This window comes from Salvia splendens, chromosome 9 (genome assembly GCF_004379255.2).
Source record: "Salvia splendens isolate huo1 chromosome 9, SspV2, whole genome shotgun sequence".
Taxonomy (NCBI): Eukaryota; Viridiplantae; Streptophyta; class Magnoliopsida; order Lamiales; family Lamiaceae; genus Salvia; species Salvia splendens.
The window spans coordinates 4,508,446-4,647,378 of record NC_056040.1 but is presented as its reverse complement, the minus strand read 5'-3'; the positions used below and the strand labels follow the sequence as shown (position 1 = coordinate 4,647,378).

The 138,933-nt window shown below is 38.2% G+C and overlaps 23 protein-coding genes, 1 long non-coding RNA gene and 2 pseudogenes across 27 annotated transcripts; 13 read left to right on the top strand and 13 right to left on the bottom strand.

Annotated features, from left to right (window-relative positions):
* Positions 1-9,580: 9,580 nt before the first annotated feature.
* Positions 9,581-11,354, top strand: LOC121746765 (omega-hydroxypalmitate O-feruloyl transferase-like). The gene is made up of 3 exons (XM_042140693.1): positions 9,581-9,713; positions 9,798-10,262; positions 10,343-11,354. Exons 2-3 carry the CDS (start codon positions 9,819-9,821, stop codon positions 11,198-11,200), a joined length of 1,302 nt encoding a protein of 433 aa, XP_041996627.1. The 5' UTR covers positions 9,581-9,713; positions 9,798-9,818; the 3' UTR covers positions 11,201-11,354.
* A 10,045-nt stretch (positions 11,355-21,399) lies between these two features.
* On the bottom strand, positions 21,400-22,196 carry LOC121747776 (auxin-responsive protein SAUR71-like). Its single transcript, XM_042141888.1, has one exon. It carries the CDS (start codon positions 21,839-21,841, stop codon positions 21,449-21,451), a length of 393 nt encoding a protein of 130 aa, XP_041997822.1. The 5' UTR covers positions 21,842-22,196; the 3' UTR covers positions 21,400-21,448.
* A 4,836-nt stretch (positions 22,197-27,032) lies between these two features.
* Positions 27,033-40,408, top strand: LOC121747098 (protein MICRORCHIDIA 7-like). The gene is made up of 20 exons (XM_042141080.1): positions 27,033-27,607; positions 28,488-28,562; positions 28,679-28,713; positions 28,804-28,882; positions 29,354-29,446; positions 29,650-29,734; positions 30,234-30,309; positions 30,743-30,871; positions 31,117-31,215; positions 31,306-31,407; positions 32,180-32,341; positions 32,428-32,523; positions 38,428-38,479; positions 38,559-38,670; positions 38,776-38,837; positions 38,992-39,353; positions 39,576-39,670; positions 39,754-39,841; positions 40,076-40,198; positions 40,271-40,408. Exons 1-20 carry the CDS (start codon positions 27,241-27,243, stop codon positions 40,340-40,342), a joined length of 2,364 nt encoding a protein of 787 aa, XP_041997014.1. The 5' UTR covers positions 27,033-27,240; the 3' UTR covers positions 40,343-40,408.
* A 6,102-nt stretch (positions 40,409-46,510) lies between these two features.
* LOC121748161 (cyclin-dependent kinase G1-like) lies at positions 46,511-46,966 on the top strand. Its single transcript, XM_042142386.1, has one exon. The coding sequence runs from the start codon at positions 46,511-46,513 to the stop codon at positions 46,964-46,966; it is 456 nt and encodes a 151-aa protein (XP_041998320.1).
* Positions 46,967-47,320: 354 nt separating this feature from the next.
* LOC121748160 (protein TAPETUM DETERMINANT 1-like) lies at positions 47,321-47,698 on the bottom strand. The gene has a single exon (XM_042142385.1). It carries the CDS (start codon positions 47,696-47,698, stop codon positions 47,321-47,323), a length of 378 nt encoding a protein of 125 aa, XP_041998319.1.
* A 9,690-nt stretch (positions 47,699-57,388) lies between these two features.
* LOC121747516 lies at positions 57,389-58,164 on the bottom strand. Its single transcript, XR_006039211.1, has 3 exons — positions 57,767-58,164; positions 57,608-57,696; positions 57,389-57,530 (listed from the first exon to the last, which is right to left on the bottom strand). It is a non-coding gene; the product is annotated as an uncharacterized LOC121747516 (long non-coding RNA).
* Positions 58,165-59,533: 1,369 nt separating this feature from the next.
* LOC121748159 (probable methyltransferase At1g27930) lies at positions 59,534-60,463 on the top strand. Its single transcript, XM_042142384.1, has one exon. The coding sequence runs from the start codon at positions 59,534-59,536 to the stop codon at positions 60,461-60,463; it is 930 nt and encodes a 309-aa protein (XP_041998318.1).
* A 2,071-nt stretch (positions 60,464-62,534) lies between these two features.
* On the top strand, positions 62,535-65,205 carry LOC121748547 (annotated as a pseudogene).
* A 3,521-nt stretch (positions 65,206-68,726) lies between these two features.
* On the top strand, positions 68,727-72,524 carry LOC121747013 (SUMO-activating enzyme subunit 1A-like). Of its 2 annotated transcripts, none has more exons than XM_042140989.1 (10): positions 68,727-68,971; positions 69,060-69,111; positions 69,203-69,398; positions 69,770-69,849; positions 69,963-70,079; positions 70,312-70,362; positions 71,569-71,635; positions 71,827-71,930; positions 72,019-72,126; positions 72,211-72,524. In XM_042140989.1, exons 1-10 carry the CDS (start codon positions 68,889-68,891, stop codon positions 72,322-72,324), a joined length of 972 nt encoding a protein of 323 aa, XP_041996923.1. In that variant the 5' UTR covers positions 68,727-68,888; the 3' UTR covers positions 72,325-72,524. The 2 variants fall into 2 exon arrangements, with proteins under 2 accessions (XP_041996923.1, XP_041996924.1); XM_042140990.1 differs by having other exon boundaries at positions 68,730-68,971; positions 72,022-72,126.
* An 88-nt stretch (positions 72,525-72,612) lies between these two features.
* Positions 72,613-74,959, bottom strand: LOC121748158 (UDP-arabinopyranose mutase 2-like). The gene is made up of 4 exons (XM_042142383.1): positions 74,636-74,959; positions 73,585-73,835; positions 73,192-73,360; positions 72,613-73,098 (listed from the first exon to the last, which is right to left on the bottom strand). The coding sequence occupies exons 1-4, from the start codon at positions 74,951-74,953 to the stop codon at positions 72,613-72,615; spliced, it is 1,224 nt and encodes a 407-aa protein (XP_041998317.1). The 5' UTR covers positions 74,954-74,959.
* A 1,737-nt stretch (positions 74,960-76,696) lies between these two features.
* On the top strand, positions 76,697-77,107 carry LOC121748157 (probable CTD kinase subunit alpha homolog). Its single transcript, XM_042142382.1, has one exon. The coding sequence runs from the start codon at positions 76,697-76,699 to the stop codon at positions 77,105-77,107; it is 411 nt and encodes a 136-aa protein (XP_041998316.1).
* Positions 77,108-77,586: 479 nt separating this feature from the next.
* Positions 77,587-79,967, bottom strand: LOC121746519 (pentatricopeptide repeat-containing protein At1g05600-like). 2 transcript variants are annotated; one of them, XM_042140397.1, is made up of 2 exons: positions 79,844-79,967; positions 77,587-79,163 (listed from the first exon to the last, which is right to left on the bottom strand). In XM_042140397.1, exon 2 carries the CDS (start codon positions 79,134-79,136, stop codon positions 77,643-77,645), a length of 1,494 nt encoding a protein of 497 aa, XP_041996331.1. In that variant the 5' UTR covers positions 79,137-79,163; positions 79,844-79,967; the 3' UTR covers positions 77,587-77,642. The 2 variants fall into 2 exon arrangements, with proteins under 2 accessions (XP_041996331.1, XP_041996330.1); XM_042140396.1 differs by having other exon boundaries at positions 77,587-79,154.
* A 1,897-nt stretch (positions 79,968-81,864) lies between these two features.
* LOC121748556 (UDP-arabinopyranose mutase 1-like) lies at positions 81,865-84,186 on the bottom strand. Its single transcript, XM_042142987.1, has 4 exons — positions 83,570-84,186; positions 82,710-82,960; positions 82,462-82,630; positions 81,865-82,372 (listed from the first exon to the last, which is right to left on the bottom strand). The coding sequence occupies exons 1-4, from the start codon at positions 83,894-83,896 to the stop codon at positions 82,016-82,018; spliced, it is 1,104 nt and encodes a 367-aa protein (XP_041998921.1). The 5' UTR covers positions 83,897-84,186; the 3' UTR covers positions 81,865-82,015.
* A 1,236-nt stretch (positions 84,187-85,422) lies between these two features.
* Positions 85,423-85,957, bottom strand: LOC121747976 (auxin-induced protein AUX28-like). The gene is made up of 2 exons (XM_042142170.1): positions 85,760-85,957; positions 85,423-85,686 (listed from the first exon to the last, which is right to left on the bottom strand). Exons 1-2 carry the CDS (start codon positions 85,923-85,925, stop codon positions 85,571-85,573), a joined length of 282 nt encoding a protein of 93 aa, XP_041998104.1. The 5' UTR covers positions 85,926-85,957; the 3' UTR covers positions 85,423-85,570.
* A 2,717-nt stretch (positions 85,958-88,674) lies between these two features.
* LOC121748154 (11-beta-hydroxysteroid dehydrogenase A-like) lies at positions 88,675-90,368 on the top strand. The gene is made up of 6 exons (XM_042142379.1): positions 88,675-88,860; positions 88,931-89,123; positions 89,198-89,283; positions 89,649-89,780; positions 89,863-90,027; positions 90,102-90,368. The coding sequence occupies exons 1-6, from the start codon at positions 88,675-88,677 to the stop codon at positions 90,366-90,368; spliced, it is 1,029 nt and encodes a 342-aa protein (XP_041998313.1).
* A 1,098-nt stretch (positions 90,369-91,466) lies between these two features.
* On the bottom strand, positions 91,467-92,446 carry LOC121747106 (putative germin-like protein 2-1). The gene is made up of 2 exons (XM_042141092.1): positions 92,282-92,446; positions 91,467-92,207 (listed from the first exon to the last, which is right to left on the bottom strand). Exons 1-2 carry the CDS (start codon positions 92,397-92,399, stop codon positions 91,642-91,644), a joined length of 684 nt encoding a protein of 227 aa, XP_041997026.1. The 5' UTR covers positions 92,400-92,446; the 3' UTR covers positions 91,467-91,641.
* Positions 92,447-93,609: 1,163 nt separating this feature from the next.
* On the bottom strand, positions 93,610-95,334 carry LOC121748153 (cyclin-dependent kinase 7-like). The gene is made up of 3 exons (XM_042142378.1): positions 95,196-95,334; positions 94,934-95,027; positions 93,610-93,862 (listed from the first exon to the last, which is right to left on the bottom strand). The coding sequence occupies exons 1-3, from the start codon at positions 95,332-95,334 to the stop codon at positions 93,610-93,612; spliced, it is 486 nt and encodes a 161-aa protein (XP_041998312.1).
* A 1,538-nt stretch (positions 95,335-96,872) lies between these two features.
* On the bottom strand, positions 96,873-97,721 carry LOC121748152 (cell division control protein 2 homolog 3-like). The gene has a single exon (XM_042142377.1). The coding sequence runs from the start codon at positions 97,719-97,721 to the stop codon at positions 96,873-96,875; it is 849 nt and encodes a 282-aa protein (XP_041998311.1).
* A 6,779-nt stretch (positions 97,722-104,500) lies between these two features.
* LOC121746424 (NAC domain-containing protein 83-like) lies at positions 104,501-105,619 on the top strand. Its single transcript, XM_042140252.1, has 3 exons — positions 104,501-104,722; positions 104,803-105,062; positions 105,323-105,619. Exons 1-3 carry the CDS (start codon positions 104,542-104,544, stop codon positions 105,533-105,535), a joined length of 654 nt encoding a protein of 217 aa, XP_041996186.1. The 5' UTR covers positions 104,501-104,541; the 3' UTR covers positions 105,536-105,619.
* Positions 105,620-106,004: 385 nt separating this feature from the next.
* LOC121746423 (aldehyde oxidase GLOX-like) lies at positions 106,005-109,207 on the top strand. The gene is made up of 2 exons (XM_042140251.1): positions 106,005-107,054; positions 108,039-109,207. The coding sequence occupies exons 1-2, from the start codon at positions 106,117-106,119 to the stop codon at positions 108,742-108,744; spliced, it is 1,644 nt and encodes a 547-aa protein (XP_041996185.1). The 5' UTR covers positions 106,005-106,116; the 3' UTR covers positions 108,745-109,207.
* Positions 109,208-112,057: 2,850 nt separating this feature from the next.
* LOC121747256 lies at positions 112,058-114,238 on the top strand (annotated as a pseudogene).
* Positions 114,239-114,307: 69 nt separating this feature from the next.
* LOC121747255 (tetratricopeptide repeat protein 4 homolog) lies at positions 114,308-117,942 on the bottom strand. Of its 2 annotated transcripts, XM_042141261.1 has the most exons (8): positions 117,776-117,942; positions 116,371-116,583; positions 116,103-116,294; positions 115,823-116,023; positions 115,619-115,699; positions 115,027-115,156; positions 114,695-114,784; positions 114,308-114,598 (listed from the first exon to the last, which is right to left on the bottom strand). In XM_042141261.1, exons 1-8 carry the CDS (start codon positions 117,878-117,880, stop codon positions 114,519-114,521), a joined length of 1,092 nt encoding a protein of 363 aa, XP_041997195.1. In that variant the 5' UTR covers positions 117,881-117,942; the 3' UTR covers positions 114,308-114,518. The 2 variants fall into 2 exon arrangements, with proteins under 2 accessions (XP_041997195.1, XP_041997194.1); XM_042141260.1 differs by having other exon boundaries at positions 114,308-114,784.
* Positions 117,943-118,373: 431 nt separating this feature from the next.
* On the bottom strand, positions 118,374-121,840 carry LOC121747202 (probable serine/threonine-protein kinase At1g54610). The gene is made up of 7 exons (XM_042141201.1): positions 121,318-121,840; positions 120,705-120,989; positions 119,794-120,111; positions 119,456-119,683; positions 119,277-119,377; positions 119,066-119,189; positions 118,374-118,974 (listed from the first exon to the last, which is right to left on the bottom strand). Exons 1-7 carry the CDS (start codon positions 121,543-121,545, stop codon positions 118,699-118,701), a joined length of 1,560 nt encoding a protein of 519 aa, XP_041997135.1. The 5' UTR covers positions 121,546-121,840; the 3' UTR covers positions 118,374-118,698.
* Positions 121,841-123,891: 2,051 nt separating this feature from the next.
* LOC121747354 (probable pectinesterase 8) lies at positions 123,892-125,625 on the top strand. The gene is made up of 4 exons (XM_042141391.1): positions 123,892-124,308; positions 124,397-124,568; positions 124,779-125,245; positions 125,322-125,625. Exons 1-4 carry the CDS (start codon positions 123,914-123,916, stop codon positions 125,476-125,478), a joined length of 1,191 nt encoding a protein of 396 aa, XP_041997325.1. The 5' UTR covers positions 123,892-123,913; the 3' UTR covers positions 125,479-125,625.
* A 6,936-nt stretch (positions 125,626-132,561) lies between these two features.
* On the top strand, positions 132,562-133,652 carry LOC121747528 (CASP-like protein 1F2). The gene is made up of 3 exons (XM_042141578.1): positions 132,562-132,879; positions 133,022-133,142; positions 133,223-133,652. The coding sequence occupies exons 1-3, from the start codon at positions 132,674-132,676 to the stop codon at positions 133,442-133,444; spliced, it is 549 nt and encodes a 182-aa protein (XP_041997512.1). The 5' UTR covers positions 132,562-132,673; the 3' UTR covers positions 133,445-133,652.
* Positions 133,653-135,313: 1,661 nt separating this feature from the next.
* LOC121748616 lies at positions 135,314-137,399 on the bottom strand. The gene has a single exon (XM_042143083.1). It carries the CDS (start codon positions 137,218-137,220, stop codon positions 135,553-135,555), a length of 1,668 nt encoding a protein of 555 aa, XP_041999017.1. The 5' UTR covers positions 137,221-137,399; the 3' UTR covers positions 135,314-135,552.
* Positions 137,400-138,933: the final 1,534 nt, after the last annotated feature.

The window sequence follows — 138,933 nt, the reverse complement described above, 5'->3', positions numbered from 1 at the left end:
CCAGCTTACAAATACAGACTTGCTATATGATATTTGATGTCTAGAGAGCTTTTTTTCCCCCTTAGTCTATCTGATCTAAGTTCTATTTATACATTGAACTAAGATCGTGGCTTGCATCACCACTAACTAGGTCGTGGCTTACATCATCACTAATTAGGTCGTGGCTTACATCATCACTAATTAGGTCGTGGCTTACATCATCACTAAATAGATCGTGTAGTGGAGGTCGTGGAGGTTCTGCATGAGTCCACTATCTCCCAGTTCGGTCGAATACTGAGACCGAACTGCTGAACTATTGCCGAGCAGCTTTTGCCGATCTGAGAGTAGAGCTTGATTGGTCGGCTTTTACCGAGCTGTAGGCTGGGGCCGAACTCTTTGGTAATGCCGAACTGATACTCTTCCTTGGGCTTTGGGCTGATGGGCCGTCACTGCTATTGGGCTTGTTTAGTACGTACCCTATCACTACCCCCCCCGAAAAGCGAAGTGAATCACTTCGGCGAAGCGAGTCACTTCGGCATTCTGGATAAAGGTACGGGGGAGGCTGACGTTAGGGGACGTGCCTTGCGCGTGACTGCATTAAATGCGACAGTAAAATCCGGCCGTTGAATCCTGAAAAGGTGGGATTCGAAACGGTGCGATGATTTTGAAATCTTCTCCGAATCTGATAAATACGTCATTTCTTCATCATTTGAACACTTTTGCTATTGCTTCTTCTGCATTCTCTCTCTTTTGCGTAAAAATTTCCTTCCGCTTTCAAGAATTTCTTCAGAATTTCTTCAGACTTTCAAAGAGTAAGAACCATGTCTTCTTCTTCTTCTTCTGAGTCAGGTAGCGGTAGGAAAGGGGGTAAGGGGTCTTCTAGCCGGAAAGAATCCGGGGAGAAGACCGTAGAGTATTTTCACAGCATCTTGAGTAAGGATACTGTGATATCCTTACACGAAAAATATTTTTTTCCTGGGGGGAAGGTTGCGATTCCCGACGACCTTCATAGGGCTGACTCGCCGCCGGAGGGTTACGCCACCGTTTATGAAGCCGGCTTGGAATGCGGGCTTCGTTTCCCTCTTCCCCCTGCCTTTGTAGAGCTGCTTGATTTTTTCCAACTCCCTTTAGGTCAGGTGACTCCGAATTCTTGGAGGCACTTATCGGCCTTTGCTGCCGAACTGCGTAGGCTAGATAAGGATCTGTCTCTGAGGGCAATCCTTAATTTTTTCCAGTTTAAGAGAAAAGGATCTTGGTTTTACTTGATCCCTTTACAGCCTTTTAGGGCCTTCTGCAAAACCAAGTGGCCAAAGTGGCAACATCGCTTCTTTTTTTATAATAGGACAGCGGCTCCGGGCTTTCCCTGGAGAGGGCCGAAGTCCGTGATTCCCCATCCTCGGTTAGAACCGTTGAACGAGCTCGAGGGCGAGCTCAATAAGATTCCTATGATTAGGAAGCAGTACCTGGAGTCTGAGCTCGTCAAGGGCGACTTCGTGTTCGACTCCTCGTCTTCGGACGAAGAGACTGAGGGTGAGGACTTCTTTTTTGTGCCTTACTGCTTTTGTGGCGAAAACTAACCTTGCTTTCTTGCTTTTTGGCAGTGAACTTGCTAAATAAGATTAGCCGCAAATCCTCCGAGCTTAAGGAGCCGGAGAAACAGAAGGCTACCAGCTCGGCGCCTGATGCCGAGAAGAATCCGAAGAGGCAGAAGACCTCTTCTTCGGATCCAAAAAAGCCGGAGTCCACTTCGGCAAAGGGGAAGGGGAAGACCCAGAAGCCCCCAAGAGCGCCGGAGAGAGACATCGTCTTGGCGCCCCCTTCGGAGCATGTCTGTGAGCCTTTTGCATGGCCAACGGACTTTGCCGAGGTAACTTCTCTTCTTGATTCTTTGGCTTTGCTTCTTTCCTATGTTTTTTTGGTTGCCCCTCTGTTGACTCTTTCCTTTTTCCATTTTCAGAGGAATAGCATGCTCAGCAAGCTCGTATGGTTGGGCGAATTTTTGATGGTAGTAAATGCAGATAATAAATATAGATCACGACACAAGGAATTACGTGGTTCGATTTACTGAGGTAAATCTACGTCCACGGGAAGAAAGGAGGGCAAGAATGTATTGCTTGATCTGGTTTACCAGCTTACAAATACAGACTTGCTATATGATATTTGATGTCTAGAGAGCTTTTTTTCCCCCTTAGTCTATCTGATCTAAGTTCTATTTATACATTGAACTAAGATCGTGGCTTGCATCACCACTAACTAGGTCGTGGCTTACATCATCACTAATTAGGTCGTGGCTTACATCATCACTAATTAGGTCGTGGCTTACATCATCACTAAATAGATCGTGTAGTGGAGGTCGTGGAGGTTCTGCATGAGTCCACTATCTCCCAGTTCGGTCGAATACTGAGACCGAACTGCTGAACTATTGCCGAGCAGCTTTTGCCGATCTGAGAGTAGAGCTTGATTGGTCGGCTTTTACCGAGCTGTAGGCTGGGGCCGAACTCTTTGGTAATGCCGAACTGATACTCTTCCTTGGGCTTTGGGCTGATGGGCCGTCACTGCTATTGGGCTTGTTTAGTACGTACCCCATCACTACCCCCCCCGAAAAGCGAAGTGAATCACTTCGGCGAAGCGAGTCACTTCGGCATTCTGGATAAAGGTACGGGGGAGGCTGACGTTAGGGGACGTGCCTTGCGCGTGACTGCATTAAATGCGACAGTAAAATCCGGCCGTTGAATCCTGAAAAGGTGGGATTCGAAACGGTGCGATGATTTTGAAATCTTCTCCGAATCTGATAAATACGTCCTTTCTTCATCATTTGAACACTTTTGCTATTGCTTCTTCTGCATTCTCTCTCTTTTGCGTAAAAATTTCCTTCCGCTTTCAAGAATTTCTTCAGAATTTCTTCAGACTTTCAAAGAGTAAGAACCATGTCTTCTTCTTCTTCTTCTGAGTCAGGTAGCGGTAGGAAAGGGGGTAAGGGGTCTTCTAGCCGGAAAGAATCCGGGGAGAAGACCGTAGAGTATTTTCACAGCATCTTGAGTAAGGATACTGTGATATCCTTACACGAAAAATATTTTTTTCCTGGGGGGAAGGTTGCGATTCCCGACGACCTTCATAGGGCTGACTCGCCGCCGGAGGGTTACGCCACCGTTTATGAAGCCGGCTTGGAATGCGGGCTTCGTTTCCCTCTTCCCCCTGCCTTTGTAGAGCTGCTTGATTTTTTCCAACTCCCTTTAGGTCAGGTGACTCCGAATTCTTGGAGGCACTTATCGGCCTTTGCTGCCGAACTGCGTAGGCTAGATAAGGATCTGTCTCTGAGGGCAATCCTTAATTTTTTCCAGTTTAAGAGAAAAGGATCTTGGTTTTACTTGATCCCTTTACAGCCTTTTAGGGCCTTCTGCAAAACCAAGTGGCCAAAGTGGCAACATCGCTTCTTTTTTTATAATAGGACAGCGGCTCCGGGCTTTCCCTGGAGAGGGCCGAAGTCCGTGATTCCCCATCCTCGGTTAGAACCGTTGAACGAGCTCGAGGGCGAGCTCAATAAGATTCCTATGATTAGGAAGCAGTACCTGGAGTCTGAGCTCGTCAAGGGCGACTTCGTGTTCGACTCCTCGTCTTCGGACGAAGAGACTGAGGGTGAGGACTTCTTTTTTGTGCCTTACTGCTTTTGTGGCGAAAACTAACCTTGCTTTCTTGCTTTTTGGCAGTGAACTTGCTAAATAAGATTAGCCGCAAATCCTCCGAGCTTAAGGAGCCGGAGAAACAGAAGGCTACCAGCTCGGCGCCTGATGCCGAGAAGAATCCGAAGAGGCAGAAGACCTCTTCTTCGGATCCAAAAAAGCCGGAGTCCACTTCGGCAAAGGGGAAGGGGAAGACCCAGAAGCCCCCAAGAGCGCCGGAGAGAGACATCGTCTTGGCGCCCCCTTCGGAGCATGTCTGTGAGCCTTTTGCATGGCCAACGGACTTTGCCGAGGTAACTTCTCTTCTTGATTCTTTGGCTTTGCTTCTTTCCTATGTTTTTTTGGTGGCCCCTCTGTTGACTCTTTCCTTTTTCCATTTTCAGAGGAATAGCATGCTCAGCAAGCTCGTCGCAGTCGAACTCTCTAAAGCGTCCAGCGACTATGCTGAGATGCAGAGGAAGTTGGCGGCTGCTCGTCACCAGGCCGAACAGGCTAAGGCAGACTTTGAGAAGGCCAGAGCTGCTAGGATCTCGGCCCAGGATGAAGCCCAGTTTGCCAAAAACCAGCTCGTCATCCAGCGAGAGCAGACGAAACGGAGGGATGCTGCCGCCGTGGTTGCCCAAGGGGAGGTTCTCCGTGCTTTCGCGGACAAACTCTTTCTGAGCAATCAATTTTCGGCCTTTGTCGGTGATCTGCTGAAACTGATGACCGATAATGCCGAGCAGGGGCCCGAAGTCGTCCTGCCGCTGTACGGCCGAGAGATAGCAGCTCGTCTCCAGAGTCTGCCGCTCCTTGAGGAGCTTGCTTCGTCCTCGGTCCTGCTTTCTGCTGACCGAGTTCGTAGTTGCCGAGCTGACCGGGACGAGAATATTGAGGCTATCTTTGCCTCCTTAGGGCCAGTTTCACCCGCTCCAATTTTCCACGGAGAGGGTGAGACCGAGCAGCTAGATCAGCAGACCGGAGACGGGCAGGCCGAGCAAGAGGTGCTGCTGATCGGTGATGGGGGCACCGAGCAGGCTGGGGGGAGCAGGGAGGCCGAGGCTGAAGCTGAGGCAGACAAGGAGAAGGAAGCTGAACCTCACCGAGGAGCCGGAGACGAAGCTGGCGGAGTATGATTTCGTCTCCCTTCTCTTAGTTTAGTTTCTTCTTTCTTGTAAAATGGCCTTGAAGCCCTCCTTGTGTAAAAAATTTTTTTCTTATGAATGAAAAAATTCTTCTTTCTACACTTGTGTCTTCGTATAGCTTTTCGTACTCTCTTTTACTCATGTTGTGGTTTACTACCTGCTCAGTAAAATGAAATACCGAACTGACATAGCTGCTTTGTATTCTTAACTCTTAAGGAGCTGGAGGTACTTCACTGGAAGCGGCTGTACTCTTCTGTTTTAGACGAAGCTGAGAAAAAAGCCATAGCTGACCAGATGAAGAATGACGAACTCTTGGCTTGTTTAGTGAAGCTGGAGGCCGACAATAAGGACTTAGAGTCCGAAAAGAAAGATCTGGAGGCCGAGCTGAATACTGCCGTCGCTGAGAGGACTGCGTATGAGGATTTCATCTGCAGGCGCGGGGGAATGACCATCTCTGAAGTTCAGGAACGAGTTGACGAACTGTGGGAGGAATATCATGTACTCCGGAGGAACAATGCGCTGGAGAGCTCGGCTTGCCAACAAGTCGTGAAATCATTGCGGCGCTGGGCTTCTCGGTACGACATCATTCTTTCCCGGCGTCCCTCAATCGAGAGATTCCTTAGGCATTTCCCGCCAACAGATGGTCGCACTCCAGCTCAAACCTCTGATTCACTTGCTCAAAACCCTACTCCAAGTCAGCAACGAACTCAGGAACAACCGGAGACGTCAAGACGAGGACGGACTGAAGTTCGCAGAGGAGCGGTGACTATGAGTGAGCAAGATCGGCAAATGATTCGTGAAGAGACTCTTCGCCGCCGAGGTGCTAGAGCTTCCCGGGCTCAGGGAAGAGGCGGTAGGTCGATTAGAGCATCTCGTCGACCTGCTTATTCTTCAGCTGCCCGGAATGGCCGAACTCGGCTTCACGAGGATTTTGTGAATAGATGGCTCAACTTTAGCAACCATGGACAGTAGAATAGTCCTTTGTAATGGCGTAACGCCTTCTCGTAGGGCAGCAGAATTATATGCCGAACAAGATTTAATAAATGAAATTTTCATTTCGCTTCTACCACTGCGTATTTACAGCTCAGCGAAAAAATTTCATCGTGCTCGTCCTCGGTCTTATGAAGTAAACTTCTTTGACCGGACTCGTCCTTGGTCTTATGAAGTAAGCTTCTTTGACCGGACTCGTCTTTGGTCTTATGAAGTAAACTTCTTTGACCGGACTTGGTCCTCGGTCTTGTGAAATAAACTTCTTTGACCGGACTCGTCTTTGGTCTTACGAAGTAAACTTCTTTGACCGGACTTGGTCCTCGGTCTTATGAAATAAACTTCTTTGACCGGACTCGTCTTTGGTCTTATGAAGTAAACTTCTTTGACCGGACTCGTCTTTGGTCTTATGAAGTAAATTTCTTTGACCGGACTAAGCTTGTGTCCTAATTTGGCGAGTTTTATCGCTCGGATCGGACTTTCCCTTGTCCTAATTTGGGGATCGGACTTTCCCTTGTCCTAATTCGGCGAGTTTTATCGCGTGGATCGGACTTTCCCTTGTCCTAATTCGGCGAGTTTTATCGCGTGGATCGGACTTTCCCTTGTCCTAATTCGGCGAGTTTTATCGCGTGGATCGGACTTTCCCTTGTCTTAATTCGGCGAGTTTTATCGCGTGGATCGGACTTTCCCTTTGTTGCAGTTCGTTTCAGACGAACTGCTTGTTTCTTAAGCTGAATTGTGGTCTTGTATCCTCCTTAGAAGCTTGGACCCACAATCGTTGGCTTATACATGTTCTAAAAAGGGGATCAGCCTTCGAAGAACAAGATACCTCAGTAACATTTGTAAGAGACGACACGCACATAGACAGACAAAACGCACATAGACAAATAAAAAGACGAAAAACAAGTAAAAAACAAAGAAAGCACATACCCCTAGGACCGAACCAGACACAAGACTGACTGACCGGACTGTCTCTTACAAATGGAACTTCTTGAGGTTGGAAATGTGCCATGTTCGGGGTACTTGTTCTCCTGACACGTGAGTCAATTTGTAAGACCCTTTGCCGAGGACTTCTGACACCCGATATGGACCTTCCCATGTGGGTTCGAGTTTGCCCAGCTTTTCTGCTCGGCTTACTTCGTTGTTTCTCAAGACGAGATCTCCCACTTGAAATTGCAGCTTTTTCACCCTTTGGTTATAATACCGGGCTACTTGCTCCTTGTACTTGGCTGCTTTTATGCAGGCCAATTCTCTTCTTTCTTCGGCCAGATCTAGTTCGGCTCTCAGTCCGTCATCATTCATTTCTGAGGAGAAATTTAGAGTTCGGGGACTGGGTACGCCGATCTCAACCGGAATCACGGCTTCAGTGCCGTACACCAGACTGTACGGAGTTTCACCGTTGGAGGTTTTGGGTGTAGTTCGGTAGGACCATAGGACTTGAGGGAGATTTTCTACCCATTGTCCTTTGGCTTGTTCAATGGTACGAACTGAGCGGGCGGCTTCTCAGGATTGAGACGTGGCCCCAATCGGTCTTGCACCGGAGTCCTTTGAATCCTTTCAAAAGGAGTTCGGCGAGGATGTCCCTGATCGCTATGATCGGGCTTCCTCCTGTCTCCTCGGGATGAGCTGTCTAAAGACCGTTTGCGACGGTCTGCCTCATCGGCACGGGAGAACTGGTCCGCAATGTCCCACATCTCTTGAGCTGTTTGCGGACTGCATTCCACGAGCTTTCTGTAGAGAGCTCCGGGCAGGATTCCATTTTGGAATGCCGAAATGACAAGTAGATCATTGAGATCATATACTTGTAGGCATTCCTTGTGGAATCTCGTCATAAAGTCGCTGATCTTTTCGTCGCGACCTTGAAGTATAGAAAGCAGCTGAGCCGAAGTGATTCGGGCTTCCGCTTTCTGAAAGAACCTCCTGTGGAAAGCATCCATTAGATCTCGGTAAGATCTAATGCTGCCTTGGGGGAGGCTGTCGAACCACCTTCTTGCGTTCCCGATAAGCAGCTCGGGAAACAGCTTGCACATATGGACCTCATTGAGACCCTGGTTCGCCATGTTATACTGATAGCGTCCCAGGAAGTCATGAGGATTCACTAACCCGTCATAAGTCATCGACGGAGTTCGGTAGTTCTGTGGCAAGGGAGTTCGGGTGATATCGTCCGAGAACGGAGTCTTCAATGCTCCGTACATGGCGAACCCGACATCTCTTCGGTATGGAGGAGATGGAGTTCTCCTGTGATTCCGGTACCGAGGAGGAACAGGAACATGTCGGGGTTGAGGATTATTCTTCCTGGAAGACACGGCACTACTGCGGTAGTGACTTTCATGTCTGGATGAGGAGGGAGAATCCACCGTTTTCGTCTCCGGCTTTTGGCCCTTTTGCAGGAAAATTAAGAACTCTTCCTGCTTCTCGGCCAAAAACAACTTGACAGCCTCGTTCAAATCGGGCTGCTGGGAAGACTCGGTGCGATGAGTCTTTGAGCGGCTTGTTCCTTCTCCGTGAGAACTGGAAGTAGATTTCTCCCGAGGCTGTTTTCCAGACCTGCGGGCTGGACTAGCTTCCTCATGGTTATCACGAACGGTAGCACGGGTATTATGTGATCTGGTATGCATTTTTTTGGTGGAAGAGGATCAAAAACTCGCTTTTATCACAGATTTGGTTCTCTGGTTCCCACAGACGGCGCCAGTGATGGTTGGGCGAATTTTTGATGGTAGTAAATGCAGGTAATAAATATAGATCACGACACAAGGAATTACGTGGTTCGATTTACTGAGGTAAATCTACGTCCACGGGAAGAAAGGAGGGCAAGATTGTATTGCTTGATCTGGTTTACCAGCTTACAAATACAGACTTGCTATATGATATTTGATGTCTAGAGAGCTTTTTTTCCCCCTTAGTCTATCTGATCTAAGTTCTATTTATACATTGAACTAAGATCGTGGCTTGCATCACCACTAACTAGGTCGTGGCTTACATCATCACTAATTAGGTCGTGGCTTACATCATCACTAATTAGGTCGTGGCTTACATCATCACTAAATAGATCGTGTAGTGGAGGTCGTGGAGGTTCTGCATGAGTCCACTATCTCCCAGTTCGGTCGAATACTGAGACCGAACTGCTGAACTATTGCCGAGCAGCTTTTGCCGATCTGAGAGTAGAGCTTGATTGGTCGGCTTTTACCGAGCTGTAGGCTGGGGCTGAACTCTTTGGTAATGCCGAACTGATACTCTTCCTTGGGCTTTGGGCTGATGGGCCATCACTGCTATTGGGCTTGTTTAGTACGTACCCCATCAAAATGTATAACCAATTTTTGTATTTTCTTTTTTTTTATGACGGTGTGTGTGCTCATTTTTCCAACGAGTAAGGGCTATTCCAAAGCTTCAATAAAGTCCATGGCGTGAGAAGCAAAAAAGTAACTAAAAGGTTTAGTCCCACAAGTTAATTAAAGTTTCAATAACACCAAATGACATGCTCAATACCATTGGTGCATAAATAGAGTACGAATACTATCATAATCTTCTCCTCTGTCCTTTTACTAGAATTTCTAAGATATAGTACAATCCAAATGAAATAATTACGTAATTTGAGACGGTGATTGTTCAAAGCAAGTAAAATTTGGATGCCAACCCCACCAAACCACCCCCTAACACCCAAATCCAGCAAGCCAATTAGCCATAATTCGCAATATTTTGGTGCCGGAGCTAGTAGCCTACCACAACCATATTATATTATAGTATTTATTAACAATCTCAACACACTCCTTTGAATATTAGCCTCCATTAATTTTTTATTTGCGTAGGAACACTACATACTAGTCCCTTTCACTAGTACATACATCATTTGTTAACCAAATTCAATCTTATTTCCCCCTATATATTTCGCCCAGTCCCAATTCAAAAAGCATCCAAAACCTCATTAGATCCCACACCACCACAGGTACATTTTCCATTATGTTTTTTGCATGATAACATACACCAAATATGTTGTAACAAATTAATTTCTCATCTTTTGACATTGCAGAGTTGTTTGATTTTGATCAAGATGGAGAAAGGAAGCAGCAACAACGTGTCGGAGGTGGTTGTGAAGCAAGGGCAAGTAACACTAGTCCCTCCGGCAGAGGAAACAGAGAAGGGGCTCTACTTCCTGTCGAACCTGGACCAAAACATCGCGGTCATAGTCCGTACAATCTACTGCTTCAAGTCAGAGGAGAGGGGCAACGAGGACGCTGTCCAGGTGATCAAGGATGCGCTCTCTAAGGTGCTTGTGCACTACTACCCGTTGGCAGGCCGCCTCATCATCAGCCCAGAGATGAAGCTGATAGTCGACTGCACCGGAGAAGGAGCTGTTTTCGTTGAAGCTGAAGCAGAATGTGAGCTCTGTCACTTAGGAGACATCACGAAGCCTGATCCCATCACTCTCGGGAAACTAGTCTACGACATCCCTAATGCCGAAAACATCCTCCAAATCCCCCCTCTCGTCGCTCAAGTACACTCAACTCAATTCACCCTTTTTTTACAATACATAAATTTGTTGAATTTCAGCTAAATCAAATTGTTCTGAATCAGGTGACTAAGTTCAAATGTGGAGGATTTGTGTTAGGGCTATGCGTGAATCACTGTATGTTCGACGGGATCGGAGCGATGGAATTCGTGAATGCTTGGGGAGAAATTGCCAGAGGGAATCAACTCAAGGTGCCTCCATTCATGGACAGATCCATTCTCAAAGCTAGAAATCCGCCGAAGCCGGAATTTCCTCACAACGAATTTGCAGAAATTGAAGACGTGTCTAACTCGGCAGAGCTCTACAAGGAGGAGATGCTCTACCGCTCCTTCTGCTTCGACCAGGAGAAGCTCGAGCAGCTGCGGCGGATCGCCATGGAAGGCGACGATCTGGAAAAGTGCACCTCGTTCGAGGCGCTCTCGGCGTTCGTGTGGCGAGCGCGGAGCCAGGCACTGGATCTGAGCCCCAATCAGCAGACGAAGCTCCTCTTCGCCGTGGACGGACGGTCGAGATTCGATCCGCCGATTCCAGAGAGGTACTTCGGCAACGCGATCGTCCTGACGAACTCGATCTGCAGGGCGGGGGATCTGGCGGCGAATCCGGCGTCTTACGGCGTGAAGCTGGTGCAGGAGGCGGTGAGGATGGTGGGCGACGGATACATGCGATCGGCGGTGGATTACTTCGAGGCGACGCGGGCGAGGCCGTCGCTGGCGGCGACGCTGCTGATCACGACGTGGTCGAGGCTGTCGTTCCACACCACCGACTTCGGGTGGGGGGAGCCGGTGCTGTCGGGGCCGGTGGCGCTGCCGGAGAAGGAGGTCATTCTGTTTCTCTCTCATGGCAAAGAGAGGAAGACGATCAATGTGCTGCTCGGATTGCCGGCTCCGGCGATGGAGAAGTTCGAGAAGCTTCTCCAGATATGATTCCAAATCGTGATCACAGTTTTTGAATTCGTTGTTATTCACCCATCTTCATTTGTGTGGCATTTGTTTTTTTTTTTATCAGGAATATTATGTAACCAAGTGGGCTAATGTTTGAAATTGCTGTTTTTCAATTAAATTCTTATTTACACTTCAAGTTCTGGCGCAAATTTATTGTATGATTATGATGGATTTGAATAGATTTGAAAATGTGCAGACATCCACCAATCCTTCCGAGCATTTGAAAATTTATTTAACAGAATGAACAGCAGAAATTGATGGAGACGAAGACCAAGCTCACAGTTATTATGTGTTGCAATGCAATGTATGTGGATTGTGGATATCCCAACACAAACATAGTATGTGATCTTCTCTTTGTTTGTACATGTTTGAATGTTTTTTGTTCATAACCATACATGCATTTTGTATTTAAGCAACATAATACTATCTCGGTCGTATTTCTTTTTATATCATTATAAGCTAGTTGACTCAGTTTATTTTTTATTACAAAGATTTTTTACAATTTCTTATACTTCACTTTTTTGTAGTGTACAGATCATTTTCGGCTATTTGATATCGAAATAATGGATGATGCATATATTTAGAACATGATTGAAATGAGATAATGAGCTCATATAGTCATATGTCTCACATTATATATGAGGGTGGCTGACTATTTATTGTTTTCCGATATGCACACAAAAGAAATGTACAACAAATATTACAAGTATTAAGAGATCAATATTAAGCAATATAGAAGTAATATTTTATGTAGAGAATCAGTTAATTTTTTTCCTTCTAGATCTACGCAGAATGGTAACTGGAATAATCACGTGTACAAATCAAATGTTTGTTTTAATAAATCAATGGTCGGGTCATTGAATTAAAAATCACAGCCAAACCGGTAGTTAACTGAAATAAGTAAATACTTTATTTATTTATTTCTTTTTATTCGTTTGGTCAACAAATTAACCAACTTATTACAACAGTTTAATTCCTGGCTAGTGGATTTTGACTCCTATTTGATTAGTTTGTGATAAATGACACTCTTAATATCATTACCACATTTTTTCTAAAATATTAGACCATCACCAATTATAGATTAAAATTTATTTTTGATGTAGCGAAAATATCTGATCATACATTAAACCCAACTTCATTTTTAGAATTTTTTTTCTAAGGAACAACATCAAATAGGAGGTACAACACCAAATATGATACTGCTGCAATTTATAAAATATTGCAAATTAGCCCATTATTATTTAATTAATACAAACAAAAACATGAACAATAAATTGCAATATTAAAATGAAAAAACATAATATAATAAATCCGATAAATCATAATCAAATCCTTCAATACTGTCGAACTACGAAGAATATGTTTTAGATAAGCGCCACAATCGGAAGTTGAGATGAAGACTAATGAAGATGCTCGATTTCAAGAGTACTTGACTCGGTATGATGCAATAAGAAATAAAAATGTTCATCCGGAACTTCGAAATGTGCTAGTTGATAGGAGTATTTGTGGGAGCAATACACAAAATTTGAGTCTTGAATTTTAGTTATTTAATATGTGATGATATGCTGGAGTGATCAAAGTAGATTTATGATTCTAGGGACACTGCTGCAAACTCTTATGCGTGAGGTTCTTGGATCAATAATACATCTAACATATCATTCGTCATATTCGAATCCATATCAGATCTATTACATGATCCGAGTCACCTAGGCTCACATCAATGAGACTCATTCCCCATTGGAATTTCAAGAGATTACTCAAATTCTCTATATTATTTTACCATTAAATTGCTAGTCAATGAAAATATATACTTAATTAAAGTAATTATATATGAGTGAGTGATATAATAAAGATGGATAAAATGATTGACATATTTGAATATATACATGACAAATATTAGGTTCAAACAAGTTTGGATGACGGGATTTTACACAAACTTCAGGTAAAGGCTTGTTTATTAATTTACGAATGTGCCCTTCATATGACAGGTCTGCCTCGCCAAGGAGTTTTGTATATTCATTGATTTGATTATTGTCAATAACGGTGATAAGAATTCCTAACAATACTTTTGTAGTACTCCATTTTGTGAGATATGAATATTCCTATAGTCCAGATACCAAGATGAAACTACACAAATATCACACCATAAATTTAAAATGAAACTACAAAAAAAAAATAGATTACCGACAAAATTACTAATGGTGGCCATTTCCTCAGTAATTACTGATGGGATTAATTATCAACAAAATTTCCGTCGTCCACAATATTTTTTTCAGGCATGTAAATTACATACAGGAAAAATAAGTCTGTAGTATTGTTTACGGACAGAAAAATATGAATTACCGACGGTTTAGTGGCTGAGTAAATAGATAGATTTCAAATATAATATATCACACATGGAGCATGTACTAATAAAAACTTTGAAATGCATACAAATACACGCGATAATAGATCAATGATCCTATTTTACAAGAAACACTTATTTTTAGATATACTTACTCCATGTTATTCATAGCGATGACACATCCATCAATATAGCTCCTATTGCATCTTTCCGAACACTTCAAACCCTGCAAACGCCTTTGTTAGTGGCGCCGCTGCACGTGACTTTATACTTTCTGTCACACGCAGCTCTGTTGCGCGATCATCACTCCGTCGTTGGAGTAGCCGTGGCAGGATGAGGCTAAAGATTGCATCAAACAGCTTTAAACATTAGCCTAGGTCTAACAATTTTAGTTACACTCATGCATAATCAAATTAATTTCAATTATTGGAAAATGTATAGAAAGTAGCGGTTCCTTGGTCTGCCTGTACAACTGATGCTGCTACTAGCGCCATAACTAGACAACCCTTAAACATTTCTGCTTCTTGTTCAAGATTTCTATATCTCTATGTGACAACATGAATAACGATACCCTTTTTATAGATGGAAGTTGATGAATAAAATTATACTATTAAGTACTACTTAACTACCAATCGCAGTAATGCGACACAATGTTATTTAATGTGTCTTCCGACGTGTTCGTGAGAGTTTAAGAAGTAATTTCATTTGTTGAAAAACTCGGAATATATGAATGTCTTGGACTATAAAGCTCATTCGTATAATGTTAAAATCATTGCTTTTTTCTTTGTGATGTATAGGGAACGCATTAACATAAGAATAGTCTCGAATTTAGTAGTCGCATTTAGGGATAATCCTAATTATTATTGTCCTCCACTCTTTGGCATTTACCAAGACATAACTCTTTGGCGTTTTTCTTGGCTTGTTGATGTGTTGTAGCCTAAGAAATGAAGGAAGCGCTGGTCTGTTGCCCATGCGGACGATGCCCGATGCATCGTCCGCACCCTATGCTTCGTCCGCGGACGATAGGTCTTGGAGCACGCATCGGGCGTGCTATCGTCCGCCACATTGCGGGCGACGCGGACGATAGCGCGCCCGATGCAACGTGTTTTACATTTTATTTTATTTTTTAATTCTTCAAAATTTATATATATACACCACAATTCTATTTATTCCTTTCACTCTTCCATTCACTCTTTCATCTCATTCTTTCTATTTCAATTTATAAAATGAATCCCGGTGATTTCCCAAGTCCGAATAGTCCCGACGGATTTCCGATGTTCGGTGGTGGTGCACGGTGGCGGGGTACAGACCCTGATGAATACCGGCTCTTCGACTCCAACACCCAATACGATCCTAATTTCAGCACGGATTCGTACGGACTGTCAGACATGGAGCCGTCTCCCACCTGCGCCCCCGCCCCACCCCACGGCCGCGCCTCTGCTTCCGCCGCCGCCTCGGGCTCCGCCACCAAGAAGAAGAGGAACAAGCAAAGAGCCCAAAAGTTGCCGCCTCCGGAGAAGAATGAAGAATTCGCCCCAGGGAGGACGAACTACAATCCGGATGAAACCATTGTCTTGACGAAGTGTTGGGTTGATATTTCAGAGGACTCGGTGTTTGCCAACAACCAAAAGCAAATCGCGTACTGGGAGCGCATCGCTGATCGCTACACCGAGGCCAAGCCGGCGGCCGGCTACAAGCGTCACAAGGAGCAGCTCCGCAAGCACTGTGATCAGGTGAAGAAGCAGGTCAATTTATTCTCGTCGGAGTACACGATTTGCTAGAGGGATAAGGGCAGCGGCAAGAGTTTGACGGATGTACGCGATAAAGCGCTTGCATCGTGCATTTCATTGTACGGCGATTTCAAGTATTACAACTCTTGGCTCATCTTGAAAGACAAGCAGAAGTTCCAATGAGTGATTCTGCTCATATCGGTTGCGACGAAGATGACAAAGAACGGTGATTATACGAGCAGCGACAGCGGCTCACCTCCGATGGAGCTCAACCAGCCGAAGTACGAGGATGAGAGTTCCGGCACACCGATGTCCTCCAGGCGTCCCATTGGCAGCAAGGCTGCCAAGAACAAGGGCAAGGCGAAGGCGACATCCTCACAGAACCCGGCCCCGGCCCTGACCCCGATCGCGACCCCGACTTCGGCTGCGGGACATGCTTACGTGGAGTTGGTGGCGGCTGCCAATCGGAGGACGTTGTTGGACACGCACCACGCCCTCAGGTAGTGCGAGGACCCGGGCAAAGCCGAATACCTCAAGTGGATGATCGATGATTTGCGCCGCAAGTTGGGAATGATGAGTATGCTTTTATCTGTAGTGCACTTGTCTTTTATCTCCACTCTTGTAACTTTTTTTAATGAAGTAAATGTAGGATTTGCCTTAATTGTGGTGCTTTTTTAATTTATTTTGCTTGATATATTTGCAAACATAAAAATTAAATTGTGGTGCTATAGGGCGGACTATATGACATCTCACTACAGGTGGAAGGGTATGAGGATAAAAAGCTGATGTGGCGGAGGATAGGGCGGACTATAAGGCATCCCATTGTAGAGGTTCTAAGGAAAAAGACGTAGGCTAATGGAGATTCAATTTTCAGGCTAAAGAACTGTAAATTATTAAGTAAAAGTAATTGGGCTCATTAATTGGCCCATGCCTATTTATTAGTTACTGTCTTTTATATTAACATTCTATTATTCTATGACTAATCTCAAATAAAGGATCAACAAACAACCACAGCACTTGGAAATTTATGAAAACGATCATTTAATTTCAGATAATCTTAATTTGGTAGACTAATTTTTGGTTTTAGTTCCTAGTTGCACATGGCAATGCCTACAACTAGCTATACTACTACATAAACACAAAATGACCTGTCACCGGAATATTCTCCTTCAAAAGTGATAGTTTTTCCGCGCCGGATTGAAGGGGTTGTGAGAGCATCCACAACGGTGGCAACACGCCGTCCGTCCGTCCTTGCCGCTGGCAAGAACACGCTTGTCCGCCGCTGCGCTCTTGCCGCTGGCACGGACGTGCTCTTAGCTAAGAGCACGTCTGTGTCAGCGAGCAGGGAGCTAAGAGCACGTCCGTGTCAGCGAGCAGGGCGACGTGGCGTGTTTCTATTGGCCGTTGTCATTTTCTTTTTTTCCTTTTTTTTAAAAAACGAAAATAATATCAAAAATTAAAAAATATATATTTTTTTCAGATTCCCAAAAATATACAGATTTTATTACCATTTTTTTGAATTTTTTTAAAAAAATTTAATCTCAAAATCATCTATAAATACACACATTCATCATCCATTTGGGCAAAATTCGGCCACGAGTAGTGGATATTTTTAATTTTATGAATTTAATTATGTAATTTTTAATTTTTAGGATTTAAATTATGTAATTTTTAATTTTTAAGACTTTAATTATGTAATTTTTAATTTCTAGGATTTTAATTATGCAATTTTTATTTTTTTTAATTTGTAATATTATTTTGGTTATTTTTAATGAATTTTAATTTTGTGGAACTGTTTTTATTTAAATTGAATAAGGGAATGGTGGGGCTATTGCCTAAGAGCAGGCAGAAAAAGTGGGGCCGGGCCCACACCGTGCTCGTTGGCAAGAGCACGGTTGTGGATGCTCTGATAGGGACATGATATTCTATTTTATTACGGAAGGGAGTTGATATTCTCTCCGTATATTTATTTAGTTTATTTATGTTTTAGTATTATTTAGTTGTTATGATTTTATTTAATTTCCATAGTGGTTAGAATTTGATTTGCTTTTGATTTACTTTCCTAGTTTATAGGAGATATGAGATCTTTTTATACCACACATATTATAAATATGTGTGGAGTCTTTTATTATTATCAAGCAAAATGGAGAATTAAATTATTAATCTCATTCTCTTGTTCGGTTCCCAATCTACGCTATTTTCCTCCATTTGTGCTCTCTTTTCATATAATATATTCAATAGGAATTAATCTCATATTAATTCCTATCAAATTGGCGCTTTCATTAGGTTCTCATCCTCCTATTGATTTCTCCCACCATGTCCGTCTTGCTGTCAAACTCTCCTCCAGACTCTCCTCCTTGGTTTTCTGGTGTTAACCCCGTGAGGTGGATTTTGGAAATTCAGGAATATTTTGATTATCACTTGTTCTCTGATGCTGACCGTCTATTTTTCGTGAGGTTATTTTTTTACCATCCAGCATCTGCATGGCTCCACGAGTATCGACGCTCGAATCCTAATTGCTCATGGCAAAAATTTCTGGATGTTGTTTATGATAACTTTGATGAGGATATCATTTACTTCGCCGAGACGAATAAACTACTCAACAAAATTATGGATGCAGTTGCATATTTAGCTAAAAAGGAGGCCATAGCTAAAAAAGAAGGCCACATCTGATTCTATCATCGAGCTTATTGCAAAAAACGATGATGGACCAATAACAAATGTCAAGTCTGACCCCATCATCGAAGAGATGGTAAAAATTGATGACGAATCGCCCCAAAAGTTGGATGAGCCAATGGTTTTGGTGGAAACTAAATCCCATAGCCCAAAAATCACTGTTGTCATCATTGTTTATGTCACTGAAGTCGCAGAAGAGATCTCATGTCCAAAGAATTTTTCTGCATCACTCGTTGTGGTCCCAAACGATATAATTTTGTTTGCAGACGAAGATCACGATAGCAATAAGGAGATGGAAGATTGTTTTTCTGACTTCCACCTTGAGGGCAAGGTAGGTTTCAACGGTGGTGGAGTTGATAGGGATATGATATTCTATTTTATTCCGGAAGGGAGCAGATATTCTCTCCGTCTATTTATTTATGCTTTAGTACTATTATTTAGTTGTTATGATTTTATTTACTTTCCATAGTGGTTAGGATTTGATTTGTTTTTAATTTACTTTGCTAGTTTATAGGAGATCTTTTTGTACCACTCATATTATGAATATGTGTGGAGTCTTTTATTATTATCCAACAGAATTAAGAATTAAATTATTAATCTCGTTCTCTCCTTGCGGATATTCTTTATAATAAAAAAATAATAACTTCAATTCCAACTTTCCTAATATATCTTATACTATTACACTAATATAAAAATAATAAAGTTCATTAATTTTTAAATTAAAATATAATATAAATAAAATGAATAATAGTAATAAAATTTATCGTCAAGCCGCATAAGAAAGGATGTACCTACTATATAAGATTTAAAGATATTTTCTACTTATTGCTATATAATTTATTTTTTAAATTAAGTTTGTATAAGTATGACTACGTATTAATTATTATAAAGAATCATCAAAATATTAGTACTATTAATTTACACAAACCTTGTGTCATCGTTCATATGGCCTTTTCTATTGTTTTTTACATTTTTACATTTTTGTTTTTCTATTTTCTGTATTGCTCATAAGTTATAAATTATTTTATTAGTTTTCATTTTATTCAACGAATATTATCATTTCAGTTAATTTATATATAATTTTTTTAAAGATGGTCTTTATCTTTATTGCTCACAATTTTTATTACTACAATAGTATAAAATAGACATATGAGCAGTTTTTACAAAAATAAAAAAGGACTAAAATTTCAATATTCCTATATTAATAAATATAATTAGTGTAAATTTATTTGTCTTTATTTTTTAATGTAAAAAAATGAAATTTGGAATAGTTCGAATTTTATTTTAGATTAGTGTATAGTACTAGTAGATGTCTTAGGAAAAGTTAGAATTAAAGTACTATTTTTTTATGATAAAGAATTTCCATATGGAATGCAATAACTTTTATTTCCATAAAATGAGATCTATTTGTCAACTTCATAATAGTGTATTAGGAAATGTAATATACAAGGTATGAGGTGATCTCTTCCGAGGAAAGTGAACGGAGTGTCTACATGTCAATTTACTATTGATGTATTAGGAGATGTACTAAGGTAATTAGAGTTTTAATCTTTATTTTCTTTTATTAAAGAGCATTCATGTGTCAAATTTTTGTTAGTGTATTAAAAGATGTAGCAGGAGATGTTAATATTCAAATCGCCATTATTCAAATCCATTTAGTATCAGTGCTTCGTAGCTTATTTATTTGCAATTCCACATTATTCAGTATTTATACTTTATAATTCATGTATTCATATTTCCACAGCTTATATAAAAGTAGAGGGAGAGCGGAGTTAATTTGAGAGCGAGGAATACAAAAAGGGAAAACAAATGCGACACTTAATTACGTACGTCTCCAAATCAAAAACCCTTACTTAATCAGTTGGTTTAGAACTCTCGTATCAAAACTGCAAATTTATATGATAAAAATGTGTGCATTACATTAAATTTTGGATTCAAATTCCTATCACACTCGTTACATTAATGATAGATTCTCAATTTCAAGAAATTATTAGTTGGCTCGTTTTTCAAAGCTCTCCTCATCTTAGGAAAATGGAACACAAAAATAAAGCCGCCATCGCTCTCGAGAAATACATCAAGCAACAACCTCATCGCTATAAACAACAATATGGAGACCTCATATATCCACTGTTTTTCAACTTTATCTTAATTTATTTTCTTTTCTTATTATACTTCATTTGTTAAAATTTAGTTATATATAGGCATAGCACAATTTTATGCTAAACCTAGCCCTAGTGTAAACATTCAATTCTACGTATCATCTTTTTTAGACCTTCACTCTGACAAAAACATTCACTTTAGTAATTTAATTCAATGGGAGATGTTAAAGGTAATTTATGTTTGTCTTTTCTGTTATTAGTATAAATGATTATTTGTCATATGTTAGGTAGAACTGATCCCTTCTTCCGTCCATCAATAAGAATCTCATTTTATCATTTTCATTCGTCTACCAATATAAGTCCTTTCACCTTTTACTATTTTTGGTAATAGACCTCACACTCCACTAATTTTATTTCACTCACATTTCATTATAAGACTAATGGAGTATATAAAAGTCGGACTCACCTACCACGAACCTTTTCTCACTCACTTTCTGTTATATTTTTTAAAACTCGTGTCCGATCAAATGTGGTCTTATAATGGTAGACGGGGGGAGTATATGCAATTGAATCATTCATCTTGTATTTATGGATTACTTTATTGAGAAGATTGAATAATTAATTAATGATCCATGGGATTGCAATGACTGAGGGCTAATTACTGGGATATTGTTGACATATAGTGAAACGTCGGAGTTGTCATATTACTACTCTATATAGTAGTTTGGAGATGAGTTTGACTTTGGATTTGCCAAATGTCAAAATGAAAATGCCACCGTTGATATACAAAATAAAGTCTTCCCTTCCAAAAACAGTAGAGATCTATTATTGGGCAATAATCACTTAATTAATTAATAGTGGGCGGGTTGATATGTCCATTCGAATATGTACTAGGCTACTAATGCTGCAGAATTTAGTCAAATATATATTTTTTTGGCAATAGAATTTATTCAAATATTAATAAAACTATAAAATTACATCATGATCACTCTTACTAAATAGACATACTATTAATAATAATTTTAATTGCTCTTGTTTCAAAAGCCTTACCTTATTTAGCATTAGTACTCGATATAAAAATAATAAGACTTAAATTATTTGATTAGTTGATTACCATACTTATGTAGGGAGGCGAGGCGATTGTTCCATACATAATTCTAATTTATTTATCTTTTTCTGTTTCCCACTATATGCTTGGTTGACTTTACCCAGAGCATGTTCTTTACCTATGTGGATATTTTTTATTAACTGAAATTGTAATTTCAACTAAATCCAGCGGAGATGAATTCAAAGGAGCAAAAAAAAATAGCACTTGGAAATTCATGAAAACGATAACAAATAATTTCCAGATAATCTTGATTTGGTAGACTAATTATTGGTTTTAATTCCTAAATGCACATGGCAATGCCATACTAGTAGCCTTCCCGAGACGCCGCGCTGGATTGAAGGGGCTGCAGGCGCCGGAAACGTGCTCATCGCCGTCGATCTGAGCGATGATCCCGCAGAAGAGATCGACGTCACAGGGAAGCAGCAAAGGCCCGTGGCTGTGGTAACCGTATTCCAGCTCAGCATCGTCCAGCAGCATCTTGAATAGCGCGTGGTTGGCATATTCCGTCTTTATCACGAACCGCTGCTTCTCGGGCCCCACATAAACCGTGAAGCAACCCAGCGGTGCAACCCGACCCACTTTCTCCTTGGATCGACCCGTCCATAGATACCTCTCCAGTTTCTTCAGCACAGATCTGTTGATATCCTTCCTCTTCGCACCTTCCATTATTCCTGCAGTATATATATAATCGATAGATCTCGATTATTAATTTTGTGGCTGATGGATTTGATTTGATTTGATTTGAATTGATTTCAGCCTCTGTCATAAGCTAAATCGGACATGAGCTTCATTGTGAAGTTCCTCATCGTCGAAATCAGTAGATCAAAAATGGTGGACATATCATGAAACGAAGAAGGGAGGGATTTCGAAATTCGGAAATGGAAGTAATATTGTTGATATCATCGAGGATTGAATGGAATCTCGATGAATTTAGGAATTGAGAAACTGAATGAAGGTTGCCACAAAAGCAGTTGGGAGAGACTTGAGAGTTGAAGGCTATGAATATATAGATGCAACAGGGCATACAGTTTTGTGCGAGGTGCGGATCGCAACGCCACTCTCTATATTTATGTATATTAAAGCATAAAGAGAAATAAAAGAAAGAATTTCTACAATTATGAACGAGATAAAGAAGTAATTTTTGCAAGAAAAAGTAAAAGAAAATAAGATACTCATTTCTAATTGATTAAAGACGTCAACTCAGCTATTGAATTTTTAATTGAGGTATTTTGTACAGTTTGATTTTATTTTGAAAAGCCCCCACTTAAAAGATGGCTTCTTGACTAGTGGCGGTCTATTTATTTCAATTTTCTTTTTATTTCTGTGGAGTTGGAACAATATAGAGAAGCATTGAAGTAACTGTGCTTTATGTATGTTGATATGAACTTTTTATCTGACATTTATCATATATGTACATTGTATTAATGCTTATGATAATATCAAAAATATAACAGATCAGTGGTTGAAGTATAACACAGACTTTAGTAAAAGTATTCTAAGCGTATGACATGAATATGTGTATATATAATCGCTTAGAGAAATTAACCGATATAAAATACAAAAAAAAAATAAAAATAATAATGTCATGGTATGCAGTCGTCCATAGTTGCCCATTGCCCATTCTCGTGCTTCAAATAAGTGCGATTATAGTATTCCATTTATATATCTTTCTTGTTTTATTGGTTGTACCAAACAAGTAATTAGTCCGTATTAGATAATTAGAATATATGATAGGTTAGTGGTTAATATTATCAACCAAAACCAAAAAGATGTGATAAATTGTGAGTAGAGATGCCAGTTGGCAACACATAATTCGTCAGTCAAAACATTTCAGGATCTTTAACAACATTCATAACTGAATTGATAGTTAGACGACGTGACATGTCAAGAACTTGTGTCTTGAATATGTAAAGGTAAGAGCATCCACAATAAGAATAGCCCAGCCATAGCCTAGCCACAAACTCCTCATGTCACATCATCAACACTAAAAATCCTCCTGTCACATCATAAATAGCTCAGCCATAGCCTAACCACATCATAAATAACTCAACCACATCAATAGCCACATCACTCAAAATTATATAAAACAAATAATTAACAATCACACAAAATAGGCAATTTAATTTACGAGACATATACGAGAAAATTTAATAATATTATTAAAATTTAAAAAGTACATTAATTAAAAAAATTTACATAATTAACAAAAAAACTACTGCCGTGCAGTCCTCCGCGCCCATAACTCTTCAATTAAATCATTTTGGAGTCGAATATGAGCATCCGTTTGGCGCATGTCGGCATATGCTTGGAGACGGCCGTCTTCATCGTGAGGTACCCCACTCCATACGTTGGGGGCGGCCACGCCGTGGCTTGGACCGGCTTCATTATCATCGTTGGTCCGATCAGTCAGTTGTACACCTTAATCTTCGACAATCATGTTGTGCATGATAATACATGCGTACATTATATCTGCAATGCAGTCGACATGCCACAAACGCGTTGGCCCCTTAACTGCCGCCCATCGAGACTGGAGCACACCAAATGCGCGCTCCACGTCCTTGCGCGACGACTCCTGCCGTGCCGCAAAGTAGGCCTTCCTCTCATCTGATGCGCATCGGATCGTCTTCACAAAGACGGGCCACCTAGGGTATATCCCATCCGCCAAGAAGTAGCTCATATCATGCCGGTTGCCGTTGGCGACAAAACTGATGGCCGGACCGACACCCTGACACTGCTCGTTGAAAAGTGGCGACGAGTTGAGGACGTTGAGGTCGTTGTTCGAACCGGCTATCCCAAAATACGCATGCCAAATCCACAGCCGGTAATCAGCTACGACCTCGAGGATCATCGTGGGATTCTTTCCCTTGTAGCCGGTCGTGTAGAACCCCTTTCAGGAAGCGGGACAGTTCTTCCACTCCCAATGCATACAATCTATGTTGCCTAACATTCCCGGGAACCCATGCTTCTTCCCGTGCATCTGCATCAGATCCTGGCAGTCTTCGGGGGTAGGGCTTCGAAGGTACTGATCACTGAATACTTCAATCACGCCCTGGCAGAAATACTTCATACATTCCAGGGCAGTCGTCTCACCGATGTGGAGGTACTCGTCCCACATGTCTGCCGCGCCTCCGTAGGCCAATTGCCGGATTGCCGCAGTGCACTTTTGAATAGGTGTGTGACCGGGTCTGCCAGATGCATCGTGCCTGAAGCGGAAATACAGATATCGTTGCTCCAAATCGTTAACAATACGCATAAACAGAGACCTGCTCATCCTAAAACGGCGCCTGAAAGGTTGGCGTTGAACCGCGGCTCCTGTGCGAAGTAGTCTTCGTATAGGCGCTGATGTGCAGCTACGTGATCACGATCAATCACCGCTCGGCGGTGTACCACTGGGCGAGGTCGAGGTACCGCCGGCTGCAAGGCCCTCTGCATCCATTGATCAATCTCACGGTTCGTATAGGCCTCTAGCGCTTCGTTCATTAAACGCTCGTACTCCTCAGCATCCCCACCACTACTACCACCGGCGTTACTCATTTCTAGGTGTTGATCTTGTACATAAATTAAGATAGAGAGAGTACTCGTTAAAACAAATGGTGCGAATGAAAATGACGTGCAAAACGCGTATATATAGTGTTTCAAAAAAAATCGCGCTAGGCGATCCGGACGCTGCAATAGCGCCGAGCGGATCGCCCAGCGCACTGCCTAGCGCCACGGGACCGCCGAGCGCTAGGTGGTTTTTAAATCCGGAAATGGCTGGGCGGTTGCAATAGACCGCCTAGCGCCGGCGCTAGGCTAGGCAGTGCGCTAGGCGCTATTGTGGATGCTCTAAAGAGCCATCAATTGCTACTATGTAAAGAGTATAGAAAAGTTTAAATTTACAATGGCATGAGTACGTAAGTTTGTCTTATAATTGACTATTAGTTCTCACTTCCACTAATTCATTCTTCTTATATTTAATTATAAAATTAATATAAAAATGATAGTAGTATTTACAAATACAAAACTTTTTCCATTCATATTTCTTAAAAATTAAATTCCATCTATATCGATTTTAAAATGAATTGTTAATGACGGGTAAATGAGGTATTTAGAACTAAAAAGAACATGGGACACATAAAAATGGTTGAAATTTGTAGATACTATCTACTACTAATGTACAATAAGTATTTGATATTAGTAGATATATATATTGAAGATTGAGCATTATCATGACATATATATTAGGGCGAAATGGAGCCCATGACTTAGTAAGCTCTTAACTCTATCCTCAATTTGCACATAAATTTCAAAAAAAGTTAAACTGCTAAATAATTAAATATTTCCTGGACCTTGACGTATACATTCATGTCAAATTTAAGGGGATAATGCATGATAGTGAGAGGATATTAAAATTGAGTAGTTCTTATTTAAATACAACTGAACTTTTATATTTAAATAAATGCAATCGAATTAAAAAGAAATGAAGTTACGGCGGGACTCTATTTTTATTTACAACAATTAATTAACTTTCTAACAAATACTCTAGTGAAAGTTAAAACAGTTCTCTAGCCGTCTAGCGACTATATATTATTTACCAACTTAATTTTTTATTTTATGGCCTTCAAAATACGCAAAATTGTGTTGCATAGACACACAGGTTTAATTTAGACACCATTATTTAATTGTGGAGCACTGAAAACTCAGGTGATATCATCATTTAAATTCAGACAAAACTGCTATTAATTCTTGAATAAAAAATAATGGAGCAGTGAAAACTCTGGTGATATCATCATTTAATTCAAACAAAACTGCTGTTAATTTTGAATATTATTCATGTGGTGGTGTTTTGATGCGATGGACCAATATGCAAATGGGCGGTTTAAGATTTTTTAATAAATTATTCAATTTGAAACATTACTCGTCATTTATAAGTTATAGTATACACTATTAATTACAATAATTTTTTAAAATTCAGTTGTTTTTGTTTTGTGCCAAATTCTTGGATGACCCAACTGCCCATGCCCAACTAGATTGTATATGAGTTAATTAGTAAACCTCAAAAAATACTAGAAAAACTCTGGGCCTATATATCACTGCCTAATAAAAGACGTCCAACCTTCATTGAGTTGTTTTTGTTTGGGTTTGGGTTTGGGTTTGGGAGTCATATTGTCCCCTATTATATTTCATAGACTTAGTAGAAAGTGGATATAAATATGAATTTTTTCTATAATAATATTTAATTTAATTCGTTTTATAAAATAGTTCATAATTATTTATAATTTTTTTCTTTAATAAGATGGGTTCCACTCTTTATCAATAATATTATAATTATTTTTTTTCTTTTTGTCTTTTTCATATTTCATCAATTATGCATTAAAACATGTATTATTCCAAAAGTGTTTATTTTTATAGAATAGAGAAGGTATTGTTAATGTAAATGATGTAAATGAGTTCCTTTTAAATTGAAATCACTTTTTAGGGAATAATAAAATAGTCTCTGAATAATTGAAATGGATTTTCACTTTTGTAGTACTCCTATTATTAGCATGTATAGAATCTGGATATAAATAATAACATTTGAGGTTCTTTCAAAATTGAACTATTTGAATTATAGTAGAAAAAGTACTAAAGTTTTGGTATATGGATAGTAACCCACAAATTTAGGGTATATGTTTTGTAACTCAATTATATCATATAGGTTGACCCTGCCAGGTGGGTAGTAAGTCGGTTGGTACGTCATAAATTAACACCTAAATCTAGTAAAGTGACGCTACCTCTAAAAATTGAACTTGCATTCATTTTGGAGAAATTGGTTATTAATTATGACACTAATTTACTCCATAAAACATTGCTATTAATTGGCATGCCTTTCAATTAATGTAATTCGTCTTCTAATTGGGTTCTGCATAGTATGAGCTGCAAATTTGCTTTGGAGAAGAGAGAAGGGTTAGTGAGTGATACAATTATAATGAGCAAGTAATAAATGCAACCGGCATATGTTTAGTAACAAATAAAGGAAATTGATCAACATTTGTTAATGCGCTTCCCTTTACTGCCGACTTTTCGCTCTCCTCGACGAATTCGCCATGGCTGAAGGCACCACCCAAGCTCATGTCAAGAAGGAGCTACTCGACCCCAATATTGCACCCAAACCCTATACCGCCGCCCGGCCTGCTTTATTAATCGAACTCTCTAGTTCCGACTCCGACTCCGACTCCGACTCCGATTCGGATTACGACAATGCTAGGAAGAAGAGGAGACTGGCGGAGAGCGCCGTGCTTCCGCTGGGGTTTCTGGATCCGCTGCCGCAGCCGTCGAATGGGCAGAACTTACCTCTAGCGCTTCCGTCTACTGCGGCGGCGCACGCCGTTGCCGCCGCGCCGATTGCGAAGCAGTTCTGGAAGGCGGGGGACTACGAGGACGGGCCGTCTGGTGACTGGGGTTATTCTAATGGTGATGTGTTCATTTCTGCTCAGAATCATGATTCATGCATGTGGATTTTTGCTCTTGTATTTGAATTTATTCTGGTGCCTATGAGCCGTGAAATTGAAGGTTTTCATGTTGTGGTCCTGTTTTTTCTTATTTTTCAAAAACAATTGAGAAATTTTAAAAATTCTAGAAACGAAATGGACGAGTTTGGGTATTCCAAGAGTTGCTTCATGCGTTGCCTCTCTTGTTTAGGAACTTCAAAAGGGGAAAACAGAAGATCGTGGTAATTTAATAATGCAGTGACTCATTAGTGGCGTGCTGTCAGCTAATATTCTTGAAATCACCACTAAGTGCTCGATGAATTAATCTTTTGTTCAAAGGGAAACAACTGGCCTGGCATCTTGTGGAAAATAGTGACAAACTTACTCACCATATGTTAAATAATCATGCGGAGTTATTGAGATGGTTGTGGATGCTTCCATCAACCTTATGGTGTTTTTTTGATGAAAGGTGGTTCTTGATGCTTCTGTTTACCCTGAACCCTAATGAAAGGTGGGAAGCATTAACCCAAAATTGCTGACTGAAACAATGAAGTGATTGTGGTTTGAATGAAGTGGAAGATCATAGTCATGGAGCCCTTTCTGTGTGTTGAGATGGGTTGAGCTGTGATCCATGTGCCCCCTGAGAACTTAATGGAATCTCAAGTAACTGAGCCTGAGTTAATTCTACCATTAGAAGGATTTCCAAGAAAAAAAGAGAAAAAACTAGCATACAGTTCTATTTACTCTGAAGAATGGTGCTTAAAATTCTCTTTTTCATCCACATGCATCTGGTTATCCTCTTTTCTTTGAGTCTGACTAGTAGAATGAGGTGGATGTAATAGCTTAATTTATTTTATATACAGGTGGAATGGACCATGTCAGAGTACATCCAAGATTCTTACATTCTAATGCTACCAGTCATAAATGGGCTCTTGGAGGTAGTGGAACTAACTTCAATAGTACAATTATAATGCACAATTTCTGGTTTATGTTAAGATGCAATGGATCTACTTCATTCTGATGTATTTGGTCTAACATGGATTCGCCATTACAGCTTTTGCAGAACTCTTGGATAATTCATTGGATGAGGTAAGTGAATTTAATTTGTTTCTGCTGATCATAATCATGCCAGGACTTTGTTTGACTTAGCTTCTTGCTCTTAATCTCTTACTGCTACAGGTCTGCAATGGAGCGACTTATGCTAACATAGACATGGTGACAAGTAAAAAAGATGGTAGCAAAATGTTGTTGATTGAAGGTATTATCATAAAAGTTTCACTTACCACTTTTTTCGAAGTTTACTCTGCATATGGATGATTCAGTATAGAGGATAGATTGTGAATATTTTTCACTTTTCCCCAACTGGAATCAAGTATAAAATTGTAATTGGAAACATACCTTGGCATTTCATTAATCTTTCAGTGTGACAATAGTCTGAGTAATTTGCTGTGAGTAGTATTTTTGTCCATGTCTGCTTGATTGATTTCTTTGCTATGTTAATTTTCAGTTTATGCATTGTTCAGGCTCTAAGACGTCAATACATACTTGTTTGCCTTTGAAAGTAAAAGTAGGATCTTTTCATTAATTGTTCATCATCATCTGTGACCTGTTTACTTTGAGGTCTATATAGGCAATGGTGGTGGAATAAATCTGGATAAAATTTTCATTTATGCATAATGCAGACTCTTAAAAAAAGTTACTACATCATTTCAAACTTATTTCTTCTTAGATAACGGTGGTGGAATGGATATGGAGAAAATGCGTCACTGCATGTCTCTCGGTTATTCAGCAAAAAGAAAAATGGTAGATACTATCGGGCAGTGTAAGTTCTCCCTTTTTGTCACACTCTTTCATATTACAAGCACACACACACTATTACATGTACCCCTTGCATATTCCAACATCCCCACCACACCTTCAGACTGTCAGACATATTCACACATGCATCACTGGACTCATGCACGATGACTTTGAAACATGTTTCGATAGTGCTCCTTTACTTACTATTTGAGCTCCATGTCTCAGATGGAAATGGTTTTAAGACTAGCACAATGAGACTTGGCGCTGATGTCATTGTTTTTTCTCGATGTCGTGGGAAGAATGGGCGAAGGTTTGCATTGTTTATAAAGTACCGAGTTGCTTTTGAAATTTGACTCATAGTAACAGTTAGCTTTTAAGTACGTTGTGAAATATATCTAAATTGTTATTGTAAGACTAAAAAACTGAAGCAAGTATGATAATCTACTCAAAACTATGTGCTTTTGTTTGTTGTTTATTTTAGTTTGTGACTGAGTTCTGGTTGGCAGAAATGACTGAAACACGAAATTTTCAAAACATGATATAGGTGGCTGCCTAGTTGCATGCAACAGTAGATTCTTGTTAGATTTAGTATTAATAAATGAAATATTTTGCCTTATCTCTAGTTCTGATGCATATCTTTTTTTTGGCTGCCAGCATCTGGATCACTCTTCTGTGATTCACCCTTTCTAATTGTTTTAGTTTAATCAACATTTCTCTGTTAGTCATACGGTCATACCTGAAGAGTGTTTGCTTGCATGATTTTCTATTTCAAAACTGTGCATACCAATTCAATTCACTGTTGAGTTTAGGTCAACACAAAGCATTGGATTGCTGTCCTATACATTTCTGCGGAGCACTGGGAAGGAAGATATTGTGGTTCCCATGGTGAGCAATTGTATACCCCACCCTATCCAAATATATTTTTTAATATCTAAACTGAGGTGTAACAAATTTAGTTACTTTTCTGCATTAGAATGAAGAGTAAGCCAACATAACAGAATGGATATTTCTTTACAAAAAAAATTGAAAAGTAATGTTGTAGTGGGAGAGAATCAATAATGTAATATCTGAAACAAATAAACATTTCCTCATGCATAAACTTCAACTCAGTCGAAGGACTTGATTATAGTGAATGTTCTATAAAATTGCTACTACAAACAAGTGGCACTATATTTGTAATGCCCCATGATCATAACTTTGACTTGACCAGGACTTGATGGAATTGGTTTTACTCTTTAAGTAACTGCTCTATTAATAGGATAATGTTTTGTATGCTCCTTTATTTTCGGGATTCTTACTTCATTTAAATGACAAAAAGCTGGACTATGAAAGAAGTGGACAAGATTGGAACAAGATAATTCGATCATCGGCCTATGACTGGGATCGAAATGTTGAAACAATACTGCAGTGGTCTCCATTTTCAAATGAAGCCGATCTTCTTCAGCAGGTGATTTCTTTTTCCATCGTTTTTTAATATTAATGTCGTTGGTTTGACTTGTTTCCGAAATAGATTAGTTTTGAATGATGTTCTGATTATCTGATGTTGCAATATAATAGAAGCATAAGGTCATGTCACTTTGAAGACACTGACGTGTCAAGTTCAACATAGGGAACTGAAACTGGCTTATGCTTGGGCTCTTTTTCACAAATATATTGTGATTGGCTAACTTCCCTTTTTTTGTTTCTTGGCAGTTCAATCTAATGCAAGATCAGGGTACTAGGGTAATTATTTACAATATTTGGGAGGATGATGATGGACTGCTGGAATTGGATTTTGACACGGATCTGCATGTAAGCTGCAATGTATTAAATGTTTTGAGGATATCTTCATTTACGTTGATATATCACAGCATTATTCATTTTCTTTAATTATACCTCAAGGATATCCAAATCAGAGGCGTCAACAGAGATGAGAAGAACATTGACATGGCAAAGAACTATCCCAACTCAAAGCATTTTCTAACATATCGTCATTCTTTGAGGGTAAAAGGCTCAACTACGATGCCCTGAGTTTTATTATGTCACATCATGTTTTATGTGTTGTGTTTCAATCCAAGTTTTTAGTCATTTTGAAAATTGATTAATATATCCATTTTGGGGATTCAGATAAGTTTCTTAAAAATGATTTTATCATCAAACTTAGTGATGTGTGCAGTGTTCGTAAAAATCTATCAATTGAAGCATGAATTGGCAACTGAAGCATGGCCATAGAAAGCTTTGTATTTCTAGTTCAACTTAACAAAGGACTATATTATCTTACCAGTCTTTTTATTTATTCCTCCTGAGGCCAAGTCTTATCATTTTTTGGTATTTCAGCAGACATTAATTGAACATGCATAAACTTAGTAGCATAAAGTATGTGAAGAGATCTATCCCTAAAATAAGTTTCCTATCGATTCCTAATTTATTTTTTTGATTGTGGTTACAATAGTTTATCCGTGTCACTTACTTTCCGTTTTTTGTTGGAGAAATTAAACATAACATGCAAGGGTGGCTTCAAACTGCACTTTTCCTCTACTTTATGTTTTACATTTAATTTGTTTGTTTGCGCTGAATTTTCTTGATAGATACTTTTAAAGTGTCTTCTGTATTGTGTGATTTGATTTCCTTCCAGTTTTCGTCATACAATTCATTCTCATTCTACATAGGAGCAAGTCCATACTAGAGATACATATGTGCAAAATTGCAATGCATATTTGACTAGAAAGATATAATGTTACTCCTTATTTCACAACTTTGATTGTTGATATTGCAGAGTTACACAGCTATTCTCTATCTCAGAATTCCTCCAGGCTTTCGAATAATTTTGCGTGGTAAAGATGTTGAGCACCACAATATTGTGAATGATATGATGATGTCTCAGGAAATTACATATCGTCCCCAACCTGCTACTGAAGGGATTCAAAAGAACTTAAATGTAACTTCAGTTGCTGTTATTTTCATTTCGATTCATTTGCAATTTTGATTGTACTACTTTACTCGCTACCTTCCATGTTTGCATAGATGGTTGCTACTGTGACTGTTGGCTTTGTGAAGGATGCAAAAGCTCACATTGATGTTCAGGGGTTTAATGTCTACCACAAAAACCGGCTTATTAAGGTAGTTATCTGTTTGATTGTTTCTGGCACTCAAGAAACAGTTTATTGTGCATATTGTCTTTCTCTAATAGGTGTGTTTATTAGATTTTTTTTGAGTTGATCTTTTCAAGTGTGTAGGGAAGCATTGTACTTCTTTCTACTGTTTCTTTATTCCAGATAGTGTATTTGGTGCTTTTGGTGTGGAATTATTACTAATTGAGAGTTACACAACTTGGAATTTTCTATCAAGGTCAACATTTAAACTGTTCATGGAGGTCATTGATTAGTTATCTACAAGCACAATATAACTTGCAGTGGGAGTTGGTATGCATGCGTGAGGACATCATCATTTCATTCTTGTACAAAATTTTATGGAGTTAAACAGCAGCTTCGGATGTGGCTCATGGATAGACATATTTTGGCAAATTAAAATTTAAAAGGGAATTGTTACGGAGTAAAGACTACCCACACAAAGAAGCACGAGATGTGCTGAATATACTGGAATAAAGGAAAAGGAACGGAGATTATTATTGCTGGAAATATGGAAGAACTAGAAAACAATCCTCGCGAGGAGGCCCTACGACAAAAGTCGTCCAATTGTGATCACGTCCAGAGATGCATTCTCTCTGCCCGTTCTCTCTATTTATAGACTTCTATCTCAGCTACTTGAAATTCAAAATACAAGAAAATAGGAACTAACTTAACAACCTAACAACCTGAGAAATTGATGCTAACAAATTAATTTGAAATCTTCTCTCTTGCTGTTGCTACTTAGTCGGCCATATCACTTCTCTTTCTCCCCTCTTATACGTTCTCCACTCTTTAACTGTATCAACTGGCCCATCCGTCAAAACAGCCTTGTCCTCAAGGCTGAAAAAAGGAAACTGCCCACAAACATCAGCTTCATCCATCCAAGTCGCCTCCTCAATGTCTAGCCCATCCCATTTTAGCAGGACCTGCTTTACCTGCTCTCCGTCTTGGTCCAACACCCGTCTGTCCAGGACCCGCTCCGGTAAGATTGGGGGTTCGTAATCGGTCAGTCCCTCCGGCAACGTTGGTTCAGCTGTTTCTTCCCCAATGGCTCGTTTCAACAAGGAGACATGGAAAACCGGGTGAATTCGAGCGGAGGTGGGGAGCTCCAAACGGTATGCAGAGCCGCCAATGCGTGCCCTGATCCGGAATGGGCCGAAGTAGCGCGGTGCTAGCTTCCTATTTCGCACAGTAAAGAGTGTGGACTGGCGGTGCGGTCGAAATTTCAGGTAGACCATGTCGCCGATGTTGAAGTGAACATCGCGACGGCGCTTGTTAGCCGCGACAATCATCCGATTTTGAGCGCGTTGAAGGTGGTGGCGCAGGAGTTCCAGGGCGTCGTTGCGAGCTTGGAGTGTGTCGACAACCGCCTGAGCTCTGATTTCACCGGGTAGGAAATCATGGATGGTCGGGGGCGGTCGGCCGTAAACCACCTCGAAAGGCGTCGTTCCCGCGGAAGAATGGGCACTCGTGTTATAGCAGAATTCAGCCCAAGATAGCCACTTGTGCCATTGCTTCGGTCTATCTGATGAGAAACAACGGAGGTAAGTTTGCAGGCACCGATTTAGTACCTCCGTTTGGCCATCAGTTTCGGGGTGGTATGCCGAGCTCATCTTCAGCTTAGTTCCCATCGCGCGGAAAAGCTCTCTCCAGAAGGAGCTCAAGAAAAGCGGATCTCGATCCGACACGATGGAACGAGGGATGCCATGGAGGCGTACAACTTCCCTTGTGAATGTATCAGCCACTTGTCGAGCCGAAAATGGGTGCCTCAAGCCCATGAAGTGTGCATATTTGGATAAACGGTCGACGACGACGAAGATGCAGTCGAACCCCCCCGCCTTAGGTAGTCCGGAGATGAAATCCATGCTTATATCCTCCCAAACTCGTTCCGGGATTGGCAAGGGTTGTAAGAGACCCGCCGGCGCCTTGGTGTCGGACTTGTGTCGCTGGCAGATTGCGCATGCCGCAACAAAGGCAGTGACCTGCCGCATCATCCCAGGCCAATACACGTTCGATGCGAGCCGGCGGTAAGTGCGATAGGCCCCGGAGTGGCCCCCGGTTGGTGTGGTGTGAAACTCGGCAATCAATTTCTGAATCCATGGTGATTGTGGAGGCACCACGATCCGTCCCTTGTAGAAAAGAGTCCCGTGAATCAGCTCGTAGTGGAGAGATGAAGGACGCCCTGCCTCCAAGTCAGCTTTGATTCTAGCCAGAGTCGGGTCGGCGGGAATGGTGGCTTGGACGGTGGACCATTCCGGCCAGGATGGTCTCGACACAGCTGCGAGTTGTAGTGTTGTTTCATCGCGACGGGAGAGAGCGTCGGCAGCTTTATTGAGGCGGCCTTCCTTGTAAACGATCGTAAAATCGTAGCCCAACAGTTTCGCAGCCCAGTTCTGTTGAGCCGGAGTAGCCAATGGGTGGGCCAAGAGTTGACGTAGGCTCCGTTGATCCGTGTGGACGACAAAGCGGCGGCCGAGTAGGTAGGGGCGCCAATGATGGATTGATAAAACTAGGGCCATCAGCTCTTTCTCGTAGGCCGACTTTGCGAGCCATCGGGGGGACAGTGTTTTGCTGAAGTAGGCAACCGGTTGGCGCTCTTGCATTAGGACCGCGCCCAGTCCCCGACCCGAGGCGTCACATTCGATAACGAAATCTTTAGTAAAATCTGGCGTACGGAGTAGAGGTGCCGACGTCAGTGCTTCCTTAAGAGATTCGAATGCGGCGGCTGCGTCGGTTGGCCATGTCCAGGCCCGTTTGGCGGTTGGGTCTATCGGCTTCTGTAGAAGGGCGGTGAGGGGGGCTGCTATCTTGCCATAATCACGAATGAAACGGCGGTAGTAGCCGGTTAAACCGAGGAAACCCCTGACACCTTTCAAGTTCGAGGGCGTTGGCCACCGTAGCACGGCAGAAACCTTCGCTGGGTCCATCTTCACCCCTTCGTAGGACACGATATGACCAAGGTATTCCACACTATGGTGTCCCAGCAAACATTTCTTGGGATTGACCACGAGGGAGTGGGCGTGGAGGGCCTGAAAAACATGTTGAAGATGCTGCAGATGTGCCTCCCAAGATGTGCTATAAATGAGGATATCGTCAAAGAAAACTAGGACGAACTTTCGCAAGGCTGGCCGGAAAATGTCATTCATCAAGCCTTGAAATGTGGCCGGGGCGTTGGTGAGGCCGAACGGCATCACCAAAAACTCATAATGGCCTGAATGCGTGCGAAATGCGGTCTTGTGAACGTCCTTGGCAGCCACTCGAATTTGGTGGTATCCTGACTTCAAGTCAATCTTGCTGAACCATCTCGCGCCATGTAATTCGTCGAGGAGCTCCTGAATGACCGGAATGGGGTACTTATCGGGGACCGTCCGCTTGTTCAATTCCCTGTAATCGACGCAGAAACGCCACGAACCGTCTTTCTTTCGTACAAGTAGGACCGGGCTGGAGTAGGGGCTGGTACTTGGCTGGATCACTCCGGAAGCCAGCATTTCTGCTACTAGCTTCTCCATTTCATCCTTCTGTGCGTGGTTATAGCGGTAAGGTCGAACCGAGACCGGCTCTGTACCTGGTAGGAGCGGAATTTGATGGTCGATGCTGCGACTCGGTGGCAGACCCCCGGCTGAATCGGTGACTGCTGGAAAAGCGGTTAAGAGTTGTAGTAGCTGGGAGCGTGCAGCCTGTGACAGGTCTGTGCCTATGCCAAAAGAGACCGCCGTTGACTCCTTTTCCACTGATCGAAGGAACCAGCAGCAATCCCCGTCCTCCAGGGAGCGTAGGTCCTGTGTTGAGCACGCGCGCCGCATAAGGGTCGGGTCGCCTTTGATCGACACGGGTCGACCCTCGACCGAGAAATCCATCGAGGAGTGCTGCCAATTTGCCAAGACATACCCCAGGGTTTCGAGCCATGATACCCCTAGGATGACGTCGATGTTGCGGAGAGGAAACACATAGCATGATACCGCAAAGCTCTCCCTGTCCAAAACCAAGGGCACCCTCCGGCAGAGCCCCGCGGCTTGACGTGACGTTCCATCGCCCAATATTACAGAGTAGGGCTTGGTTGGCGTGATTGGTAACTGTAGTTGTATTGCCAATTGCTCTGAGATAAAGCAATGACTAGCTCCACTATCCACCATGACTTTGATCCTATGTGAATCAATTTCTCCAAATAGCTTCATCGTTTTTGACGTGTCCAGACCATTCAGCGATAATTCCGAGATCTGCAGCTCGACGTCCTCAGCAGCCCCCTCGAATTCCTCCTCCGCGAAAACCTCGTCGTCATTCTCGCAGACCAGCACATTGAGAGTTTTGGGCGGACACCGATGAGTCGGCCCGAATTTCAGCCCGCATCTGAAACATGTACCTGCCGCGATATGTTTCCTATACTCCTCTTGTGACATGCTTCGAAAGCGTTGGTTCCCCGGTCGAGAAGAGGCTGTCGATGATAAGTGGGAGGTCGCCGTGGAAGGACCCCTGGCACCCGGCCGGGATGATTGGGCGGGCGACATGGCCGCCGGCGTGAATGATTGACCAACTGGTGGTTTAGGGGAGTGGGTCGTAGCCATCAGGTCAATATCGAGGGCTAGTTCAACCGCGTCCTCGTAGGTGGTGATCTTTGCTGCTTTCATCTGGAGGCGTACCTCCGGGCGAAGCTGCCATAAAGAACCCGAGATACTGATGGGAAGCGATATCCGGAACCTGCGCGAGGCGTGCCTCGAACGCCGCGACGTAGTCAGCTAGAGAGCCGGTGTGACGAACCGCAGCGAACGCTTCATATTCATCCAACGCCCCGTTTCCACCAAATCGCTTCATCAACTCCCGCGCAAATCGAGTCCACGAGAGGTTTGGAACTCGTTGACGCAATAACTGGTACCATGGAAGGGCCCGGCCTGCCAAGGCTACCATTGCTACGCCTACCCGTTTCTCGGTTGGTGTTTCCGAGATTAGGAAGTACTGCTCTGCCCTGGCCAACCATGCGAGGGCATCTGTCCCGTCGAAAGTCGGCATGGGTGACTGTGGTTTGTACCCCCCAGCCACTGAATTGGACTCCAGATTTTCAGAGGCTGCGTCGGCCTCCGGGGGTATTTTGGAACCTGGAGTGAGGGACGCAAAACCCGCGCGCATCTCGGTTATCATGGAATCGAGTTTGGATTCCAACGCCAAGACCCTATCATCAGTCTGTTGGGCATGGGCGTTGAGGTTGTCGATAGCCTTCTCCACACCGTCTAGGCGTGAATCGCCCCTAGAGTTAACCATCGTTCACCGCACCAATTGTTACGGAGTAAAGACTACCCACACAAAGAAGCACGAGATGTGCTGAATATACTGGAATAAAGGAAAAGGAACGGAGATTATTATTGCTGGAAATATGGAAGAACTAGAAAACAATCCTCGCGAGGAGGCCCTACGACAAAAGTCGTCCAATTGTGATCACGTCCAGAGATGCATTCTCTCTGCCCGTTCTCTCTATTTATAGACTTCTATCTCAGCTACTTGAAATTCAAAATACAAGAAAATAGGAACTAACTTAACAACCTAACAACCTGAGAAATTGATGCTAACAAATTAATTTGAAATCTTCTCTCTTGCTGTTGCTACTTAGTCGGCCATATCACTTCTCTTTCTCCCCTCTTATACGTTCTCCACTCTTTAACTGTATCAGGAATACTTAGAGAAGTAACATCTTTATGTTCATCGACTGTTTTTCATGTGTTTACTCAAAAGATACATTAGTCATCTCTTGCCACACCTTCTGAGATACATGATATTGTTTGCCAGAATATTTTGTTAATGGTCTTTTGTGATTCTTTGTTCTCATATCTGATAGCATGATGTACATCATATCCTCTATTTCTGCACTTTAATGTGTTACAAATGTTTTGAATTTTCATATTTCCAGCCCTTCTGGAGAGTTTGGCATGCAACTGGCAGCGATGGTCGTGGAGTTATAGGTATATTTTGAGAGTTCTACTTTCGTAGTTTGGTTTTTGGGTCAAGTTTCTTATCGTTATATACCTTTCCGCATTGAAGGTGTGCTTCAAGCAGATTTCATTGAACCAGCTCATGATAAGCAGGGTTTTGAGCGGACTCCAGTTCTTTCTAAACTTGAGTCTCGATTAATACAAATGCAGAAGACATATTGGTCTGTATTTGAATTTCGATTGGATTGTTTAAAGTCTAGTTAGTACTTTTTTTAGGAAAAAAAAACTCTCGGATAGTCTAATTGTGTTCTTTACCTTTTTTTCAGGTACACAAATTGTCACAAAATTGGCTATGCTCCGAGAGCTAATAAAAAACTTAATCAAAGAGGTAATAGAGAAGGGTTGGGGTGTTCAAATGAAACCAAAACCAGGAAGAAAAAGGAAATGATAGTAAAAAGCAAATATTTTCAAAATTAAACATTTGTATTGTTAGCTTCCAGTACAATGTTCCATGTTTGGACTGAAATACATTTGTTTTTCAGAGAGCTCTCCTGATATTTTTCCTGGAAGTTCTCGGTCGAAGACGAGAAATTTTGCTTCAAGTGACAAAACACCCATCAAGTTTGGGGACAAGGGAAGTAACAATGGGCCTTTGAATGGAAAGGGGGGTGTCAAGGCAACTAGGGCACAACCAAATCGCACTGAGCAATTTTCGTCTTCGGATGAGAATCTAAGTGATGATGATAGGCAGAACCGCACTTCCAGAAAATATAATAATGGGTCATCCTCAAATGATGTTTCAAGGAAAGACAGGTCTCAGAGGCCATTAGGGTTGAGAAGTCATAAAGCTGCAGACAACTCACCTGAAATGCCTTCCCGAACAACCCGAAGTTCAACGTCACAGGTGAGTCCTAGATTCTGGTTCCTATGATGGCTCATTTGTTATGCAGGCACTGATGGACTAAATGGAATAGGTTTTGATTGAATGGGTTTTTGTCCTCTAAAAACTGAAAAGGCCGTTTGATTTTACATAACTGACCTGTATTTCATTTACATTGCAACTATTGTGAGCATAATATTTGTTTTCTGAAATTTGTATTTTATGTTTGTTTTATGTGATTATCAGGAAAATCGCTTCAGCGATGCTGGAAATTCACCATCAAAGTCAAGTTCCAGTTTCTTGGCCCAGTTGAAAGCAGAGAATCTCCAGTTGCAGGAGAGGTGCTTTGTCTTTCCTTAATTATGAATATATCTTGGGCTGTGTAATCTCTCATTTAAAAATTCATATATTTCTGTATTCACAGATTGAAAAGGAAAGAGGAGAAAATTCTAGGTGATTTGCTGAATGATTTGCAAAAAGAAAAAGAAAGATCCAAGTCTCTCGAAGCTCAGGTTGCGTTCATTGATATTTTGTCGGTCCTATTAATACCTTGTTGATATGTTATTGCATGATTTATTTGTATATGATCCTGTAAGGTTGATTGCAAAATAATTGGTCGCTTCTGTCACTTACAAAATCCCGTGGGCACTTAAATAACAATATGTTAAGCTGTGCAATAGTGTGGGTTGTATATAGTGCATTTCTACTTTGGGTCGATGCATCACCATTAATTATCATTCAAACAGCTAGAGGAGGCAGCAAAGAAAAACGAGGAGCTAAGTAAAGAGCAGGAGAGTTTGATCGACATATTTTCAGAAGAGAGGCAGCGGCGTGACATAGAGGAGGAGAAACTGAGAAAGAGTTTGAAGGTTTGTAATTTTGTATTTTAGGTTCCCTTTTGTAGTGTACAAGTGCTGACTCGTCTGGTGTTTGTCCATCAGGAAGCATCAAGCACGATTCAAGAGTTGCGGGGAAAACTGCAAGTTTTGGAGAAATCATTGGTGCAACAATAAATAGTCATATGCTGTATGATGTAAAGTTAATGCTACCTATGTAAATGGATAAATATTTTTTGTCTAGTCTCTCTCTCTACTATTTCTAATCGACTAATCAATCCTACTTAAATCCCTCTTCACCTTCATTCTATCAAATTATCAAAAAAAAAAAAAAAAAAAAAAACTGGGAAAAGTTCAAAAATAAATGTGCAATAAAATTACAAAATGCAAAGATTGAGCTAAGTGTCAAACCCCTAACCTCTATTTGAGAGACTAGAGTAGGGATTGCATTTTTATTCAAAATAGAATATAAATGTAATATAAAATGCATAAGATTGTATGCTAAATCAGATAGGTTTTTAAGATTTTCCTCTTACAATTCGGATAGATCGAGATATTTTTTTTACTCAAAAAGTGAAAGAGACTTAATTTGAAATATACTTATAACAGCAATTACAACATATAATTAACGCAAAAAGTGAAAGGGACTTAATTTGAGATATATTTATAACAGCAATTACAACGGGCAATCCTAATTAGTTTCCTTATGAGTAACTTGAATATCTAAGTTTATCGAGATTATTACCATATATAGTATACTTTGAGTCAAACTAGAATTCAAACTCTTTCAACTGATGACGTATGGTAACTTACCTTATATATAGTGGGATCGGTGTCTTCCAATTCATTTAACTCATAATTGTACCAATTACTTACCATTGTTCGTAAATTGTAATCATGTCTCTCCTCAACCCAATGCCTCTACATCTGCAATCCAAGAATCCTCATCATCAACCTCAACAGAATCGCTACCAAGTTCTTAATGTCGTCAGCCGGGGATCTTATGGCGTCGTGTACTGTTGCATGCATTAATATAAACATGCATGCAACGTAAGCAAGGGACATGCGCATGCAATATTGTGTTAGTTGATGACATGGCGTTAGTTAGGAAATGCATCAGCCAATAAGAAGAGAGCAGTGACGTGTTGCTAGCCAATGAGAAGGAAGCGAGCTAAGATGCAGTGAGTATAAATAGCCGTAGTTGTTCTTCTTTTGAATTGTCGTGAATATTGTGAGTTGTATGTTTGTTAAGCTCCGATCGTGGATCGCGAGCTCCTCTTGCTTCTTATTCGATTGTAGAACATTATCATTGTTAATGCAATCCATTCTATTGATCATTCAAGTGTTGAGATCGGCGTTTTATCGCTGAGTTCGGCAACGCCGAACTAAGAGAGGAAGACCGAGAAGAGGTCACTGAGCTCGGCAGTGACGAGCTAAGATAGGCCGACCGCGAAGAAGTCACGGAGTTCGGCAGCCGACCGCGAAGAAGTCATTGAGTTCGGCAGTGACGAGCTACGATAGGTCGATCGCGGCGTAAGATCGTAACAATTGGTAATCAGAGCAATCGATCTCCGGACGTCGGAACGGTGACTAGAGGCGCAGAAATGGAGAAGAAAATGATGGAGATGATGGAGCAGAAAATGCAGGAGATGCGAGAAGAGCATAAGATCGAAATTATGGAGCTGACACAATCAATTGCTGCAATTAACTTGCAAAATCGAAGGAATAAGGAAACAGAGACTGGTGAAGGTAGTAATAGAGGTAATCGGTATGAAAATGGAACTGATTGGGGAAGATCAACACGGTATGAATTTCCAAAGTTTGACGGTGACGGCTATGAAGGATGGATGATGCGAGCTGAATATTTTTTCCAAGTAGCCAAAGTACCAGAGGAAGAGAAGGTTAGAGTGGCTGCAATCCATCTGGAAGGGAAGGCGTTGCAGTGGCATCGAGGTTTTGAGAGCTTACATGGAGATATGGCATATGCGAATTGGTCGTGCTATAGCTCATCTCTGGCTGCTCGCTTTGGTGCTCACGCATATGAAGATCCATTGGCTGATCTCAGGAACCTCAAACAAAAAGGTACGCTACAAGATTACATGGATACTTTTGATGAATTATATCCTAGAGCTGGAATTAGAGAGGATCAAGCCTTGAGCTTCTTTTTATCTGGATTAATTGATGAGCTACAAATGCCTGTGCGTATGTTTAGACCTAAGGCATTATCTGAAGCTTACTCTCTAGCTAAACTACAAGAGCTGACTGTAAGAGCTTTAGGTGTTAAGACTAAGATGAATCAGAGCCATGTTCAGTCGAGCAGTAGTTACTACTCCAATAGTAAACCTATGTCTGTGACTGCTACTAATAAGGTTGGAACCTTGAGTAATTGGAGTGGAGGTAATAAGGATGGTAATAAGTATGGAGGAGTTAGAGCTAGCACAAACTTAACTCCTAAGGAAATTGATGAGAAGAGAGCAAGAAAAGAATGCTTTTGGTGCACTGAGAAGTTTACTCCAAATCATCAGTGCAGCAAAAGAAAATCGTATGTGGTGCAGCTGATTGAAGTAGGAGAGACAGAGGAGAAGGCAGAAGAGGAGAGTGATGGAGAGGAGACAGGTGAGAAGTCTGAGCTGCAACTCTCCTTACATGCTGTGTGGGGAAAAGATGGACCTCAAGTAATGAGGATTCGAGGAAAATGCCAAAAGAAGGTCTTGAGAATATTGATAGATACGGGTAGCACTCATAATTTTTTAAGTGCTAAAGTGGCCAAGAAAATTAATTGTGAGCTATCCCTTGTTAATTCAAAAGCTGTGGAGGTAGCTAATGGTCAGATTCTGCAGTGCAATCAGAAATGCAGTAGGCTGGAGTGGGAAATGCAAGGGTTTAAGTTTCAAGGAGAAGTCTATCTTATTACTCTAGAGACTTATGATCTCATATTAGGAGGTGAGTGGCTGTCTACCTTGGGTGAAATCAAATGGAATTTTAATAATCTCAGTATGGTGTTTTGTCTCAATGGTGAGGAAGTGAAGTTACAAGGAGAGAGGTGGACACCCAGAGCTGAACAATTAAACTTTCTACATATATTGAACCCAGAAGAGATAGATGTGAGGGAAAGAAAATGGAAGCAGTGGATACCTACAGCTGAGATGGAAGCAGGCTGTTGCTATGAAATTAGTGTGGAAGAGATTTGGCCAAATCTTAGTGGTATTCTTAAAGAGTTTGCTGCGGTGTTTGAGGAGCCAAATTCATTACCTCCTCAAAGAGAACAAGATCATAAAATAGTCTTGAAAGAGGGAGCAGAGGCAGTCAACATGAGACCTTATAAGTATGCTGCCCACCAGAAAGATGTAATTGAAGATATGATTGAGGAAATGCTTAAAGCTGGAGTTATAAGGCAGAGTGAGAGTTCTTTTGCAAGCTCTATTGTGTTAGTTAAAAAGAAGGATGCTACTTGGAGAATGTGTGTGGATTATAGAGCTTTAAATGCCATCACTGTCAAGGATAAGTATCCTATTCCTGTGATTGAAGAGTTATTGGATGAGCTGGGAAGGGCAGTCTGGTTTTCTAAAATTGATCTGAGATCAGGCTACTGGCAAGTGAGGATGAGACCTGAAGATATTCACAAAACTGCCTTTAAAACTCACTCGGGGCATTATGAGTTTTTAGTCATGCCATTTGGCTTGACAAATGCTCCAGCTACCTTCCAGAATTTGATGAATACCATTTTCAGAAGCTATCTGAGAAAGTTCATACTGGTTTTCTTTGATGATATTCTTATTTACAGTGACAGTCAAGAAGCTCATGAGCATCACTTAAGAGTGGTTATGGAGTTGATGATGAAAAACAGATTATTGGCTAAAAGAAGTAAGTGCACTTTTGGATGTAAAAAAGTAGAGTACCTAGGCCATGTTATATCTGAGAAAGGAGTTCAAACTGATGAGGGAAAGATAGAGGCTGTAAAAAATTGGCCCCAGCCTAAGAATGTTAAACAGGTGCGAAGCTTCTTGGGTTTAACTGGCTATTACAGAAGGTTTGTACACAATTATGGGGTGATATCTAGGCCATTGATTGAGGTAATTAAAGGAAATGTATTCAGATGGACAGAGGAAGCCCAAGCAGCTTTTGGGAAACTTAAAACGGCCATGATTACAGCTCCTGTGCTAGTCTTGCCTGATTTTTCTAAAGAGTTTGTGGTGGAGACTGATGCATCTGGAATTGGAATTGGAGCTGTGTTGATGCAAGATAAGCATCCCATAGCCTTCATTAGTAAGTCTCTATCCCCTAAATATCAGACTTTATCAGTATATGAGAAGGAATTGTTAGCTATTTTGATGGCCATCAAGAAGTGGTACCACTACTTACAGAGTAAGAAGTTCATTATATTGACTGATCATCAGAGTCTTAAGTACTTGATAGAGCAAAAATTGACTACCCCTACTCAACAAGCTTGGATGACTAAGCTCATGCAATTTGATTATGAGATCAGATATAGGAAGGGCAGTGAAAATTCAGTAGCCGATGCTTTATCCAGAGTACCTGAGGTGATGACCTATGCTCTGACTTCCTTTGTAATTCCTCTAGAGTTGATTGCAAAAATTAAGGATTCTTGGAAAAGGGATCCTCTGATACAGAAGCTGATAGTAGAAAAACAACAGAATGTATCTCTGCATCCAAAATTCACCTGGAACAATGGAGAGCTAAGGAGAAAAGGAAAGCTAGTGGTGGGAAATGACTTGAATTTAAAAGCTCAGATTTTATCTATTTTTCATGGATCTGCTTTGGCTGGACATTCTGGGGTATTGGGAACTTTTAAGAGGATAGCTGCTCTAGTGTATTGGCCAAAATTAAGAAAAGATGTCAAAGAGTTTGTCCGAATGTGTGTCACTTGCCAGAGGTACAAGCCAAGCAACACTTCTCCAGCTGGATTACTACAGCCACTTCCTATACCTGCTGCAATCTTCACAGATATCTCAATGGATTTTATTGAAGCTTTACCAAGTTCTCAAGGTTATGATACTATATTTGTGGTGGTTGATAGGCTGAGTAAATATGCACATTTCATGGCTTTATCTCATCCCTTCACAGCAAAGAAAGTGGCTGAGGTCTTCTTGGATTCAGTTTTCAAGCTCCATGGAATGCCAATGAAGATTGTGAGTGATAGGGGGGCTATTTTTGTGGGAAATTTTTGGAAAGAGTTTATGAGTTTATTGGGTGTTGAGTTGCTTTATTCCACGGCCTATCATCCAGAGACTGATGGTCAAACCGAAGTAGTAAATAGAAGTTTACAATGTTACCTAAGGTGTGCTATGGGGGAGAAGCCACATACTTGGGTGCAATGGCTGGGCTTAGCCGAATATTGGTACAACACTACCTATCACTCCAGTGTCCAAATGACTCCTTTTGAAGCTTTGTATGGATTTGAACCTCCTCTACATATACCCTATCTGCCTGGTGACTCAAATGTTGAGGCAGTGAATCTTGCTCTACGAGACAGAGAGGAAATGCTTGCTATACTCAAGAGAAACGTACAGAAAGCAGCTGATAGAATGAAAAGACAAGCTGATCAACATCGAACTGATAGAGAATTTGAGATAGGAGAATGGGTTTGGCTGAAACTGAAGGAGTACAGACAGAATTCTATCAGAGGAAAGCATCACAAATTCGAGCCTAAGTACTTTGGACCTTACCAGATATTGGACAAAATCGGTGCAGTGGCTTACAAGCTCAATCTACCATCCTCGGCCACAATCCATAATGTGTTTCATGTTTCTCTATTAAAGCCGGCTTCCCCACCATCCGGCCCTATCAATGAATTACCTGATGTGTCTCACATAAATGATGCCGTTCCTCAAGCTATCTTGGATAGGAAAATGGTGAAAAGGCAGAATTGCGCAGTGACGAAATGGCTCATCCATTGGAAAGGGAAGTCCCCGGTCGATGCTTCTTGGGAATTTGCCGATGTGATTCAGGCTCGATTTCCATGGTTCCTTGAGGACAAGGAACCCTAAGAGGGGGGTATTGTTGCATGCATTAATATAAACATGCATGCAACGTAAGCAAGGGACATGCGCATGCAATATTGTGTTAGTTGATGACATGCAAGGGATCTTATGGCGTCGTGTACCGCGCTTGGGATACGCAGGCCGGCGAAATCGTGGCTATCAAGCACGAGTTGGAGGGTTTGAGCCGATCAACCCTGCGTGAAATCAAAATCCTTCGCTGCCGTTCGATGGTGGAGTTGAAGAAAGTGACGGTGGACGAGCGCGGGAAAGTGCTCGTTGTGATGGAGTTTCTGCCGAGCGATCTCAGCAGGATGATCGCGGCGCGCCCCAACTCAAAATCATGATGTGTCAGATTCTGGATGGCGTCCGCTTTCTGCACGACAACGGTGTGATGCATCGGGATTTGAAGCCCGCCAACATTCTCATCAACGAAAGGAATCGCCTCAACATATGTGATTTCGGGCTTTCGCGGTGGGAGAACGGGTCGGGGTCGTACACGCCGGGTATGGTGACGCAGTGGTACAGAGCACCCGAGATTCTAATGGGAGAGACCAACTACACGAGCGCGGTAGACATGTGGTCGGTGGGATGCATAATGGCGGAACTGGTGCTGAGGAAGGTGCTTTTCCCCGGAAAATCGGAGATTGAGCAGTTGACCCTCATACACTCCTCCCTCGGCCACGCGATGCTATGTACTTCTACCGGACTTGATCTGCTGCTCAGCCTTCTTGCCTTGGATCCCAACCAAAGGATCACTGCCGACGATGCCCTCAAACACCCTTGGTTTCTAGAGCTATGAGCATAATACTCTATATTTCTATTGAAGTAACAGACCCTATGTTGTATACAAGGGTTTCTTTTTTGTACTGTATAAATCATCTTTTTTACCTTAACTGAATCACATATTAGCTACGTACTAAAATTAAGTGCTTAAGCCCGATGTGCAGCCAACCAATAGCGGCGAATATCAAAATAATTAACAAAACACAGAGTAAGACATATTACTCCATAATTAAATACTTTTACTATATATCCGATTTAGACAATACTAACAACTTAAAACTCGTAATCATTTTATTAATTATAATTTATGAATTTGTGGAATGTTACAATCTGAGTGATGTAAATATTTGCAAGGCAAGTATGGTAGAGGCTAAGAGCAAGTAACGGAGGAGACGGAGAGGGGGTAACGGAAGGTGTTGGCGTACATAAAAGAGAGTGTACGGCCTTTACGGAGGGGTTTGCCGTCGTTGAGGAGGCAGTCATTGAAGCGGAGGCGCTTGAAGAGATGGGGGTTGACGAGGCGAGCGGAGCTGAACCAGCCGCATCTGATGTGGATATTGGAGATGTTGCAGCCGGAGATGCACGTGTTACTGATCTCCACCGTGTACGTCGGAATTCCGTTAGGCAGCGGCCCCGTCGCGCTTTGGCTTATTGCTATGTCTGACTTGGAGCATTTCTTATTCCATATTGTGCTTGCCTCTGTGCTCTTTTCACCCTTTCCATTTCCTTCTGCCCAAACAAGCCTCATGTGTCAAATATAGTTCTACTAATTTAAAGTCATATAAAGAGGCCAAAATAAATGAAAATAGCTAACACTATTTCAATTTTCAACCAACTGCAATTCTACTGGAGTATATAATAATAGTAGTAGTAGAATAGTACTCCCTTCATTCCACAACAGTAAAGTCATTTTGTTGTTTTGGTACATTTCATATAGTAGTAGAAACATTTTCCTTTTTAGTAAAAGTCAACACATTTCTCTTCATTTACTTTTCTCTCTCTCTTACTTTATTCTCTCTACTTTTTCCTCTTTCTTCCTTTATTATCTTTTTATTTAATACATTACACATCATTTTCTTAATCTTCGTGCCGAATAGAAATGTCTCCACTACTATAGAACGAAGGGAGTACTCCTATAGTTGATGTTCAGTTACTAATTCATTATTATATAATTATTTATTTAAGATTAAATTATCATATTATTTTAACTAGAAGAGTTCGCTATGATTCATTATTAGTATATGATTATCTATTACTCTATTCATCCGTCATTAAATGTCTCATTTTTTTTTCATATGTCCGCTAATAAATGTCTCATTTCACTTTTACTATATTTAGTAAATGGACCATACATTCCACTAATTCATTACACTCATATTTTATTATAAAATCAATATATAAAAGTAGACTTTACATTTCACTAACTTTTTCTAGCCATTTTACTTTATAAAGTCAAACAATTTCTTAAAATTCGTGTCGATCAGATATGAGACATTTAATCATGAAAGGAGAGAGTAAATCGTAAAATTCAATATCATAAACCAAATATAATAATACATATATAATCATAAAATATAATCTTTTAAATTGAACGAGCCCATATATAGTATTATAACGCATACACAAACCTGTAGAATAGATTCCAGTGATTAACAGCAAGAATGTAACAGCAAACGCCGCCGTAAACGGAGAGAGCCTTCGGCGGCACAATAATGTTGATGATGATTCGCAATTCATTTTTCTATTATCACCAAAATAAAAAACGAACGCGTTCAGATAACTAAAATAAATTTTTTTAAATGATAAATTAATTAACAAAAATCCGACCCAATGTATGATATAATAAAATATGGATACATAAGCATGGGGAGCGTGTGGAGCTACTTTTTTTTAACGACGGTTAGAAGATTTTCAACCGGCTAACACAAAAAATTATGGTCAATAATTCCATCAGAACCCATTGAAATAATTAAATATATAGAAGTACTATATTTGGTTCATGAGATTGAATCGCACAATTTAATTCTAGATGAGTCATAGCGACTTCCTACAACTAAAATAATCTCACAACTATCCTATATGAATAATCATATATCGAATGACACCTTAATCAACGTAGATAATCATATATACAAAAGACAAAAAAATTATCGTAACCAATATGTAGTATCAAACATAAGAATAAGATGAGCATAACTACATAAAATTAAGATAAACATAAGAATTGTTTACCCACAATGTGTATGAACACAAAAAATTTCAATATATAGTACATAATTTTATAATGTAAATTACAATAAAAGAATAAGAACAACTCTCTATATATAGACAAGTAAAGGAGAATATATTTAGAGAAATATATCATAAGAAAACAAATACGAGTAATTAATATAGTAAGAAATATATTGGGACAAATCTACTTCCTTTGAAATTTCATACTTTATTTCATAAATATCTGGTACTGCGTATTAAATTCAAATCCTATTATTTTAGTTAGCTAGATATACTTTCACTTTCGATCGCAACAAAATGCAACCCGAGTTACCCGACTCAAGTTTCACGTCTTATTTATTTATACCATCTATCTATACTAATAAAAGAGGCGAGTTTTGGCCTAAATTGCAAATATTTTTGAATTTTGGGTATGAATTTAAATTGTTATAAATTTTGGGCTAGATTTTTAATAAATCTGTATATTTGTAGTAACTGCTATAAATATTTATGTGTAGTAAATGTCATCAATGAAATTAGGCTATAAATTGCAGTTACCCAATTAATTGAACAATATGACATTACTATTTAATATGGCTATGATGCATTGTCGTTACTCCTTCTATACATATATACATTAATAACGTAAAATCTATTGGAAAAGTGAAATATTTAGAATTTGTATGCCTGATTAAATTCTTTAAACTCAAACAAAAATATTTTAATATTTGACATTGGAATTTATTATGTCTATGATGCCGTTACTCCTTCAACATAGTGTCCACTGGAAATAATTAACATAACACGTTACAGTATTCCACTTTGCCAACGAGGTAATAGCCTACAAATTTGGCAGTTATCAAATAAAATGAAAGGTCAAAAAAGTTATAAGAAATTTATTATTAATTTAATATTTAATACATGACATTAAACTTCCTAAAATTCATTCAAGCCTGTCAAATAAACTATAAATATTAATCCAAAAGTGTCATTTTTATCATGGACAACTATAAAAAAAAGTTTGAGGCAAGGCGTAGTTCTATAAATGCATACATAATCGCAAAATGGAAACAACAAAAATGACACTTATTCGACAACAACAGGATGTCGTAAAGGAGATAATTCAATACAAGAGTGAGAAACATAAATGTGTTTTTTTTGTTTGTGTTTCATGGGTGTATCACTACTACATGGAGAGAGCAGACGAGTAGAACGTGACAACTAATGAGATTTTCACCCGTGGATATAAAAAGGTAGAGTGAGAAGTGAAAAAGAAGCAAAACTTTTTCTAATGTTTGAAATTAAAAGGATTAGAGAGATATTGATGAGAAGAGGCCGCACACAAGATATGTTTAACCGTGGATTCAATATTTATGTACTAGTATTTTGAATGGGTTTAAAATTAAGTCATGATATGAGTCATATATGACCATCTTATTCTGAATGACCTTTTATGTGCGTAATGCTTTTTTTATAATCAAAAGGCTCAACCGAAAAAACAGTCGAGCAAGCAAACAAAAAACAACTCAGTCCAAAGTACCAGAAGTCTAAAGCCAAAGCTAAACTAACAACCAACAAAACAGAGGCACACAGATCTCAAAAGAAGCACACAAACGCTAACCACAAGCAAGCCCGCACAACAAAGCACAAAACAACAAGTTGAGTGAAAGAAGGTCACCTCCTCAATGATCTTTGATTGCATTCTCGGTCCTAAGCTTGTAGCCGTACCATCTTCTAATCTTGACCAACTCCTCAATGATCTTTGATTGCATTCTCGGTCCTAAGCTTGTAGCCCGACCATCTTCTAATCTTGATCAACTCCCCGTACATTTGCCCTGGTAGGAAGGGAAATTTTGGACACCACCCTTTGATCCACGACCCTAGCCTCCAAAGTAGTAACCTTTTCTCAATTTTCCAATTCGTGACCATCTTCTCAAAGATAACTTTGTTCCTAAGCCACCAAATGGACCATGCTATCGCGTAGAAGAGAGAGATCCATAGCTTTCTATCAAACTTGAAGAAAGGTGCGCCCATCCAGCTATGAAAGCACGAAATTGGGTCTTTGGGTAGGCAGACAGATAGATTCCAACAACTGCAACCAAAATACCAAAGGCTACCTGAGCACCTACATCCGAAAATGACATATCGACAGTATCTGATTCCTCTTTGCAAAAAGCACATAAATTATCTTCAACTCCAGGGAACCCAAAATGGAACAATTTGTCTTTATGTGCATAATGCTAATCGCATATTAATATCATTGGTTTGTACTTCCATGGTTAATATTGCATCGGTCCAAGTCTCTTGAGTGAGTTTGTGTTTTGGAAGTTATTTATTTTATTCTGTTACTTTCTTTTTATATTTTCCAATGAAGCAATTTTATTTATATTTTTTTAATTTACAATGTAAACATACATTTAAAGGTCGCTCTATGATAAGTTCGAATTCGTGATCTTTGATCAAAGTATTATCCACTTGTGACTTTAATACAAGAGTGAGAAACATAACCAAGTGTGTTCTAATTGACATGTGTTTTTGTATGCATTTATTAGTTTCGAAACTTCTTTGATTATAGTATTCCATCCTTCCCAAGGAAGATGACCCATTCCTTGGCCGGCACGGAGTTTTATGCAGTTTTATTTTATATGTTAAGTGGAGAGAGTAAAATGAGAGAGAGAGAGAGAGAGAATAAAGTAGAGATAAATGTATTTTCATTTATAGTAATGAGTCATCTTGGATGAGACAAACAGAAAAGGAAAGCGAGTCATCTTTAGTGGGACGGATGGAGTGTTAATTTTTATTGGTACAATAAATCGTTACTATTTTTATTTTGAATTCATAATTTAAAAATTGTGCAAATAGAAAATCAATTTGATCGTGCATCGCACGGGTGTGATACTAGTTAATTATAAAAGAAGAGTTTTAAGACTATTTTACAGAAATATCATTTTACAGAAATATGACTATTGATCAGAGGGAAATATGACTATTGTTAACTCACTCTTAAATGATAGGCATTAGATCTTCAAATCAAGAGCCAAGATCATTCAGCCCCGTGTATCAATACAATGTAAAAAAATGTCAATTATGGTATTATTGTCTATTCACAACAAATTAGTTATAAATAACTTTTGAAAAATATTTCAAAACTTTAAATGCGCATAATTATCACAATTTAAATTATTTTTTCGCACAACATATCAAATAAAAGATAATTTTATAAGAATTCCAACGAGATCCCAAATGCATATGTTTCGATGCCAAAATTTGAAAAAAAATATCATGAATTTTCGTATTTTTCGACAAGCAGATAATATCAACATAGTTATCATAATATGTCAATATACTGCTTGTACAATGTCAATATGAAATTGTGTTGACATTGACATGTCTTCGTGTTGATATATTTAATACACTGTATTGACATTGTGTTCCCTAACCCTAAATTTGATAGTTAGTATTATCTTTTTAATATAAAAAAATAAAAATGAAATTACAAATGACAATTTATGCACTATTAGATTTCTAAAATATTATGATCTTAAATTAGTTGTAGTTAAAAATTAGGAAATGAGTTTGCAATTGATCACACCTCTATCCAATAAAATAGGGAGAAGTAGGCTTCACAAAGAAGTTCTATATTTTAATTTATTCATATATTATGTGTTTGTTTAGTTGTTTATCCGTACCATTGAAAAAATATTTTTAAAGTGATTACTTAATATGGTTTGTTGACATAAATTAATCTCAAGTGTTATTTGTAGTTAAGTAAAAAATAATAACAATAATATATAGAAAATTAGTACTTCATCCGTCCCATAAAAGATGTCATACTTGTGGGACGACACGAGATTTTAGAAAGTTTTATTTTGTGTGTTAAATGGAGAGAGAAAATATAATTTTTATATTTATGTGAGAGAGAATTTTTTCTAAAAATAAAAATTTGGCATCTTTTGTGGGACAAACTAAAAAGAAAAGTGTGGCATCTATTATGGGACGAAGGAAGTATATGATATGAACTATTAAAAAGATTAATAAAAGTATGATCAAAACAATAATAATAAAAAACGTACTAAATATCATGAACTAAAACTTAAAAAACCCTAACTAATTAATCAAATTATTAAAGTAGTGTGATATGTTCATTATACTTTTAAAATATGAATATTCTAGAAATTAATTATCATGCATGATAAAAGACCATGCAACATAATTAAGTATGACTACCATTTAATTTATATTAAAAAAATTTACTTAATTATTATTTTTTCTAAATAATAATAATAATAATATTAATATAGTTGTATAAAATAATTTAAATTATTTAAATACCTCAGACAAAAACTAAAATTAAACTCAACAAGGCGACCAGAATGTAGAAGTAGAATGTATTGGAAGTGTTTACAATATCGTGCATAAGATTAGAAGAAGTTCTACAATATGACAAAACTGATCAAATAATGTTCCGAGCAACCGATCTTGACCGCTATCTGATTGTTGACCAGGGTTCTCATTCTAGCTGTGGAAGCCTGCACTTCAAATAATTGTTTCTATTAATGGACTACTCTTATACACAACCTAATAAGTTACACTAGAATTTTGAATTAGAATCTAATTGTTGTAAGTGAGCATGTTTAGTGAGTGATGACCAACAAAGTAGCAAACCAATATGACTTGTGAGGCAACTGTTGATGCAAAACCCTACCACAGTATTATTTAATCTCATTAAAGTGCTTTTAACAGCATTGATCATCCAAGTATCACTTCTTTGTATTCTGAGCTGAAGAAAAAAGATGATTGTGAAAATCATCAATTTTCCAGCTAACAAGCATTATGTTTTTCCTCACTGCTAAAGATACAATCTTCTTCTAGCTGTTCTTTAATTATTTTTCTTTCATATTACAGACATCCAAGGTTCAAATGCAGCTTTAGAGTAAACAAATACTCCCTCCGTCCCAATGAATATGCAACATTTGGTAATTGGCACGGTTTCTTTTTAGTGTTGTTTTGTGAGTTAATGAAGAGAGAATAAAGTAAGAGGAGATGAAAAAGTAGAGATAGAGATGCTTCCATTTTAGGAAACGTTTCATTTTTAATGGGACAAAAAGGAAAACGTTTCATTTCTAATGGGACAGAGGGAGTAAAACATATGAGGATTTGCTTCAATATATTTATTCTTCAACGGCTTTGATGTGAAGCTTCCTCCATGGCTTATAGATATTGTGAATATATTAGTATCTAATCTTGCACCATTCAAATCAGGCAAGAAATATACTTCACCCCGGTCCAATTAGTCTATACATCATGTAAGAAAACTAATAGTAATTCATAAATATGAAAAGGTAAAGTCTTTGAATTCCGTCTTAAACACTACAGCCTCGACTCTCATTTTTTTCATTGTTAACTAGAAAAAATCTATCTAAAAAACCAAAACGGGCATTTTCCAACATGTTAAGAATGAGACAGCTCCCCAAGTCAAGGTGTAAAACCAGGTCAACCATATAACAGTGCTAAGTAACACATGGAATTTCTCTTGATCTATGAATTATAAAATTTCTCCTTACATTATTTTGATCTATGTTGACAGTTCCTAGAATTCTGACACTTGAAACAATTGTAAGCCTTCAAGCGCTGTAGCTCGCATATTATTTTACTCTGTTTCATAGCAACCACTAGAACTAGACAAACTTCAGCACATATTAATCTAAAAGAATGGGGCTTTATTGATTCATAGATCTCATTCCATATAAAAATTTTGAGGACAATGTACAACGTATTGATTTTTCACTTATTCCGAATAATCACTCCACCACTAGCTAGTTCATGATATATAACAAAATCGACTGTAACAGAAAGAGCAAACGGCTAAAATCAAAAAGCGAGGACACAACTAAGGTTGAAGCCGTGCATTTACATTAAATGAGTACAAAGCCGCAATTATAGAAAGGGAATGTACCTAGGAACAAAATTCAAGCAGCACCAACAATAATATTGTTGATTGGAATGAAAATTAACTTGACGAAGAAACCAACGAATCCCATCACGACGAACCCGATAGCTGTCCGAGTGGCTACCTTGGTGAATTCTACACGATAATCAAATTTAAACAGATCAGGTAAAATTTTCGTTCTTCAACCACCACGCGCCATAAACAAGAAGCTAAATTCAAATTAAGAGGAATATTACCTTTGCGATCAGGCTTGTGGCATCGCTTGACGAGACGAACGCTATCCTTGGCGAAATCTCTCAGTGGATCGAAAACTGAATCCAGAGCATCCATTTCCTGATAGAATTCGATTTCTTTACTTCTTCGCCTGGATCTATAAAATTGATTCAGATTGAAGACGAAGTGAGGGTTTTATATTGGGGAAAGGGGAAAAATATTTTTCGAAACAGTTGGGGACTACAGATTGGTTGAAGTCAACGAAGTATGACGCTAACTGAAGTTCCTTATATACCCCTGAAAATAAATGGTGTAGCCATCCGCAAAGTATCCCTTAGCCGTCTCTTATCTCGTCCCGGAGAGACGAGGTGGATAAGAGACTGCGTTGCAGCCTTCCGTCTCCATCCCGTCTCGGAGAGACGCCCGTCCCGGAGGGACAGCTCGCGAGACGTCTCGCCACGCGCGTTGGCGACGTGACGCGCTCCGGTTCGTCCGTGACGCTCATTCGCCGGCCAGCGAGAGGCGTCGCTTTTATCCGAAAAATATTTTTTTTTATTTTTTTAAATTTAGGAAAAATTCAAAAATTAAAAAAAAAAACCCAAAAAAAATATACTAGCCGTTTATAGGCGATTTTTTGCAAATTTTAAAATTTTTTAAGCCTCCAATCACTTTTATAAATATCAAATCATTCTCACAAATTAATCCACCATAAAAAATATGTTTTTTAATTTAAATTATGTATTTTTAATTTTTTTAGGATTTTATTAATGAGATTTTTAATTTTTTTAGAATTTTAAGTTGTAATTTTATTTTATTTAATGACATGTGTTTTTATTAATTGAATTTGTTGAAAATAAAAATAAAAAATGAAATTGAATGAATAGTTAAGGGATGAGATGGTTAAGAGACAAATAAGGGATAGGGGTTAAGAGACAGATAAGGGATAGGGGGTTGCAGGTACTGTCTCTTAGTCAAGAGATGGAGTAAAAAGTACAGTGGGCCCCATGAATAGTCAAGAGATGAGACGGTTAAGAGACGGATAAGAGGCAGCGTTGCGAATGGCCTAGCGAACGCTGAGTTTTAAAATTATATTTTAATTAATTTTTCTTTCTCTCACAATTTTAAAATATCTCTGTAAAAAGAAATAAAAGGATAACATCATAACAGCAAAGAAGGATAATATTTAGATAAAAAAGATTTTTGTACGTAAAAGTATATTTCCCATCCCATAGAAATATAAAAACTTTGTATAGTAAAAGAGATGAAGATCAAGTTATTACTTTTCTCCACATTCATAGGTAAATTAAGATCTTGAGAGGGAATTTCTTCAGATAAAAAAAGAATGCTATCAACATTCTGCTGGTTGTTTTATTGCCCAGCTCTTTAAGTTGCTTTGAATTACCTCAAAAAAATGCTGCTCTGATCAAGCTAGTCAAGAGAATTATTTTCAATTTTTCATCATGAAATGTTGTTTGACTTGATAGCCAAAACTTAAATGTTCTTCTATATTTATACAGAATAAGTTAACTCATTTGCCGCTACAGAAGAGGCTGCAATGTAACCTTTGAAGAATGAGCATGTGCATAGCAAAAAATCTTCAGCTGATCTTCTCCCATAATAAATGCTGTAGCATCAAGCAGAACTTGCCATGCGTTGCGATGAGCTTCTGAAATCCAATGCATGGAGTATCGCGTCCCATTTAGTTCGACCGGGTAGGAAAACAGCCCTTTGGGAATTGGGAGTGTCCTTGCATTTCCTTCTGAAATACTTAGTGACTAAGATTCTGGTGCCACAATCACTCTTGATTCCTTGTAGGTTGTATAATAGTTCCCCTTGAGAAAGGGGTAGCTTTCTCCAACCAACATCATCGCATCCTTATACTTCTAACTTCTGAGTGAAGAGAACAAGATATTCCTCATTAGGTAATCCACAGTGTTTCAAAACCTTTTTTCTAGCTTGAATTTCAGGAATGGAGATGAAGCTCCCGACATAAGAGGACTTTTTGGTGAGGATGCTGAGCAATCTGATGGCTCCAGCTGTGTGTTCTCAAGATCAGGGAGGCTGCTGAAAAATCCTCTTGTCGTCTGGTTGGGGTTCTTCGATCGTACAGATCAGTTTCCTCTCCTCCTAACCAACGAAGGTCCATGCCATGGAGCGTTGATATGGCTTCATTAACTATATGAGCTGGTATTACTCTATTAGCTTTCTGTTTCATTTTCCCAAACACAAGTAAAATCAGATGTATTTCTGAGTTGGTTTACTGATAAAATTTGTTAGTCTTACCTTAAAACAATGCTGCTTGGTCTGCCACTTTCAGTTGGTGATTCTGTTGCACCGAATAAAGCTTTTCTCGTGTCTTCTTCTTTTGCTACCTGAATTTCAAGAATATATCAATCATGGGAGTTTTTGTGTCTCAAGTTTCAAGAATGATCATGTTTTTACCTTCATAACAGCATGTTTCTCATTACTCTTTTCCATGGTTGTGGACTTGTGGTTGGTCTTTCCCTGCCCATAAACTGATGGGTGTTTTTAGTTCAAAAAGGAGAAGAGAAGGAAGAAAAGTTCATACTAGAAGTAGAGGCAATCTAGAGAAGGTAGATACATTAAAAGATGGTGTTGTGCAGCATTTTTCTTGCAAAATAAACATGATTCTGTCTCTTGTAGAATCTGAGAGGGACATGGTAGGTTTGATTGAATGTTTTACTGTTTTAAAATGTGGAGCAGAGAGAGAGAGTGATGAGCTTTGTTTATTGTTGATTGAGTATTGGCTGTGTAATTAGCACCAAACATGCAGGAATATTCCTAGTTCAACTGTGAAAAGTGAAAATTATACAAATAGATGTTTGTTTTGTGATTTCTGATTGATTAACTAAAGTAGACCTTACTCCATCAGGACCAAGTCAAGATCAGCACAGCCATGAAACTCTCTCTCTCAGTCGGACAACTTCATCCCAACAACTTGGAAAATCTTACAAGACAAATCAACCTATGTTTGTGAAAGATAAAAATTTGACAAGAATATGTCATATTTGTGTGACTGATTGACTTGGTAAACAGTAAATCAGCCTGCAAAGTTTTGACACAGAGAGAGACAGATGTGAAGACCAATTAAGAAGGAATCAGCAGAGTCAAGTGGAAAGACTAGCTATGTGTACTACAAAAGTAGCTCTTTGAGTAGAGAAACAAAGTATACTTATTAGTATCACTTATCAAGTAGAATCAGCTACAACGAGTTGGTTATATTCTATAATCTCGCATATATATATTCGACATGTCAGCAATGTATACATAATTAGATTAGGTGGATGATAAAAAAATGTTTACATATAGTCTTGAGGTTTGGTAAAAGATAATGTGTTTAGGTATAAAGAGAAATATGCAATGTAAAATTGCTAAAATGTGTGCGTAACAAATTAGTTGTTATGTGGCATTATTTTTGAAAAGCTAGCCCAAGAAACATTATACTACTATTATAAAATGAGATGCAAGATTTAGAGAATAGCTTCACAACACAGCTGCCACCAACCATTCCCCATATCCTCCTTTTTTGGACTATGTCTTCATTTTACTCCTCCCCTAATCATCACTTCATCCTCAGTTTCACAGCTTAATCAAGCATTTGACCATATTATTCCACTTGTTACTATAATTTTTTCAAACTGTATTATGAATATCGACAACGGCTGCCGAGAAGGACTTCCTAACAACTCTATATGTCTATCTCGAAATAATAAAATCAACTAATATCTCAAACAAATACTACATATTATTAAGAAAAACAAAAGATCACACACCATGATCAACTGATCATTCACTGTGTAGTGTATAGTTATGATAACATAAGATACACAAGATGGGAGATGATAAATAATAGAGAAAACAAAGTTTGCAAAATATGAATAAAGAATTAGGTAAATAGGGTGGGTGCTGATTGATAGTCTCCCTTCAACAAACCATAACAGCACAGCACCATAAAAATGGCTTACGCAATAGAAAGAGTGATCACAAACCACAACCAAATATCACTGCCACCAAAGCCTAAACAGCCACAAATACTTGAAAACAAAGCAAACAAAAAGCATACCTTTTCCCTCACTCAACCCACCAATATATCATTGACCATCACAACAAAACCAAAACCAAAACCATGAAGAAACACAAACAACAAATATGAGGTGACATTATAGCTGTGGTGCCAAAGGATAAACAATGCCACCACATGTAACACACTACCATCCTCCTCTGCTCCCACGCCTCTCTCTGCATCCGCGTCCCAAGCATCAGAAGCACGGCAAAGTTGGGATGAAATTCATCAAGAAGAAGATCATCCTAGTTCTACTCTTCATTCTCTGCACCGCTTCCATCTTCCGCCTTCTCAACATCAGCATCTTCGCGCAGTTCTCCCTATCCCTACCTTCCGCGGCCTCGATCCACCACTCTTATAACTCACAACCTCCCTTGACAAGAAACTCCATATCTACAAAAGGCACCGGTCCAACACTGAAGGAGACACGCTTTATCTTGGATCTCTTCTCCCGGCTAGCCCCTTGCAACGTCCTAGTTTTTGGAAGTGCGAATCAGTACTCAAGTATAGCTTCTATGAACAGCGGTGGAGCAACCGTCTTCCTTGAGGATTATCTAGACAGCAGAAGCACGAGCACAAACACAACGAGGCCTAAAAACACGAGAGTTCATAAGATCATGTACAGCACAAGGGCATCAGAGGCTTACCAGCTGCTCAGGGATGCAAGAGGGAACCCAGAATGTTTGCCAGAGTCACAAACGTTGAGATGCAGCCTGGCAATGACGAACCTCCCGAGGGAAGTGTATGACACGCTGTGGGACTTGGTGGTGGTGGATGGACCGGATGGAGGGGCGCCTTATTCTCCCGGTAGAATGGCCTCCATCTACACGGCTGGCGTGCTTGCAAGAAGAGGAAACAGGAGTAGTAGTAGTAGTAGTAGTAGTAGTAGTAGTAGTAGTAGTAGTCATGTTGTGGTGCATGATGTGGATCGGATGATCGAGAAGTGGTTCTCGTGGGAGTTCTTGTGTGAGGAGAATTTGGTTTCATCAAAGGGAAGATTCTGGCATTTCAGGATAGGGAAAAAGACTAATGCAACCACCTTCTGCACAGCATGAACTTTGTTGAGATTTTTTATAGTACTATTATAAAGTGTAATCCAGTTAATTAGTAGGGAAAGGAAGGTTGGAGGTTGGATCAATATATGCAAAACTGAAGTAACAGTAACCAATCAAACAGATAAACTAAACACATGCCAAATTGGATTCAGAAATTCAACAGTAATCAGATGAAGAAGACGCTGTGAATAACAAATGTCAATATCATTTACTCATTGTTGTAATGTAATGGGCTGAGCCTGAGCCATGTAACTTGTGAGATCCAAAGTTATTCGAAGCCCAATTGGGCCCATATGTTCGACATTCGTAACTGCTAATATCATTTTTTCCGATTGTGGCGCGTCTTTTTCGGCCACATTTATCCTCCCGAAAAATCCTCATTTTTGCTAATTCAACTGTGATTCTGCTCCTGATTGGTATGCTATGCTGTAATAACGTCACTTACTTGCATGATTGATGCTTTACTTGGCCGAAACAGGTATAATTTCTCAGCCTCTGCTATGGATTTGTGGTTCAATTTTCGATTTCTGATGGATTTATAGCTGGTGAGCTTTTGTGATCGAGCAGAAGATGGTGTCGGCGTCCCCGAGGGGATCGTCAACTAGGAGAAGCGTGACGTTGAGCAGGAAGAAGCCTGCTGCTGAGAAAGGCGGCAATGGAGTAGTTGGGATTCCTCCCTCGCACCACCGCAAATCAATATCCGTCTCCCGTTCCATGTAAGCGACTATCCATGTCCACTCCTAAGCATCAATTGGAAAATATTTCTAAACGTGTGAATGAATTTTTCATCAACTTCTTTAGCAGATTCCTTAAGTGTGGTGGATGTCATTTAATGGAATATTTGCGTTTGGTGGTGTTTTCCTTTATTTTTGTTGCGGAGCGATTGTGAAACGATTCTAAACTGACTGAGTACCGTGAAGAAGCATATGGAAATTTACATTCTAGTCAAAACATTTTTTGCTCTGGCTCCTCACGATCAGGGTGAATCTATTCAGTCAAAATTGAAATAGAGTTACTACTACAGTTTGTAGGAGCTTGAATTTGCTCTATCCTTTAAAAAATTAAATTAATGAAATTATTCTATTTCAGCCTCAATAGCCTTATAACTATCCTGGCCTTCTTGTTAGCAATCCAAAATATTACTATAATTTATACTAATTCTTGGTCCCATTAGCAGAGGCAAAGCTCCGGAAACTGCTGTTTCCAGAAGCTGCTTGCCCAGTGAAGTGCACAGCAGCTCTGCTGACAAAATCGATCAAAACAAAATCTTGGGTAGTTGAAACTTGAAAGCAATAAAAACATCTGATGCAGATTTGTTTTTTCAAGCTCTGAAGATGCAGAATTTGCTCAATTGTATCAGTAAAGCATAATAATGACTACCTAGTAGCTATTAGAAACCCAAGGGAGACTATTATGCCTTTTTTATAAAAATCTTGGATACATCATACATGTGATACTTAATCTTCATACCATGATAGCATAAATCAAACTGCCAAGTACATGCTGTTTCAATTTTCACTTTTCGTGTTTCATTCTATTTCTTAGTGGTTAGCATAATGTGCAATAACATGGCTGAAATTAAGGTTGAAGGTTAACTTGTTTACTGTTTGTTGAGTAAGTTAGCTTATTAATTCTTTGTAAAATATGGAAGGAGTGTGCACTTATGTGTGTCATCAGATCAGAGGCATGTTCTTTTTCTGTATGGTCATATTTCAGCAGAGGCATGCCATTAATAGCATGTTGAAGGTTAACTTATTTACTGTATATTGAGTAAGTTAGCTTATTTATTCTTTGTAAAATCTGGAAGGAGTGTGCACTTATGTGTTTTATCAGAGGCATGTTCTTTTTTCTGTATGGTCATATTTCAGCAGTTAAATTAATTTGTTGTGCCATGTGGAAGACGAATCAAACATGGATGTCTGGTACTAACTCTTATTGTCAAGATGTATCTCCTTGATCTATCTGAATTATCGTTCTTCAATTTTGCATCAGAGGACTGGCAGGAGAACGGACTGTCAAGCGATTGAGGCTATCAAAAGCCTTGACAATGCCTGAAACTACCACTATAATTGAAGCTTGTCGCTAGATGGCTGCTCGTAGAGTTGATGCTTTGTTGCTAACAGATTCAAAATCAATATTGTGTGGAATCCTGACAGATAAGGTACTTGTTGGAGGGGGCATTGTTACAACTGGAAGCTACTTTTAGTTTTTTTACAAGTCCCTACATTGCTTGCTCTTATTTCTTTTTTTGGGAAGTAATGATATTTTCCATCGTTGCACTGAAGGATATAGCTATGAAAGTCATTGCTCATGATCTAAATCTGGAGGAAACTCCTTTGTCTAAGGTTATGACTAGGAATCCAGTAATTGTGCTTTCTGATTCTCTTGCTGTTTAAGCGTTGCATAAAATGGTTCAAGGTGTCTTTCATCTCAAACTTCACGCTTCAACACACTATCAATCTTATTTTAGAGTCTAAATTGGTTTGGCTTCTGCTAATATTCTTTTCCACAGGAAAGTTTAGACATTTACCAGTTGTTGAAAAAGGAGAGGTGGTTGCTTTACTTGACATTGCAAAATGTTTGTATGATGCTATTGCTCGTTTGGAGAGGGCAGCTGAGAAGGGAAAGGCAATTGCAGCTGCTGTTGAAGGCGTGGAGAAACAATGGGGGACAGCAGTTTCTGGTTGGTGGATGCATTCTCAATGCAATTTTCTCTCCTTTTCTTACAGATTTTACTTTTGCATTTAACGTTTTTGGCTTTTAATCATCTTTCATGTTATAATTATCGGTCTCTGGCCATTTTGTATGCTATATAGGTCCAAACACATTCATTGAGACACTTCGAGAGCGATTGTTTACACCCTCTGTTTCCACTATAATCGGTGAGAACTCAAAGTAGGTAATATCTTCACTTTGCTATTATCTCCTATCCCATAGAATGCATCTTATGACTGTACCAATATATTACAGGTGTGAATTTTGCAACTAACCTTGTGGTTTATTAGGATCGTTACAGTAGATCCAAGTGACACTGTGCTAGAGGCTACAAAGAAGATGCTTGAAGTTCAAGCAAGCTCTGCCATTGTTATTTTAGAAAACAAACCACGAGGAATACTTACGTGAGCTTTCCCTGACAAGTGCTGCGTGTACGATCTGTGAAATTTTGTATCTTTATATAATTTGAGTACTCACTTATGTACAATACTTGTTTTAGTTCGAAAGACATGCTGATGAGAGTCATAGCTCAAGATCTTCCTCCAGGATCTACTTTAGTAGAGAAGGTAAACTTTGCCTTTCTTTCTCCTGTTCTTTGATTTTTACACCTATATCCATTTCTGTAAATGCTCATTGTCAGGAGTTGTTTTGCTGGAATTATTTACTGGATCAAGGATAATTCATAATGAGCCGTTCTTCAGTAATTTTTGTCAAGTTTCAGTGTTCTCTGGGTAAATTGGATTGCATGCTGACATCACTCATTTTTCTCTCTCCCTAAAACAAATCTCCAGGTGATGACACCTAATCCAGAGTTTGCTACAGTTGATACACCTATTGTTGATGCACTTCATACCATGCATGATGGGAAATTTTTGCACCTTCCAGTTGTTGATAAAGGTACATCTCAGCATAATATGTAGTGAATTTTTTGAGGATTATCAATTCCAGATCTAATAGTTTATGGCAATGATACAGGAGTCCGTAGCTGTTCTTGATGTGCTTCATATAACTCATGCTGCCATAGCCACGGTAAGTCAATCTGAAGCTTCCTTGCACAGATGAGTTGATTCGAAGATCAAATGATTTGAACATAGAAACTTGCTGGACCTAAAAATTTACCGCTTTAATAATTAATGTTACATCTGCTTTTAAATTTCATTATTAATTTGAATATGCGCTTGTAGTTCAGAAGAAGAAATTGAGTGTAGCATTTGATTTCATTTTTCTTTTGTTAACATTGAAATCCATGCCAACTTTACTTCTGCATGAGCTATGTTCTTATGGATTGGGTGAACAGAGAATGATTATCTCTGCAATTTTGTTTCATGACCAGAACCAAGATAGTTTTTATTTTGAGATCATCAGTGTGCTGCTTTTACTAAAATGCAAAAGGGCTTGCAGCCGATTATCTATAACTTTGAGCAGATCTGATTGTTTTGATTCTAAGAATCTATACTGTTGCATTATGTACTTTCTGAAGATTTTATGCTCTGATTGATCATTGATTTCTTTTTTCCAGGTTGGGAGTACCGCCACAGTCAATGTTGAGGCCACAAACACCATGTTGCAAAATTTTTGGGATTCTGCAATGGAATTTACCCCAGATGACGATGGTGACACTAGGAGGTTTTGCACTGTACTGTTGATTCACAATTCTTGATTGTTGCTACTTTCTTACAACTTCTGATGATTTTCCAGTGAGAATTCCTTGAAGATGCCTTCTGATGCAGGAGAGGTTGGTCGATCTGTTGCTTATTCTACTTCCACCTCCAGCACATTTGCTTTCAAGATTCAAGATGGAAAAGTACAGATGCATAGATTTTTATGTGGTAATTTTCAATCTGTTTTTTAGTGAAAAAATATAGTCTTGGTATCCATGTATAGTTTTAGGTTCTCATAATTACCACTTCAACTGTTGCGCTCCAGATGAAGACACAATATGATTCAAACGTTTCTTATGTATGGAGATTTTGTGTTGACACTAAATAAGTTCAAATGATTGAAAATTATGTCTTGTACTTTTATCATTTCGAATATATATTGCTTAGATGCTCTTTGCATCATGGACAGTCGCTGTTTTGTTTAGGTACACAGAAATTGATGACAGAATATTGATGTATATTTTTGGTTGATGAAAATCGTCTACTTCTCTTAATTCCTTTTAACGTAGTCCCTCCGTCCGTGAAAAGTTGTCCACTTTGTTTTTTTCCGTTTTTGATAAATGGATCCCACTTTGTTCTAACTCTTAACACTCACATTATATTATAAAACTAATATAAAAATGTGGGACCCTCATTCCATTAACTTTTTCAACTCACTTTTCTTCACATTTCTTAAAACCCGCACCGAGTCAAACTTGGACAATATTTCGTGGACGGAGGGAGTATTTCTTTTCCCACATACTTCATCGATTCAGTTGGGATTTTAGTTAGTGTAGTGAACATGTGATATTTATAAAGAACAGTTCCTTAAGTTAGACATTTGACCTCTTCCATGAACTTTCTGGTCTCTTAGTCGATTCATGCTTGTGAGGGTACAGGAGACATGAGTAGATATAAGGAAAGGGTATCAAGTGTTTGCTAAATGGCTGCCTCAATTGGTGAAGTTGTAAAAATTAGAGATGTTGACTACCTTGAGATGTGGAGGCATCAATGCGGCCACTTCATCTCCTGAGGGTTTCTCCGTTTGATTAGTTGTGCATGAAAATTGATAGGCCACAATACATTTCAACACTAGGTGAGTTTTTGTGGAGAATGTCCGATAGAGCAATAGTAACAAAATTGTAGCTTGCTACCTAGTCTGTCATCTACTTATCAATCTCAGCTGCTCATTTTCTCTGGTTCACTGAATGTTTTCGCTAATAAAGGCACTTTTCATTCCACATGGCTTGGTTTTTCTTTCCTTATTGTGAACTCTTTGCCTTTTTATTTGGATGTTGTTTCTTGCTATTAAATTTATCTTGTCTTCTCATTCCTCTTTTAAGTTACACCATAGATACCTACCTGATTCACTCAGTATTCTCCTTTTCTGGAATTATTTAAGCAATGTTGTGATGGTTGTGCATATAACATGAGCTGAAAAGATATTGCATGTCTGACAGGGCTGAAACGCTAATTGAGAGGTTCGTCACAATTGGCGCATACAGTCTGTTGCGCTCGTGAGCCCGAATGCATAATTGGGCAGCACTCAGTCCTCATGGAAGGTTCCTTGGTGGAAACGCATTCCATCCTTGAGGCCGGGTCTGTGGTTCCTCCAGGAAGGAGAATACCGAGTGGGGAGTTGTGGGCAGGCAATCCTGCAAAGTTTGTGAGGGCTTTGACTCATGAAGAGATTCCTAAACTTGCTGTCGCTATAAACGACCTGAGCAGAAGCTACTGCTCTGAGTTTTTGCCATATTCGACTGTATATTTGGAAGTTGAAAAGTTGAAGATATCTCTAGGTATTTCCATCTGAAGTGATAAGCTCTTCTTTTGAAAGAAATAAGCAACCATGAGACCGATGCTACTCAAGTTGTCTGCTCATTATTTTTTAGGTCACGACTCTTTGATCCTTTTCGATGTTCGGCTTATGCATAATGTTTTGTGACTTTAATAACATTTACTCTGTTGCATAATGCTTTATTGGTTGCAATTGTTGAATGTTCCATACATATATGGCGGTTCTTTTTTTTTGGGTTATTATTGGAAAAGAGGTTTTCGATCCAATAAAGAATTCTCAGCAATGATGAAACTCAGAGTAGAGGTATTTGAGTTGTCTTTGGCGTGGAGTGCGTGTGTTGGCATTGTGGTAGAGGGGTTAATGTCGGTTAAAACTATCGGCTTCGAGTCCACTGTGATACAATATTTAAACTATTCATTTATCCATCAACAAAAATAAAAGTAGTCGATCTTCTACTGAAAGTCTGAAACCGTACGCAAACAAAGCCAACAATCACTTGCAAACTATTTCATGAAAAAATGGTTGCTTTTTATAAACGTTAGACAATTAATTACTAGAATCTGAATGGTTTAGGCCCTAATGTTATTTTGGATCTCCAAAAGTTGGGTTTTCATTTATTGTTCACTGATACAAAGCACACAGCTGTTTGTTCCAGGTTAGTGACTCTCTATTTTTTGATTGGATTACATATATCAACTTGAAGAAGTTCAAATAATTGCACTTCAAATACCAGTCTCAATGCCCTAATTTTATGAATGGCTATTTCAAGAAACTGGAATCAAGACATGATAGATGAAGATAATCCAGGCAAGTGTTTGTTTTTATGTGTAAGCTTTTAATCTAAATGCATAAACCTAAATCTCTCTCTAAATGATTTTGAAATTGGAAATGCGTTACTTGACATAGTTGAATGGCTGTCTTCTATTGTTGTAGGTTTGAAAGTGGCATTATGCAACGGAGAAGAAGGTGGTAAACAATACTCCTATATATCAAGGCATCTTCTTCCTGAGTTGCTAAGGTATACACTAGTCCTCAACCTAGCAAATCTTACCGAAGATCATCATCAATATTCCTTTCTTGATTTTATTTGATTTAACATATCTCTTATTTTAGTTAGCTTTCTTTTATTTTAATTATCTTGCTTAGCAAGATAGGTTTAGGATTTTGAATTCTATAAATAATAAAATTCTATGGTATTTTGATTTATTGAGAAATAAAGTATAAACTTATTCTCATTTCCGCCCTAGCACCTTAACTAGGTTTTATCTTGTTCTTCGTCTCACTCTAAATCGTTGATGTTCTAGTCTGACAGATCAAGGGTCTATCAACTTCACAATTTATAGCATTGAAATACAAGGGTCAAGGAGTATGTTTTTTCATATTCTTTGTAATTGAAGTGCATTAATATTGTTAATCTAATTATTCTGTAAATTTAATTTTATCGACTACTAATTATACTACCCTCATTTGGACGGCATATATTGCATGAAATATATCATAATATAAAATTAAGATATTAGTAATTAGTAGAAAATGAGAATCAAATCACCTAAAATAAGAGACGCAAAGGTAAAGAGAAATAATATCATACTTATTTATACAAAATATGTGCATGCATAAAAAATGCATAATATACTCTATTCATCCCCTAAAAATAGAAACTTTTGAAACGATAGAGTTTTAATGTAAAATTGATAAAGTAAAAAAGCTATAGAAAGAAAAGTGTGTTATTTTTTAAACGATACGAGTTTTAGCATAAAATTTGTAAAGCAAGAGATATAGAAAGAAAAGTGTGTTAGTGGAATTGGAAAATGGGTCCCCGAGAAAGAAACTTACTTAAATAGAAAGTTTTATTTTAGGGACGGGCCAAAATTAATAAAGTTTATATTTTTAATTAATAAAGTTTATATTTTTTTTAGGGGAAGGAGAAAGTATATTTTTTAAAACTTATTTTGAAATATCTTCTATCTGTTATAAAATTAACTATATTATTATATTTAAAATTAAATTGAAATAGACAAAAACTTGTAGTAATACTTCATCTAAATACAAGTATCACTACATCAAAATTGCAACCTAAAAACACAATATTTGAATAAAATAATAATTGGTGGTGAGTGTTGTCTTTCAACTTTCAAGCCCGCCCTTGTTCATTTCTTTGAATTCATTCAACCCTGAACAATTCAGGATTAGGGTTTTTTCCATCACACTCAAACACACAATCGCTCTCAAATTCAATAACTGCTTTGGGTAATCCAGGCTGCAATTAAACATGGACGGTGAGGAATTGACCGAACAAGAAACCGCGCTTTATGATCGCCAAATTCGCGTTTGGGGCGCCGATGCTCAACGGAGGTACTATACATTCGAACCTGCGTTTGTGTGTTTCTCTTTGTTTCGTAGTTATGCATGTGCTAATATTCTGGAAATTGCTGCTTGTTAGGCTAAGCAAGTCTCATATTCTTGTTAGTGGACTCAAAGGCTCTGTAATTGAGGTATTAATCTCACGTTAGACACCAAGTTCCCATGTTTTAGTTTACAGAATGTGTATTCTGTACTGAAACCGTGAAATTCATGTTTGAGCAGTTTTGCAAGAATATTGTGCTAGCCGGGGTAGGTAGCGTGACATTGAACGATGATCGACTGGTGACGGAAGAGTTATTAACTGCTAATTTTTTGGTTCCTCCGGACCCAAATGTATACACGGGAAAATCACTTGCTGAGCTCTGCAGTGATTCCTTGAAGGACTTTAACCCCATGGTTCGTGTTTCCGTTCAAAGAGGTGGGCTCCTTTTTCAGTGCTTTCGTTGGCCCTTAGTCCTACGCTTTTTAATTAGAAAATTAGTTTTTGATTTGGAAGTGTTTAAATCCAGGCCCAGATAGTATTTTATAGGCCTGAAACTGTTATATTTATGTGATTAGTGTGTAATTTGTGGATGTGATATTCTGGAAAAACTTGTGTAGTAGATAATTCTGAATCATTTTTCCATATTCTCTCTGGCTATGAATAGTCTCGACTGCAAGAGCTCTAGGTTGATGTTTGTCTTGCCAGTATGGCAGGGAAAGATCTGAACTTTTAGGACGGCTGAAGGCCAATATGTTTTGCTTTGTTTATGTCTCAGCTTATTACTGTTGACTGTGAGATGAATGCAGGTGAATTATCAAACTTTGATGTTGATTTCTTCCACAAGTTTGATGCTGTGGTTATCAGTTCATGCTCTCTTTCTACAAAGGTACGGTAACCTTCTCTTCTGGATGACCTTTTTCTTGGTTCGTGACTTGTGTACATATAGAATACTAGTATTATCTATTTCATTTATAAGTCCTTTTGATGTATTTTATGCAGAAATCAGTTAATGAGAAGTGCCGCAAATCCTTAAAACGTATTGCATTTTACACAGTGGATTGCAGAGACTCCTGTGGGGAAATATTTGTTGACTTGCAGGATTACATTTACAACAAGGTTGTATCTTAGGATCTTTTGATTCTTGTGTTGTATGCTTAAGACATTTGGTTTAGTTATTTGCGTTGGACTCATCTGTTTTCAATCACTTCTAAAGCTAAAGCATTTCTGTGCATGGGTTGAACTATTCAGCTACGTATGTTAAATGAGTTATTGTGGTTGTTGCTCTGTAGATAAGGTTGTCATATCCTGTTTTAAGTTTTGGAGTTTGATCTGCTTTTCTTCTTTGCAGAAAAAAGAGGATGAAACTATTGAGTGCCATATAGAGTATCCAACTTTAGAGGTACAGTAACAATCTCTGAGAAGCAACGGAGAGAAACTTCTACAAACTTTAGAAACATTACTCATTCAGTTCCTTACCAACATTAAGTGCTGGAGGGAAATGTACATTATTCATACTGTTGGTTACTTGTCCTGAATATCCTTGCATGCTTTAAATTATTCACCTGGTTCTATTATACATTACGTTCATGCTTGAATAAGTGGGTTGATAAAGCCACAAGTGAGAAATTTTGCTAACGAGTCTCCTACATTGTAATTTTGATACAAGGATGAAGGATGACCTAATCATGATGAATAGGTTTGTAATGAAAATGGAGATAAGGAAAATGTTACTAATGAATTAGCAGCAGCCATATGTCATACATGAGGTTGCAAATTAGTACAATATTCTCAAGTTAAGGATGGTTAACAATGGATGAGTAATTTAGGAAGTTTTACACCCCATTTAATTCTTTTAAAACTTATGCTAATTGACAAGTGAGATTATTCCTAAGGATTACGAGTTTGATTGTTTTGTCGTGCCTTCTGTATGTGTGATGTGCTTTCATGATAAAGCCTGATAGCATGTAAGAATCATCCATCTTATTGAAAGTCTAGTTGCTCTAACATGATTATACCACATACTGTTGGGAGTAGGGAGAGACTTCCAGTTTCAGAATGCCCTGAATAAAATAATAGTGCTAATAAGTCACCCTCGAAGTATAAACTTCATCGTCACTCTCCTTTATTTGCATATACTTATCTTTGGTTATAACTTTACTAGGATAGATGGATGGGAAATGTCAGGGATCAGATCTAGTCAGTATGAAATTAAACTGGGAAATGGTATTTGAAATGAGAATACCATGTATAAACATATAAAACTAATAGATAGAAATAAGTAATGTTCTTACAAACTATTGACTACTTATGTTAGTGTGTGTGGCTTTAATTTCTACATCTTGTATAAAAGGGGAATGAAAATGTTTTGCTGAAGGTGCCTTGATGTCATGGCTTAAACTATAATATCAGTACACCATCTGACATCTGCTAACCTTTGGATAAATATTTGCCATGAAATTTTATGTATTTGAAACCATATCAGATTAACTCTGAAATTTCTTCTGAACTGAATATGCTCATGCTCCCATGGTACTATGCCTGTCAAGTTTCTGATTCAGTTAGTTGTCATCTAATAAATTTACTTGTCAATTTCCTGTTCTCTCAGGAAGCTATATCTGCTCCATGGAAGTCTCTTCCAAGGAAGGTTTCCAAGTTGTACTTAGCCCTAAGAGGTACATGCTTTTCACATAATTTCTCTGGGATGAGCCAGAATGATTGTTTTCCTCATCCATCATTGTAGTCTTCTGCGATTGTCGATTAAACTTAGTGTGTGCTGCATAAAAGGATACATTTAAGTTTGATTACATAAACTACCTTTCTTTGTCATAATTGCACAAAAAAATGGAACACTTTTGACTTCCAGTGGTAGAGAAGTTTGAGGAGCTTGAAGGCCGTAGTCGTGGGGAAACTTCTGCTGCAGATTTGCCTAAGATTCAAAAGCTGAGGAAGGAACTTTGTGATGCTCAGGTAAATCTCCTTCAACTTGTTATGTTGTTATCCACATGCATATCCTATCCGGCTTCTGAATTGTAATAATGACCCATTAATAACCCAGCAGTCACATGCTGAATCCCAAATTCCGGATGCCCTACTTGAGAGATTATTGAAAGGCAGAACTGAATTTCCACCTGTTTGTGCCATCATCGGAGGCATCCTTGGACAAGTAAGACACACTTCCAACTGTTCTTCTCCGCTTGACCATCAATTGAATTATGATTGCTGAATTTGAATATATTCATGGTTGCAGGAAGTTATTAAAGCAATATCAGGCAAAGGTGATCCTCTAAAAAACTTCTTTTTCTTTGATGCAATGGATGGCAAAGGGATAATAGAAGACATAGGCAATCCGAAGCCCAAGTGAAGACGGTGGTCTTAGTCCACTTTTCAGCTTAGTTTCATACAACGACCTACTAAGGAATTGATCTTAGGATAATCTAGATATTATGGATTGTTCCATGTGTTTTTTTGGTTGCTGCTTCTATGTGATTACCTAATTTATGAGTTGTAACATTTCATTGGCTCCGTTACTGTAATGCAAGGAGTGAATTTTTTACTCATAAACACCTTACTTGTTGATTACTTGTCAAATGTCATAATTTGAGCTGCTGATTTAATTTACACATGCAATTTTACTGGAAATTAATGAACTTCATTCATCATACTGATTCAGTTTTGTATAATGAAACCTTTGCGAGTTCCTCTTAGACAGATTATCAATTCGAATTCTCCCTAGACATGATTCTATATAATTAGAATACCAACTCTCACTCTCCTGTGTATCGGCCGAAGAAGAAGCATCCTTGTTGTCAACAGGAGCAACCGCAGCAGCTGCAGCAGAGTTGAGCTCATCCCAAGCCTCAATCCAGGTGACCATAGCATCAGCCAGGTTCTGGAAGTAGGGGGGATCAAGATGGACGAGCTTCTCTTTCACCATCTTCGACAGCTCAATGTAGCATTTCTGCACGGTTGTACATTCCCTGGGGAAAACAACAGAATGGAAGAAGGGGACGATCTCCTCTTGCCAGAACATTCCTCTGTATTCCTTCTTCATATTCACAAATGGGTTGCCAGCCCTGCTGTGCATGATATAAGGCAGCCCCGTTTTCACCCCCAAACAAAAATGGTCAGCGATCACCTGCCAAATATGTTCACACATTCCACATTTAGCTGATAAGCTAAGATTGATTCCCGGTTTCAACAGTGTTATATAGTATGCATAAACAAACACCTTAGTGCACCATCCAGCCCACAGGTCTCCGTAACTCCCGATTGGCTGGCCATCGCCCATGAGACCGAAATACATGGCAGCGCCAATGAGCTCCCTGTCAAATGCAAGGTTCATTCCGCACATTGGGAACAGGTTTCCCTTAGGAATTGTTTGGACAGCATCCACATACCTTCAATGAAAACAATGATACGTATTAATTTGGGATTAATTCGAGAATTTGCTCTTCTTCCAGAGGGATGGAAGAGAGGGTTTAGATCCTAAAATAAATCGTCAAATAATATTCCAATATAAAGATTATTAGTTCACTTTCGGAATAAAATAAATGTATAAGTCCATACCAGCATGACTCAAAGACGCGATTTTTATCAAAAAAAATGTAAGCCACCATCTAACCTAGTGTTGCGCTGTAGAGGTCTGGCAAGCTTAGTTGGGGCGTCATAGTCGGGGTAGTTGAGCCAGAGTCCGTGGGAGACGGCGGTTGGCGTTCCTTCCCTAAGGCTCAAGGGGTAGCCACGGACGAAGTCAGCATCTTCTCCATAGGGGTCATACATTGTATTGAAGTAAAATGGTATTGCTGGAGTTATCAAATTCTGTATGTGTTGAGTCAATGCATTGATATCTTTCCCACTTGGATCTTTTGCAACCTATATAATTATCCCATTCCAACTCACAACACATCAGTAAAAGGTAGTCTAAGAGCATCTCCAATGCCGGCGTCAAAATCGCGACGCCGATTTTTCGCCGACGCCGGTTCTGACGCCGAACCATTGGAACCGGCGTCGTCAAAATCGGCGTGGCCATGCCGATTCGCGCGATGATGCCGGTTCCGACGCCGATTCTCACGGCGTCATTGTGGGTCCCGGATCGGCGTCAAACCGGCGTCAGATTTTATTTTTTATTTTTTTTTTCTTTTGAAAACACTGTATATACGCGCTTTGAACGTCATTTAGTTGAAGAGTTGTGGGCGCGGAGGATTGCAAGGCGTTAGTTTTTATGTAATTTTTTTAAATGTATTTTTTTTAAATTATTGTACTTTTTGAAATTTTAATAGTATTATTCAATATAAATGTATTTGTCTCGTAAATTAAATTCCGTATGTTGATACGATTGTAAATTAAATTATATAATTGTTATTAGTGATGTGGATATGTAGTGTGAAGGTTATGTGAGGGCTATTTGATGTCCAGTTGATGTGGCAAGCTGATGTGGCAGGAGAATTGTAGTGCTGATGATGTGGCAGTGTGAAGGCAATGTGAGGGCTATTTGACGTCCAGTCTTATTGGAGATGCTCTAAGTGGACCCTACTTTTATTCATTAATTTTATAATAATTGTGTGTTGAATGAATTAGTAAAAATCAAGTGAGACATTTTATTGTAGACTTTCTAAATAATTAAGGACATTTAATGGGACCAGGGGAGTAAAAATCAGTATCGAGAGACTCACTAAGCAGTCGTCGTCAATGGTGAAGATGTACTTCTTCTTAGAGACGAGGAATCCGAAGCAGCGGCAGGCGGAGTCCTTGAAGGAGATGCAGGAGGCCTTGGAGCCGAGGATGCGGTTGATGTCGTTGCGGTTGTAGAGCTCGTAGTCGAACCCCTCCGGCACATGGATGGTCTTGGAGGGGTCGCCGTCCTGGACGATGATGAGATGGTACTGCTCGAAGAAGGGCCTCCACATCTCCAGGAAGTCCAGGTTTCGGATAATCGGGATCACGATGTCCAGCTCATCTTTCAGCGGCGCTACCGCCTTGGTGGACGGCATATTCGTGGTGGCCTTGAAGGAATTCGGTGGGAGGGTATTTATAGGGGTGGCGGAAATATCAACTTCATTTCATTTTGGCTTTGGCTTGTACATCAACACAACAAGGCTTGTCATTTTATACACAAGAAATCCTAGCAAGGAGCAAAATCCTAGAATAACTAATGGACAAATACACAAGAATCCAAATGACTGAGAAACATCCTTTGATTGCATGTCTAGTTGAGCAAACTGATGGGAGAGACTTCCAGCTTCAGAATGCCATAATATTAGATACACGTTAATATATTGCGGTAAACGAAAATTCAAAATGTTATCATACCAAAATTTTTTGGAAAATATCGTACCGTATCAAAAATCAAGCTATGCCAAAAATTTGATAAGTATTTTATAGTATATATCGATATTTCAGTATTTTTTTTCTAACCCCTAATTGCGACTGGATACTTTTTTTCTAATCCTTCAACTTTGCTCCTGAGGAATAGGATATTATAAAATAGGGAAAAAGAACGAAACTTTATAAAAAAATGTAAGGAAGTCAATACCATGGAAAAAAAAAATACTCCCTATATCCATAGAAAAATAGTGTTATTTGTGGACGACACAGATTTAAATGAAAAATAGGTAAAGTAAGAGAGAGTGGAGAAAAAGTCATAAAATAGGAGAGAGAAAGACAAAATGTAAGAGAGAGGAGAAAATATAAAAGAGAAAAAGGGGATAACGTATGAGTAAAAGTTTTCATTTTTAAAATGAAACTATTTTTCGTGGACGAAGAGAGTATCATTTCATTGTACTATGTATTTTTATTTTTAATTTTATAAGCGTTGTGTACATTCCTTATGTGTTTAAAATAATATGGGTATCAATTTTAATTTTATATTGTCATTTATTTCAATTTAATTATTTTTTACTTTTCGCACAATTAACTATAAATTATGAATATTAAAATATTTTATTCATTTATTCAATTTAATTACTCCATATACATGTTAATACAAAATTAATTGGATGTGCTTATACAATTCTAGTTTCCCGGTATGTTGGCAGCACTAGTTACCATATTTAAGGTAAGATTGGAAATTTATGCGTTACTACTTGGATACATTATATATATAAACCCACCATACCCACAAATTATCTTAAATTCAATCAATATCCCCATTTAAATTACTTTATTTAAACCCACCATCCCCATTTATATCACCAAGTCGAAATTCATTTTTCTATTATCACCAATATCCAAAAAAACGAATTTAGATAAGTATCTATTACAAATAAATTAATAATGTAGATTGCATAAGAAAATTAATTTAAGGAAACTTACCTTATAGATTGCAAAGGTAATCTTAATTCTTATATAAGCCCTACCTCCTCAGACCTCAGCCTTCCCAATTCATTTACCTTCATTACCAAAAGAAATCAACGATGTCTCTCGTCAAGTCTCATCAAACCATGATTTCTTCTCATCATCAACCACAACACCATCAGAATCGCTACCAAGTTTTGAATGTGGTGAGCCGGGGATCCTACGGCGTGGTGTACCGCGCTTGGGATACGGAGGCTGGCGAAATCGTGGCGATCAAGCACGAGTTGGAGGGTTTGAGTCGATCAACCCTGCGTGAAATCAAAATCCTGCAATCGCCACCGTTCGATGGTGGAGTTGAAGAAAGAGACGGTGGATGAGCGCGGGAAAGTGCTTGTTGTGATGGAGTTTATGCCGAGCGATCTCAGCAGGATGATCTCATCATGTGTCAAATTCTGGATGGGGTCCACTTTCTGCACGACAACGGTGTGATGCATCGGGATTTGAAGCCCGCCAACATTCTCATCAACGAAAGGAATCGCCTCAACATATGTGATTTCGGGCTTTCGCGGTGGGAGAACTGGTCGGGGTCGTACACGCCGGGTATGGTGACGCAGTGGTACAGAGCACCCGAGATTCTAATGGGAGAGACCAACTACACGAGCGCGGTAGACATGTGGTCGGTGGGCTGCATAATGGCCGAATTGGTGCTTTTCCCGGGAAAATCGGAGATTGAGCAGTTGAGCCTCATACACTCCTCCCTCGGACACGCGATGCTATGTACTTCTCCGCTGCTGCTTACTTCTACCGGACTTGATCTGCTGCTCAGTCTTCTTGCCTTGGATCACTGTTGACGATGCCCTCAAACACCCTTGGTTTCTTGAGTTATGAGCATTACTCCCTATTGTATTGGATTGGAGAGTAACAAACCCTATGTGATCATACAAGGGTTCTTTTTTGAAGTACTTAGGGCTTCATGTATCAAGCAACAAATCAAAATAATCTTGAGTTATATGAATGAATATCTTTGAAATTATTTTACTTGTCTATGATTCTATGTCCAAGGCATTAGTTGAATATTACCATTGAAATTTAAACTAATTGCATCATAACTAGATTTTTGTTAATCGTTTGGATGATGAACTCAAAAATTAAAATTAATCAATCATGAAGTAATCAACTAGTATATTAATACATGTTGAATCAGCACACATTGGCGAATTTTAGTATCAATCATAAGGTAGTGAAAGTAGATATTGACAATAATGGTAAATGCGTCTTTTCTTGTCCTATAAACTGGCCCACTTTTCATTTCTCTGCTGCAACATCTTTATTGGTGTGTGGATAGTATTATAATTTCATGTATAAAATAACAAAAACAAGCAATTTCTATAAGTGATCTAGTTTTATAGACAATTGATCACTATGGTGGCTCTCACAACAAACAGTAGATACTAAGGAATACCATACAGATATTTGAGGAATTTTAGCTTGGCTAATCATCTCCTCCAGCAACATTACAGCTCTGTACGTCTTCCCCATAAAGCAAAGGCACTTGATGATCTTATTGTACGTTTCTTCGCCAGGCCAGTGCGCATTGATCAACATCTTCTCCAACATCTCACTAGCTTCAACGTATTTTCCATCACCGCACAATCCATCAACAAGGTAGGAGTAGGTCTCTTTATTAGGAACACAGCCAATCTGTCTAGAAATCTTCTCCAAGTACCTCATAGCTCGGGTTAATTCTCTATTGTTGCAGAGTCCTCTTATCACCATGTTGTGTAACTGCAGTGTTGGAACACAGTTGTTCTCAATCATTTCCTTGTTAGCCACATGCATTGCTTCATCCACCTTGCCTGCTTCCAGTAGTGCCGCTATCTTGGCTTCATACATTGGCAAAGATGGTTTGAAGCCTTTTGTTTGCATTTCCTCTAGCACTTTATCGGCTTCAGCAAATTTTCCTTCTGAATAGAGGTCGATAGCCATTGTATTGTGACCATCTGAACTTAGAACTCCACCTCTGATCAAAGTCTCATTGATCAAAGTTTTGACATCATCTCTGTAGCGGAACTCGCTTAAATCAAGCTGCTTCATGTACCTTTTCGGAGCCCGAAGGCCTTTCAGCAAGACCTTCTCAAGCACTTCCAAAGCCTCTCCAGCGTGTCCATTGTCACATAGAGACTCCAATAGCATTCTGTATACGGACACATCAGAGCCACAACCCTTCTGAGAAACCCTCCAAAACACAGAATACAACAAATGAGTTGCCTCAACAAATCTTTTGTCTTCACAGAAACCCTTCATCAAGATCCGATATGTATCCCTATCGGGATAGCACCACTGATGGCCCATTTCTTGGAAAACATGCAGTGCAAGATCTGAACGGTGCATCTGACAAAGAGAAGCCACCAGCAATTTCAAGGGACGGGCTCGAGACTTGATTTCCCAACCATGACAATTCTCCACAAAAAACTGATAACATGTTTCTAGCTTGGATTCCTTCACCATTATCTCCAATAGCGTATTAAAAGACTCTGTATATATCACACAGTTGAACTCATAAAGACTATTAAACAGAGAAAAAGCTTCATCAAACAAACCAGCACTAGCATAAGTTCTGATTATGTCGGCAAAGAGTGAATCTTGGCATTCACAAGAGTCCTTTTTCATCTGATTAACGATTTCTTTCATCTCAGTCAATCTCCCCGAGCCTCCAAGCATTCTGATCATGGTAGCATATACGGGACCATTATGGCGGTAACTTGGATATCTAGTCTTAGCTTCATTGAAAATATCCAAAGCCTTTAATGGGTTTTTCTGGCTACGTATTAGCTGTGAGAGATAAGTTGGTGTCAAAAACCTTGGCCATCTCACACTCATGATGTTAAACACCTCAACCTGTTTTCACTTACACATAAAAATAGGAAAAACAAATCTATTAACAGTATATGTCAAGAAGATGCATAAAACAAGTACAGCACAGAATCTAGGTACAGTGATTGACAAGTGCAACGAGATAGATTTTGACTGTGGTTCTCTAAAACTGCCTTGGCCAAATCTAAAGAACAAAAAAGAAGAAATTCTATTACTCCATCAACACAGACCTAGGTAGGCTTGATTAAAGTTATTTGTTCTGAGAAGGAATCACTTGAATTTACATGGTTGCAATTTAAAAACAAAATATGGAAATCAATATCCTAGCTAAGTGATATAAATGATAACAGTCACAAAGAACTGATGAATTTAAGACATAGTCAACCGCCAATTCTTAAAAACCAAAATCTGGAAAACCACTCTGATTCAAGGTGCATAAATTTTTATTCCAGAAAATATCCACCAGATCTAATACCTGAATTCAAGATAAGAAACCAAGTCACAGCTCAGAAATAAGACATTTCAAATTCCAAAAATTTTAAATCCGAATTATTACTTTGCAACTACAGAAATATTAAAATTCAAAAGTGTATAGCCCCTTCGGGATGGCAGGGAAAATTTATGCAATATCATCAGAAGCAAAAATAAAGTGAGGCATTTGTTTAGATAATCTGCCAGCAGAAATTGAAATTCAAAAGTCATTCAGCTTGTACCGGAATCAGACTGCGAGAGAAGGTTGAGACCAGCGTCGAGGTGGTGTCGGTCTGAGCTCGTGCAGCTCGAAGACTGAGCTTCCCGCACGGTGCGACTCGATCGGCGGTGAAGAAGAAAGGTAAATTTGTGTTTGGGCTTTAAAATAAAAGAGAGGATTTAAGGTTTTGGGCTTATCTTAGTACTCCACTTGGGCTGGGCTACCACTTTAAAGTTAATACACGTATTTATATTGAATCAAAAGTTTAGAAGTTAATTAGACGAATGATTAGTTGAAGCCCATGAAATGAATAGTAGTTGTACAGTATATCTTATTTCGAGTTTCCATTCTTTTTAATTTCTAATAAAACAATGAATTTTAGTAATACTGTTAAAAATCTGAACCGATGCACTTAGCGATTTACGGTTAAATAATAACCGAGAGCCATTCAAGCACCAATGCGTCTGGAATGTGATACTATGTCATGGACCTTAACAAACAAACCTTCTAATTCATACGAATATATTGCATTATTAATAGGGATTTTAAGTTTTATGCGCCCAAATAATATTACTCTCTCTGTCCCACTTTAGGAGTCTCAGTTGAGTTTGACACGGATTTTAAGAAATATAAAGGAAAGTTGGTGAAAAAATATAGTGGAATGTGAGTCCTACTTTTTTACATTAGTTTTATAATAAAATGTGAGTGAAAAAATGTTAGTGGAATGTGAGGCCTAATACCATTTATGAAATATTCCAACCGAGATTCCTAAAGTGGGACACCAAAAATGGTAAATCGGGACTCCTAAAGTGGGACGGAGGGAGTATTTGGGTGGACATCCATGTATTAAGTGACTAAGAGTAGACACCACATGTAGTTTTATTTTTAATTTAATTTATTAATGTTTGTTATTCCAAATAATATGTATAATTAGAATTGTGCTAATGGATAATACTAGTATACTACTAGTCTACTAGTTTCAAGGAAGTGGATATTGGAAATAGAGAAAGAGTAGATACTAGTTTCAACTTTCACTTTATAATCTACCACTGATGCGAGTGTTGCAGAATTGGTGCTTATGCCATCTTTACTTTCTTCTTAATGTCTCATATTATGATTTGAGCAAAGCAATTCTTGAATTAGCTTTGGCTGGATCAACAGTTTCACATAGATTATTCATTGGAGTAAGTTAAAATTATAGTATCACATTTAAGAACTACACTTATATACACTTTTTTAACGAATTTTGAACTTTATTAGTAATTTATAGGGAGATTTTCACTTCACATTTACAAAAGTTGCAATTTGATGGAAAAGCAATGCCTTGAGAACTAGTTTAACAATGACCAGACAGAACTGATATACTCTATCAAAATAAGGAGTCGAAATTAAAAAAATATATACATATCTATTATTAGGAGAGTGTTATATTGCTAACTACCTAGATTATCAGCCCCGAAATGTCAATACGTTCAATAAAAAACGTGGTATTAATGTCAATTTACAACAAATTAGGTATAACTAACTTTTGAAAAATATCTCATAACTTTAAAACGCATATAACTTTCTCGATTTAAATTATGTTTTCGCACACCATATATCAAATTAAAAATAATTTCATAAAGATTCTAACGAGATCTCACTTGCATATGTTCCGATGTCAAAATTTGAAAAAAAAAATCAATTTTTTTAATTTTTTCGTACAGCAACAAATGTCAACATAATATATAAAATATGTCAATATAATGCATGTAGAATGCCAATATAAGCAATGTGTTAACATTCTCAAAGCATTGTGTTAACATTCTCAAAGCATTGTGTTGACATTCTCAAAGCATTGTGTTGACATTCTCAAAGCATTGTGTTGATATTTTCAAAACACTATATTGACATTTTCATCAAAAACCCTAATTTTGTAGGTTTTTTTTTATCTTTTTCTATTTAATTAATAAAAACAAAAATTACACGTGACAGATTTTAGACCCCAAGATTTCTAAAATTCTATAATCTTAAATTAGTTATAGTTAGCAATTAAATAATGGGTTAGCAATTGATCACTCTCATGTATTATTAAATCGCATTCCGTCTAAATAGATAAACTTAAAACAAACATAGCAAGTAAAATGACTCAAAGCATTAAAACTGTGGAGTGAAATAATTTAAAATGCATCTCTATTAGAAGTAGTCAACCTCTCTACTTGGATGAAGAAGAAGCATCCTTCTTGGCAGCATCAGCAACAGGAGCAACCGCAGCAGAGTTGAGCTCGTCCCACGCCTCAATCCAGGTTACCATAGCATCAGCCAGCTTCTGGAAGTAGGGATCGATAGGGCCGAGCTTCTCTTTCACCATCTTCGACAGCTCAATGTAGCATTTCTGCACGGTCGTGCTTTCCTTGGGGAGGACGACAGACTGGAAGAAGGGGATGATATCCTCTTGCCAGTAGATTCCTTTGTATTCCTTCTTCAGATTCACAAATGGGTTGCTAGCCTTGCTGTGCCAGATATATGGCAGCCCCGTCTTCACCCCCAACCCCAAATGGTCAGTGATCACCTGCAAATATGTCCACACATTCCACATTCAGCTCTGCTATTCAAAGTATAACTTTTTACTTGTTTAACAGTGTATAAGTAAACAAAAACCTTAGTACACCAGCCAGCCCACATGTCGTCGTATCTCCCGATAGGCTGGCCATCGCCCATGAGACCGAAATACATGGCAGCGCCAATGAGCTCCCTGTCGAAGGCAAGGTTCATTCCGCACATTGGGAACAGAGTTCCCTTAGGAATTGTCAGGACAGCATCGACATACCTGCAAAGGAAAACAGACAATAATGAGAATGACTCAAAGACGCGATTTTTATCAAGAAAAATGTGAACCACCATCGAACCTAGTGTTGCGCTCTCGCGGTTTGACAAGCTGGGTTGGGGCATCATAGTCGGGGATGTTGAGCCAGAGTCCATGGGAGACAGCAGTTGGCGCTCCTCCCCTCATGCTGAAGGGGTAGCCGCGGACGAAGTCAGCACCTTCTCTGTAGGGGTCGTACAATGTGTTGAAGAAGAATGGTGTTGCTGGAGTTAGCAGATTATGTATGTGTTGGGCCAATGCATTGATATCTTGACCACTTGGATCTTTGGCCACCTATATAATAAATAACCCCATTCCAATTCAGAAATACATTTTACTTAAATACCAAAACAATTGTTGATAAACACATTTATTTGAAGTGTGTCCTATTTTCAACTAAACAAATACATTGGTTTCTTGGTTAATCTTCTCTTAACACTACATCAAATGCATAGCAAGTGGGGCAATGAAGCAATTACAATGTTGATCGTGAACCATACAAGTTCACCTCCCAATTAACGCTAAGAAATATAGAAAAGCATACATGTTTTATTTCAAAAAAACAAGTCTAACAATTTTCAAATAGTAAGTTAAAGAATGGATTTTAAAATCAATAAAACATGAAAATCATAGCAGCGACTAAAAAATAAAATCTCTTGTGGGCCAAAAAACACAAAATAAAATGTCAAATTGAAAAAACAAACGCAAACCCCACAAACACTTTTCTCGCAATCAATAAAGATATTCTTCTTCACATATTCTCATTGACCGTTGACTTCCCCGATCCCCAAACCGAAGAAGACTAGCACAGTAAAACTCGCTCACAAACAACTCAGATCCAAATCCAAAACTCGATCAAATATAAAAAATCGCAATCGATTAGAGAGAGAGAGAGAGGCTCACGAAGCAATCGTCGTCAATGGTGAAGATGTATTTCTTCTTGGAGACGAGGAATCCGAAGCAGCGGCAGGCAGAGTCCTTGAAGGAGATGCAGGAGGCCTTGGGGCCGAGGATCCGGTTGATGTCGTTGCGGTTGTAGAGCTCGTAGTCGAACCCCTCCGGCACGCGGATGGTCTTCGATGGGTCTCCGTCCTGGACGATGATGAGATGGTACTGCTCGAAGAAGGGCCTCCACATCTCCAGGAAGTCCAGGTTTCGGATCGTCGGGATCACGATGTCCAGCTCATCTTTCAGCGGCGCCACCACCTTGCTCGCTGGCTTCGACGACATATTCGTTGAGGAAATGTAGATCTTGAGAAAGAGGGGAGTGCGGTGGTGGTGGTGGAGATGTGGGTATTTATAGGAGAGATAGAGAGAGCGTGGGATTGGTGTGATGTGTTGAAGAAACAAGTTACCTTATGCCTGAATGGGGATTGTCTTACCATGTGAGATGCAGCCGCCTTTTATGCCTAATTCTCTACCTTCTTTCCAGACTGAAATTAGACTTGATTACACTGTGTTTTGTTATATTCTAGATTAGACTAATTGTATATCAAACTTTGGGTGTACATATGTGATTTTTTCATACAATGAATAAATTGATTTAAAAAGAGGATGCTATAATAATATTTGGTGTGTGTAACTGTCGTGGCTAATACAACTGTGAAACTGAAATGATGGATCGTTGACATTATGATTAATTATTTGGTGGGGTAGTAGTGCTATTTTAGAAGATTTTCGTGCTGTGTAAATATTCACCTACTCAATGTAATCATTATTTTCTTTTTGGAAGGACCTAATCATTATTTATTGGCGCATTAGCTTATATATTAGCTCTTTCTTATTTTGTTTTTTCCTATTATTATTATGGAGTACACAATTACTCGTGGAGATCATATCTCTTGCCTTTCCTTTTCGTGTTGAACGTTTTTTAAGGGATCAAATTCTAATAATCCATCTTCGTTTTACCAATGATAAAATTTCTTCAATGTTTCATGTTGCTATATCTATAGGTTTAAGTGTTGGCCATCCAAATTGCTTATCACCTACCTTGGAAAGCAAGGAGTCTATCGAAGCCAAAACATAGTAGTATCCAAAACACTCATCTGGTCTACTACCTCAGTTTGTTTAGAATGACACATACTGTAGAAGATAGTGAGACACATTATCATTGAAGAGACTTTTTCTAACTAAGAATGAATTATAAAAGGGATAATCAAATTGCATGTGAATTCATTTACAAACTCTGGTTGATTGATCAAGGGGGATTTAAAAAGGGAGACATTCGCATTAAGAATATTTTGTTGCTATTAAAATGACGGAGGCTTGGGAACAACCAAAGACGACTATGGAAGGGAATCATCAACTAATCACAATACCAATTAGCAAGCACCTTCAGTTAAAAATATAGTCAAATAAAATAAATTGATCAAGTATCATCGAAATATAATCTTGCCTCGTTTAAAATAAAGACTAAAGGCCCATTTTGTTCTTTTAACATATTATGATTTTTTTAATTTTGATCCAAAACATTATCTTTTAATTATTCGGTCCCTCACAAATAAAAACGGGTCACATTTGGTCAATTTTGGACGATTCCGTAAAAAATTTGACGGTCAATGCCAATTAACTTAATTTTGACTGGATTAACAATTTTAACACAATAATGTATTCCTATGTGGTCCTAAACAAAGTGACAAACTCAACCTTAACTAAAGCAACGGTACAGCAATAAGAAGCGAAGCAGACCGGAAAATCACAGAGAAACATCAATGGAGAAACGACCCCGTTCGTCGCTGCAACCCTCCGCCGAAGAATTCCTCTCTGTCGTGACCAAATTGCCGCTTAAATCTTCCAAAGCCGCCATCAAAAGCTCGGTCAGCACCTTAATCAAACCCTCGTCGGATCTAATTTCCACTCTCCCCCTCACTCTCCGAGATTCCATTTCGCGCTCCATTTCCAAATTCAAAAGCCACTCCGATTCCTCCTTCGCGACGGCATCTCCATTGACGCCTCCGGCGAAGCGTGTCCGCAGATCCCCTCATTCATGAAGTCCAACATTCCTTGTGTCTCACATTTACCTATTTCAATTTTCACTTCATCACTTCAATTTTTCATCTCAAATAAGTACTTTTCTTTGTACAAATAAATTACCAATAATGAAGGAACTGAACATTCTGCCCAATGCATCAGAGAGCTCTTGGTAAGTCTTGTACATCTTCAAGTCTACTTTCCTCAGGTACGGCGCGCCATCCATGCTCACCTTCACCAAGGCGCTGCCGCCGCTCTCGTCCGCCTCGCTCCTCTTCTGAACCGACATCACATTTTTCCGATAGGACCGCACCGGCAGCCACCCCACCACCTGTGCCCTGAATTAATCATCGCAATTTCGTTTACAACTTCATTCATTACCAACCGACATCAACATACCAATCACAACACTATAAATACGAGTTTGTCAGTAATTAGTTGTTTTTTTGCCTTTTTTCACATCAGAGAAAAAGACTAGCATGTTCAATATCTTCCATTTGCTTAATGATTTTGAATTGAATTGGTGCAGGCCCGGGGTTATGCTGCTCTATCCATTGTAAGTATCTCGTTTGACAAATCATGCCTCCATGAATGAATATAATCAAATTTCTTTGTATTTGGTATTTGAGGAGAATTTTGGTTTGGGTAATTATTTAGGTATGCATCAGTTGTGGCAATTGAGAGCACATCAAAAGTAGATGATGAGCAATGGCTTGCTTATTGGATTTTGTATTCCTTTCTCACTCTCATGGAGATGCTACTACTGCCTCTCTTGGATTGGTATATACTTATTTAATTAATTGTTTTTTAGTTAATAAAAATAATTAGAAAATGAATGTTAATTACAGGATACCGATATGGTACGATTTGAAGCTTAGGTTTGTGGCATGGTTGGTTTTGCCTCAGTTTAGAGGGGCAGCTTTCATCTATCACAAATTTGTTAGACAAAAGCTCATCAAAAAATATGGAAGAGCCCTAATTAATTAGTCAACCCAAAAAGGTATATACGGAGTACATACATAATTTAATTATATAACAGTAGTAATATATAAGTTATTATTTTGGATTGATTTATGGGAATCACAGGGAGAGAAGGAAGCTTACTAGTGAAGAAGATGAATTGAAGGAGAGAACTGAGAAGGTGTAACTTTTATTTGGTTCATTGTAAAATGCTTAAAATTCCACTTTCTGTTTTTCCAGCTGCCGTAATTTTCTTTTTGTTGCTTTACACTTTGGTGAGCTGGTTGAATTAACCAGTTAGCACCGGACATTTAATTGAAAAGATAAATAAATAAAATATGATAAGTATACAATTTATGGGTCTTTTTTTAATGCTTATAAAACCATAATCTAAAACTAAGAATAAATTTACACTCTTAGATTTTGAAATGAGTGGATAAGATCAAAGCTCACAAATTTCAATAAATAGTAGACAAAATATCAAAAAGGATAATATCGTCATTATGTTATCATATGATAATTTTCGTGTGTGTTTTTTATATCAACATAGTGTATTACAAATATCAACAATATGACATGAGAACATCAACATAAGTACAAGAAAATATCAACACAGTTTTATTGATATTTTACCTACATTATATTGAGATTTTGCATACACTATATTGAGATTTTTTTGCATTTGTTGATAAAATCTGCTTATGAATATGTATGGAAATTGAAATATAATTTATCAAATTTCATCACCCGAACACCGTCGGAACATATGCAATTGAGATCTCATTGGAATCCTTATAAAATTATCATTAATTTGATATATTTTTTGTGAAAAAATAACTTAAATCGAGAGAGCTACGTAAATTTAAAGTTTTAAGATGATTCTGACGGGAGAAAATTGACATTAATACCCTTTAAGTTTATTTAATAATTTTTTAAATTTAAATTATAATCCATATGGCATTATTTCAAGATCTTCTAATCTAATGGCTAAGATTTAATCTTAATTTGTAATTGCTAATTAGTTAGTAATTGATCACTCCCCAATTTATATTTTAAGTCTTTTTAGTTATATAATTCTAAAATAAATGAATTAGTCCAATTCAAATTTATTGTGTTTCAAATGTGTCAACTTCTTGGATATCTCTTATTGATCCCATCTACTTCTCTGAAATCATAGATTTGTGTTTCAACTTTTGGAATTTCTCAGAAATGTCCTTTAAGTTTATGATAAATCTTAGAATTGTCTCTCAACCTTCGGGCACCCTCACATTGGTCTCTCAACTTCTGAAAATTTATGAACAAATCCTTTATGTTCTAAAACTTTACGAAGAAGGCCCCTTAAGTTCTGAAAATTTTCAATTTCGTCCAAAATGTTGAGCAAAACCTTATAGTATAGCAATTAATTCAAAGCCTTGGGACAATGTGTCCTTTGACGTCACAGATCTCAGACTTGTTTGATGCATACGTTTCTGCAAAATACTAGTTGATTGCAAAATATTCAACTATGACTTATAATGCCTCGTATATTGTTTTAGACTCACAAAATCTCGAGTAACGCATACATTTTGAAACTGAAAATGGGAAATTGACTCCAATTGAGGAAGCATGAATATATAATGGAAATTTCATCCACATAAGTAGTATCCTAATGTCTATATGTTCTGTCTTCCTCACACAAATTATTATATACTAACCATATTACGAATAACGGAATAAGTTTAATTTCAGCATGTTGATGCATCCATGTTTTTTTGTCTATTGGACATGTTTTTTCTTATTATAAAATCAGAAAATTTAGATTCTGAAACAGTGCCGACACCAGAATTCAGCCCCATCGTATGAATTGAAGAGACTTATTAATAGTAGTATAAGCATAGCTCCACCACCGAATTCATAAACGTGAAGAGATAGAGTTTTCTGGCTCTGGAAATAGCACCGCTACATGCATCTAAATACGTGTCACTTATACGCATGCAGCACTGCCACCAATTCACTCTTGCATAAATATATATAATCATCATCATCCTCAATCTTCACCTCCTAACTCCGATTTTCAATTTCAATTTCAATTTTCAACAATGCTGGAACTAATCCATGCCTTCCTCAACCTTACAGCTCCCCCATTCACCTACTTCTCTCTCATGCTTTTCCTCCCACCTTTCCAAATCTTCAAGTTCTTCCTCTCCCTCTTAGGCGCCCTTTTCAGCGAAGACATCTCCGGCAAGGTCGTCGTCATCACCGGCGCCTCCTCCGGCATCGGCGAAGTAAGCCTTCAAACACATGCACTTCAATCTCTACCTCAAAAATCTTATTTTTGTTGTTGAATAAATGCAGAGCCTTGCATGCGAGTATGCGAAAAGAGGGGCGTGCTTAGTTCTCGCGGCGAGGAGAGAGAGAAGCCTCCAGGAAGTGGCAGATACGGCGCGGTATCTGGGATCACCGGAGGTCATCGTTGTTCGCGCCGATGTATCCAAGGTCGATGACTGCAGGAGGGTCGTCGATCAAACCATGAGTCATTTTGGAAGATGTAATTACATTGCTTTCTTTTCTTTATATATATAGAGTAGGTATTTTATTTAAGGCTTAATTTGATGCATGCAGTGGATCATCTGGTTAATAATGCTGGAGTTATGTCGGTTGCGCTGCTGGAAGAAGTCGATGATGTTACTGATTTCAGAGCAATTATGGTAACATACAAACCTCAACTTAGATGAGATGTAAATTGCTACAAAAATCATCAAGTTTGGTTAAATTGGTTAGGTCAATTCTGCAAAATCTTTGTATCATTAATTTAGATTATACTATGTTTTGTAAGTTTAGACCAATTCTATAAGCTGTATCTTTTATCCTAAAATCAATGGTTTTCATGAGTGATGTATAAATTTGTTAAAAAAATCACAGATTTCGCTTGCTCATCGTACACAATTTGACCAGAATTGACTATTTTTGAAAGTTTTAGGGTTCGACCAGAATCTGACCTACCTTTGTGGTTTTATTTCGGCAATTTGTCCAAGTCAAATAAGCATGTTAATGTTGGTGCTCGGAATTGCAGGATGTGAACTTCTGGGGATCAGTGTACATGACTCGATTTGCTGCCCCTTACTTGAGGCACAGCAGAGGCCGAGTCGTTGTGATGTCCTCTTCTGCGTCGTGGCTGCCTGCGCCCAGAATGAGTTTCTACAATGTCAGTAAGCTAAATGCATAATCAAGAAGGTGCTTTCATATCTATGTTTAGAAATGAACAGTTGTGATGTTGGATGGATCAGGCGAGCAAAGCCGCAATGTCACAATTCTTCGAGACGCTGCGGGTGGAATTCGGGCCGGACATAGGAATAACCCTTGTTACGCCAGGATTCATAGAATCCGAACTCACACAGGGAAAATTCTTGACCAAGGGTGGTAGGCTCGAAGTTGATCAGGACATGAGAGATGTAAGTTTGTGTACAATATTTAGTAATGAAACAAATTAAAAAGGAAGGGTGATAATGAGGTAGATGGGTTGCAGGTGCAAGTGAGCATGATTCCGATAGAGAGGGCGGATAAGTGTGCCAAGTCGATCGTGAGGAGTGCAGTGCGGGGGGAGAGATATCTGACTGAGCCGAGATGGTTCAGGATGAGTTACCTGATGAAGGTATTCTGCCCGGAGGTGTTGGAGTGGATGTACAGAGTGTTGTACATTGCCAGCCCCTCGTCGGAGGCGCTCAGCAAAAAGATGGTGGACTATACCGGAGCTAAGACTCTGCTCTATCCGGGAGTCGGTTCACGTGGCTGATCCTAGGAGGGAGTAGATGTCCGTTTTCTTCTAATACATTATGTTTTTCAATAATATTGAGACCATATATTTTGAGTTTTGACAGCGTATGCATATATTCTATGGCCATGCTTTAGTTGCCAATTCATGCTTGATAGGATAGGTAGTGTATCTTTACTAACACTGCACACACATCACTAATTTTTATGATAAATAAGCTGGTTCTTGAGTGCCAGAAACAATCAAACACAAAACTACCTTAATAGGCCAGTTTTTGTGGTAGACAACTTGACATTCAATGTGAGCTCTTGCATCCTTTACAAAGCCAACAGTCACAGTAGCAACCAACTATGCAAACATGGAAGTTAGCAAACAAAGTAGCACAACCAAAATTGCAAATGAATAGAAATGAAAATAAACAGCAGAAGTTAGATAGAAAGATTGAGAATGTTATAGGGTATGGATCAAATTAAATTAATGCAATGTCGTAGCGCAATTTAGACAATGTACTCGATAAGTTGTTATAATTTTGTAGATTTTTCTAATCTTTTGATGTTAGGGGTGCAATGTCGTAGCGCAATTTAGGCAATGGACTCGATAAGTTGTTATAATTTTGTAGATTTTTCTAATCTTTTGATGTTAGGGGAATGATCAATTGTTAACTCACTCTCTAGTTGCTAACTATAACTAATTTAAGACCATAAGATTTTAGAAATCTAGTGGTCTAAAATTCGCCACGTGTAATTTTTATTTTTATTAATTAAATCAAAAAAAAAATACCAAATTAGGGTTTTGGATGAAAATGTCAATATAGTGTTTTGAAAATATCAACACAATGCTTTAAGAATGTCGAACACATTGTTTTAAGAATGACATTCTACATGTATTATATTGACATATTTTATATACTATGTTGATATTTGTTGCTATACAAAAAAATTGAAATTTTTTTAAATATTTTTCAAATTTTGATATCGGAACATATGCAAGTGAAGATATGACTATATTAGAACTTAAGAGAGATGTATTACTAGTATGAATGATCATTTTGGTGATGTACGCGATCAATCCATATGACGACAACAGAGCATAACATATGTCATAAGCTTGAGAGGATAATTATTGTGGACATAACATGAATTTTTATTAGTATAGCATCATCACAGATGCAGTTTGGGAATACATAAGTTTCCCATAGTGGAGCAGTTGTAGTAAGTAAAGACTGTTTGGCAGAATTAAAAAAACAGAACATATAATGTCTGCCTCATCCCAAAGTCTAGTATAGGTAGAATGTTTAGTTGTTGTTGGGCCAGAACTGAGCCTGGAGGTAATCGATGATGTTCTTCTCAACTTGGAAGGCCTTGGCCAACACACCAGGGTTGATCTTCGGATCCGACCCAAACACCGCGTTGGCAATGGTAATGACGCCCGGATTTTGGCTACCGAAGCCAGCAAAAGCAACGGCGTTGGTCTTGCCGACGTTGATCTGGAAGTGGATGAGACCTTGTGGGAAGACGAAGACATCTCCGGCTTTCAAGTACTTGGTGAAGAGCTTGTTCCTCTGGTTAGCATTAGCGGGATTAGAAGTGACGAACCCCACGTAGAGTGCTCCTTCCAACAACAGGAAGGCTTCCGTTGCCCGAGGGTGGGTGTGGGGTGGGTTTAACCCGTAGGGGGCGAAGTCCAGCCGAGCCAAGGAAACGCCCAGCGTGTTGAGGCCTGGAAGCTGATTAACGTTGACTGCGGTCACGGCCGAGCCGAGCTGGTTGGATGTGTTTCCGGGAATGTTGAGACCCTGGAAAAGGAAATCCTCTGCAACCACCAAGTTGGGGTCCTTGCAAAACTTCCCATTCACAAAAACTAGATACAAAAATTTATTACTATATGAATACAAATAAGAATATTATAATTTTAATTTTCGTAAACTAAATTACCATCAGACTTGTTATCAGGAAGAGCAACACAGAAATCCTGAAGAGGGTTGGGATCTGCTGCATATGTGATTGAAGCCCACGACAACAAAACAGCAATGGCGCACAAACCCATCTTCATTTTGATTACTATATATGTGTGTGTGCTTTGTTTTTTTTTTTGTTCGAGCTGTGTTGTGAATGTGATGGAAAACTGAGTATGAGAAACACTCTATTTATAGGAGAAAAATAGAAGCCTTCAACTATAATACTCATCACATTTAATTTCAAATCGATACCTTCAACTTACGTTTTGCCTTCCAAGTGCTAATTAGCTTCATGTTATTTCATAATCATACCTAATAGGTTAACATCTAATCATTTCTAGACTTGGTGAGCACAACACTACACCAGATCATCAGTCGTAAAAACATCATTACTGCATGCAGGTTCTATATTTTTGTTGGTTTTGTGAGATACTTGCTGCTATAGACCTACCATGTACAACTTTACTCCACATCAAGTAAGAGATAGAGGCATTAGTACAAGTTTATACTGGATTCCAATTGGGGAAAAGTGAAAGATATTCACAATCTATTAATTCTCTATACTGAATCATCCATATACAGCAGGGTAAAGTTTAGAAAAAGCAGCAACTGAAACTTTTATGATAATACCTTCAATCAACAACATTTTGCCATCATCTTTATTAGAATAAGTCGCTCCATTGCAGAGCTGTAGGAGTAAGAGATTACTAAAGAACAAGAAGCCTAAGGCAATCAAAGTCCTATGAGTGAGGAAAGGCATACATATCAAAAGCATATTGCAATCAAATTGCATAACCCCAATCCAATCTATGAAGAAGATGAAATGAATAAAGTTTTATGGGCTGTTTGGGCCAAAATTATAATGTACGACTAATGGGCATGTATTTATTACAAACCCATTAGCCCATTTATAAATCTAGATGGCATTACGCTGAATTGTTAATAAAACTTCATTTCATCTCATATCTACGTGCAGATGAAACTTTCATTTCATAAATTATGTTTAGTGACACCAAAATAAAAGTGTCTTCATCTGATTAGTGCTGTTGTAGTATTTCCGAATTCAACGTGGCATGTGTTTATCTGTTTGTTTGGTTACTATTCATAACTCTAGAAACCAATAGGATATATACATTGAGTAATTGTAATCCAATGAATTTTGTGATTGTATTGGAGAGTATTACAATTTACAGCAGAGAAGTAGTACTAATAAAGGTAGAGTTGTTCAAAACTCTAGAAACCAGGGGTGTTTGAGAGCATCTTCGGCAGTGATCCTGTTGTTGGGATCGAAAGCAAGAAGGCTTATCAGAAAATCCACTCCAGCTTCGGCGCAGAAACAGAGAGCATCATTTGCAGCGTGGGGCCGAGGGTGAGGTGTATGTAACTCAACTGCTCAATCTCCGAATTCCCCGGGAAAAGAACCTTCAACAGCACCAATTCCGCCTTTAAGCACCCCACCGCCCACATATCTATCGCACCCGTGTAATTCGTCTCTCCCATTAGAAGCTCGGGCGCTCTGTACCACTTCCGGCGAGTACGATCCAGACTCATTCTCCCACTGCGAAAGTCCAAAATCACAAATCTTGATACGATCCTTTTCGTTGATGAGAATGTTGGAGGGCTTCAAATCACGATGAAGCACACCGTTGTCGTGTAGAAAGAGAACACCCTTTAGTATCCGACACATGGAGACCTTGAGTTGGGGCGCAGTGAACGGCTTCTTTCTCACCGCGACTCAGATCATATTGTGGTTGAGGTTGAGAAGAAGGCGCCATGGTTAGAAGAGACTCGACAAGAGGCATCGTTGGTTTCTTTTCGAGACAAACGATGGTAAAAATTTTTGAAGTTGTAAATGAATTAGGAAGGCAGGTAGAGCTTATATAGAATTACATTACGAGAATAAGGTAAGTTACCATACGCAATTTTGAACTCTAGTTTGACTGAAGTATATATGGTAGTAATAATCTTGATATTTGATTAAGGAAACTATTTAGGGTTAACCCGTTCACTTTTTGATGTAAAAATATCTCTCCTGATTCAAATTGTAAACGGAAAATCTATAACCTTTCTGATTACAATTATGTAAACACATCCAATAAGTATGCATAAATATATAATTCAATTACGGAGTATTTTTTTAATTAATAAGATATAATTAAAACAATTGATAACATAAAATTAAAACAACTGTAACATGTTGAAGTGAATATACACAATATTACTATATCTTTATTAAATAAAATTCACACAAAATTATTATTTTCCTTGTATATATGTCATGTTTGGCATGCACGAATTTAGGTAGGGTCGGAAGTGGTGGATCGACCCTAGCATCGCTCGAATCTAGCTTTGGAACTCAGCTTCGATCCCTAAAAGTCATGGTACTGCGAGGCAGAAGGAGGAACTTAGACAAATAAGTAAGAATTGAGGTGAGAAAAGGCACCTAGGTTGGGCTAGAGATTTGGTGTTTGGGAAGACGAAAACATCTCCAAATAAACCATCTGCCCATGAGTAGTACAAATAAATCATGCAATAACATATCAACAAGGTATATATTAATAGGAATAGATAGTTATGACAACCAAATCTCTCTTTTTCTTTTTTCAAATTATTCAGCAAATCAAGGCACCACTCCTGTAACTGCAGATTCTCAGCTTTCAGCTGAGCCAATAAACTGGAACTTGAAATGATGGTGAATTTCCAGCATCGGTGAAGCGATTCTCCTGACAATCAACAAAATACCAAATTAAAAAGAAAACGTTCAAGCTCACAATAGTTGCAATGTAAATGAAATACAGGTCAATCATGTTATGAAACGGCCTTTTCACTCGTTAGAGGACGAGGACGAGGACTCATGCAAATGGCATCAATTCACATCATATAGGACTCACCTGTGACTTTGAACTTCGGGTTGTTCCGTGTTCTGGAAGGCATTTCAGGTGAGTTATAATCTGCAGCTTTATGACTTCTCAAACCCCGATGGCCTCTGAGACCTGTCTTTCCTGAAAACATCCTTTGAGGATGACCCATTATTATGCTTTCTGGAAACATCACATTAATATAAACAACAAACAAAAGCACATAGTTTTGAGTATGATCATAGTTCCTTCAGTTTTACAATAACTATTTAGATATATGTCATAGCGTAGTTGAAAAGCTAAATATGATTCAAAAGCAACTCGGTATTTTATAAACAATGCAAACATTTTCCCATTCTTCCCACAACATCGAGAAAATCAATGACATCAGCGTCAAGTCTTGTCGTGCTAGTCTTAAAATCATTTCCATCTGAGACATAGAGCTCAGATAGTAAGTTAGGAGACAACTTACACTGCCCGATAGTATCTACATTTTATCTAAGAAGACCTCCAAATAAAAAGGTTGCAGATGAAAAAACTCATAAAAGACCCTTCTCTTACCAAACACGTTTTAAATGATGTAGTAACTTTTTATAATAGTCTACATTAAGCATAAATGCAAACTTTATCCAGATTTATTCCACCACCACTGTCTAGTCTATGGAGACCTCAATGTAAACAGGTCGCAGATGATGGCCAACAATTAATGAAAAGATCCTAGTTTTAAATTGATGTTTTAGAGCCTGCACAATGCATAAACTGATAATTAACAAAGCAAAGAAATCAATCAAGCAGATGTGGACAAAAATACTAGTGATGTCACACAGAAATATTGATGAAATGTCAAGGTAATATTCCAATTACAACTTTATACTTGATTCCAGTTGGAGAAAATGAAAGATATTTACAATCTGTGCTCGATACTTAATCATCCATATACAGGGCAAATTTACAAAAAAAAGCAGTAAGTGAAACTTTTATGATAATACCTTCAATCAACAACATTTTCCCACCATCTTTCTTAGCATAAGTCGCTCCATTACAGAGCTGTAGGAGTAAGAGATAATAATGAACAAGAAGCCTAAGGCAAACAAAGCCCTGTGAGGAAAGGCATTCCATATCATAAGCAGATGGCAATTGCATATGAGGAAAGAACCTCAATCTGTGAAGTGAAGAAGATGAAATGTTTTAATTGTGTTGGGCTGATTGGGCCAAATTTATACTATTGGGCATGTAATTATTTGAAACCCATTAGCCCATTTAGAAATCCAGAAGAAATAAAACTTCATTGCATCTCATATCCATTAAAAGTGTGTTTCATCTGATTTGTGTTGAATTTCCGAATCCAATTTGGCATGTGTTTATCTGTTACTTCAGTTTTGCATACATTACATTCTTATATACTGATCCAACCTTCTCTTCCCTACTAAGTAAATGGATCATCATGCACTACAACACTACAAATTTGGTGATTCTACTGGACTGTTACTCCAATCCAATAGAAAGTTGAGTGAGTATAACAGCAGCAGAGAAATTAATAAAAGTAGACAAGTAGAGTAATATTCATAACAGAAACCAATAGGATATATATATATAGTAATCCAATGAATTTTGTGATTCTATTGGCGGATTAATACTACAATCCAATAGAATGGAGTTTGGAGAGTATTACAATTTACAGCAGAGAAGTAGTAATAATAGTAGAGTAGTTCAGAACTCTAGAAACCAGGGGTGTTTGAGAGCATCATTGGCAGTGATCCTGTCGTTGGGATCGAAAGCAAGAAGGCTGCAGAGCAGATCAAGTGCAGCAGCATTAAGTCCAAGCACCGGCGAAGAAGCATAGAGCATGCTTCGCATAGCAGTTTCGGTGGAGTAGCACTGAATCATTCCAAGCTGCTCAATCTCGGAATCCCCCTGGAAAAGCACCTTCAACATCACCAGTTCCGCCATTATGCATCCCACCGCCCACATATCTATCGCACTCGTGTACTTCATCTCTCCCATTAGAAGCTCCGGCGCTTTGTACCACTGCGTCCCCACACCGGGTGAGTACGATCCCGACTCATTCTCCCACCGCGAAAGCCCAAAATCACAAATCTTGATCCGATCCTTTTCGTTGATGAGAATGTTGGCGGGCTTCAAATCCCGATGAATCACACCGTTCTCATGCAGAAAACGGACCCCCTTTAGTATCCGGCATATCATGACCTTGAGTTGGAGCACCGTGAATGGCTCCTTTCTGGCCGCGATCACCCTGCTGAGATCCTTCGGCACAAACTCCATCACAACACGAACTTTCCCGCGCTCATCCACCGTCACTTTCTTCAACTCCACGATCAAACGGTGGCGAGGCAGCGACTGCAGGATTTTGATTTCACGCCGGCTCGAACCCTTCAACACGTGCTTGATCGCCACGATTTCGCCGGTCTCCATATCCCAAGCGCGGTACACCACGCCATACGATCCACGGCTCACCTCATTAATAACCTGGTACCGATTATGATCATGCGGTTGATGATGAGAAGAATTCTTCAGTTGCATGGGTTTGGCGAGAGGCATGATTACAAACAATGGTAGATTTATGAGTTAATTGAATTGGGATTGGGGGTTTATATAAGCATAAGAGTCGTCCCATAATATATAAGGTAAGTTACCATACAGAATCAGTTGAAAGAGTTTTGAATTATAGTTCGACTCCAAGTATATATGGTAATACTCTCGATAAGCTTTATTTTTAATTAACTAATTAGTGTTGCCGATACATAATATTCTAGGCTGTTAAAATTATTATAAGGATATCTCAAATTAACCCTTCCCATTCACTTTTTGATGTAAAAATATCTCTCCTGATTCAAATTGTAATCGGAAAATCTAAAACTTTATTAATTCTTGAATAAATAATTAAATATACAATCTTTAGCATTTTATACGTATTACGTTTGAATAAAAATACAATACCTACTGTAGTCTCTCAAATAGAGGTTTAGGGGTTTGAAAGTTAGCTCAATCTTTGCATTTTGTTATTTTATTTCACATTTCTTTTCGAATTTTCCCAGTTTTTTAATAATTGGGTAGTGGAGATGAAAGGAATTTAAGTAGTAGTATTAAAAAGTCTATTAGAATCAGTAGAGGAATTAGGCCTAGGGCCTTGCTGTTTGGGCTTAAATTATAAATATACTATTGGGCCGGTATCGATTAGAAATCCAGTAGCCCATTTATTCGGCCTTTTTAATTTTAAATCCTCACGCCTCTTGTTTTTGTCATAATTTGTTGCTTTATTTCAAAATGATTTCGATACTATTATGAAAAGACTTTTGTTCTCTATATTTTGAATTCTGAAATATCAATTCCTCATATAACTAAACAATTGACCATTAAATAATGAAGAGTATTTATTTTGACGAATAAAAATAAAGTCTAGTGCCGCAAATTGTTTATAGCCTAATGTATTTTTCTTTTTCAGATGATTTTCTTTCCTTTTTATTTTTTATCAATGCTTTGCTTTGTCATTTGCATATTCTATATCGAATAATACTATTAGAAATTTTATTAGCATATTAATCGACCTCAAACATAATTCTCGTAAAATGAAACAAAACTTTGTAAGAAGTTTGCATCTTACTTTTCAAAAATAATTATTTAAATATTACATTATACATATAGTATTGCTAATTTTAAGCACTCACCCATGTATACCTGTATTCTTAATTTTTTTTATGTCAAAATATTGTATAATAATATAATCAATTGTTGTTAGAGAGAGAGAGAATTGAAGGGATACACACGTTAATAATTTAAAAAAAATAAATAAAGGTAAGATAATGGAGAAAAATGAAGAAACTTTCCATTGTGAAGATTAGATGACACCCAATCCAAGCCCCTTAGCTCAAGTGGTTGAGAAGGGGGGCAAGGATACCGCGCCATCCTAGAGGTCACGTGTTCGACCCCTGGGAGGCGCATCTTGGGGATTTATTTCCCCTAGGGGTGATGAGTTCACTGGCCTGAACTCAGGAGCAGGGGGAGATAGGTTAACTGGTCAGGCCCATAATTGGGAAGATAGGTTAACTGGTCTGGACCCGTGACTGGAGGGAAGGTAGGTGGACCCGTTGGTCCCCTCTAAGACAACGAAGCGCAGCTCGGTGGTAAGACGCTTCACCTCCGACTGTTATGCCGGGGGTCCGAGTCAGTTTGGGGGTAGATGGGGAACCATCGTTGATCCTCCTTTAAAGAAAAAAAAAGATTAGATGACACCCATATCCTGGGCTTTAAAGCAATTTATGAAAAATAAAACTCAAAGTAGGGGGGGGGGGGGGGGGAAGATTGCTATGATATACATATAATATAGAAATGGGTAGATTGATGTTATCTCATATGCATTTTGGTAATTATTCATCCGATCATCAAGTGGTTGCTTACATAAACATGGGACACCTGCTGAGGCCATTCAGCAATTTATCCTTTTTTAATTTCCACTTTTCAAATTAAAAGTGGAAAACAGGATAAAATCAAATCTACTGTTCTTCTATCTCCAATTATTTAGGGATAGAGAATTAATAAGCAATTTTCTGCATGCATGCATGCACGTCCCTTTGGCTACCACCAATATGGATCAATACAACTCTTAAATGAGAATCTTACTTGATAATTCTTGCAAATAGATTATCAGTTTTATTTCTTTATTATTTTTAAATATTAGTAATGACAAAATTTTTGTGGGCATCGTACTATCATAATTTAAACAACGTTAGTAATAGCATATTAACCTAGAAAGCAGACGACATTAAAGAGTGGTCCACTATAAAAAGGGAAATAAAAGATAGAAGCTGAAAAGCACAAGATAATGTCAAAACGTTAATTATGATGTCATTGTTTAGCTTTTATTTTTCTTTTTAATTAGCAATATATTCATTCTCTACTTCGTTGCGAGTGTGCTTTGAATATACTTTTCGTACTTTGTAATTTGATATAGTGCACAAATCATAATAAAAAAATCACTGTTTAAGTAAATATCCACCCCACCCTAACGTGTGCAACTAGATTGGGCTATAATCATTATCTTTAGGAATTAATTAATTAATTTTCTAAAGCACTAAAATGTGTCTATATTTAGAAATGATCATCATTTTTTACCTTTGATAAGTGTTACTTTTGTGAATTAGCTAATCTAGCTAATGGCCCAGCTACTAATTAATTAATGAGTAGAATGATATACGTACCCTATTAACTGCAGTATTAGTTATTACACGAACAGCCTAATTTTGAATGTATAAAATACAAAATCCTGTAAAAGGCATGGTCACGAGAATGTCTACATGCATGTCCAAAATCGAAATAACGGACAAATAAAATAATCTTGTCAAAAGTAGGAGGAACGAGGTTATTGTTTAATTAAGTTATAGTATACTCGCCTTTAATTTTTAACAAAAAAGAAAAGGAAAAAAGTGTCAATTCTTTATTTCTCATCATAAGACATGATACAATTAATGAATTTCTATTTTTTTCTATTTCCTTTTTTTTAGGCCAATAGTTCATGATACAATTAATCATAAGATTAGACACCATTGATAATAAACTACTACTAGTACTAGTAGTATTAAATACCAAGATTAGCTGAAGTGATATACTCAACAATAACAACAAAATATTAAAGATTGAGGCACTTAATTATCATCCAATATACAAACATTGATTGATCAAATTAAACATACAGACAGTGATGTAGCTTCACTCACAAAGTCACAATTGAAGGAGAGATGGCAGAATTAGCAAGTTTTCATAAGTTTTTGAACAATGACTTCTGTCAAGTTTTTAGAATATCTGTATTTGGAATAACTTTAACTTCTGAGAAGGATTATTTCGTTTTGGGCAAAACTAATTCCATCTTCAGTTTGTTGTTTAATAATTGGGTTGTAGTGCATAAATTCCATATCTATATCACTCTTCCTCTGATCTTCTTCCTTTGCCTCTTACCTTCATTCTTGTATTCCATAAAACATTGAAAAGGGAGGCATTAAATTTTCCAGCGCAGTAAATGCAATGTGTAATATATTTGTATTAATGTAATTACCTAAAATGAGGATAGTTTAGTAATTAACTTAAATTAATGAGTATAATTTTGGCAATCATAATTTTAATCCTTACATGTGACTTAGTGTATCAAACACTAGAATAAGATAACTCACAATTATATTAATCTACCAAACACCCAATATATGTAAATTAACTAATCTAAACTATGATTACTATCATAATGGTATCATGTTTAGTCGAAACGAAACATGATATAGCTACCAAACAAGCCTAAAACCCCTCTTCAACCAAATGTCAAAACTAAGAACTAATATGGGCTAGGGCCCATATATTATGCGGTATCACGCCCAGAGTTGGATTCGGTCTATAAGGATCAACTGTTTATATGGACATCATTAGTTTACATTTCACTTGATACAATAAAAATGTTTGAATTTGAAATTAAGTTTTTATTTCAAACTTTATAATTTAAATAATTATTTTAAATTATACTCCCTACATATTTATTAAATTAGGTACTACATTCCAAACACACACCGCATATGTGCACGTACATAGTAGAAACACACAAAAAAAAGATTACACACACGTAACACATTGCACACAATACACGACACACACTGCACACCGAATACACACGATACACTCGAACAGAAAAATTCAAAATATACAGAGAAATAATATAAAGTTACAAAACATATATAAATAAAAAATACTACTCCACTTAGGCCTGTCAAATCGGGTACCCGCGGATACCCGATCCGAAAATTTCGGGTACCCGATCCCGAATTTCTCAAAATCTAATACCCGATACGAAAATGATTTCAGTACCCAGGTACCCGACTCGGGTATCCAGTCCTGATTGAGGATTTTTTAAATATTTTTTAAAGAAAATTAACTACAAAATTTTAGAAATTAATACAAACTTGTAGTTCGAATTTGATACAAACTTGAAGTAGTTCGAGTTTAAGATAAAAAAAACAACTACAAATTATTAGAAATAAAAAATTCATATCATTCATGCATAATAAACATCACAATTCATATCTTAACCCTAAATGAGACATAATTTGGGTGAAGGATTTAGGGAGTACATTTGATTTTTTAAATAATAAAATAGATACATAATTTATTAAATTTAAAAGAAATTAAAAAATCGGGTAATTTGGGTATTCCCGATCGGATATCGGGTTACCCGATACCCAATAATCCAAAAATCCTATACCCGAACCCGATCCCAAAACCCTAAAAATTGGGTAATTCGGGTAATTTCGGGTTCGGATATCGGGTATCCAATTCCCGATATGCATTTTGACGGCCCTAACTCCACTAATTATCGATTAAATTGGAAAAGAATGATTTGATCATGCGAATGAGAGTTACCGAAAAGAATAACGATGAGTATAATACGCCATATCATTGTCCAAGAATGTAATCTACCACACACATGATGGGAGATGTTGACTATTTTTGGGAAGATGTACCAAAAACCATCAACAATGAACATGATTCATCGCAGTTGTTGAGCAAATAATGTGATTAATGGAATAACATGTGAATATAGTATTTAGCTGGTACAGATACTAACAGAGTCATTACAGTGGTACAATTAATGGACATATAAACTCTCAACTTTTAACAAATAAAATTTGCTGAAGTCAATTCAAATTTCAGTCACTCTGCCCTCGTGAAATGTTTAAGAAGTTCCATGAAGATAGAACTTGCATGGATGGATTGTTTAAAAAGTTCTAACATAGTTAAATTCCACAAGTAAAAACCATAGATAAAATCCTTACATAGATTAAATATTAAGAAATTTAGATATAAATTTGATTAAACTATTACATATCTACTTATTAACGTGTAATTAATTCCAACACTTCGGCCTATTAGTAATCAAAATGGGGCACCAATTTTGTTACCAAATAAACCACAAGCCATAAGCTATATGTTTGCTTTTGCGTCACCCGTTAGCTGACTTTATGACTTTTTTAGGAACAATAGAAAATGTAGCAAACAAAAGTAACATCTTCTCCATGAAGCAAAGCACATATCCATTACCATTACAATTTTCAAGTCAATTCCCCTCTTCAACTATTTCTGCTTTTTAGGTTTTCTTACCTTTTCACTATAAAAGTTTTAGCCTTTTATATTATATTTTTTTCATTCAACTCTCATAATTTTCAAAATAAACCAACGAAATTAAACATAATATGTCCCTCTTTTTAGTGGATCTCACGTTCTTACCTAATTAAAGAGGCCCAACAGTGAACTTTAGATGTCAGATATCCATAATAATCTAAGTGATTGAAAATAAAGTTAATCATGTCAAATTATAACTCCATGCACTAGAACTATCTAATTGTACTACTAATATATTAAATAAAATAATTAATTTGGAAAATTAATCATTTATAGAAATTAATTAGTTAGTTTGTGTAATTGTGTCTGCTACAGCAAATTAAATAAACTATTCTATATATAGTTTGTTTTCCTTGCGCTGATATATCAATTTGGCAGATTTGATGATGAAAATGTCATTTAAATTAAAACAAATTAATATATTTTTTTAACATTTACCAATTTATTTTCATCTTTTAAATTCGCAAGTCAATAATTTATAGTATTTCCTCATTTTCGTATCGTCAACCGGAGTGATTTATTTATCGTAGAGTATGTTTATTATTTTACCTAAGGTTTACATGTTAATATCTTTGTACAAGCTAAGCAAACACACTTATTATAATACATGGAGTATTCCTTCTTGACGAAGAAAATAACGTGGAAAATTTTGGCAATTTAGATATGATATATATAGTGTAAACAACTTAAAGCACATTGAACTTTAGAGTGCCACACAATCATTTCATATTTTAAATTCTTTAATATGTCATGCATTATAATGTTTGCTACTTTTATAGGAATAGTATAAAACTTGCTACTATATTACTACTCTTTTTTTCTTTTAAAACAATCAATATGCAAGCGTTATAGTACAATATCCTATTATTATTATTATTATTATTATTATTATTATTATTATTGATTTTGAGTAATTGGACGTTAATTCATAAATCATGAATTTAATATGTAATTCAGCTTAGCCTCGTAATCCTAGAGAATATACCTTTTGGAATAAGCAGAAATCTTAATAATCAAGCCATTAACATAATGAGCAGAAAATGAAAAAAGAGGGGAAAAAAGGGAGGGAACCGCATAATCTTTTTTTTATACACACAGCTTCCTAAAGAGAAAAAGAGCATAGAAGAAAAAGTTAACCGCAGCAACTATAAAAAACCCTCCATGCAATGCAAGTCAACCACCCTCACACACAATCTATCTCCAAGACATGGACAAATTCAACTTCATCAGAGATGGAGCAAGCAAGCTCCCTCCCGGCTTCCGCTTCCAGCCCACCGATCAAGAGATCGTCTTCCTGTACTTGGCCCGTAAGATCTTCTCCTCTCCTCTCCCCGCCTCCGTCATCCCAGAACTCGACGTCTTCGCTTTCCACCCATCCAACCTACCAGGTTTCCATTTTTCGCCACTTTTTTTATATAAAAAAAAATATTTTGAGCTTTTGAAGCTGATTGGGAATTTTAATGTTCAGGTGATTCGGAGAGGGATAGGTATTTCTTTGCGAGCAGGGAGCTGGATCATCGAAGCAGCGGTGGTTTTTGGAAGGTGGCGGGTTTGGATAAACGGATCGTGTGCTTCAAAAGGACTCCTATAGTTGGGATCAGGAGGACCCTAGTGTTCTACCAGGGGAAGCATCCGCGAGCCATCCGTACAGATTGGTTCGTGCATGTGTACTGCATTGTCTTGTCCGAAAACATCGGATGCAATATCCACTACAAGAGACTGTCTCAGGTGACCTATAGTTAGACGTTGTCTTAGAACCATATCAGTTTGCAAATACATTACTATCAGTTGGTATCGCAAAACATATCAGATTCTGACTTAATATCAGGAACTGATATGTTTTGTAAGGTCATCTGATATTACTGTATCAACGAACTGATATGATTTACAACTTCCAAAATTCTTATTTTAACAAATTTCTCAATGGAACCACTCCCTAAGCTGGATATTTTTTGTAACATGTTTATCACTTGCTTGTGTTGCTGCAGGGTGCCCAGAAACAAATAGGGAAATGGGTTTTGTGCCATGTTTTCATGAAGAGAAGGAGTTTGAAAGATAATGGTTTGCAGCAGAGATGTGACCATTTTGAGATGAGTGATGCGGATTCATGCTCGTCCTCTTCCTCGTCGTCGTCGTCCTCTGATTTGAGTGTTCTCAGTGAGGTCTCCTCAACTACTGTTGACAGTGAAACCACCCCTTGATGTTTAATGATCTCATTAGAATTTATTTATATTCTATGTATGCATCAAAAATTAATAAATAGATTTGTCCTGGTTTATGCTTCAGTGAGACGAACAAATTAAGTCAACTTGTACACGACCTAATTGCTTAAAAAGTTGGTAGATTTTGTGAAGGGAATAGTCAGATAGAGCAAGGTTGTATAAGCAGCAAGCAAGGCATATGCTTCTCTTGCTTTTTTATGTAAAGAAAATCTCTTTTGAGAAGAACATGTGCTACCTTATTAGCAGATACAGATTTCTTTTGCTCTTTTTCTTTTCTCAAAAAGGGAGTGGAGTTAGGCTAAAATGCAACACAAATTATCGCCATGCTTCTTGACATGAAGCATCACAACAAGTGACGCATCCTACACTTGTGGGAGTTTTTAGGATCATGGCCTTTATATTTTTCAGACTTAATCCAAAAATATTACTAGTATCTAATTACCTTATATACTCTCCCACTTTCATAAAATATAAGATACTATAGTATAATCAATGGCGGTGGAAATCACCTGATCAACACCAAACTATTACCAAACAATAGCTTCACATTCTCCCTCACAATGCTGCTTCCATCTCTCATCCTAATATCACTCTTATTTATTACCTCTGTTAAAACCGCGCCCGGTCCCGGTCCCGGGCCCGCGCCAGCACTCGCCCTGGGGGGTGAGTGGCGCCTTCTGCACGAGAGCATCGGCATTTCAGCCATGCACATGCAGCTTCTCAAGAACAACAAAGTCGTCATGTTCGACCGGACCGACTTCGGCCCCTCCAACATCTCCCTCCCGAACGGCAGGTGCCGGGACGACCCCAACGACAAGGTCCTCACAACCGACTGCACCGCGCACTCCATCCTCTACGACGTCCATTCGAATTCATTCCGCGCCTTGACCGTCCAGACCGACACGTGGTGCTCGTCGGGCGCGGTCCTAGCTAACGGAACGCTAGTCCAGACCGGCGGATTCAACGACGGCGACCACGCGGTTCGCACGATAGCCGCATGCCGCGGCGAGAGCTCCTGCGACTGGGCGGAGTTCCCCCACGCGCTGAGCGAGCGTCGCTGGTACGCGTCGAACCAGATCCTCCCCGACGGTCGCATCATCATCGTCGGCGGCAGAGCGCAGTACAACTATGAGTTCTACCCTGGCGATTCGAGATCGATTAAATTAGATTTTCTCCGGCAAACGAAAGATGGCTACGAGAACAATCTGTATCCGTTTCTGCACTTGCTTCCAGATGGAAACCTCTTCATCTTCGCCAACAGGCAATCGATCGTTTTGGATTACAAGCAGGATCGCGTGGTGAGGCAGTTTCCCGCCATCACTGGCGGAGATTCTAGAAACTACCCGAGCTCGGGATCGTCTGTTTTGTTGCCGGTGGATGAGAATATCACTCCGGTGGCGGCGGAGGTCATGATCTGCGGCGGCTCGTCGCACAACGCGTTTCAGCTGGCAGCAAAGGGGACGTTCCTCCGCGCTGCCACCACGTGTGGCCGTCTCAGGTAATAGAAAATCCATGGGTTCTATCCTAAAACTAAGTTATGACCCGGGATTAACATTAATGTCTCAAATTTTCTTATTTGGACAGTCTACAATAAATGACACATTTCACTTTCACAATTATTAGTAAAATGGATTACGTATTCCACCTACTCATTCTACTAACAATTATTACTCCCCAAGTTCCTAGAAATTTGTCACAAATTTCATTTCCATCCGTCCCACAAAATTTGTCATGTATCACTTTTACCATTTTTGTAGTTGACCTCACATTCCATTAACTTATTCTCACTCATATTTTAATATAAAACTAATATTTAAGAGTATGAATCATGTTCCACTAACTTTCTCAATTCCCTTTCAATTACATTTTTTAAAACTTGTGCCTTTTTAAAATGTAAATTTATGGGACAGAAGAAGTATAAAACTAATATATAGTCAACATTCTACTAATTTTTTCCACTCATTTTTCTTCACAAAGTCAAACAATTTCTTAAAGCTCACACCGTCATATATGAGACATCTAATACATACTCACAATTACTCCCTCCGTCTCAAGTTACTTGAGTCGTACTCTATTTTGGGTTGTCCCAAGTTACTTAATTCATTTCTTTTTTTACCTAAAAGCAAAACATCTAATCTCACCAACTTTATTCTTTCTTTTACTTTACTATCTCTCGTCTTTTGGTTACTTTATTCTCACATTTACTTTATTTAACTCACTAAATACAACTTTCTTAAATCTCATGCCGAAAAAAATGCCTCAAAAGTAACGTGAGACGGAGGGAGTAATAAATATAGGACCTACATTACATTGATTTTTTCCATCCACTTCTTCCCAAAATCAAATAATTTTTTAAAACCTGCATTGAACAAATATGAGATATTTAATTGGCACATGAGGGATTATATATAATGCTTTGAGTCTCTTTTCACATAGCGTGGGATAGTTATATTTATATTTTTGTTTGACTTGCCAACATCAGGGTGACTGACGACCAGCCGGTTTGGGAGATGGAGAAGATGCCGAGCGCGCGCGTGATGAGCGACATGCTTCTCCTCCCCAACGGCGACGTGATCATAATCAACGGCGCGAGATCGGGCACAGCAGGGTGGGAAGCCGGGAGGAATCCGGTCACGACTCCGCACATCTACAAACCCAAGGCTCCCACCGGTAAAAGATTCGCATCTGCAGCCGCGTCACCGCGACCACGGATGTACCACTCAACTGCGATCCTCCTTGCCGACGGGAGGGTCCTGGTCGGCGGCAGCAATCCTCACATATACTACAACTTCACCGGCGTCGACTTCCCGACGGATCTGAGCCTGGAGGCGTTCTCGCCGCCGTACCTGTCGCCGGAGTTGGATCCGCTGAGGCCGCGGATCGTGAGAGTGAGCGGCACGGTGGGATACAACGCGTCGTTCCAGGTGACGTTCAGGGTGGCGGAGTTTTTGGAGGCAGAAGCAGTGTCGGTGAGGTTAATTGCCCCGCCGTTCAACACGCACTCGTTCTCGATGAGTCAGAGGATGGTGGTGTTGAGGGGGGCTGCGGTGTGGTGCTTGGGATTGGAGACATATGCGGTTGCGGCGTTGGGGCCGACGACGCCAGAGATCGCGCCGCCGGGGCATTACGTGTTGTTCGTAGTGCATGCTCGAGTTCCAAGCTCTGGGATGTGGGTTCAGATTCAATGATATGTATATGTATACTAATTTGATTTGAAAATATATATACAAATTCAACAATTTATATGCATCAGAAATTTAAGGCCAAATAATTGAGGAAAATTTCCATATATTAGGTATATTTAGTTTCCATATAATTATAATACATGAGTATTTGGCTGTGGAACCACGTGGGGGATAGTGGCGACTACTGTCAACCAAAATGAGCGGCGGTAACGAGGAGGACGCTAGAGGGAGGTGTGATAACGCTACTCGCTGGAGAAAGTAGTTGAATTGAATTTTTAGAGATTCATAATTTGAAATTGGGGATGTTATAGATGATTTGATGACGAACCAAGAGTCGAATGTTGGTGGTCTGGTAGAGGATGGCGGAGAGGACGCGAGCCTGTCGGTGGGTTTTGAAAACAAAATTATTTATTTTAATAATATGTTGTCGTTTTAAATATATCACAATATAATGTCGTTTTGTTCACTATATGTCTTGTCCCAACATTTTCATATTTGCCTATATACTAGTATTATTTATTCATAAAATATTTTCTAAAACGTTATGTAAATATCTTTGTAATTTAATTTTAAATTTATGTTTTTATTTGGAAAATCTATTCTTCAATTGTTTTGACACTAACACAGTCATTATATGTATCTTTAATTTATAGTATTGCTTATTTTCAAATTATTTATCTCTCATATCTATTTTCTCAGCTCTATATTGTTTATGCAGGGATTGTTTTTATTGTTGTTGATACTAAAAAAGTAAAAATAATACTCCCTCCGTCCCCTAATAGGAGTCGTTGTTTGACCGGGCACGAGTTTTAAGAAATGTAAAGAAAAGTTGGTTGAAAAAGTTAGTGGAATGTGAGACCCACTTTTTTATATTGATTTCATAATAAAATGTGAGTGGAGTGAGTTAGTGGAATGTGGGACCTACTACCATTTATGGTAAAAATGAAGAGTGACTCTTAATGGGGGACGGCCCAAAAAGGAAATTAGCGACTCTTATTCGGGGACGGAGGGAGTAATTGTTAACCGTAGCTTTGGCTCCCTATTATCAAAATCTTGAGTCCTTCACTAGTCTTGTCCACTTTGAAAATTTTCGTTATCTATATCGATCGCAACCAATTTCAAAGAAAATTCTATTACCGAGACAATTTTGAAAAAAAAAATTATTTTTGAAAAACTTATAAATTGAACAAAATATAACGTAATTATATTATTTAAATGATGCATACAATCCTCTACATCACAAATAGCTAACCTCGGACCTAGAGGACAGAATCGTCATTTGGTACAAGATAGTAAGAGCATCCGAACGGTGGCGCCGTAACCCGCGTCCGTCCGCGCCACTGGCACGGACGTGTCTCGCCGCTGCTGCGCTCGCGCCGTGCCAACGAGCAGGTGACGTGGCGGCACGCGATTGGGCAACGGCTATGAATTTTTTTATTTATTTAAAATTCGTTATTTAATTATAAATAATGATAAAAAAATTAAAAAAAAAATATTTTCCAAATCCCAAAAATATTGCCGTTTTTTACTCGTTTTTCTTAATTTTTCTGAATTTTGTTATTTTTTCCCCCAAAATCATCTATAAATACACACATTCATCATCCATTTATCACGTCAAATCATCTCTCATTCATAATTCTCATACAAACTATCAACACATTCATCTCTCACTCAAAACCTCAAATGGATTTCACCCATCTCATGGCGGAAGCGGAGCGCGAAGAACAAGAATACTACGAACAACATCGTGCCGCTTACAAAGCATATGTCGCGGCGAATACCCCCGCTCCTCCTCCTCAACGAACTAGATCAACTCGCCGCTACATCCATTGGGACCGGGAGGGAGCCCATGAAAGGCTCGTTGCCGACTACTTTGCCGACCAGCCGCGGTTTCTGGCAGATTACTTCAGGCGCCGTTTTCGCATGTCAAAGCGCTTGTTTATGCGAATTGTCAACACATTGTCCGCACGTGTTGAATTCTTCCAAACAGGTCCAGATGCAGCCGGCCGGCAAAGTATCACGTCGTTGCAGAAGTGTACGTGTGCCATCCGACAACTCGCTACTGGGCAAACGGCCGACATCTTCGACGAATATTTGAATATCGGTGAGTCCACTGGAATCCTTTGTCTAAAGAATTTTTGCGAGGGCATTCGTTCAGCCTTCGGGGATGAATTCCTTCGGGTACCCACCACAGATGATTGCCAACGGTTGCTTCGTCTTCACGAATCAGTCCATGGCTTTCCCGGAATGCTTGGCAGCATTGACTGCATGCATTGGAGGTGGAAGAATTTCCCGACTACTTGGAGGGGGCAACACTTAAGCGGTCACAAAGGCGGCGGCCCAACACTTATCCTTGAGGCGGTCGCCGACCACCGCCTATGGATTTGGCATGCATATTTCGGCGTTGCCGGAGCCAACAACGACTTGAACGTGCTCTATTCGTCACCCCTCTTCAATGATGTGATGAATGGTGTAGCACCGGCGATCGACTTCACCGTCAACGGAACTACATACCACATGGGTTACTATCTCGCCGATGGTATCTACCCAAGGTGGTCGACTTTCGTGAAGACGCTCAGCAACCCGCACGACCCGAGACGGGTTCTTTTTGCGCAGCGTCAAGAGTCAGCGCGGAAAGACGTCGAAAGAGCCTTCAAGCCCGATTCAACATTGTGAAGGCCTCGGCTCGGCTGTGGTACATGAATAATATCGCCGACATCATGTTCACTTGTATTATCTTACACAACATGATTATAGTCGACGAAGGGCCGAGGGCGGCTAGCTTCTACGACGAGGATGAAGCCGGAAGCTCAACAGCGAGGTCTCCCCCACGCCGAGGTGAGCATACGACGGTTGGCCAGAGGATCGAGACAAGGCACACAATGCGCGATACCCGAACCACATTCAGCTACAAGAAGACCTAATCAAACACATGTGAGCGAAATTCGGCAACGAGTAGTGGTTTTTTAATTTTTAGTATTTTAATTATGTAATTTTAAATTTTTAGGATTTTAATTATGTCGTTTTATTTTATTTGTCATTTGTAATATTATTTAGGTTTTTTTAATGAATTTTAGTATTATGGAAATGTTTTTGTTTAATTGAATTTTAAATTAATTGTGTTCGTCCTTGCGGAAGAGCACAGCTGTGGGTGTTGTGCTCTTGCCAGAGAGCAGGCAGAAAAAGTGGAGGTGGGCATACAATCGTGCCGCTGCAAGAGCACGATTGTGGAGGCTCTAAAGCGATCACCTGCTCTAAAGCATCACCTACTTTTCACCGTACAAATCAAATCATACGCAATAGAGAGTGGTACTCTCGAATTTGAGGTGGGGCCGCCAAACGGAATTAAAGCATTTGTTGATTGTAGTATAACTCACTCGGTCTCTATCACAGAAGAAGGTATACATAGCTCTCCCCCGCAAAATCCCACCTTAAAACGCAGCTCACCAAACGGTTTAACTCTCTCTCGTTTTTTCGTTCTGGTAAGCCTATATATTTTTCAGCACATTCGTTCATTTTTTTCCTTGATTATCATTTACACTTGTTTCTGTACTGAATTTAGGTAGGCGGTATACTTTTTTTTAAAGTTTGTTGGATTTAAGTTATTGTCAACGATTTCTGTGACGCGAGATTTGATCTGAGAGACGAGATTTTATTTGATTATGCATAAATGAGATTGGTCTAGGAGATTGGATTTGAGTGTATCTGCGTGTGTGATTGTGATCTGTTGTGTTGTTTGATGTTGATCAGGGAGTTGTAGAGAGAAGCTGATATGTTGGGAGTTTTGAGGAGAAAAGTTGCCTGCCAAGGCGCCCATGCCTGGGTAATTCCTTTTTTGTTTTGCCTTAGTTAATTTCCGCTTCTTGGTGGTTCATTCATTTGACTATTCACTACTCTTGACCTGATTCCGGATATGTTTTTGGTTTGAAGGGTTTGGAGCAAGGACTTCGAGTGATTGCATCTAGAGCTCTTTCTTCTTCAGCAAAGGTGGTATAGCTACCTCCACCTTGCACTCAGTTGTGATAGTTGATCGTGTGGGATGGTGCCCATTATTGATATAATATCTGAAGGATAACATGACTTATTCTTTGTAGTGCTATGCAGCGTGGTTTGGTGCATGCCCAGGTTTAAAGGTACTGACTCCTTATTCATCAGAAGACGCTCGTGGTCTTCTTAAGGCTGCAATACGGGATCCAGATCCTGTTGTCTTCCTAGAAAATGAGTTGCTGTAAGCACTAATACTTTGGTGCTATGATTTTGGTATGAACCTGAACTAATTTTTTTTTCTTGGTGACTATTTATGTACAGGTATGGTGAATCATTTCCTGTATCAGATGAGGTCCTCGACTCCAGTTTTTGTCTTCCTATTGGGAAAGCCAAGGTACATACATTATGCCTCTATAAAATATCATGTGATTACCGTTTGCAGCTTAATGATTATCTATTCGAACTTATTTTTTGGCAGATAGAACGAGAAGGAAAGGATGTAACTGTCACTGCTTTCTCGAAGATGGTTGGATATGCTCTTCAGGTCTGTCATTATTTGTAAAATGCATCTTTGATGCTTAATTTTTTGGAATGTAAAATCCAGTCCCACTAAATAGATCAGTGTTTAAAATCTTAACCCATTGGTTGTACTCACTCTTAATCTGATAAGCACAGGCTGCTGACATTCTCGCAAAAGAAGGAATCAGTGCTGAGGTAGCTAAAATCTTTCATTATGTATATCCCATTATACTTCCTTATGGAGAGTGAAGTTGGAATTACAATTATGTTGCCACTCCTTTTTCATGTGCAGGTGATAAATCTTCGCTCAATCCGCCCTCTTGATAGAGCCACAATAAATGCTTCAGTTAGGAAAACAAACAGGCTGGTGACAGTTGAGGAAGGATTCCCTCAACATGGTGTCGGTGCTGAGATCTGGTATCTTATCGACTCTCTCTCTCAATTCATAGTCCTATCCCTTTCAATTCTTAATGCTCATTTTATGATCCTTTTGGCACTTCAGCGCATCTGTTCTTGAAGATAGTTTTGAGTATCTCGATGCAGCTGTCTCTATGCTGCAAATCTTGAAAGAATGGCTGTCCCGCAGGTATGCCCATCCGCTCTGTTCCTAAACTTTCAATGATTATTTTCATGTCTGGTTCTATTGGAGTAAATTTATTGGTGGCACAGAGACTAAACTCCAATAATTATAGAGTATCTGATGTTCGGTGTGTTTGTCAGGTTGAGGACATTGTCCACGCAGCAAAAAGATCTTGTTACAGATCAACTGCTTTGGCTTGGAGCTAACAAGGATGGAATGATTCCTTCCTTTACATATTCTTCTACCAACATTACATTTTTTAAACCCTTGTTCCCCCTATCTGAAATAAGTTCATCTAATTTACTTCATCTAATTTACATTACCATAGAGGAGCCTACATATGCTTTTTTGTGACGATTTCTTAACACTCAGCCAAATGGGAAGTAAATGAGCGAATTCAGTCTTCTGGTACAGCTTTTAGTGTATCACGCCTTGGAAATTTTCTTTACAACTATGACAGTTGTCAAAGAAGTACTAGTATACTTCAAAATCTCACTTTAATAGTACTATTGAATAGCAAGTTACAAATGCTTCTGGATTTTTGAAGATGGAAATCATCAACAGGAAACATTGTTGTCCACTTATATGAATACAGAGGTAGTCTAAAGCACGATTTTAGTCACAATATCAAAACTACGCTGAAATAATATGTGACAAGTCTAAACTAATCTACAAAAGATCTTCAACTTGATCAAGCAATCTTCGGGGGAGACCAATTTCCAGACTTAAAATCTCGATAGAAGCTCGACTTCTTTGAAACAATAAAAAACACTAAAACCAGCAAAAGGCATAACAGAAAAATAGAGCAAATCAAGATGATTTCAGATGTGAAGTTTAGCACAAATTGTCTTGTAAACAAGGACAAACCTGGAATTCCGGGCACAATAATATCAGAATTTCTCAGAATGTCATGTAGTGTTCTTCTCTCATTTACTTTGACCCATTTAGGTCCATTACCTGAAATTGATGAAGAATGGGTGAAGAATTCTGCCAAATACCTTTGGTGCCGCATGAAAGTTACCATTGTCAAGTGAAAGAAAAGCTCTTTCTTTTATAGCCAAGGCTAATAAACACTCTCGTAACAATAACAATTGCCACTTTCAGAATAATCCATTTACGCATCAACTTATATTTACTAATGAAGCTTCGAATTCTGTTGAAGGAACAACCCTCACTGATTGTTAAGATGTAAAGCATACCACTTGAAAAGGCAGTGCAAGTAGCAGCATCAGTCTCTTCACCCCCACTCTTTTCCAGATGAGATGCAACAGTTCCTTGTAACAGATAATTAAGAGCTTCTTTTTTGGAGAAACTAACTCCCGAGTCAGCCTGTTGAATCAAGATTTTGCCCCCCAACAAATGATAAATGGGAAAATAGATGGGACATAAAAATGAGAAGAAATCTAACAAAATGAAAACGTCATCCAGTAACACTTTGAGATCTATCCTACAAATTTATTTATTTATTAAGAAAAATTGATTTAGCTTACAATGACATGTGAAACCTTTTAGTTTAACTAAAAACCAGTTTGCACACTATTTGGCACTACTTTACTCAGGGGATGATTGGCATGGTGGCTTGGGGAAAGGGGAAGGGAATGATGGTGGTTGCATGGTATCAAGGAATGGTTCCCTTACAGTGACTTTGATATCCCAAAGGTGGGAAATCAGTCAAAATGCTCATGAATGCTGGAATTAATGTAATGTCTTTAAAGTTTAATGAGGGTATACTAGATATGACAGAAACCCCGCTGCTACAAAAAAAAACATCTACAGTGGAACATTTCTTACCTCATAGTACAGCTCAAGAGCATCCCGACTGTATGCATTATCTGAATCCCAGGGCAAAGGTGGACTACCCTCAGAGAACATGTTTGGAAGCTAAGGATTACAAGATTTAATAGCAATTGGATTCATTATGAGATACTAATAGGAAAATGACAAGATTAGATTAACTGAAACTTTCACTAGAAAAGAAGCATATGACAAGGATATCATGTCAAGATGTTCAAAAAACATATCAGTCTCGCAGAAATCCTCAATGATGTCACTGGACATAACCTCTGCATAGAGAAGTACAACTGGCCAATGGAGAATTTTGTTATTGTCAAGCACTGGTTTTTTAATACCAGTGAGTTCCTGATACATTGCCTTTCCAAGTTTTATCTGCCTATCCTCCAAGGCAGAGATGATATCCTGCATGATTCCAACTTGAAAGATAAAAAAACGACTACTTTAGCACCCAAGTTACACCAAAAAAATACAAACTCAAAACCTTAGCTGCTGCGACAGCTTTGGATACTTCAGCTTCATGCCGTTCCTGTTCCAATTTCTTTGCATTGATTTGCTTGGCTAGCTTCTTCAGTTCTTCGCTGTCTGGAGACTGTTGAAGCCCTTTTTCACAATATGATCTTGCTTCATCCAACAGATTGAGCGACAATGATGCTTTGACAGCCCTATAAAGAGCCTAAACTCCAACAGAGGAGTTAGTTACTGACTGAAAAGCTAACCTTTATATAACATAATTACAATGGAAGCACAACCTTAACATTTGTTGGACACAGCTTAATGGCCTCCTCAGCATCCTGGAGACTTCGTCTGTAATTTCCCAAGAGCAGATTCACGTGCGCCCTATTGGAATAAATAATAGAGTTCTCCGGATCACTTAAGGCTTTCTGGTTAATGGCTCTAGTGTAGCAATCAATAGCATCTGAGTAATGCTTCTTCCCCTTTTTCACATACTCATTTCCCTTTTCCTGAAACGACACAAAACAAGGTACAATGTTTTCCTTTCATCCTTCGACCTTCTTGAGTATAAACAGGCATATTCTCAAAACTTTGTTTATTGTCAGGTGTGGTTCTTAAATTCTCACACTTAATCATATTAACAAATTACCTATACAAGCAGTCATGGACACAAATTGAGACAATGGGGCCATTCATTTTGTGGAGTTTTTACACTTGTAAATATCACAATTAGTTGAAAATTTTGCACTATGGCCCCTGCCATGGCTAGAATATGTGTGTCTCTCATTGATACGATCCTATATTTCATTATTTAGTTATATCTTTTGATTCACCAAATCCTTCCATATATTTGTTATCTTGGTCAATAAGTTAGGGTATAGTATTTGAGTATTATAAATAGGGATAGATGGTTATTATTTGCATTCATTCAATAAATCAATAAAATCGTTATTTGTCCAACATATCGTGGACTTCTCTACAAACCCTAGTTATCGCGTTGCCCGACGGGAAGAACCCGCGCACAACTCGAAACTATTCTATCAAGAAACTCTAGCAAGCGTGCTGCCCGACGAGAGCTCTCGCGCGCAGCAGCTTCTGGATTCCGACGACCCCGTGTTGAGGGCGCCGGACGTGTGTTTGATCGACGACAAGGTTCGTCAAATTGTGGTTAAGGGAAAGAACCCTTAACACTCATTCATACAAGTGTGGCTCCATAACAAAAGCAGTAAGCCGCCTCCCCAGAAAAAATACAAAACAAAAACTGTTTACTTATTAATCGAACATAAAGGGGGTGTTCGGTTGACAAGATTAAATCTCATGATTAAATATGTATCATGTTTGGTTCATAAGATTGAACCCTTCAACTTAATCCTAATCCTAGATGGATAGTCTCATGATAATTAGTCATAGCCTCCCCCTCCAACTAAAATAATCCCACAACTTAATCCTGGATAGTCTCATGATATTAGTCATGGCAACCGAACGCCACCAAAGAGTATAGGAAACAAATTTAGCCTAGTACTGAACCGATGCAGTTCAAATCAGGCATAAAGAGTTGTGAAGCAATTTAGCCTCTCTTCTATACATGATAATTGCCCTCGGAGGTAATCGACAAGTACTTACATCAAGAAACTACATTATTAACAAAATGAATAGAAAAATTGGGTAAAACAGAAATTGAAAATTGGAAGGAGAAAGAACCTTGAGCTCAATAGCAGCAGACTCTTTGAGCGCAGCGATAGCCTCAAGATCAACGATTTCATCGTTGGTTATGGGTTCAGAACCAGGTTCCATCAACAAAGCCATGCTCTTTCTTCTGTCGACCAAAATTTGAGTTTTGAGTTTTCTAGAACGACTTGTAGAACTAAAGCAAGCCGGCAGCAGCGCAGCCGCAGCGGCAGTATTGATTTTGAACAGTCATCGCTAATGGGCCTCCTTTTTGGGCTTACTTTTCGGAAAAATTGAAGGCTCATTTCAAATGAGGCCCAATGTATTAATAACCGCTTCTTTTACAACTTCACAACTTTTCAAACTAATTATCACTACTCCTATTATATTTTATTTTTAAAAATCATTTCAAAATCATAATCCTTTATATAATGTTTTGATTTTAAATTAAATTTATAGATATGTTCCATCATTAGTGATATACGTACGTTAACTCGTTAATCATTAGTGATAGTTCGTTTATTAGTTCATATATGATCGTACAATCAACTTATAGCATAGACGAAATTATTTGTGTTGTGGCCGAAATGAAAAAAACTCACGTGACAACTAAAAATATTGGTTTTTGGTATATTTAGCAAATGGAAAAGGGTCTCTATAAAATGAAATCTGGTATCCAATTTCAAAAGATTAATAATATTGAAGACTTAAAATAACAAACTTATCTAAATTTGCTTATTTTTCTTAATAAAACTTAATAAACTTGAGCTGCATTTATCCCCACCTCTCATCATCCTTCTGTATCAACTTCCATCTCTAAAACTGTACACAAAAATGTCCTTTTTAACCATACCCCAATCTCTCTATGATTTGTTTTATACACCACAATCTCAATAAATACAGTTGATAAGCAGAGTTGATTCTTCAAAACATGCTCACAGCTGTGTCGAAGCAGTTCATCTGCGGCCGAACCTGAAGTCCATGGAACGAGCAACGGAGGACGGATAGAAGGCGTTCATGAAGTGACGAGAAGGAGCACCGTGAGGCTCTACTTCACCGTTCTTCCTCCTTGAAGAAGCACTCTTCGTTAATGACTTAGTATCAAAAGTCGAGGAAGTGACCGAAACATCATCAGCGAATAACATAGGGTGGCCGACTGCGCCATCCTGATGCGGTGGTGGGAACTTCTCGCTCTTGCTCTTCCCCTTCCCGTCCGACATCACTCTCAGCCTCTTCACGATATTAAAAAAGCTTCGTTACACAAAAACGCGCCTTTTTTCTCAAGAATATATATGAAATTAAGTTAAGAAACTGATGACATACATTTAAATTTGTTTGGAGTTCTGCGTTGGCTTCGGGAGCTGGAATTGCACGAATGGCCTTGTTGTGCACTCGAGTTCGTCTATGGCCATCGGTCATTTGCGACTTTCTACCTAAACCCCGTTGCCTGTAAAGATAGCAAAAAAAAAATGTAACAACTTAGAATACTGTAATTGGTGACAATTACAATTAAAGAATGAAGAAAGTAACAAACCTTTTGGCTGCTTCATCTCTCAATTTCAAATCCATTTCTTTGGTAGGAGGAAATTTTGGTAAACTTGAAGGTTCACAGGCACATGGTTCAGTTGTAAAGAACTGGCAAAAACTCTCGAAATGGTCAGCAATGAAACGACTTTGAAGCAACGTGTTTACATTGGACCCACGGTTACTTACCTTACTATTCAATGCTGCAGTAGCAGTGCCTCGTGCATGAGGGTCGATTGAAAGAAGAGTTCCTATTAGAGCAAGAGACGACTGTGGGAAATCCTTAAACGTCTCCTTTATACAACATTTATACGGCTGCTGGGGTTTATAAAGAGTCGCATTGGGCAACTTTGATTTCTTCCAGAATTCTTCGGGAGGAGAACCACATAACTTGAATATCTTGTGTAGCTGCTCGACCTAATTCGCAAAAAGATTCCATAACTCGAGGTTATAAAATTATCCATTTTTTTGTTAAGAAAGTAGGATCAGTAACCAAGCCAGAGATACAGAAAACCTAAATAAAATACCTCTGTTCGTCCGCGCAGTATTGGCTTTCCAGAGAGAAGTTCCGCCAGAATACAGCCAGCGCTCCATAAATCGACACCGACACCATAAGAAGTGGCCCCGAGCAGCAGTTCAGGAGGGCGATACCAGAGAGTGACAACACGGCTTGTCATTGGTTTCTTGCTTTCGGGATTGAAAAAAGAAGCAAGACCAAAATCGGCTATTTTTAGTATCCCTTCATTGTCAATCAGCATATTGGAGCACTTGATATCACGATGCAAGACACCGTTGCTGTGGCAGTGCTCCAAACCGGACATCAATTGCTTCATATAGCATTTGACCTGCATGACAAGAAGAAAATGATGAGGTAACTAATACATGAGTACTACACGACTCTGCTCAATGCAAAAGATAGATGACGACAAAATCAGATGATCACTACAGTTATAGTCTTAGCAAGTTGCTAGTAGTATAGAAATTAAGCTCTGAATTTTAGAATTTTTATGATCAGCTCCAAGACATCCTAGAATTTCTGAAACAAAAGAATAAGTACATACATAGCAACTCCTCAATGAAAACAGAAACAGGTGAAAAGAATATTGTTAGATGCATCCCTCTGCCCATAGGCTCCCATCCCCCACCTTATAAATAACGAGAAGACAGAAACGAAAGATCCTACTACCAAACGTAGTTAAACCTACTGTCTAAAAACCAATCAGAAACTTCATTGTTGATAAACAAGGACCTTTGTTGTTTGTGTACAAAGACGAAGCTAATTCTACCATCGACATCCAAAACGAACAAATAGAAGATAACTGTTGCTACCATATATCGAAAAAAGTGAAAAAACTTGCATAATTCAAGGAAAAAAATAATGTGTATCATATCAAAGCTTTAACACTCCAAAAAACCGATATGATTATTACTTACTTACCTGTGCCTCGGTGAAGTTGGAAGATTGAACAGCAGCAAGGCCAGAAAGATCATGCTCCATGTACTCAAACACGAGGTAGAGGCTGCTTGACATCCGCGAAATAACAAGGCCTTCGAGCTTGATCACATTCGGATGATTTAGTCGCCGCAACACAAGTATCTCTCTTGCCATGAACCTCACAGCTTCCGGCTCAAAGTTATCGAACCTCACCTTCTTCAACGCCACCACCTTCCCCGTCATCAAATCCCTAGCCTTATACACATTGCTATACGTCCCTTGCCCAATCTGTGCAACATTCATTCCCCCATCCCAAAAATTCAGAATTTTTTCAAAAATCATCACATTACTGCTCTACCCTCAGTACAATTATCAGCAGTTTATATCACTTTCTTCCATGCACAAACATCATTTCTTATAGACTAATAAGCAAGAAAGCGGATGCTTAGAACGTTTGCACCTAACGCATAGAAAGTAGTACATAATGTGAAAGCATGATAAAAGTAGGACCTTTACAATCAGCAAAGGATGACTGACTTTACAAATCAGCAAAGGGTGACTGATTAGCTAAACTACCAACAAATTAACGCCGTGAATTGACGGAATTTATTACTACCTTTGCAAGTTTTTCGAAGGAGTTAGCCCGCCGCGGCTCCCACCCCTTGATTTCGTCGCCGGCGACAGCGACGAGCCACGGCGGCCACGCTTCCGCTCCGGCGCCTATTCTCAGCCTGAATTCCGGCACATTCCGCCGTCCCTCAGCCTCGTTGATGACGGCGGCGGTGGGCCGTTGATTCTTTTCCCGTTTCCGGCGAGTGGCTCTTTTTCCAAGAACACACCCCATGAAATCGAGCAACCAGTTTCTGAAATGTCAACTTCCCATTGCTTGTGTTCAAAATTGTGAAAAAGAAGTGATCTTTTTTGGATGGAATGAGTAGCAACGCATTTATTGCTTCGTCAGCGAGTTGGTGTGAGTGATTAACTGATGGAGAAAATGAGGTCCCGGGTTTAATGGAGGATTAGAATCATGTAATCGACAAATTCTTCAAGGAGAAAAAACGTGAAAAGCTGCGGATTTTCGAATTGGAGGAAATCAAATTCAAGCAAGAAAAAATAATTTAAATGGGAAAAGAAATGAGTGTATGCTTGTCTGTAAATTTGTTATTCAGGTAAAAAGAATAAAAATAATTAATGAATCAAAATATTGACCCACAAATATGAACAAGATCAGGCATTTAGGATTAGTCAGATTCCGCCAAAAGACGAATTCGGTAAACTCGTGATTAAAGAAAAAAAGAATTTTGCCTTTATTGTCTGCTTGGAAATATAAGCTGCTGGCGTAAATAGAATATTTTATTATATATTCTAAATAGAGAAATAAAAATGTTTTATTGTATAAAATTAAGATATTTAAAAATAAATCCAAACCTCCAACTTCTTTGTTTTTTCTGGTTTTTCTAAATACAACAACACCACAGGTCTGAATATTTTTTGCTTGTACAAAATTCAACTAGTCTGATTCAATTCTCGTGAAAGGAATAATAGAAATAAATACCTAGAACAGTGATGTTATGAATATTTTTCAAAGATCAAATAAAAAAGTCCAATTCGTAGACTTTTATAATTTCCCTCGTTTTTTCATTCTTTACTTTTTTTTTCGTGATTCAACTATATATACTTGCATTTCTGCATTTATTAAGATTAATGCATTCAAGTGGTGTCCTTCCTTTCAATCCCAAATCAATTAAGATTCTTTTTTTTTCAACTATAATGTAATCTAGAAAAAAAATTTTGATTTTGAGGTGATTTTAGATTAAAGATTATCCGACTAAGAACTTTTTTTGGTATCGTGTGGAAGGAAAACACGCCAATAGCATTGCCATTTTTTTCCCCTTTAAACAAACCTCCCAAAATTGAATTTGATATGTTATCGAGCACCATTTTTATGATGAGAGTAGTCTCATTTCAATCCTAATTTATTAAAATCTTGATAATTGAGTACTAATTAGTAATTATAAACCAGTAATATAATAATTAAAATCTCACAATTTGAATTTCTAAATTAAATAAACCAATTCCTACATTACATAATAGTTAGCTTATGTTAATTACATACTAGTATTTCAGATTATGCTGACAGCTTACGTTAATTATATGTTTCATTTCAGTTCCAAATAATTTATTTTGGCTGTTATACCATCCAGTTCCAATTTCTCTAATGGGAGCAATCCTATCTTAGTCTCAATTGAATTATATATTTATTATAATATTAATGATTTTAAACTCAAAATAAAATTGTAAAAATCTTCATAAATTTAAATTCTTAAATTACTTTTTTTCCTCCAGCATTTCCCAGCTGAAAAGCTTTCAATTTATTGGATGTACGCAATCTCAAGCCAGTGCACTAGCTAACAGTCAAAATAATCGAATATCACATATCGTGAGAACATTCTATCAATTTATTAGTACATACTTTAATCAGTCATTGCAATATAGACAGACTAATTGCATTAATAGACATTTATCTACTTTTTGAAAAAGTCGCATTTTGTATTAATTTAAAACCTATGAGCTAAGTGCTACGCAATCTTAATTAATGTGTCAAATAATATTTCAAACTTTACTTGATGTTGATTCGGAAAGTTCACAAAAGCCCATTTCCTTTTAAGAGATAACTTTTCTCTGTTCATCTATTGCACCAAATCAAAGTAATCCCCTCAAAATTTTCAATTTAATATATATTCTTTATTGAGTTGTCAATATTCTGATTTTTTAACTATACTCTTAAATTCGATCTTCGAGTTCAAGGTGGCATCTAGTGGTACAAACTTTAATTTATAAAAAGCGAGGTCTACTGATTAATTAATCTCATTTTCCAAACAAAAAAATCCTAGCTAAATCCAAACTAAAACGAATTAAATGATCTTTTTATTAAATAGCTAGCTAGTAGTATCATATATATAGTCCTATCATACCTCAAATTTGAAAAAATTGAATATCCATTTTTAAGCATGGTAGGTTGTGTGCATATTAATTGTCCAAAGCATGAGCTAGGGTTGGGACAATGTGACTTCAAAGACATTCCATCCCGTTCACCCTTACACTTCAAGTGTTATTTTCATTCGCTACTCAATCATATATTAATAATCACTCTCTTTTATAACATCACCATGCATTACATTCTCTCCAATTGTTACAAAAACAAGGATATCATGTCTCCTCATAAACTCAATTCTCTAGCCATTCTCTTTGGCCTTATTGCAGCCTTAGCATCCACAAATTTGTTGACCCCAAACATTACGAACCACCTTGTCGATTTTGTCCCTTCGTCTCTTTGTTCCATACCATTTCTCGTCACTTCTTTAATTAGGCGCAGCCATCGCCACGGCCACCACCATCATACAGACAAAGACAAGCCTGGCAACAAGACCAACATATGCGACAATTTCCCACCCGATTTCCCCCCTCCTGACACCAACGCGACGTCGTTTTTCTGTGTGGATCATAATGGATGTTGCAATTTTACCACTGTCCAAGCGGCTGTGGACGCGGTTGGTGTCATGAGCCCCAAAAGGAACATAATTTGGATTAACAATGGGGTTTACTTGTAAGCCTATAAATCAATAATCCATTTTCTTTTCTTTTCTTGTTTTTCATGATATGTTCTTGATTAATTATTTTTCAAATAAATTTAGTGAGAAGGTAATGATTCCGAAAACAAAACCTAACATCACATTTCAAGGGCAAGGCTATACGTCAACCGCAATCGTGTGGAACGACACTGCCAACTCCGCACGTGGCACCTTCTACAGTGGCTCAGTTCAAATCTTCTCCCCCAACTTTATCGCGAAAAACATAAGTTTCATGGTAAGTGTACATAAAAGAATCCGAAATTTTATCAAATTCTAGTCAGTTTTATAAGATTGAAAAATATGAGTAATATTAAATCAACGAAGTTTGAGTTTTTCCAAGTGTCATTTAATATAAGCTTTTTTTCATTAATTTTCCTTCCTTTTTTCTTTTATTTTTTTAATAAAACAATATCGTTTTGAGCATCTTACTTTGAAAACACTTCAGAATGCGGCTCCAATGCCTGAGCCAGGAGCAGTCGGAGCGCAAGCAGTGGCCATCAGAATCGCGGGAGACCAAGCAGCCTTCTGGGGGTGCGGATTCTTCGGAGCCCAGGACACGCTCCACGACGACAGGGGCCGCCATTACTTCCGAGACTGCTACGTCCAAGGCTCCATCGACTTCATCTTCGGCAACGCCAAATCCATGTATCAGAACTGCCACTTAGTCTCGATAGCGAGCCCGGTCGCGGAGGGCACCAAAGGGATAAACGGAGCCGTGACGGCACAAGGCCGCGCCTCCAAGGACGAGAACAGCGGCTTTGCGTTCGTCAACTGCAGCATCGGCGGCACGGGCAGGATCTGGCTCGGCCGAGCGTGGCGCCCGTTCTCCACCGTCGTCTTCGCCTTCACGGCGATGTCAGATATCATCGCGCCGGAGGGGTGGAACGATTTCAACGACCCTGCTAGAGATCAGTTAGTCCCAATACTATTATTCACACAAAAAAAACAATATATATATTTTTTTTTTATGTAGTGTTTTTTTTTGTAGGAGTATATTCTATGGAGAATACAATTGCACCGGCGATGGAGCGAATGCGGCGGCGAGAGCGATTTATGTACAGAGGCTTAATGACACACAAGCGTCGCCATTTCTGAATGTTTCCTTCATTGATGCCGATCTATGGTTGCAACCTTTTACATCTTAATTATGCGTATATACATGATGCTAATATAATTTATGCAACCTTACTGTTGGGTTACAAACCCATCCCACATCGGATGAATGAGGAAAGTTGGAAGGTGTATATAATTCCTGTCCAACCCCAATTAATTTGAGGCCTTTTGAGAGTGACCCAAAAACAAATCCGTGCGGGCTTGACCCAAAGCGGACAATATCAAACTAATGTTGCAGTCGACGATCCTAACACTTACAATGTAAAAATTCTTTGATTCATCTGAGATTAATATTTGTCTTCATAAATCAAGAATTTTCCAAAACTGATTTTTAGCATTCTTTCTTTTTTTGATAAAAGGTCGATTTTGTTAAATCGTTTGGAGTGTTTACTCCAAATGTCTCACTGTTAAGAAAATTACTAGTACTATCATTTACTACCTCCGTCCCTAAAAGTATGTCTCGTTTTTCCATTTCCGTCCGTCCCTAAAAGTTTGTCCCATTTTTCCATTTTCGTCCGTCCCCCAAAGTTTATTTCATTTTACTTTTTACCATTTTTTGTAATGGACCTCATATTCCACTAACTCATTCCTACTCACATTTTATTATAAAACTAATATATAAAAGTAGGACCCACTATCCACTAACTTTTTCAACTCATTTTCCATTACATTTCTTAAAACTCGTGCCGAGTCAAAGTGGGACAATATTTGGGGGACGGAGGTAGTAGTATTCACCGTTTCATTTTTTAGAACAAAATACACTGCAAATATTTTCGATGACCAAATATGGGCGTGACAACTGAAATTACACGCCGATTGAGTAATCGATGTGTAATTTTGTGTAATTAATGTGTACTTTGGGTAATCGATATGTAACTTCTGTTTTCACGTCGATGTTCAACTCGTCGCAAATTTAACTCGGGACATTTTATTCCAAAAATGAAACGATGAGACATTTTCGGATAAACGCCCCAAATAATGGGATAAAATCGACCTTTTACCATTTTTTTCATCTCCTCTCATTGTTTGGCCCCAATTCAAGTTTTTGGCATGATTTAAAGATACAATGATAAAAAAAATGAGACTACATCCCATTAACTTTCTATCAATTTTCTTACATATTTTCTACAACCCATACCGAGGCAAGATTTAAAATTGCATACGAAGAGAGCATTATTATGAAAAGGTCTCATCTGCATATAATATCACGTATAGAAGATCGACACTCTCATGTGGTCATATGCTTATTATTGAGAAGGCTAATCATTTTAGCAACTATACTAATAAGTGTCAATAGCTCTCTAGAGATGAAGTACCAGCGGGGTTGGTCATATATAATTACTATCAAATTGAACACTTTATTTCTTTTATTACAATATACTAATAATTATGATGATCATTGTCCCGACAATTATTTTTCTTGGTTATTAATACGAACCATAGACTGGAAAGATATAAATTAAAAAAAAAAGTGGCCTCAAAAGAATATTGAGAAGTACTAGTGGACACTGGATAGCATTTGATTTTACACGATACTTAAACATTGAAAGTCAGTCGAGATATTTTCATGCGCCGGAGAAACGAAGCATTTAATTGTGAATTTTGTCTCAAGATTGGAAGGCATTGTGATCTAATTAAGAAGAAACGTATATGCTATGTATCTCTGATATCCATTAAAGGTTTTTGGCCTAATATATTGCATTGAAGAAATAGGCAAGCGTTATTTAGAAAGTATCTACATTGCATTGCTTTTCTTCTTACTAGGCTGGAAAAAATAACAGCCAGTTAAGTTAGGTGAAAATATATTTAAAACATGAAATTCCACGTCAAAATAGACTTTCTCTATTGATAAACAATAGTACGAAGTGAGGGATCGTAGTCAAGATCTGTGGCGGATCCAGAAATTTTGATTCGATGGTACGATATTTAACAATAGAGACATAGGGCTTTAAAGTTTAAAATCGATAAGTTTTCTTCTACTACTAATTTTAAATATTTTATACCAATAGTTTGAGTTGTAAATGTCTTATATATTTATTAGTTGTGAATGTCGTATATAAATATAAATGTAAAAATTACATAAAATAAATGAATTTCTTTGAAAGAACACAAAATATTTGAGCAGAGAGAAATATAATATTTTTCTATACAGTAACAATTATACAATAAATAGTGAAAGATCTAAAAATAATTAAAAAGAGCAAAATAAGTGTATAAAAATATTATTAATATAGAACCGCAGCTTCTGGGAATCAATCCCGGATGGCTCACCTAACATTAGAGGTCGGATACCACTGCACCAATTCGGCGTTAGTTTGAAACATGTCTACATATATAATTAAATAGGAAATATTTGGGGGTACAGTTGTACCTCCTTGTTATACATTGGATCCGCCACTGGTCAAGATAGTTGAAAATTTGAAGTCTCATAATAATGGTAGTGACCAAGTCAATTATGTGAATTGTCTGCATACTCATAGCTTTTCAATGAACATATTAATTAGTACTCCGTCCGTCACATTCAAGATGGTCGGTCACCTTTCCTTTTTTATTTGTCCTAAACAAGATGATCATTTTCCAATTTTGAAAATAATCTCAATCTCTTCTCATTAAAATATTCAAATATCTTTATTCTCTTTACTTTATTCCACCTAAAAACATTTCCTAAAATCATGTGGCCACTCAAGAATGTGGTCATCTTGAGTGGGACGGGAGTAATCACTAATCATCAAAACAACTCCCACCATCTAAAAAATATTGCCCCATTGTTAACTTGGTGGAAGTTGAGTGTTGACAACTTATTTTTCAATGTTTTTAATGCTCTAACTATGTTGATTTTGTAGCGAACAAATGTTTGTTAGTTCCTTTATGATTTGAAGTGTTTTATCTCGTGAAATGTAAAAGTTTTCACTATTTGTTTGAATTTGTAGATACTAACTATGAATTAGGTGACTTGGTCCAAACAAAAGTTTTAGTTGGTAAGCAAAACAGATTCAAAATCCAAACATGTACAAAGAAGAAGAGAAATACAAATAGGCATACACAGAAATAACGACCTAGAAAATGGTCATCGTCTTAGGCCAAAAAACAATGACCTATGTATTGATCGTCATTTCATATGCGTAGGTCTCCTGAACCCGTGGAATGGACTACGAGCTGGCCAACAATTACCGTTTTAAACAAAATTAAAGAAGAAAACGACGACCTCTCTAGAATTTGCAAATTTGTACGGAAACCTTATTAATCTTCTTTCATTATTAGTCATCATTTTTTATGGCACCTTATTCCCAATTAGCCGTGAATAGTTATTTTTAGGCCTGTCAAATCGGGTACCCGCGGATACTCGATCCCAAATTTCACAAAATCTAATACCCGATACCCGATCCGAAAATGATTTCGGGTACCCAGATACCCGGGTATCCAGTCCCGATTGTGGATTTTATTTATATTTTTTTAAGAAAATTAACTACAAAATTTAAGAAATACAAACTTGTAGTTCGAATTTGATACAAACTTGAAGTAGTTCGAGTTTAAGATATATAAAAAAACTACTACTACAAATTATTAGAAATAAAAAATTCATATCATTCATCCATAATAAACATCATAATTCATACATTAACCCTAAATGTGACTTAAGAGTGAAGGATTTCAGGAGTACATTTGATTTTTTTAAATAATAAAATAGATACATAATTTATTAAATTTAAAAGAAAATAAAAAAATAGAGTAATTTGGGTATACCCGATCGGATATCAGGTTACCCGATACCCAATAATCCAAAAATCCTATACCCGAACCCGATCCTGAAACCCGAAAAATCGGGTATTGGGTATCCAATTACCCGATATTTCGGGTTCAGATATTGGGTATCCAATTCCCACTATCCATTTTGACAGCCCTAGTTATTTGTCATCCTTATTAATATGATTTTACCAAGATTGAAATGGGCTTTGATGATTGCAATTGGGTAACAATTTGGACAAAACTTTGGGCCATCAAAATTTTGAAGTTCATTATAGATGGATGATAATTGAAGCTGATTGATGATCTTTAAATCTTTCTTTTTTTAATTTCATTTCACTTTAAATTTCCATTTTCAAACCAATTTTATTATAATCTTCCCATTTCTTTCTTGTTTACGAGTTTGATTTTTCCTTACTTCCTCTTTATCAAATCATGCAATTTTTCAATTTTTCTCTTTGTTTCTTTAAACATGTTTTAATCTTAACCATGCAAATTTGATTTAATTAAATAATTTTGTTTTAGTTATACACAAAAAATAATTTTAATTTATATAACCGCTGAAAAGTGTTAATAAATGTCGGTAAATATGAGACTGCAATTAAATTATCCGACAAGCAAGTAACCAACAATTATCAACCAAATAACCATTATCCCACTAAACCGCCTAAACTTGAGATCTCTCATTCTCGTCTTCTAAAACCCAAAAAAAATTGAAATAAAAAATATGATCAACCGTAGTCATGTGCAATTATACACTTGTAAAGGAATAAAGAACAATATAGAAATTTGAATTAATGTCCATACCAAAAAATCATTTAATTTATCCCAAGCAGTATGTAACAATCAGAGACACCGCATGTGATTGAAACAAAAACGAAAAAGTGTACTTGTAAATAAGTAATAATATTACCGTAAGTATCATAAAATTAAGACTTTATTACCCCAAGTGTCAGAGCTAAATATGGGTTGTTTCATCCAAACAACTGAAAGAAAGTGGTTGAAAACTTGAGAAAAATGTTTCAAAATTTATGCTCTTTTGCCTACAAATTTCTATTGATTATGTATCATAGCTGAGGATATTATGATTGATGATCAGTGATTAGAAATATCTTCCTGATAATTACTTTATTTAAGTTGTATATATCATATTATAAAGTCTAAATTAATATACTAAGTATATTACAAGGAATTTCAAATATTTACCCAATCACCAAATAACAAAACTAACTAGACCACTTTCAGGGAAACCGAATTGTTTCCACTTTTTCGTTGCGAAAGAGTTATTAATGTTTTTTTAAGTCGATCAATTTAAAATATTTCACCGTTTCATTAATTAAAGCTATTTTTTTAGTTTTTAGTGTATTCAACTTCTTAGGGGATAATATTTTAATATAACTAGGTTTACTATTATCTTTCTTTTAAAAAAATTTAGCTAATATATCGTTTTATTTATAGTTGATTATAATATACTAATTAATAAGATATATGATCAGGGTTCCTATTCTTGTAATTGGATTTATGGTTTCTTTGCTTTCCATCAGTAATTCAGAAACAAAAGAAATTAAAGGAAACAAATTGAGCTAAAACGTCACAGTAATTTTGGAAAGAAATGTGCGTAAGCGTAACATGATTATTTATATGCATTTAATATGTCGCGGCTATATATGTTTATACTTGATTTAATTTGTCGCTTCAAAACACCAAACCATGGACATATTTTTGTGTAATTATTTATGACTACTGGTATAGTACATACACGTCCAATGGCTACACAAGTAAGCACTTATGATTTTATGATCATTACTTTAAATTATAAGCATAGACAGAAACTTGAATGAGGGATATTCCACATACACTAAGTAAAAAGAATGTTTGAGCTAATTCTATATATACAAACATCCATATTCATCTAATCATTTTACCTCCTATATTAATTCGTATTAATATATCCTTGGACGCCACTCTCCTATTAACATTAGTTTCGGAATGGATGGAGAAGTCCGCTGCATCTTTTCAAAAAAAATACTATAGTGTTTTTACAAAAAGAAGGTTGCACATTTCATCTCGAAAATATACTCTAAACCTATGCATGATTAAATATTTTTATTTTTAATAATAATTTTTTTAATTTTTAATTTTTATTTGGAATATGAATCACGCAAAATTAGCTTAAATGTCAAGGGCTTTTGGGATATGCCAAAGTTACAATCTTCATTTTTTAATAATATAGTTTTTTGCACTTCTATGTGTTCGCTTTCTTCGATAAAATAATACCGGACCGGTTCAACTGCGAACCGGCAGGCATTCTGGTCCGGTTCACCCCTAAAAACCACTAGCGCTAGGACTTGAACACATGACCTCATCTCTAAATACATACTCCTTTACCACTCTACCACATGGTCATTTTGAAATATTATGAACATTAATTATCCTTATACATTAAATCTGAAATTCTTTTTCCACCGAAACTAATAATTCATTTTAATTTTATATTCTTTTAAGAAATTGTTAATTAGAATATATTTCTTATATTTTAATTATACTTTTACAATCACTAATATTTTACAATATAGGAGTTTATAATTATACATAGAGTTTAATACTAGTTTTTAATATTGTGTATTATAATTTATTATTGTATTTAATCTTAACGTCATTAAATATTCTAATATACTAGTACAAGACTTATTTTCTATAATAATACTATTAAATGTATAATACTATAATATTTATTGATAAAACATTTAATTAAATTTTATTATTTACTACTAAATAAATAAATATATATATAAACAGTATTGCGGTTCAACCAATGGTTCGACCAGTGAACCGGTTGAACCAGTGAACCAGTAACAACGCTGGTTTGCTTGTCGGTCCGGTTTTTAAAATATTGCTTTTAATACTTAGTTTAATTTGATGCTTTATCGAATGTCCTAGAAAAAACTTAGATAGAATTACACAAAAAGAAACAATTATCTCTGCAAAATATGTAACGTTATTATATTTATAAAATGAACATTGTATCTAAAAGTAGGTGTGCATACTTACATGAGTGAATGTACATATAGAAAAGTCCTAGGTTTTTTTTTTTGTTTCCTAGGTTGTTATTCAAAGTAGTTACGAATCCATCGCAATAGAATTGTAATTATACTATATAGCAACAATATAAGTTATAACCATACGAACTCCATTTACCATGTACTACTACTTTTTCTAAAAAAATCAATAATAATCTTCCATTTATCTACTATAGTTACATGAGTAGTTTGCTTACACGACAGTTAATGAATGGTATTAAATTCCGAACCTACTTTTATTCAACTAGTCTACCACGTTTACGTTTAAATCTTAACTCCTCTCCTCTATAAACTACCCACTCTCATCACTCCCTCCACCGGTTTGCTCTGCATTCAATAACTTGCCGCAGAGAGAGAAAAAAGAAAAAGAAAAAAAAAAAAAAAAAGAAAAAGAAAAAGAATAATGGCGACAACAACAGCAGCAGAAAAATCCCTCCCCATCCCACCCCTCAAAACCCACAAACTCTTCTTCCTCTCCCAGATTTCCCTTAGGCTTTTCGCTGCCGCCGCTACTCTCGCCGCCACATGGATCATGCTCACCGCCAAACAAACCTCCGTCGTCTTCGGCATCCAAGTCAACGCCCGCTACACCTACTCCCCCACTTTCAAGTAAGACATCATTTTGTGGGTTCTGTGGCCGCTGTCTTTAAATTTATGTTCATTTAACCATTAAAAAAAAGTAAGACATCATTTCCATTTAATCAATTCTTCTTAACAATTCATTAATGTATATATAACAACTGTTTCTCAGGTTTTTCGCGTACACGAATCTCATCGTGTGCGCCCTGACGATCCTGTCGCTGCTCTTCGCCTACATCGGCAACAAGGCCGTGGATCCGGCTTACTACTTCTACATTTTTCTGCATGATTTGGTATGTACTCCATAAATGTTCGATTACTTTTAGTGATAAATCCGGTTTGGTTTTTAATTTGGTGGAGAATTGGGGCGCAGATGGTGACGATGCTGCTGATGGCTGCGTGCGCGGCAGCGACGGCAGTGGGGTACGTGGGGAAGTACGGCAACAGCCACGCTGGATGGGTGGCGATCTGCGGCTACTTTGGAAAATTCTGCCACAAGGCTACTGCTGCTTCGTCCGTTTCGTATTTGGCTCTTGTTGTGTACCTCATTCTCACTGTCCTCTCTGCCAACAAGGCGCGCCATATCGTCGTTTGATTGAATCTGCAGATTTATATGTATGTATTTGCAAATTTAAGTTTACTTAGGAGATGATTATAGATATATGATACTACTAGGAGTACTTAATTAAGATATGAAGTATATGTAGTTTGTTATGTTAATGCTAAGTAGTGTTTGGACCCACGTGTTGTTTTGACTCTGAAGAAACATGAGAATGAATTATTTGTTCTACAATTGATTACTATATGAATGGTTCCTTTTTATATTTCATTTTTCAACTTACCTATGCATCAAAATAGATACTCAGCTTGGACATGTTCGTATCATGTAGAAATGGGAATTTCAATAAAAATCTTTAAAATTAAGTTCAAACACATAACTAACTTGCACCACGACACTTTAGTACAAGCCGAAAAATTTGAAAACACAATACCCTTTTCACAATTTAAATAATACTCGTATAAGAAAAACAATGTACTAATAGAAATTAGAAATTAGTATGGGCGATTAACAATAGTGCAACAGCCCATAACTTTAAAGTAATATGTGGGCTTCAGAAACTTAAATTACAAACAAAATGAAGGCATTATATTTTTCCCCATTAGGACCGATTGATAGTATTCTATTGGATTCAAGTTCATGCATGTATGCATAATTTAATAATAATATGGTCCTAACTCCTTACTATTTGTGCAATTCTACATTCATCACAATACGTTGTGTAAATTTGTCCCCCTCGGATAGCATGCAAAAATGAATGTAGAAAAGAACGAAATAGGTTTGTTGGGAAAGGAATGATGATTGGTGTGGATGGTTTAGGAACTGAATTTCTAATATCTGAACAAAGTGGTTGTGACATAGATTTACCATAATACTGTAATAAATAGTTAAATACTACTCCTCCTTCACAATAAATAATCTTATTTTGTCATTTTAAAATGTTCATAAAAAATTATCTCATTTCAAAAATAAAAAACTATCTCATACTTTACCCCCAATTTCTCCTATATATATCTCATATTTTCTCTCTCTCTCTTTATTTTATCAATTTTTTCATTAAAATTCGTAGGACTATCCAACAATTGGTCTGTTATTTTCGGTGGACTGAGGGATTATTGTACACATATTATTAAATTATTATGATAATAAAGTCTTAATAAGATGTACTACAAAACTAAGAAAGACAGCTCTATGATTCTTAAATGACATGTTATGCAATTCTTGCCATCTCATATTGGCCACACCACACCGCGTCCATACTTTTTAAATGGTGCATTCTTAATATACTATCACTTCACCAAATTAATTTAGCAATCAAATGATGCAATACTAATAAGTTCTTCTCTCTATATTTTTCATTAAAATTTATCGTTATCAATTTTCTAATATAACAATATATTTTAGCAAATACTAACTTTTAAAACCCAAATGCAAACAATTTACAAAAAATTATGAACTTGGCCGGTGTAGCCATCGGAAACTTGGACTACCTAAAGAGATGCCTTGATTGGACATGCAGCTGATGAAGAGAGATGGATACCTCTACACCTTCTCAACCAGACAATCAACCACAAACTGGCATTAAATTATTACCAATTTTAATACCACCTATAATAAAATATCAGTAGCTGAGCAATCATCATAGAATTATTTCTACCCAAATATAAAATCCAATTAATGTCCACATCACACAACTAACCTCAATAAGATTGCCAGTGCCATAACATCACATAACCAGTTTCTTTTACAAAATCCATTGATATACTAATGCTTCAACAGTCAGAAGTTGAAGCATACATATCATAAAATAACATAGCATGATGGGACTTCCAAACTGCACAGATGCAGCCCGAGTTAAACGAATCGTTGGATCAACGAAGAGGACGAGCTCGAATGGCAAAGGGATTGCAGAACTAATAAGCTCAATTGAGTTTATTGTGATGAACACAAACAACTAATCATGTAAGTTATACAAGCACCACAAACTTTCATCAGCTAACCACGTTTTTTCACTTTCCTTCAACAACAGTTTATGAACAATGTGTAAGAAAACTAACAAAACAGAACCAAAAAATTACAATCAAAACCAACAAATAAATTATTTTACAAGGAGACTGAGACACGATTATTCACCTCAGGCGTTATCAAGAGCGGTTAAAAACTCCCCACAGCTTCCCCCGTCCAAGGCTGTCGAGGAGCTTCTTAGCACCCTCGATATCTGCCTCCACGAGCTTCTGCAGGTGAGCAGAGGCGCCTGCCGCCACTATCTGCTTCTGGCATTTCTTGCTATGCAGCAGCGATCCTAATATCGACAGGACATGCTTCTTATCCAAGGTGTCTAGTGAAGGATTCAGTAGCTGAACTGCAGAGACAATACCCCTGTCTTCCTTGCTGAAAATTCTCCTATTTCCAACATAACTCATGAGATTCGACAACAATTCAGCAGCTGCCTCCCTCTCCTCGACTGCCTTACCATCCAACATGCTCACGAGGTGAGGAATGCACCCCATTTCCCCCAATTCCTTCCTTGTTTTGGTATTGTAAGCCAAATGAGAGAGAGCTTTCGCAGCTGCGATTCTAACCCCTAAAATGCCACAGCTCAATATACCAACTAAGCGGCTGAGGAAGCCATCTGCAACGAGGAATTCAGCGATGTTTGGACACGAAGCCATTGCTCTCACCATCTCTACAACTACCTCCAGACTTTGAGCAGAAGGGACAGAATTCCAGATATCTTTCAGCGTTTGAATTCCACCTTCCCTTGCAACGAGCAGCTTCAAATCATCGTCTCCGGCCACCAAATTGCACAAGCACCCAATCGCATTCTCCTGCGCCAATGCTGTACCTGAATTGCACAATGCAAGCAATATCAATACACTGTTCTCCTCGACGAAATTCTCCCTCACATCTTCGAAAACGGCTAGATTCCGCAGAACCCTAGCCGCCAGCGCCTGCGAATTGGGGGTTCCTTCCCGACAGATTTCCAACAGCGAAGAAATTCCCCCTCTCGATCCAATCGCCCTCGCGTTTTCCTTCGAATTGCTCAAAACCCTTAGCACAATGCACGACTTCTCCTTGGCGTATACGCTCCCGGATTCGAGCACTCGCATCAAATTGTTGAGCAATACCAAACCCTCAGCCAGCAAATCGTGCTTGCTCGAATCCTCCGTCGAGATTTTGGCGATCGCGCTCACTGATTTCTCCTTCAATTCGGAGGAACTGCTGCAATCGAGAAGGCGCACGAGCACCGGAATTATCCCCTGCGCCACCGCAATCAACAAATTCTTAGCGTCTTCCTGTAACAAACCAATCAGCGATTCTAGGGCGGAGCTCTTCGATTGGGCGGAACCGATCTGCAGCCGGGTCATCAAGTACCCGATTTCGGCCCGGACGGATTCTCTCCTGGCGGAGGACGAAACGTCGGCGTTTTGAGCGAGCAAGCCGCTGTTGATGATTACTTGGAGATCGTTGGTGTGGGCGTCGAGCTTGGCGGACAAGGAATCGACGTCGCTTTGGGTTTTGAGCTTGCCGGCGGGGGGAGTGGGGGAGTGGCAGAGTGAGGAGAGGGAGGCGGCGGAAGAGCACGTAGCGGAGATAGAGCGGAGGAGGTCTGAGGAGAGGGGGTTGTTGTTGTTGGCGGCGGTGGTGGAGAGGTCGGAGAGGCGGTGGTGTAAAGATGTGAGCTTGGTAGTTATGAGCGACCATTTGCCCTTGAGGATTTGGACGCCGGAAATGGAGTCCAAGAGGGAGTGGAGCTGCTGCTGGATGTCGGTGACGGCTGATTTAATGGTGTCTTCTTCCTCATCCTTCATGGCGTCGTTGCGGCGGTGTGAATATGCCGGAAAATGGCGCAGAGGGAAAGGAAGGAAGGCCGATTTCAGGAATATTCACAATTATTTACTCATCATTCTTATTATACTCCTACTTAGTTTATATTTATACTTGTACTCCATTTAATTATATAAACGAGTTCATAAATGAATCTCTTAGGTGGAGCAATAATTTTAGAGTATGAGTATTGGCAAAAAGAAAAGCTTGGTTTTACGAAGTGGGAAATATAGGTTTTAAATCTACATCATCAAGAAGATTAATGAATTTAATTGTGTTGGAAATTGGAAATTAACTGTCAAGAGCTAGTTAATGCTATAGTTTAAGGGACGGCAACTCTTTCTACACTGCTTTTATTGACAACTCCACTTAATAAATTCTCTTTCCTTATGCAAATAGAGTATCATTTTCTTTCGTACACGAGTTTTAAGAAATGATAAGAAAAGTTAGTGGAATAGAGGTCTCACTTGTATATACTTCTATTAGTATTAAATGATATATGAGTGAAATGAATTAGTGGAATGTTAGGTCTCTTTACAATTTATGTTAATTTTGAACCGAGACTCCTATTCGTAGACGGACCAAAATAGAAAAACGGAACTCCTATTCGTGGACCGAGGGAGTAAATTATTTTTCCGACCTTTAAAATATTTATTACTACTTCTTCCGTCTAAAAAAAGATGACATCTTTCCTTGGGCGCCACGTGATTTTATGTAATTTTATCTTATGTATTAAGTCTAGAGAATAAAGTAAGAATGAATGAATAAAATAAAGATAAAAATTGTTTTTAATTTTACTAATGTTTTAGGAGTATTTTGATTTGAACCAATTAAAAAGAAAAGTGAATCCTACGTATAAAGGAGGGAGTACCAGTTTACCACTTTCACTAAAAATATTTGAAATGGAATTGGAGGCAACAAGCGCCAAAATGATTAATTTTCCTCATTGGTTTTGCTTGCTTTTGCATATGATGCTTTTCATGCGGAGAAGAATATTTCGTCTGCCACATTTATTCGTTTATATTTGCTGGAATTTATTTTTATATACTCCATATTCAATAAAACCATCTTAAAGCTGGTGTAGCCATGTGTCAAAGATTATAGACCAAAAATATAAAGTGCACTAGTACAGTACTCCATATAAGACTATAAGTATAACTAACCCAAAGACCATCCACGATAGACCGGACTAGTCGGCGGACTAGCATTATGACTAGCCAAAAACACCTCCTGTCACGTCATTAGGACTAGTCACTGCACTGCCACATCACTGAGACATCCCACTGTATAATAGTGGACTAGCACTAAGACTAGCCAACAAACAAAATAACAAATTCACAAATACGAAATTAAAATTTCGACACGGATACTATATACAATGCAACCATTTTATATAAATTAAAAAAAACATACATAATCAAAATAATAATAAAAAATTTAAAAAGTACAATTCAACAAAAAAAACGATTTCCACAAATTATATTATAAATATCTACGTGCGCTCATCCGCGCCCACAACTCTTCAATTAAATCCTTCTGGAGTCGAATATGAGCTTCTTGTTGGCGCATGTTGGCAAACGCACGGACCCAATCGGCGTCCTCGTAACGTATCCTCATTCATACATTTGCGGTGGCCACGCCGTGGCTTAGATCGGCAACATCAGCATCTTCATTGGTCCAATCAGTCAGTTCTGTAC

Coding starts and splice junctions, on each gene's coding strand:
- LOC121746765 (XM_042140693.1), top strand. CDS start 9,819: ATGGAGAAAGGAAGCAGCAACAACGTGTCGGAGGTGGTTGTGAAGCAA. Junction 10,263..10,342: donor TCCCCCCTCTCGTCGCTCAA/GTACACTCAACT, acceptor GTTCTGAATCAG/GTGACTAAGTTCAAATGTGG.
- LOC121747776 (XM_042141888.1), bottom strand. CDS start 21,841: ATGGAAGGTGCGAAGAGGAAGGATATCAACAGATCTGTGCTGAAGAAA.
- LOC121747098 (XM_042141080.1), top strand. CDS start 27,241: ATGGCTGAAGGCACCACCCAAGCTCATGTCAAGAAGGAGCTACTCGAC. Junction 31,216..31,305: donor ATTTTGACACGGATCTGCAT/GTAAGCTGCAAT, acceptor TTATACCTCAAG/GATATCCAAATCAGAGGCGT. Junction 38,671..38,775: donor CAAATGCAGAAGACATATTG/GTCTGTATTTGA, acceptor CCTTTTTTTCAG/GTACACAAATTGTCACAAAA.
- LOC121748161 (XM_042142386.1), top strand. CDS start 46,511: ATGTGTCAGATTCTGGATGGCGTCCGCTTTCTGCACGACAACGGTGTG.
- LOC121748160 (XM_042142385.1), bottom strand. CDS start 47,698: ATGAGGCTTGTTTGGGCAGAAGGAAATGGAAAGGGTGAAAAGAGCACA.
- LOC121748159 (XM_042142384.1), top strand. CDS start 59,534: ATGCCACCACATGTAACACACTACCATCCTCCTCTGCTCCCACGCCTC.
- LOC121747013 (XM_042140989.1), top strand. CDS start 68,889: ATGGACGGTGAGGAATTGACCGAACAAGAAACCGCGCTTTATGATCGC. Junction 68,972..69,059: donor GGCGCCGATGCTCAACGGAG/GTACTATACATT, acceptor GCTGCTTGTTAG/GCTAAGCAAGTCTCATATTC. Junction 71,931..72,018: donor AGGAACTTTGTGATGCTCAG/GTAAATCTCCTT, acceptor TTAATAACCCAG/CAGTCACATGCTGAATCCCA.
- LOC121748158 (XM_042142383.1), bottom strand. CDS start 74,953: ATGCCGTCCACCAAGGCGGTAGCGCCGCTGAAAGATGAGCTGGACATC. Junction 73,836..74,635: donor CCATTGACGACGACTGCTTA/GTGAGTCTCTCG, acceptor ATAATTATATAG/GTTGCAAAAGATCCAAGTGG. Junction 73,361..73,584: donor CCTCTACAGCGCAACACTAG/GTTAGATGGTGG, acceptor TTTTCATTGAAG/GTATGTGGATGCTGTCCAAA.
- LOC121748157 (XM_042142382.1), top strand. CDS start 76,697: ATGTGTCAAATTCTGGATGGGGTCCACTTTCTGCACGACAACGGTGTG.
- LOC121746519 (XM_042140397.1), bottom strand. CDS start 79,136: ATGAGTGTGAGATGGCCAAGGTTTTTGACACCAACTTATCTCTCACAG.
- LOC121748556 (XM_042142987.1), bottom strand. CDS start 83,896: ATGTCGTCGAAGCCAGCGAGCAAGGTGGTGGCGCCGCTGAAAGATGAG. Junction 82,631..82,709: donor CCGCGAGAGCGCAACACTAG/GTTCGATGGTGG, acceptor TTTCCTTTGCAG/GTATGTCGATGCTGTCCTGA. Junction 82,373..82,461: donor GGGCTGGCTGGTGTACTAAG/GTTTTTGTTTAC, acceptor ACATATTTGCAG/GTGATCACTGACCATTTGGG.
- LOC121747976 (XM_042142170.1), bottom strand. CDS start 85,925: ATGTCGGTTCAGAAGAGGAGCGAGGCGGACGAGAGCGGCGGCAGCGCC. Junction 85,687..85,759: donor GTTCAGTTCCTTCATTATTG/GTAATTTATTTG, acceptor AAATTGAAATAG/GTAAATGTGAGACACAAGGA.
- LOC121748154 (XM_042142379.1), top strand. CDS start 88,675: ATGCTGGAACTAATCCATGCCTTCCTCAACCTTACAGCTCCCCCATTC. Junction 89,284..89,648: donor CTGATTTCAGAGCAATTATG/GTAACATACAAA, acceptor TCGGAATTGCAG/GATGTGAACTTCTGGGGATC. Junction 90,028..90,101: donor TTGATCAGGACATGAGAGAT/GTAAGTTTGTGT, acceptor GATGGGTTGCAG/GTGCAAGTGAGCATGATTCC.
- LOC121747106 (XM_042141092.1), bottom strand. CDS start 92,399: ATGAAGATGGGTTTGTGCGCCATTGCTGTTTTGTTGTCGTGGGCTTCA. Junction 92,208..92,281: donor TCCTGATAACAAGTCTGATG/GTAATTTAGTTT, acceptor TTTTGTATCTAG/TTTTTGTGAATGGGAAGTTT.
- LOC121748153 (XM_042142378.1), bottom strand. CDS start 95,334: ATGGGTCATCCTCAAAGGATGTTTTCAGGAAAGACAGGTCTCAGAGGC. Junction 95,028..95,195: donor CCCGAAGTTCAAAGTCACAG/GTGAGTCCTATA, acceptor GTTGATTGTCAG/GAGAATCGCTTCACCGATGC. Junction 93,863..94,933: donor AATCTGCAGTTACAGGAGTG/GTGCCTTGATTT, acceptor GGACTTTCGCAG/TGGGAGAATGAGTCTGGATC.
- LOC121748152 (XM_042142377.1), bottom strand. CDS start 97,721: ATGCCTCTCGCCAAACCCATGCAACTGAAGAATTCTTCTCATCATCAA.
- LOC121746424 (XM_042140252.1), top strand. CDS start 104,542: ATGGACAAATTCAACTTCATCAGAGATGGAGCAAGCAAGCTCCCTCCC. Junction 104,723..104,802: donor CCACCCATCCAACCTACCAG/GTTTCCATTTTT, acceptor TTTAATGTTCAG/GTGATTCGGAGAGGGATAGG. Junction 105,063..105,322: donor ACTACAAGAGACTGTCTCAG/GTGACCTATAGT, acceptor GTGTTGCTGCAG/GGTGCCCAGAAACAAATAGG.
- LOC121746423 (XM_042140251.1), top strand. CDS start 106,117: ATGCTGCTTCCATCTCTCATCCTAATATCACTCTTATTTATTACCTCT. Junction 107,055..108,038: donor ACCACGTGTGGCCGTCTCAG/GTAATAGAAAAT, acceptor TGCCAACATCAG/GGTGACTGACGACCAGCCGG.
- LOC121747255 (XM_042141260.1), bottom strand. CDS start 117,880: ATGGCTTTGTTGATGGAACCTGGTTCTGAACCCATAACCAACGATGAA. Junction 115,157..115,618: donor CTCTTGAGCTGTACTATGAG/GTAAGAAATGTT, acceptor TTGATTCAACAG/GCTGACTCGGGAGTTAGTTT. Junction 114,785..115,026: donor TTGCACTGCCTTTTCAAGTG/GTATGCTTTACA, acceptor CATCAATTTCAG/GTAATGGACCTAAATGGGTC.
- LOC121747202 (XM_042141201.1), bottom strand. CDS start 121,545: ATGGGGTGTGTTCTTGGAAAAAGAGCCACTCGCCGGAAACGGGAAAAG. Junction 120,990..121,317: donor CCTTCGAAAAACTTGCAAAG/GTAGTAATAAAT, acceptor AATGTTGCACAG/ATTGGGCAAGGGACGTATAG. Junction 119,378..119,455: donor CTGCAGCATTGAATAGTAAG/GTAAGTAACCGT, acceptor AGTTTTTGCCAG/TTCTTTACAACTGAACCATG.
- LOC121747354 (XM_042141391.1), top strand. CDS start 123,914: ATGTCTCCTCATAAACTCAATTCTCTAGCCATTCTCTTTGGCCTTATT. Junction 124,309..124,396: donor ATTAACAATGGGGTTTACTT/GTAAGCCTATAA, acceptor AAATAAATTTAG/TGAGAAGGTAATGATTCCGA. Junction 125,246..125,321: donor AACGACCCTGCTAGAGATCA/GTTAGTCCCAAT, acceptor TTTTTTTTGTAG/GAGTATATTCTATGGAGAAT.
- LOC121747528 (XM_042141578.1), top strand. CDS start 132,674: ATGGCGACAACAACAGCAGCAGAAAAATCCCTCCCCATCCCACCCCTC. Junction 132,880..133,021: donor ACCTACTCCCCCACTTTCAA/GTAAGACATCAT, acceptor ACTGTTTCTCAG/GTTTTTCGCGTACACGAATC. Junction 133,143..133,222: donor ACATTTTTCTGCATGATTTG/GTATGTACTCCA, acceptor ATTGGGGCGCAG/ATGGTGACGATGCTGCTGAT.
- LOC121748616 (XM_042143083.1), bottom strand. CDS start 137,220: ATGAAGGATGAGGAAGAAGACACCATTAAATCAGCCGTCACCGACATC.